The 116002-nt window shown below is 38.6% G+C and overlaps 18 protein-coding genes, 1 long non-coding RNA gene and 8 pseudogenes across 22 annotated transcripts; 19 read left to right on the forward strand and 8 right to left on the reverse strand.

Moving 5' to 3' along the window:
• Positions 1-16151: 16151 nt before the first annotated feature.
• LOC107880787 (cysteine-rich receptor-like protein kinase 26) lies at positions 16152-18973 on the forward strand. The gene is given in 8 exon segments (XM_089048623.1): positions 16152-17054; positions 17056-17083; positions 17191-17319; positions 17394-17533; positions 17623-17833; positions 17945-18182; positions 18274-18424; positions 18536-18973. Coding segments are annotated over 8 exon segments (2013 nt in total). The 5' UTR covers positions 16152-16256; the 3' UTR covers positions 18854-18973.
• A 1825-nt stretch (positions 18974-20798) lies between these two features.
• Positions 20799-24322, forward strand: LOC103324685 (cysteine-rich receptor-like protein kinase 7; annotated as a pseudogene). The gene is made up of 7 exons (XR_016125291.1): positions 20799-21901; positions 22000-22128; positions 22741-22868; positions 22951-23162; positions 23255-23492; positions 23621-23771; positions 23859-24322. The product of XR_016125291.1 is annotated as a cysteine-rich receptor-like protein kinase 7 (transcript).
• Position 24323: 1 nt separating this feature from the next.
• LOC148918372 (cysteine-rich receptor-like protein kinase 10) lies at positions 24324-28495 on the forward strand (annotated as a pseudogene). Its single transcript, XR_016125091.1, has 6 exons — positions 24324-24329; positions 25773-25884; positions 25979-26100; positions 26194-26403; positions 26520-27031; positions 27130-28495. The product of XR_016125091.1 is annotated as a cysteine-rich receptor-like protein kinase 10 (transcript).
• LOC107880643 (cysteine-rich receptor-like protein kinase 10 pseudogene) lies at positions 26870-27450 on the forward strand (annotated as a pseudogene).
• Positions 28496-28691: 196 nt separating the features above from the next.
• LOC103324581 (antimicrobial ginkbilobin-2-like protein) lies at positions 28692-30222 on the forward strand. Its single transcript, XM_008226648.3, has 2 exons — positions 28692-29578; positions 29694-30222. Exons 1-2 carry the CDS (start codon positions 28813-28815, stop codon positions 29777-29779), a joined length of 852 nt encoding a protein of 283 aa, XP_008224870.1. The 5' UTR covers positions 28692-28812; the 3' UTR covers positions 29780-30222.
• A 3558-nt stretch (positions 30223-33780) lies between these two features.
• Positions 33781-35146, forward strand: LOC103324580 (cysteine-rich repeat secretory protein 38-like). Its single transcript, XM_008226647.3, has 2 exons — positions 33781-34756; positions 34855-35146. Exons 1-2 carry the CDS (start codon positions 33934-33936, stop codon positions 34965-34967), a joined length of 936 nt encoding a protein of 311 aa, XP_008224869.2. The 5' UTR covers positions 33781-33933; the 3' UTR covers positions 34968-35146.
• A 1995-nt stretch (positions 35147-37141) lies between these two features.
• On the forward strand, positions 37142-38284 carry LOC148918373 (uncharacterized; annotated as a pseudogene).
• Positions 38285-51165: 12881 nt separating this feature from the next.
• Positions 51166-51870, forward strand: LOC148918374 (uncharacterized). The gene is made up of 3 exons (XR_016125294.1): positions 51166-51298; positions 51621-51680; positions 51785-51870. It is a non-coding gene; the product is annotated as an uncharacterized LOC148918374 (long non-coding RNA).
• Positions 51871-52647: 777 nt separating this feature from the next.
• On the forward strand, positions 52648-53404 carry LOC148918375 (elongation factor 2 pseudogene; annotated as a pseudogene).
• Positions 53405-54314: 910 nt separating this feature from the next.
• On the reverse strand, positions 54315-54913 carry LOC148918376 (uncharacterized; annotated as a pseudogene).
• A 2473-nt stretch (positions 54914-57386) lies between these two features.
• On the forward strand, positions 57387-58266 carry LOC148918377 (DNA repair protein XRCC3 homolog pseudogene; annotated as a pseudogene).
• Positions 58267-58548: 282 nt separating this feature from the next.
• Positions 58549-61012, reverse strand: LOC148918378 (uncharacterized; annotated as a pseudogene).
• A 2134-nt stretch (positions 61013-63146) lies between these two features.
• On the forward strand, positions 63147-66453 carry LOC107880086 (cysteine-rich receptor-like protein kinase 25). The gene is made up of 7 exons (XM_016793051.2): positions 63147-64052; positions 64377-64502; positions 64639-64766; positions 64926-65136; positions 65218-65455; positions 65566-65716; positions 65830-66453. The coding sequence occupies exons 1-7, from the start codon at positions 63191-63193 to the stop codon at positions 66166-66168; spliced, it is 2055 nt and encodes a 684-aa protein (XP_016648537.2). The 5' UTR covers positions 63147-63190; the 3' UTR covers positions 66169-66453.
• LOC103334540 (uncharacterized) lies at positions 66397-68207 on the reverse strand. The gene is given in 2 exon segments (XM_008237520.2): positions 66397-67513; positions 67515-68207. Coding segments are annotated over 2 exon segments (1779 nt in total). The 3' UTR covers positions 66397-66427.
• A 2065-nt stretch (positions 68208-70272) lies between these two features.
• LOC103324687 (cysteine-rich receptor-like protein kinase 25) lies at positions 70273-73265 on the forward strand. Its single transcript, XM_016793049.2, is given in 8 exon segments — positions 70273-71132; positions 71135-71219; positions 71308-71439; positions 71523-71653; positions 71755-71965; positions 72078-72315; positions 72435-72585; positions 72703-73265. Coding segments are annotated over 8 exon segments (2079 nt in total). The 5' UTR covers positions 70273-70361; the 3' UTR covers positions 73063-73265.
• A 4080-nt stretch (positions 73266-77345) lies between these two features.
• Positions 77346-79389, forward strand: LOC103324582 (sulfite exporter TauE/SafE family protein 5-like). The gene is made up of 4 exons (XM_089048627.1): positions 77346-78179; positions 78481-78615; positions 78689-78835; positions 78904-79389. The coding sequence occupies exons 1-4, from the start codon at positions 77382-77384 to the stop codon at positions 79210-79212; spliced, it is 1389 nt and encodes a 462-aa protein (XP_088904753.1). The 5' UTR covers positions 77346-77381; the 3' UTR covers positions 79213-79389.
• A 154-nt stretch (positions 79390-79543) lies between these two features.
• Positions 79544-82221, reverse strand: LOC103324583 (transcription factor ILR3-like). Its single transcript, XM_008226652.3, has 5 exons — positions 81790-82221; positions 80749-80811; positions 80450-80527; positions 80199-80361; positions 79544-80029 (listed from the first exon to the last, which is right to left on the reverse strand). The coding sequence occupies exons 1-5, from the start codon at positions 81933-81935 to the stop codon at positions 79763-79765; spliced, it is 717 nt and encodes a 238-aa protein (XP_008224874.2). The 5' UTR covers positions 81936-82221; the 3' UTR covers positions 79544-79762.
• Positions 82222-82792: 571 nt separating this feature from the next.
• CXXS1 (thioredoxin family protein CXXS1) lies at positions 82793-83892 on the reverse strand. Its single transcript, XM_008226653.2, has 3 exons — positions 83655-83892; positions 83388-83510; positions 82793-83108 (listed from the first exon to the last, which is right to left on the reverse strand). The coding sequence occupies exons 1-3, from the start codon at positions 83763-83765 to the stop codon at positions 82956-82958; spliced, it is 387 nt and encodes a 128-aa protein (XP_008224875.1). The 5' UTR covers positions 83766-83892; the 3' UTR covers positions 82793-82955.
• A 288-nt stretch (positions 83893-84180) lies between these two features.
• On the reverse strand, positions 84181-89381 carry ATK1 (kinesin 1). The gene is given in 18 exon segments (XM_008226654.2): positions 84181-84668; positions 84769-84873; positions 84976-85080; positions 85186-85267; positions 85423-85643; positions 85711-85872; positions 86109-86218; positions 86332-86421; positions 86424-86469; positions 86555-86701; positions 86789-86863; positions 86936-87145; positions 87425-87628; positions 87720-87839; positions 87965-88074; positions 88232-88376; positions 88492-88731; positions 89113-89381. Coding segments are annotated over 18 exon segments (2403 nt in total). The 5' UTR covers positions 89158-89381; the 3' UTR covers positions 84181-84482.
• Positions 89382-90512: 1131 nt separating this feature from the next.
• On the forward strand, positions 90513-91807 carry LOC103324586 (oxygen-evolving enhancer protein 3, chloroplastic). Its single transcript, XM_008226655.3, has 3 exons — positions 90513-90954; positions 91169-91464; positions 91596-91807. The coding sequence occupies exons 1-3, from the start codon at positions 90651-90653 to the stop codon at positions 91692-91694; spliced, it is 699 nt and encodes a 232-aa protein (XP_008224877.2). The 5' UTR covers positions 90513-90650; the 3' UTR covers positions 91695-91807.
• A 2089-nt stretch (positions 91808-93896) lies between these two features.
• On the forward strand, positions 93897-95099 carry LOC103324688 (putative transcription factor At1g61730). Its single transcript, XM_016792658.2, is given in 4 exon segments — positions 93897-94130; positions 94133-94187; positions 94190-94696; positions 94699-95099. Coding segments are annotated over 4 exon segments (1197 nt in total).
• Positions 95100-95468: 369 nt separating this feature from the next.
• LOC103324589 (histone H2A.6-like) lies at positions 95469-96196 on the forward strand. Its single transcript, XM_008226657.2, has 2 exons — positions 95469-95743; positions 95844-96196. Exons 1-2 carry the CDS (start codon positions 95555-95557, stop codon positions 96051-96053), a joined length of 399 nt encoding a protein of 132 aa, XP_008224879.1. The 5' UTR covers positions 95469-95554; the 3' UTR covers positions 96054-96196.
• Positions 96170-97173, reverse strand: LOC103324587 (protein DESIGUAL 2-like). The gene is made up of 3 exons (XM_008226656.3): positions 96962-97173; positions 96663-96868; positions 96170-96582 (listed from the first exon to the last, which is right to left on the reverse strand). The coding sequence occupies exons 1-3, from the start codon at positions 97058-97060 to the stop codon at positions 96360-96362; spliced, it is 528 nt and encodes a 175-aa protein (XP_008224878.2). The 5' UTR covers positions 97061-97173; the 3' UTR covers positions 96170-96359.
• A 550-nt stretch (positions 97174-97723) lies between these two features.
• On the forward strand, positions 97724-100482 carry HSA32 (Aldolase-type TIM barrel family protein). The gene is made up of 5 exons (XM_089048626.1): positions 97724-98366; positions 98638-98829; positions 98929-99136; positions 99883-100106; positions 100201-100482. Exons 1-5 carry the CDS (start codon positions 98244-98246, stop codon positions 100309-100311), a joined length of 858 nt encoding a protein of 285 aa, XP_088904752.1. The 5' UTR covers positions 97724-98243; the 3' UTR covers positions 100312-100482.
• A 601-nt stretch (positions 100483-101083) lies between these two features.
• BAN (NAD(P)-binding Rossmann-fold superfamily protein) lies at positions 101084-103514 on the forward strand. The gene is made up of 6 exons (XM_008226659.2): positions 101084-101452; positions 101922-102088; positions 102183-102383; positions 102500-102659; positions 102812-103028; positions 103229-103514. Exons 1-6 carry the CDS (start codon positions 101326-101328, stop codon positions 103371-103373), a joined length of 1017 nt encoding a protein of 338 aa, XP_008224881.1. The 5' UTR covers positions 101084-101325; the 3' UTR covers positions 103374-103514.
• Positions 103515-103606: 92 nt separating this feature from the next.
• Positions 103607-106597, reverse strand: LOC103324690 (calcium/calmodulin-regulated receptor-like kinase 1). 2 transcript variants are annotated; one of them, XM_089048316.1, is made up of 7 exons: positions 106218-106597; positions 105997-106150; positions 105756-105882; positions 105339-105424; positions 105186-105257; positions 104812-105015; positions 103607-104672 (listed from the first exon to the last, which is right to left on the reverse strand). In XM_089048316.1, exons 1-7 carry the CDS (start codon positions 106571-106573, stop codon positions 104382-104384), a joined length of 1290 nt encoding a protein of 429 aa, XP_088904442.1. In that variant the 5' UTR covers positions 106574-106597; the 3' UTR covers positions 103607-104381. The 2 variants fall into 2 exon arrangements, with proteins under 2 accessions (XP_088904442.1, XP_088904443.1); XM_089048317.1 differs by having other exon boundaries at positions 105186-105258; positions 105322-105424.
• A 1414-nt stretch (positions 106598-108011) lies between these two features.
• LOC103324592 ((E,E)-alpha-farnesene synthase-like) lies at positions 108012-110463 on the forward strand. The gene is made up of 7 exons (XM_008226661.3): positions 108012-108215; positions 108320-108593; positions 108677-109052; positions 109184-109402; positions 109493-109634; positions 109730-109981; positions 110075-110463. The coding sequence occupies exons 1-7, from the start codon at positions 108027-108029 to the stop codon at positions 110378-110380; spliced, it is 1758 nt and encodes a 585-aa protein (XP_008224883.2). The 5' UTR covers positions 108012-108026; the 3' UTR covers positions 110381-110463.
• Positions 110464-116002: the final 5539 nt, after the last annotated feature.

Consider the following 116002-nt stretch of genomic DNA (forward strand, 5'->3'; position numbering starts at 1 on the left):
TTTCAAGAGTGGCCTCAGAGTCTAACTTCCGCACCGGTCTACAACCCTTGGAACACATATGTCGGTGAAGCGGTAGCGATTCTCATGCCAAGGCTAAGTACTTCAACCCAAGCGCAGCCAAGATAATCCTTTTGTCGATCCTCCACCGCTTCAAGACTCATCCCGCCCACCTCAACATTCTGCCCTACACCAAACACCTGTGGTGCCCAAGTACCCCAAGAGGAATGATAGTCGCCAACATACGCTCAAGAATAACAAGCGAGGCATATGGAACCACCACCTCTAGTGGAAGCAACCCCCAGACAAATGACCGGGCCCCACTCCCATTCTCACCCAAACCCAGGTTCGAGGTCTTCACCACCCTCAACACTACCTATGAGAATGTCCTAGTGCACGAGGCACCTATTATACCTCAGCCTCCACCCCGAAACCAGGCAAAGCCTATGCCTAACACAGTGTCTTCTGTCGCTTTCATCGGTTCGGTGACCATGATATCAATCTTGTGTTGCCTTGCGCAACATCATTGAGGGACTTATTCGCGAGGGGAAGCTGGATAAATACGTGCACAACCTCCCACCCCCACCTAACCCTCACCAACGGCAGATTAACATGATCTCAACCATCAGCAGGCCCAACCATGGCTGGAACCTCCAACAACTCCATCAAACATTATGTCCGCTTCCACCTATGCGCACTGTGTCTTCAAAGATCAATGTGACGCTTGCCAAGACATAAAAATAGGTGGGCCTCCATTACCTTATGCGAGGAAAATGAGCGTGGCGTTATCCTCCCTCATGATGACCCAATCATTATTCGCGCCGACATATCTAACTTTGACGCTACGATCTTGGTAGACACCGCAGCTCGGTGATGTTTGTTGATGCCTTCAATGAGCTCCGTGTCCCGCCTCATTTGCTCGACTCACACCGTGAGCTTTTACGTGATGTGGTCCACCTATCGGGAGCATTCATCTCCTATCTCTATTGGAGCAAGATCCCAAATAACGACGGTCACCACTCCTTTCCTCATTATTGATTGCCCCACACCGCAACGTTATCCTCGACGCTCCGCCATGGCCTGATGAAGGTTTTCATTTCCACACGATGTTATCAAAAATTTCCTACGCCCATGGCATGGGTACGGCTGCAATCAACTTAGCGCCCGCTATGCTTCGGCGAAGTCTACCAATCGCCAACATAGGGTGAGGCCCTAGCGAGCAACCAGTGCCCTAGCCCCACCTCAAGTTGGCACCGAGCGCCGTAAGACCCTAGGAGGAATCGCCACCCAACAAGCCGAACATGTGGAGGACCTCAAGTGGTCACTCTCCATGAGGATATCCTGATCGACAGTCGATCGCACCTCTTACAAGAGCTTCGCTCGATCTTATTGCCTTCCTCCGCCTCAACTCGAAGTCTTTGCTTGGTCTTACAACGATATGCCGGGCATATCACCCGACGTCATCTCCCATAGGCTAAGCATTAATCCGCCGTCCGACCCGCTCGCGTAAGCGCCGTGCTTATGACCCAGAGCGGTATGAGGCCATGAAGGCGGAGGTGGATAAGCGAGCACTATTGGATTCATCAAAGAGGTGGATTATCCCACCTGGCTAGCCAATGTGGTAATGGTACGTAAACTAAGGAAGGGTTGGCGTATGTACGTAGACTACACAAATCTCAATCGGGTCCGCCAAAGGATAGTTTCCCCCTACCACGCATTGACCAGCTAGTTGACGCCACACCGACACGCCTCCTCAGCTTCATAGATGCTTACTCAGGGTACAACCAGATCTTCATGCACCCTGAGGACCAAGCTCATACATCCTTCATCACCGACCGTGGCCTTTATCGCTACAAAGTCATGCCCTTCGCCTCAAGAACGCCGGGCCACGACGCGATCCGTGAGCGACATCTTCGCTCCACTAATTGGCAACACTATGGAGGTTTATGTTGATGACATATCGGTCAAGAGTCGCCTGCGACCAAAGCACATCCCCAACCTCTGCCATGTTCACCATTTTGAAGCAGGTATAAGATGCGGCTCAACCCCACCAAGTGTGCATTTCCGGTGGCCTCTGGCAAATTTCTTGGCTTCATGATCAGCCAAAGAGGTATTGAGGCCAACCCAGAGAAGATCCAGGCTATCTTGGACATGACGATACCCAAGACGGTCAAGGACATTCAGAGCCTTACCGGGCGTGTCGCAGCGACCGATTCATCTCTAAGGCCAGCGATCGTTGTGCCCCATTCTTCAAGGCACTTAAGGGTAGCAAACGCGACATCACCGGATCGCCGAATGCGACCAGGCATTCGGCGAGCTCGAGGCATACATGAGCCGAGCCCCTTTATTGTCAACCCTCGAGTCCGGGACGCCCTCACCATCTACCTCTGTCTCGGCTACAACGGTTAGCTCCATGCTCATTCGACCACACGAAGGTGCTGAGCATCCGGTGCACTATGTGAGCAAAGGCTTGCAAGATGCGGAGGTTCGATACCCAGACATTGAGAAACTTGCTTTCGCCCTGTGGTTTCGGTTAGACGCCTCCGACCATACTTTCAAGCTTCACACCATCCATGTCTTAACCAACCAACCACTCAGGCAGGTGCTGCGCTGAGACTTCGGGAGGTTAGTTAAGTTGGCAATTGAACTTGGTGAGTTTGATATCCACTACAAACCCCGCCAAGCCACAAAGGGTTAGGCCATGGCTGATTTCATATCCGAATTCACCAAACCCCATACTCGGCCAGTCCTTAGATTGCAATCACGCCTACTCCTACCTCGAACCAGTCCACGCCCAAAGAACGACTCCCTAGATTTAACTCAGCACTTATGGACCTTGTATGTGGATGGCTCTTCCAATGCCTAGGGATGTGGAGTTGGCCTCGTTCTCATCTCCCCAGATAAGGTTGCCCTTGAGTACGCCATCCGCTTCAAATTCCACGCCTAACAATGAGGCCAATACGGCACTCTTAACCGGCCTTTGACTAGCCAAGGAGATGGGCGCCAAGCAAATCCAAATATTCAGCGACTCGCAGCTTGTTGTCCACCAAGTCAACCAAGACTTCACAGCCAAGTACGCCTCCATGACAAAGATACCTCCAACATACCCGCCACCGCTTACAACTTTCAATGCTTATCTCATAGGCCAGGTGCCACGCTCTGAGAACAGCCATGTTGATGCATTAGCAAGGCTAGCCTCGGCGATGGAGCAGGCATAGGTCGCAACATCCACATCGAAGTTCTTGGACCAGCCCAGACACGGGCACCACTCATTTGTGTCATCGATCAAAGCCTTACATGGATGGACCATATCACTTAGTTCTTGCAGAACCAGACACTACCTGCTAATCCTCACGCCGGCGTGTTAGCTATCGTTCCGCTGTTACTTGATCATCAATGGCGCCCTATACAAGCGCGGACCTCCCTACCTTCTGGACCCAGAGGAAGGTACCTATGTCCCGAGGGAGATTCATGAGGGTATCTGTGGCAACCACTCAGCGCCGCTCCCTAGCACACAAGATCATTCGGCAGGATACTTTGGCCATCACTTCACATTGATGCCCGCACCTTCACCCGTATGCGATAAGTGTCGCGATTTGCCAACATCCCACAACTTTCAGCCGAGCCATTAACAGCCATGGTCCGTCCTTGGCCATTCGCCCAATGGGGACTTGACCTCATTGGACCTATGCCTGAGGGCAAGGGCCAAGTCAAGTATGCAGTTGTAGCTGCGGACTACTTCACCAAGTGGGCTGAAGTCGAGGCCTTAGCCACTATCACTGCAGCCCGCATCGAAACTTTTGTTTGGCAAAACATAGTATGTCGCTTTGGCATCCCCAACACCATCGTCACGGACAATGGCCGGCAATTTGACGACGCAAAGTTCAAGCAATTTTGTTCCAACCTCAAGATAAAGCTTTGCTTCGCCTCCTAGCCCATCCTTAATCTAATGGCCAGGTAGAAGCTGTGAACAAGATTATCAAGAAAATTCTAAAAACTAAGCTTGACAAAGCTAAGGGTTGCTGGCCAGAGCTACTCCAGAGGTTTTCTGGTCTTACCGCACCACCTTCCGGACCTCAATAGGAGAAACACCTTTCTCTCTCTCATTTGGTACCGAAGCAGTGGCACCAGTGAAGATTGGCCAGCCCACATACCGCACCTCCACTTATGAGGCCGGTTAATGACGAGCTAGCCCCGAACCTCGACTTCATTGACGAGCAGCGTGGACCGATCCAACATGCGCAATGTCACATAGAAACAGATCGCTAAGACACGACTCCCAAGTCAAAGCCCGTGCTTTCAAACTTGGGGATCGGGTTATGCGCAAGATTTCCTTGGCCACTAGAAATCCTCAAGGTACCTTGGGCCCAACATGGGAAGGTCCTTATGAGGTTACAAAGTCTGCCGCCCCGGCATTTATCAGCTTCGTGATACCAAGGGCAAGACCTTGCCTCATCCTTGGAATGTTGATCACCTCAAGTACTACTATAAGTAAACATACCTAGACCCTAGGCCATTACGTTTTCTTAGACTTTGGTCTTGAGCCTTGACTCAACCAACTCTTGTACTTTTTGCCTTCCGGCACATATTTAATGAACGCCCGACCCTGACTCATTTTCATCAATCACATGGTTCTCATTTTGCTAAGCACAATTGATATCAAATGACAACAAGTCTAATATCATAGCAAATCAAAGTAACCGTGCCCCAGGCAAGGCAAAATGTTCATACATAAGCAAAATAAACATCAAGTGTTTAAACTAAAAAGCTAGAATATATAGAGAAGGCAACGCCTTCAAGACTAGGTAGATGGAGCATCCGTGGTGGCTGGCGGCTCGCTCGCTCGAGCGCATCAGTGGTATGACTAGATGAGGGAGGCTCGCCACTCGTGTCAAAGTTAATCTCCACCGAAGGGTTGAACATCGCCACCTCTCCTCCCAACCCAACGCATCGCCACCATCCGATCCATGATGTAGCTCCTCGCCCTCCGAACCCCGAATGACTCGATCGCTCGACTCGGCAGCAGCTACCTCCTCGACCTCAACCGCTTCAGCTCTTCCATCTTCTTGGCCATCGCCGTTTCGCAGCATGGTGTTCTTCTTGGATGGCCTCATGCACCTCCGCTATCTTATCCTTGGCCATCTCATTGCGCATCTTCAACCTCTGGATCTCCTTATCCGCCTTGGCCATATTCACGTACATCTCGCCATATGCCTGCAACACAAAGCATGATCGCTAAAGGCAAATTCAATTATATGAACAAATTCTTAAAATAGGACAGCTTATATAGGCCCGTGAGGAGCGCTTTGGGCCCGATCTGCATAGGAGGTAGCCGGTCCTCGCCAACCTCTGGGTCACTTTTCACGCCTTCCAAGAAGACGCTCACCAAGGAAACCTCATGTCGATGCATGGCCGTTCACCTCCTTCTTCGCCGACGCAGCCTAGATAAGTCCACTTCTCCACACCCTCGGCGTAAACATCATCCATACCAAAGGGGAGCCGGGGCGCTGGGTCAGCGAGGAAGCCTCACCGCCCCCATCACGCCCGGTAAGCTTCCTCCGCGCTTTCTTTCCAAAGACATCGAGACTGTGCCTTCATCATCTCTGGGCGCCCAACAGCTGAGCACCTCCTTCTCCTCGTTCTGGCCCGACTCCTCAGCCTTTTCGCGTGATCTCGATCATCAGATTCATGGCCACCTTCGGCTTCCCTTATGATCCCTGCCACTGCACATCAAAAGCCAAGTTAGCCTCAACTACAAAAAGAATCATAAGACAAACAACAACAAAGGACTGTACTTACTCCTTGCAAGAGTCCTGGACTGCAGGTGTCTTGTGGTGACTAAGTCTGCCACACTGGTCTCACAACAGGACTCTACTCTCTCGACCCGTCTCTCACTCCTGAGATCGTCCCCACTTCACAGAACCTGCACTACAGCTTAGATATCAACTCAGCCATTTATACTTGCACAAGCAAAAAAAAAATAAAGACCCAAGCATCAGAGCACAAGTAAAAACACTACAAAACAACTAGGCTTAAGAGATGGGGCTAAGGACCTATAGACTGGAAGTGGGTTGGAATGTGTCTGGCGACGATCTTCCCTGGAGGACACTCCCAATCACCATAGGCTAAGCACCATCTGTTCCACCAAGACTTCTGCATACTCGGCTTATGCCCAATAAAATAACCTCTCCTTTGCCTTCCGGCAATTGGCTTGTACTCACCAAAGGTTCCATGTTGCTTGGAGATCGAATACAAGTACATAAACTGCTCAAATGTCGGCTCCCCCAACCCAACCAACCACCAAGCAATGTAAACTCCATGTAGAAGTAGCCAAAAGTTGGGATTGTATTGCCCCAGCGCATACCCCAACTTGGCCAGCATCATCTGTACCCAAGGATGAAACGGTAGTCCGAGACCATGCTGGTACATATCGGTGAATATCATCACTGAACCCTCCGGAGGATATCTCACTACATCCGCAACACTGGTAACCTCAGCCCACATAGGTGGTACACTATAATCTGTCCAAGCTCAACCAACTTTGTTCTATAAGTGTATTCCGCTTCTCAATGGGACACCAACCCGATGTCCACCCTCTCAAGCCAAGCCACGGCTATACCCACAGACATCGATGGTGATGTCTGATTGCCGAGCTCACCTTCTGTATGTGCAAAGCTAGAACCCGATCAACACCGCTTTAACACTTTATACTTCTTATGCATCTCCCATATGCCTCTGACCCATACTCTCACTGATGGCCCAGACCATCTCACCCTTATGAACTACCATCCTAGCTTCTATAAGCCCTTCTACAAAACCCTCATGTCTGGGAACTCTCATCTTCAGAACAAACATACTCACTGGCCTCTTCACTCTCAGACATCTACAATATGCAGCAACAAGAAAAAGGAACTAATGCACATGCAAGGAGGATCCAAACACAAAAACACAAAATTGGACGGCCTCTACATGCTTTTTGATCTAGATGTATACATTCAACATGTTCATACTCATGCTCAAGGTGTTCATCATACTCTTCAACACGTTCATACCAAAAGTTAAATTTCATTTCAAAAATTCAAGGGAAATGAGGTCTAACCTTGTTTGCACCACCACGGACATTCACCGGAAATCTCCTTGGCCTTAGCACCACCACCAAAATCTCACCGGAAATCTTTTTCTCCTTCTCACTTTCTGGAACTCTTTCTCAAAAAATCTCCAAGTGTGATGCCTACGTCACTCCAAGTTCCTATTTATAAGGTCCCAAGGGCACAAAAGAAACCCTAGCACCTTTTCACCTTCCCTCCCAAATCCTTGTACCTACACAACATTTGCAATTTCAAATTAGTCAAAAACAAAAAACAAAAAACAAACGGAGAAGGAATTTAGAGGGGAGCGCCACAATTCCAAGTACCTACTTGCCGAATGGCCCAGCTACTTCAAGGCCCAACTCGCTCCAAGGCCTACTAGGGCAGGACCTAGCTCACACTGACTCACCACATAGGGGCCCAGCTCTCACCTTGCCTAAGCCTTGACGAATCTTCACAAAAGCCCACTTCACCTCCTGCCGAAAGTCCTCACACAACAAACAACAACCATCAATACATATTCCAAGGTCCTTGCCGTTCAAAACCAAATGGGGAGGCTCATCAACAAATCCAAACTTGCTAAGCCCAGCCCCAATACACAGCTAGGCCCCAAAATTGTCTTGGCTACCTTGCCGAATGAAAGAAAATGAAGGCCCACCACAACAAACAAAGGTAAGAGGCCTTGCCACAAAATTACTTACTTCTGCCCAGCTACAAAGCAAAGTCCAGCTCCAAGTCGCTTCAGGGCTCAATACAAAACCCAACTATTTTGGCCATAACCAACCTAAGGTCCCAAACCCTGCTGAACGGCAGGGTCATGAAGTTTTTCCGAAGGCTCCTACAAGTCTCCGCTATACAGAGTATCTAACCTTCAAAACAAAAGAGGCCACCTCACCTCCCTACGCTAGGTACTGCTGAAACTTCAAGGCTCCGCCTCTAGTCCAAACGAACACCTCACTGAGCTTAGCTCCAAAGCTCGACCGCCACAAAGCACAGCCCGGAAGACACTCTAGCTCACAAAAGGCAGACCAACACAGTGTCGCAGCACTTTCAACTTGTGAATCAAGGCCCAGCTGCAAGGACCCAGAGATCAGTTTCACCCCAAACCTCTCAAGAACCCAGCTCCAAATTTGATCAAGGCACCTGCTTTTTTCTACCAAAGACCCGGCTTACATTTCGGCGTCCAAAAGTCACGACAAATCTGCCAAAGAAAACACCAACAAATTTAGCCTATTTCTACAAGGATTCAAAAACAAAACAAAACAAAAATGCTTACTTCAGCCCGGCTACAAGGCAAGAACCCCGCCAAAAAATCCAACACTGACTCTGCACCAGCCTCCGAAGCCCACCTCACGGAACTAGCCCTCACACCAACTTCCAAAGCTTGAACACACCCTTATGGAACTGATCTATGGAGCCAAGGTCACCAAAGTCCAAGGCCCGGCTCAAATCTCTCTCCCAGTCACGGCCCACGCACAAAGAAGGTCTCAGCCTCACCGAGCCCTTGTACTCATAGAAGCTTGACAATCCGTAAAGTGATGACAACTCAACTAGTTGCCAACGAGCAGCGGCTCCGTTCAAATCCCAAGAGGACCAGGAATCTGTCTTGCCAAGGACCAGTGTAGATCTCTCCCTTGCCGAAGTTAGCTCACGAATCTCTTTCAAACCTCTTGCCGAAGGCCTAGTCTCAAGGGAACCTCCTCAAAATCCCAATGAACACTTTCTGCCAAACGGCAAGGGTCGAAGCTTCAAGCTAAATAGAGGCAAAACCAAAAAAAAATCTTGCCAAATGTTCCTAGCTTCTCAAAACCCAGGGCCTCCTTACCAAAGGTACAAAATCCCAGCTACAAATATCACAAGGGCCTAGCCACACAAGACCCAGCTCCTACCAAGTACTGGCCCCCTTTTGATTTCACCTTGCCGAACTGCAAGCATTGTGGGATTATTTTTATACTCCCCTCAATACCCTAGCAACTACCTAAGTCATACTTAGGCTAAAACTAACGGCCCAGCCCCAACAATTAGCTAGGTCAATGACAAAGGGACCCCAGGCCATATTTTCCCTTTTTTCTTCCTTTAAACAACCTTCCCAAAACTTATCAGTCCCAACTCCACCATTCAATTTCGCCAGGCCCTTTGCCTAGGCCAAACCAAAGGCCTTTCTCTTCGGCTCTTGTTCTTTAAAAGCCCATACCACAAGGCCATTCAAAAAAAAAAAAAAAGCCCAGCTCCTATTTTGGGCACTAGCGAAATGGGCTCCCAAGGGATTCTCTTTACCAAAATCTCATGCCCAGCTCCACAAGTATGTGTTACCCAAGCCCATACCACTTGGCCATTCAAAAAAAAAAAAAAAAAAAGGTCCCCGAATGGCAAGGGGGCTAGGAAAATGGACACATGGAAGCCCATATTCTTTTCTCCTTCAAGCTTCAGCTCAAACTTTTGGGATCCAGGCCTTTGTTACTCAAAACCATCACTTGGTTACCAAACGCGGACCTGGGTCATAAACACTAAGGCCCACAGATTTTCTTGCTGAAGCTTCAAAAACCCAAGTCTACTTTTCTTTTAAAGGTACCCAGCTACCAACAAACACTGAGGGCTAACACAGCTTTTATCATACATTCCAAGTGTTAACGCAACTTCTAGCTTGACAACTTGGGGGACTATGGACTGCCCTCGGCTCCCACTGAACCTGGAATGCTCGGTCATGATCATAAAAGCTTACAAGTTCCCAACCTGTAAGTCACTTCTTGACCGCGAACTTGGGGACTACTGCTACACCATAATCAACCGAGCATATCCAGGTCTCAAAACAACTAGCACCAAGGCAGACGCCTTCTCTCTTGCCGAAGGAAGACACTCTTCCGAGGTGCCAAGCACCTGCCGAAACTCCCGACTACCAAAACTCACAAACTGCTAAACCTAATTCTCATGACACGTGTCACCACCGCGGCGACTTGCACAAAGTCCCACATCGGAAATCTACACCAACCTCCCACTTTCATTTCCTATAAAAAGGGAACAGTACTTCCTAATAAGAGGGGTAACTACTTTTCCGCCTTTTACTATTACTCGCAAAAGTTACCATTCTTAGCTCGACTTAAGCATCGGAGAGTCTTGGCCGGCCCACACGGTGCCGAGCTTAACGATTTGCTTCCCTATTTTTGTCTTCTGCAGGTTAGCCTTTATTGAAGGCCCAGCACCCTGACTTTCCCCTGCTGAGAAGGCAAACCCCTTTTTCTCTAAGTTGACCCTCTCCGAAAAAGAGCATCAACAACCTCCATATTTGTATAACCAATCTATGGTTTCTCTCAAATTTCCACTCTGTCTTTACTGTCTTTCCTGTAGAATCCATTGAAGAGTTCCAATAACACTAAGCTAGCGTTCACACCAAAGAAGCCACTGAGCAAGAGATTAGAATCTAGGAAGTTGAATTGGAAGCTTCTATTCAGGCCTAGAGGTTTGTTATTTTTGCTTTGATTTCATTTGTTACTTTTGTTCTTTCTTCGTTGATTTAATGTAGTTTTTTTCTTCTTCCTGAATTAATTGTATTTGCCTGTTGTTTTTATATGGTGAAATAGTGTAATTACTGATAATGTGGATGCAATTACATTTTTTATATATAAATCTAATGCACATTTAAGCATGATATTCCATATAAAAATGTGGATGATATGCGTAGTGCTTACTTTTATTGGTAATTTTAGAGATGGGTAAAGATGAATCAAGGAATCATGTGCTTTGCCTATCAATTCACGCAAGGCAGGAAAAATGAAATTATAAAGGAAGCTGATCAAATCATCTTTAATAGGCTTTCCTATGGTTAATGAATTTACTTCAAGGAATGTTCTTCACATTGCTCTTCAGGAAAGCACGGGTCAAAAATATTCAATACAAAAGCTCAATAGTTATATTTGGAGATGATAATTGGTACCGTTAAATACGCACCGGCTGCACCACTATATAAACAGTTTAGGCTCCATACCTGTTTTGTTTTAATTCAAGTGACACAGGAAACTATCTTGATTTCTGTAGGTTAGCATTCTGTCCCCACAATGCGCATTCATCGTTGACTTAATTCTGATGATACCATACTATCCTATACACTTGATTATGAAGTTAGGATGGCTGAAGCGGTGGTGATAAGCTATAGTCTATGTTGTAAGATATTACCGATCAAGTTAGTTATTTTGTTTCAGCTTTGAAGCTATAAAGAGGACATAGGTCAGTTAGTAGTCTAAGCATCATGAAATTTGTTTATCAAAATATGACAGTATGGACAGGAGGGGAGGGAAGAAAATTTTGATCCATGCTATTGATGGAGTGGAAAAGGTACTTTTGGACTTCTGAAAGCCCTAGAAGCATTAACTAGGAAAGACTGCACACAATCAATGAGTATTTTGTCAATAGCTTTATAATGAGTGTAAATTATATGATATGGTTGGTTGATCTGGGATGGAAGCTTGGGAGAAGAAGTTTCTGGGGTAGAGCTATTATTATATACACTATTAATAGCTTAGACAATTCACTAAATTGGATCATGGATCTTGGTGCAATTCTCTCTGTTTTTTGGGGTTATTTTTTATGCTGTTTTGATTCATGGGTTGGTTTTTATGTATTTTGTTTTTAGAAGTTGGACTTTTTGGAATTTGATACTGATATGGGAATTGAAAGCTTTCAGTTCAGGATAATGCTTTTCAGTGTGTGTTAATGAAATTGTTCTCTGGCTTTTCCTTATCTGAAAAATGCCAATTTTCCATGGAAACAAAGGAGATTAGGATATTATATAGAAACAAAAGAAATTGTTGTGTTATGTATTGCAATACAGTTAGTGAAAGAACTTTTTTTTAATAATTGTTTTTTAATTTTCAATTCATAGTGGAAATAACTTTAAAGTGGGAAAAGATCATCAATTTTTAACAATGAGGATGATATATATATATATATATATATTTAAGGTTGGCTACATATCAAAACACTGTTAAAGATGTAGCACATGTGCCACTAATTACACAAATTGTGTAATGATCTATTGTTGTTAATATTTGCTTTCTTATTTCATTTTTTGTTTTTCTGTTCATGTTTTTTTTATACTAATTTTATGTAATATTTACTGATTTGGTGATGTCATGTTAGAGATGTTCAAAGCTTCTCTGTCTGAGGTTTGGAGGTGTGAGAGGAGTTGGGGTTGCACTAATTTTTGTTTGTGGTATCATGGAGTCACACAGTCGTTTAATGTTATTGATTACATCTGTTTTGCTTGGTTAGGCTATAGAAGCTCTGTTTAATTAGTTTTTGGACACTCTGTTGTTTGAAAATTCTTATTTCTATAGTTGGGCTATTGTTGGTGTGTGTCCATTTTGCTTCATTAGGCTATAGATGTAATTAAGAAATAATAGTTTAATTCATGAATGTTTTTTCCCTTCCCAACTATTGATATGTTGGTTGAAGTTTGACTCTGATTTTTGCTTTGGATTTTGATGATCGTGATATTCTGTTTTCTTCTATCTCTGTTTGTTTTTGTTTTCCAGGATTTTTCTTTTGTTTTAGAAGTGAACTAACAAAGTTCAGGCATCTCATATAAAAACACTGCAAAGAAAAACATATTTGGACAGTTTTGGGACTAGAAACACATATTTTGAATTTTTTTGTTTTTTTGAGGGAGCTTTTTTAACATGTAAAATGAGATGTAACTGCCTTTGGTTTCATTTGATTAATGTTTTGGGTTGATTTTTAGGCATATATGTTTAGTACAAATTGGAGCTTGATCTTTAGATTATTAGAAAAGACTTTGAGATGACTCAATTGTTGAATTAGAGTATGAGATTTTGATATCTGTTTAAAGGGGAAAAAGGGAAAACAGAAAAATGGAATTGAAAAATATATATAAAAAATCTTGATTATTTAGGGTGACTTTTGCATAGGTAACTTTTGATTGTTTAGACCAGTAACTTTTGATCTTATATTCTTTGTTTCATATGCATTTAGGATCATTTAAACAGCCATTTTCCCCTTTTGCCCAAAACACATTAATTTGGGTAATCTTGAGTGATTTCTTGCCTTGCAGATTTTGCTCAGGCTAAAGTTTTGGTTTAGTGAAAAGATTGTGCCCGTATAAAAATACGCAAGCTAATTTCTTCTCCATTTTTTCTGTTTGTTCTTCCTTTTTCGTCTCCTTTTTTATTTATTTTTTTTAACCCATGTTTTCTTTTGATATTTTGCAGGTGGTCTTTTGTTGCTTTGGATAGAGCAGTTTGGTTGGTGTTTTCGGTTATGTTAAGCAAGAGGTGAGTTTTTAGGCTGACACTGATAAGCAAGAGGTGAGTTTCTAGGCTGACACTGATATGGGAATTGAAAGCTTTCGGTTATGTTAAGCAAGAGGTGGGAATTTGATATTGATATGGGAATTGAAAGCTTTCGGTTATGTCGACACTGACACCTATTGTTCACCAAGTTTATACCAACAGAGTCAACACCCCTTGATTTGATTCAATTAAAATTGTCACCATTATTTTCAGTTTATTTTCAATTGATTCAATATGCAGCTCAAGGCTTGCTCATATTTTGATGTTTTAATAGCTGCTTGATATATTAAAATATGCATAATATTTTTACAACTTAAGTTTGCCAAATTAAGCATGATGGCACTGTTTAGATCTCAATTTATATATAAATAGGGCCAGTATTTTAACATAATAAGCAGCACATATATCATCTTATTAATTGATCTATCTTTATTTATTTATTTTTAATTTAAACGTACTAAACTAAGCATGATGCCACTATTTAGATCTCAAGATACATATAAACAAAGCCATGTTTCCTACATATTTTTACGACTTTATACACATTTAATGCAATTTCAAAACCCGCAGCATCGTGCGGGTGCATTTGCTAGTATGTACTAAAACCCAATGCAACCAAACACTGTAGCTAAGCACAGTGAAATGAAGAAACTGCGCTCTCTTTTTACTGTTTTGCAAACTCATTTTTCTTATCTGCATAGTGAAATCACGGTTTTGCCTCCCCTCTCCTTCGATTGTAACAACTTGGAGCCTTCGTTCTATCATATGTTGAGTTCGCTTCTAACCAAGTTGGTTGGCCAGGTTTGTAACGTCCCGGCCCTAAATAAATCTTTAATTATTAATTAAACATAGTAAATGACTTTTTTTTTTCTTTTGTGTTGCCTCAAAATTCCTTTACAAAATTCGACTTGGCTCTACTACTACGTGTTTTCTGCTCTCTTTCCTTTTGTTTTTTTCCCCCTGATTTAATCTCAAGCTTCCATGAAATTTTGATTGTTTCAGGAGAGCTTGGGTACGAAATCCAAATACGAGAAGCGGTTGTTTGCCCAAATTGTTTAACCATTCTTCGCTTTAAAGGTATAATTCATGATTGCCTCTCTATTCCTTATACTCTTTCTATTTTTTTGGTACTGATTTCTTTATTTTTGTAATGTTTGTTTGCTCATCATTTCTGCATTTTCATGTTTGTATATTTCTTTTCTTCCACAACTTTATACACATTTTACATAATTTCGAGCAGCACCGCGCGGGTCCTTTTGCTAGTTATATATAATAATGTAATTTAGCATTCATTTTTGACGCAGCAGTACATCAATTTTCTTCAATTTTCTTCTAAATAATTTTTGTAATTTACCAAGTCTAATATTCCTCCTATATATTCAGCTTTCCCAATTATCCATTGCCATCCACCAAAAAGTGAAAAGGGCATCGCAAACCAAAGGAGGAAAGACTTGTGAGAATGAATATTGGCTTGTTGACTTGAGTAAGAGTATATAACTCATAAGAAGCGTCAATCAAGCTAGAGATGCAAAACTTTTTTAAGCGTGGAATAAAGTATCGTGGATGACTTTAATTTGCTTTCAGATAATCAAAAGTCCTCCTCAAAAATCAAACCAGCTACCAGTCCCTTCTTTATCAGCATCTTAGTTTCAACCGTGTTCGAAACTTAACCAAATCCAAGAATGGTTTACCTTAACTTTTAGTTTTGTTTTAGTTTAGAAACAGAGCAGCTTTCTGATTTATATTAATATATATATATATATTTTTTAAATTATATAAAATGGATGTGTTGAATTGAATGAACCAGTTATTCTTCTTGTTTTTTTTTTCCTTAAATTTGTAGCACCAAGTAATTACTGATGTAATTGTTTGATTACTTGATTGGTAAGTACTAATTAACTCGTTAAAACAAATTAACAGTTGTTCCTGAATCATGGTCATGTCATGTCCGCGTGTTTAAGGGGACAACCCGATAACAGTGAGTGTCCCGACACCACAGGCCTACACAAAAGGAGGTCAAAGTCCACAGGTCAGGTCTTCTATTTGAGATGTCTGAGGGGAAACAAACAAAAAAACCAAAAGCAAACGTACGCAAAACGCATTCTTGTCTTAACCAAATCCAAGAATGGTTTACCTTAACTTGTAGAGCTCGTTCCTACGATTCTTGTTTGAGGGAGGAAGAAGGCTGGGCTCTCTCTCTCTCTCTCTCTCTCCTCTCTCTCTCTCTTGTCCAGCCAAGAAAACCATCCTTTCCCACCTTTTTCTCTCTTTGGAAACACCAACCCACACATGGGGAAAGAAGAGACCAACACGCGTCCTTTCAATCCTATTCCAGCGACACCTATGCTAAGTTGGCACAAGTGGTCGACAATCAGAATGACACGTGTTCCTTAGCTGGCCCAAGGATAGTCGCAGGATCAGATTACCAGTCGACGCCCAAAATTTAGCCACGTCATTTCTTGATTTCCAATATTCCTATATCTCTAAAAATTCACAGGGCTTTGACAAATACTACCAACCCATAAACACATGTAGTTTCCGCTAATCACAACTGCAGCTCAAGTTAAATATTGTGTGTACATAAAGTAAAACCAATTGTCGTTTATTTGAGAGGCCAAATTAAACTAATTTGTTTTGGTATCAATTTATCAAATGCCAAACTAATTTGTTTTGGTATCATTTTTGCATCACATTTTCATCGATGGACTGACGTGTCTGTTTTCTGACGAATATACCTCGCAATTGCCTTGTGCTTTCTGGTTGGCCCGCAGCACAGTCTTCCAATCCTTGTATATTTTTAAGTAAGAAACCATCTTGTCTTTCCTTTAAGACGAAGTAGTTGTTGCTTGTTGTGAGTTGAGCAAGAAAAATGGGTTCCTCAAGATCAATGCTTGTCTTCATTAATCTTGCTTTTATTATCTTAAACCTTGTTGCTCCCACCATATCCCAAGATGATGGACCATGCACACCTACGGCAGACTACTGCTGGAAATGCTCTGACACTGGCACCTACACAGCAGGTGACAAGTACGAAGAGAACCTCAACAGCCTCCTCTATTCCTTCTCCTCCAACACCCAAAACTATTCCGGGTTTTACAGTTCATCCAGGGGACAAGACTCCAACAAGATCAATGCAATTGCATTATGCAGAGGAGATCTCTCACTGGACTCTTGTCGGGCTTGTCTCAACAAGTCTACTGATATTCTCTTGCAAAATTGTTCAACTCATAAGGAAGCAATCATATGGGCAGAGCCTTGTATGGTGAGATACTCAAACAAGTTGATATTTGGTATTGAACAAACGAACCCTTTTAAGCATTTGCCTAGCCCAAACTATCCTAGAAATCCTAAACAGTTTGAGCCGGTGCTTACCCACTTGTTGGGTAATTTAAGTGACACAGCTGCGTCAAGGAATTCTCTTCAAAAATTTGCAGCAGGGCATGCAACTGTCCCTGGAGGTGAACCAATATACGCACTTGCTCAGTGCACTCCAGACATAGACAAGCAAAATTGCAGCAGTTGCCTTAAACAGTCCGTCACAGAAATTCGAACCTGTTGCGGTGGAAGGAATGGAGGAAGAGTCCTTAAACCCAGCTGTAATTTAAGGTATGAGAATAATAGTTTCTTTGCGTCTTCGGCCGATTCCTTCGTAGATAATCCACCTGGCAGTTCCCGCAGCACCAGCACTTGAAGAAGGTATGTATGCTTATTATGGTTACCCTGCAAATCTTCAATTTGATCCATGTCTTACAATTGTGTGGTGTGGTTTTGGCTTTTGATAAGATATCCCATCTGATTTTCAGCAAAAAAGAAGAGTAACACAAAACAAACTGTCATCATCATCGTTGTGGTTTTGGTTGTTTTTGTCACTATTTTCAGCAGCATATGCTTTTTCTTCAGAGTAAAGAAACGAAGGGTAAAACTTGAACAAGGTAAGTTCACTTCTGTTTATTTATCTTAGAGAGGTTTTGGAACTCTGTTTGCTAATTCATTTTCCCCTTTTCAGATGAGAATTCGGAAGACGATTCGGAAGATGTTAGTCTGGTGGAATCATTGCAATACGATTTTGAAACTATAAGATCTGCAACAGATGACTTCTCTGATGCAAATAAGCTTGGACATGGTGGATTTGGAGCCGTTTACAAGGTAACAAAACACTATCACAAGGAAAAAGATTCATCATGAATGAATTGTTTTGCGTAATTAACTTTTCTAATTTTCTTATAAACCTTCAGGGTAGGCTAGCGAATGGAACATATATAGCTGTGAAAAGGCTCTCTAAGAATTCTGAACAAGGTGAACGTGAATTCAAAACTGAAGTCACGTTAGTTGCTCAACTTCAGCATCGGAACTTAGTGAGGCTGCTAGGTTTTTGCTTGAAAGCAGGGGAAAGAATCCTCATTTATGAATATGTGCCCAACACCAGCCTTAATCACTTCATTTTTGGTATGTTTGTTCTACTTTTTGTCATAATTCATAATCATTTCTGCCTCGATTTTGTATCATAGGAAAGCATATTAACAAAATCATGTTTCATTTTGATGGAATTGGATTTAGATCCAATCAATCAAGCACATTTGGATTGGGAAACACGTTACAAAATCATAGGAGGCATTGCTCGAGGGCTTCTTTACCTTCACGAAGATTCTCGACTTCGAATTATTCACCGTAATCTTAAACCTAGCAACATTTTGTTAGATGAAGATATGAATCCTAAAATTGCGGATTTTGGCATGGCAAGATTGTTTATGATGGATCAAACTCAAGGAGATACCGAGACAATTTTGGGAACCTAGTAAGTATCTGCAAATTTCAAAGCTAAATTACATTGTTGCGCTTGTTCACACCATAACTAAAATTTTAATTTGATGAATATAATAATGCAGTGGATATATGGCTCCAGAGTATGTAGTTCATGGACGTTTTTCAGTCAAGTCGGACGTCTTCAGTTTTGGCGTGTTAGTTCTTGAAATCTTAAGTGGTAAAAGGATTAGCAGTTTTCGAAATGGAGAGAATGAGGAGGATCTTTTAAGCTATGTGAGTATGAATATAAGGTTTTACATTACCAAACTCTTTTTCTACCAAAAAACATAACAAGAGAAAGCAGCATCATTTCTTCTTTAATTAATATGTATATAAACTTGATAGGCCTGGAGGAATTGGAAGGATAATACAGTGGCAAATATCATGGACCCAAAGCTGACGACAGGTTTAGGAATTGAAATGATGAGATGCATCCACATTGCATTGCTATGCGTCCAAGAAAATGTGGCAAGCAGACCATCCATGGCTTCAGTTGTCTCTATGCTTAACAGCCATTCTGTCACACTCTCACTACCCTCACGACCGGCATATTATTTGCAATATAACAGTGGATCAGACATAACAGGGTCCGATGAATCCCAAAACCCTATGCATGTGTCAGCAAATAAGAATTCAGATTTTACTGAACCATATGCTCGCTAGTGGGGTGGGGCTGAGTATGTATCAGGAACAATTTATTTTCTTTTCTTTGATATGCGCGTTTGATTGATATATTTGAAAAACTGCAGCTCAAGTTAAATATTTTCTGTACTTAAAGTAAAACCAATTGTCGTTTATTTGAGAGGTTTATCAAATGCCAAACTAATCCGGACTGGAAACAAGTTTTCAACAAAACCCAAATCCAATCAAGCCAACACAAACCAATAAATTTCGGATTAACTTGGGTTGGGCTAATGGGTTTAGGCCCATTTTAAAATATTAAAATAAAAATACATTTTTGCATCAGATTTTGATTGATGGACGGACGTGTCTAACGAGTATACCCCGCAATTGCCTTGAGCATCAGAGTCTGGAGAAATTGGATTCCTTCTTTTGCCTTGGAGAAATTGGAGGGAGGATACAGTTGAAAACATCATAGATCCGGTGTTGACGAGAAGTTCATGAAATCGAAGCGATGAGATGCATCCACATTGGTTTACTATGTGTGCAAGAAAATGTGGTGGACTGACACGGACCAACCGGGGCTTCAGTTGTATCCATGCTTAACAGCCAGTCTCTCACACTTGCAGTACCCCCACAACCTGCATTCTATATATGAATCCACAACACTGGATCAGACAAATCGACGATGACTGAGTCTGACCAATCCAAAAGCCTCTCTGTCTATGCATCAAAATATGAGACTTGAAATTACTGAACAATTTTCCATCTCTCTCTACTGCTGAATTGAAACCCTCCTTTTTGAAATGGTGCGGCAGCTTTCCTTTGAGAGCCGGGGAACAAAACCTCATCAATTTCCCAATAGTCGGAAGGACAAGAGACGGGTGGGCCTGTGATACAAAGTGACATAAAGTGTTAATGTCCTAAAGCTTTCACGCCAATATCACTCATCAAATTAACTTAAGTTGGCGCCACATACTTCGCAATAACACACTCCTGCATTTATATGTAACGAGAAATTAAAACGGCAACTAACAAAATTGAAACCCAATAAAACCACTTGAGTTGGTAGAAATCAAGAAAATAAAATGCCTTTTTAGTCCCCCCAACAATATACGCTATTATAACATATTTAGGCTTTAAATTTTGGTTTATTTAGTTTTCACCAAAGTTTAGTTGGTGTCTTCTTGCGTCAAGTTGGTATGCTTATCTCCATGGAGTTCTCTGTTCTCACACCCATCAGTAGTGAGATGGACGTGGGAGGAGAGGGAGAGGGAAAAAACCCTGAAATCTCACTTTTTTTGTTTTCAATAATGGGGGTGTTTTTGAGTGTTTTATGGGTTTGAGTTTTTAAAAAGGGGCATACCAAACGCGTTTTTTGGACTTTGGACTTAAAATTTATTTTTGAGTTTATAAAATTAGATCAAAGTAGGATACCAAACTTAAGTTTACATTGATCTCAAAAAATGTGATCCACTTTCTTAATTATTTATTGATTTTCCTATCACCTTTTGCACAAAAGAACTTGGATGAATTGTCTATCCTCTGTTTGTGTGGTGATTACATTACTGTATGTTTTGATAGAGTAGATTAGAACAGAATCTGTCGTAATGGAAGATTCGAAGGTTTGTTTTTATTTTCTTTGTTTGTTTCTAAAAAATTTTAAAAGAAAAAAAAAACAAAAACAGAGAGGACAGAGAGACAATACGTATACCAAAGGGACGGGACATTTGAATTTCCTCTCTCTTGTCCTTCCCAAGAAGTGTCACTTCTCACTTGGCTTCAACCTAAGATACAAAGTTACAAGACCTCTTCAAAGTCACGAAAAATATCGGTACAAAAGTCAAGAAAAAACCTAGCTAGTCTATTGAAGCTGTAAGTGAAGTTAAAAGTTTTCTCTACATAAAACCAGTTGTCATGTCATTTCTTTGAGAGACCAAATTAAAATTAGAAAAGAACTTGTAGAATTATAGTTTGGGGACATGGGGGAGTCAATTCCTTTTGGTATCAAATGCCAAACTAAACTGATCAATCGGAACTGGAAACAAATTTTCAACAAAACCAAATCAACCCAAATCCAACCAACCAATTACCAAATAACCAAGCCAACGCAAGCCAATAAATTTTGGATTAATTAGGTACAGACCCACCGTAGGGGATAAGGAATGTCTAGACTCACATGGCCTCTTAAAAGTCATGAAAAGTGCAAAAAATTCTAGCTATTCTATTGAAGCTATAAGTGGAGACGAGTTGTTACTTGTGAATTGAGCAAGAAAAATGGGTTGCTCAAGATCATTGATTTTGTTCATTAATCTTGCTATTACCTCAAACCTTGTTGCTCTCATCATAGCCCAAGATGATGATGCCTCATGCACAGAAAGAGCTGACTACTGCTGGAAATGCACTGATGGTGCCACCTACACACCAGGTGACATGTACCAAGTGAACCTCAAGAGCCTCCTCTCCTTCTCCTCCAACACCCAAAACAATTATGGCTTTTACAATTCATCAATGGGAAAACACCCCAACAATGTCAATGGAATTGCATTATGCAGAGGAGACCTCTCACAGGACCTTTGTCAGGCTTGTCTCAACACGTCTATTGGTAGGGTCCTGCAAACTTGTTCAACTCAGAAGGAAGCAATCTTTTGGGCAGAGCGTTGTATGGTGAGATACTCATACAACTTGATATATGGTATTGAGAAACAGTACCCTGTTAAGTATGTGCCTGGAGCAGAGTTTCTGATAATCCTCAACCGTTTCAGCCGGTGCTTGACTACTTGTTGCATAATTTAAGTGACAGAGCTGCATCATCTCTTAAAAAATTTGCAGCAGGGCATGCAACTGTCCCAGGAGCTGAAACTATATATGCACTTGTTCAGTGCACTCCAGACATAGACAAGAAAAATTGCAGCAATTGCCTTAAAGAGTCCATCTTAGAGATTGAGAGATGTTGCGGTGGAAAAAAAGGAGGAAGAGTTCTCAAACCCAGCTGTAGTTTCAGGTATGAGATTAATTCTTTCTTTTTGCCTACAGCCAATTCATTAGTAGATATTCCAGCTTCAGATCCAGCGCCAGCACCCAAAGAAGGTACGTATGGTTACCCTGCATATCTTAAATTCGATCGATGTCTTACAATTGGGTGGTATGGTTTTGGTTGTTAATAAAGGAATCCATGTGATTTTCAGAAAAGAAGAAGAGTAACATAAAACAAATTGCCATCACCATCGTTGTGGTTTTGGTTGCTTTTGTCACTATTCTCAGCAGCATATGCATTTTCTTAAGACTAACGAAACGAAGGGTAAAACTTGATGAAGGTAAGTTCAACTCTGTTCAATTGTCACACAGTCTTTATTCTTGTTAAATTTAATGCTCACTTGTCTTGAAGAATTTAGAAAAAGTCAGCAAGATCAAGCTTTAAGATATAATTGTTGTAGGCATGCTAGAAAAATCATAATAAAAATCATAATAAAAATCTTGTAATATTGTACCCTAGTGGCTTGGACAATGGCGGCAGCCTATACCTATAAATAGGTGTCGAGGCCCCTTGTATAAGTGAACTAACAGAGAAGGCCAATAAGCCTAGTAAACATTTTCTAGCTGTAGAAGGCCAATAAGCTTAGTCCTCTACAAAGCCTTGTACTCATCTATTGTTGAATAAATAAAATCACTATATTGTTCTTCTAAAAAACACAACAATTCTTTAAAATGCATTTATCTTATCTGATAGTTGTCGGACTCTATTGCTAATTAAGTTGCGTCCTGGATCATGAGCTTCTATATTTACAGGTTGTGCATTTACGCGCATCACAATATTTGGACCATTCTAATTATCTAACCGTTTAAGACATGACTCAAATGTTGCAAAATTGGGAAAATGCACTACTTCTAAATGTAGAGGCTAACAATCTAAGTTTGTTCCTTTTCAGATGAGAATTCGAAAGAAATAAATTTGGTGGAATCGTTGCAATATGATTTTGAAACTATAAGATCTGCAACAGATGACTTCTCTGATGCAAATAAGCTTGGACGAGGTGGATTTGGAGCTGTTTACAAGGTAACAAAACAATCACTTTCACAAGAAAGAAAAAAATTTAATCTAAGCTTGGTTTCCTTATTTTTCTGTTTTAAACATTCAGGGTAGACTATTAAATGGGCAACCTATAGCCGTGAAAAGGCTCTCCGAAAATTCTGGAACAAGGTGATCGTGAATTTAAGAATGAGGTCATGTTGCTTGCTCAGCTTCAACACCGGAATTTAGTAAGGCTCCTAGGATTTTGCTTGAAAACAGACGAAAGGCTTCTCATTTACGAATACGTGCCTAACACAAGTCTTGATCACTTCATTTTTGGTATATTTTCTCTGCCTCAAATTTCATATATTTTATAGTAATTTCTTAAAAATTAAAAATGTTCATATTTCATTTAATGAAATTGTATTTAGACACAAACAATCACGAGCATTTGGATTGGGAAACACGTTACAAGATCATAGGAAGCATTGCACGAGGGATTCTTTACCTTCATGAAGATTCTCGGGTTCGAATTATTCATCGCGATCTCAAAACCAGCAATATTTTGTTAGATGAAGATATGAACCCCAAAATTGCTGATTTCGGAATGGCAAGACTGTTTGCTATTGATCAAACTCAAGGAGATACAAGGACAGTTAGGGGAACCTAGTAAGTTCTGTGATAATATAGCCAGCTAACTTACACTTTCATTTTGTGCTCTCCTTGCATCAAAATTCAAAAAGCTTCATCAAAAAAAGAAGAAAAACTTACATGTCTAATGGAATATAATCATGCAGTGGATATATGGCTCCCGAGTATGTAATTCATGGTCGCTTTTCTGTCAAAACGGATGTCTTCAGTTTTGGGGTGTTAGTTCTTGAAATTGTAAGCGGTAAAAAGATTGGTAGCTTCCGATATGGCGAAAATGAAGTGGACCTGTTAACCTATGTGAGTATGAATACATTAAAGTCATTATATATTCTCTCTTTTGCGTTGGTAAAATTTCTTTTTGACAATATTGATCTACTTTTATAGGCCTGGAGAAATTGGAGGGAGGATACAATTGAAAACATCATAGATCCCGTGTTGGCAGCAAGTTCACGAATCGAAACGATGAGATGCATCCACATTGGTTTACTGTGTGTGCAAGAAAATGTGGTGGACAGGCCAACCGTGGCTTCAGTTGTATCCATGCTTAACAGCCAGTCTCTAGCACTTTCAGTACCGTCGCAACCTGCATTCTATATTTATCACAAGACTGGATCAGACATATTGACATTGACCGAGTCAGACCAATCCCAAAGCCTCTCGGTCTGTACCTCAAATATTACTGAACCATATCCTCGCTAGCCGTTGAGTGCCAATCATACTGTAACATACTTTAGCCTTCAAATTTTGGTTTGTTTTATTAGATAGCACCAAAGTTTAGTTGGTGTGTGTCTTCTTACTTCAAGCTGGTATTTTTATCGTTAATAAAATGGCTTCCCCTAGTTTATCTCCATGCAGGTCTCTGTCTCTTGTTCTCTGTTTTCGACAGACGACGGAAGGACTCAAAATTTTACTGAACCATATGCTCGCTCTTGTGGGGCGGAGTATATATCAGCCATATCACAACATATTTAGGTCTTTTTGGTTTACTTTTGACACTTATATTTTTGGCTAGCTATTTTTAGCACAAGTTATGGCTTGATGTGTTTTTCTCTTGGTCTTGTGGAAGTGAATGAGATCCTTGATATCTTTTAGTAACTGCAGTTGAAGTCAAAAAGTTTTCTCTACATAAAACCAGTTGTTGTTTCTTTCAGAGGCCAAATTAAACTTAGAAAAGAACTTGTAGAATTATAGTTAGAGAAGATAACAAACCAAACTGACCAACCCAAATCCAACGGTCCAATAAGCAAGGCAACACATCAAACCAATAAATTTCGGATTAATTTGGATTAGGTTAAATGGGTTGTGCCCATATTCAAAAGGGGAACAGAAAGAACACAAGAGTAAACCAAAGCACTTTTCTTCTGAATTTAGCCAACATGACTTTGTTCTTTCTTTGTCCAAAAACAAAAAGAAAGACTGTGTTCTTTCTCGGTGGCCCACAAAAGTCTTCCGCATTCTAAGGTTGTTTATGTTTTCTTTTTTCTAAGAAAGTCACTTGGCTTGGACCCTAATTTCCATTAAAAAGAAAAACACTATCGACCAAAACAAATACGCAAGAAAGTTTTAAGGCGACATTGGAAATAAAATGAGGCACACACCCAACCAATGAACCAATGAACCAATGAACCAATGACCAAGCAATAGAGACAACTCAAGGGAAGGGACCTTTGAATTTCCTCTGTCTAATCGGCAGTCTAAAACGAACAGCCACTTCTTTGACAAGAAGTGTCTCTTGTCTTTATATTGGAAATAATGAAATATTGTCCAACCCAAAGCATAAGAATCTTGTATTTATAAGGAAATGATGAAATATTGACAATTAATTGTACTTTCTTTCTCAAAGTGTGTCTGATGTCAGCCCGCATTACACAAGAGTCACAAGACCTCTTACAAGTCACGAAACTTATGATATGGGTAGAAAAGTCAACGAAAGGCCATTGATGATATTTGAAGCTATTCCTTGTGAATTGAGGAAGTAAAAAGGGTTGCTTAAGATCATTGATGATTTTGTTCATTAATCTTGCTATTTCTATTATTATCATCTTTTGCACCTTTTGCACAGAGAAATTATTTTTTGACTTTCCTATCACCTTTTGTACAAAGAAATTGGATGAATTGTCTATCCTCTGTTTGTGTGGTGATCACATAACTCTGTTTGTGTGTTTACAGAGTAGATTAAAGTTTTCAGATTCCTACTGCTTTCAATTCGAGATACGTTGTTAGGTACTGAAACTTAAAAACATTAGAACCTCGCTCAAAAAGATAACAACTCATTTTGGTTTCTGCAGGAAATGAGAGGAACTCAACCAGAGCGCCGTGATCATTGTTATGCCAACTGTTGGTCTTGTGATAATTGTTATCATAATTGGTGTCATTTTGAGAATGAGGAAGCCAAAGAAACATGTTGAAAGTAAGTACTTATTACTGTTTTTTTTATAGAAGAATTTGCATTGTATTACTAATGTGACAAGCTCAACTTGCTAAATTTTTCAAATTTTGCAAAGCATTGGATGAAATAAGAAGCGCAGAATCCTTACAATTCGACTTTGGCACAATTTGAGCTGCGACAGATAACTTTTCTGACTCAAATAAGCTCAGGCAAGGTGGATTTGGTACAGTGTACCAGGTAGCTAGTTATTTAAGTGTTACAATATTGCATTTTGAGTTCTAATTTACAATTACCTTGACCAAATTTAAATATAACCATACATATTTTCAGGGCAGGCCTGCCAATGGGCAAGAAATAGCGGTGAAAAGGTTATCTAGAGATTCTAGACAAGGAGATCAAGAATTTAAGAATGAGGTGTTATTAGTGGCTAAGCTTCAACACCGAAATTTAGTTAGGCTTCTAGGTTTCTGTTTAGAGGAAATGAAAGGCTTCTTGTTAATGAGTTTGTTCCTAATGCAAGTCTTGATCAGTTCATTTTTGGTATGGTTTTCGTTCTCTCCTGCTGTCTGCATAATGTACTATAACAATCAATTTTTTTTAGTTAAATGTTGTGAAAGATTGCACATGTCAACTAATTATTAGTTTTCAATATATAGATCCGATTAAGTGCTAACTTCTAGATTGGGAAAGACGGTACAAAATCATAAGAGGCATTGTTAGGGGACTTCTTTATCTTCACGAAGATTCTGGGCTTCGAATTATTCACCGTGATATGAAAGCTAGCAACATTTTATTGATAAGATGTATCCAAAAATTCAGATTTTGGAATGGCAAGGTTGTTTGTAGTTGACCAAAATCAAGGTGATACAAGTAGAATCGTTGGGACTTAGTAAGTAACACAACATTCTAGACGGCCCTATTTTAGTTTTGTCATATTTAGTTCATTTTGTTTTTGACTCGTTCTCTTGTTTCATGTACTTGTGTGGAGATTGAATTACTCACAGATATGTCAATTCTTCAGTGGATGGCTCCTGAGTATGTATATCATGGAAAGTTCTCTGTTAAATCAGATGTGTTTAGCTTTGGAGTGCTGGTTCTGGAGATGCGCAGTGGTCATAAAAATACTAGCTTTCACATTAACGGAAATGCAGAGGATCTTCTTAGCTATGTATGTACAAGTTATGTATTATGAATATTATTTGCTTCTGAATCGTAGGACTCGACGACTGGCTAGTATTGTTGATCTAAATTAAAACATTGTTGCAGGCATGGATAAACTGGAGGGAAGAGACGGCTTTAAACCTCATAGATTCAACTTTGATGGCTACGGTTTCAAAAGCTGAAATATTGAGATGTATTCATATTGGGTTACTATGTGTTCAGGGGAATCTAGATGAGAGACCAACCATGGCTTCAACTGTTCTCATGTTAAATAGCCAGACTCTCAATCTCCCAATACCCACCAGCATTCTTCGCCCACAGCAGCATGGACTTAAGTACAATTCAGGGTTGAAACAATCGAGTGGATCTAGATCTGCTGAAATATCAGAAAATGAGGCTTCAATTATTGAGCTTTACGCTCGCTAACTAATATGTTATGATCACTTACAACTAAGTTATTAATTGTCGATAATGTGTCATAATATATGTTATCGATACATCATGAATAATATCCATACAAAATTCACCGATACATTGTGAATAATATCCTTACAAAATCTGTCCACCGATACATTGTGGATAATATTTATAAATAAAAAATTCGTAAATCATAAAATTTATGTATGAACTTGGATCCTATCCCTGCCTTATGGGTCAAGGTTTTATGTATCTCCTTCTTTAGTTATTTGTCGCTATATCAAAACTCATGATTTCGTTGATCCCCCTCCATGTTGAAGACTCGTCTTTCAGTGATTTAGACATTTCTCGGTGAACAATTTTGTTCTCTCCAACAAATTTTCACCGGGATAAACCTTGCGGGAGAATTTTGTTCTTTTCCGAATAAAAAAATTGCCAAGATAGACCTTTCCTAGTGAATTTTGTCATTTTTTGACAATTAGGCGTTGAGATTGACATCTCCTGGTGAATGTCGTCTCCCAACAAATTCCGTGGGGAAAGGGTTGTTCTTTCCCTACAAAATTATGACAAGGTGAATTTTGTTCCCTCCCGACAAATTTTGTCAGTATAAACCTTTTCCCGGCGAATTCATTTCTTTGCTGACAATTTAGTCGAGATGGATCTTTCCTAGCGAAAATTGTTCCTTCCAGACAAACTTTCGCCTAGATAGACCTTTCTCGATGAAGATGTTCTCCCAACAAATTTTAGCCGTGTAAACCTTTCACGGCGAATTGTGTTTCTTGCTGACAAATTTTGGTCGGCATAGATATTTCCTAGCGAATTTTGTTCTTTCCCAACAAATGTGCGCCGGGATAGACCTTTCTTGACAAATGTCTCAATAGTTAAAGCTAGCTCTTCAAGCACTTGAAACCCACAAACCATGTAAGTCATCCAGAGTTAGCGGCATATAATTTTATTCTTCATGAACATATTTCTGACCAAGGGAGTAGCCATGACTTTCCGAAAATCCCTTGACGTTTTTCAAACACCCCCCTAATACATAAAAATCATAGAGAGGAAAATGTTTACAATCCTCCCAATAATTAGTTGCAGCCTAATTATTATGTTTTATGAATTAGTCATAGAAACCATGTTGAATATGTCAACGCAAATTATTGAGAGCCTTTCAGGGATTGCCTCCTATTATAATTTAACGTCAAACTTGCAAACCTGCACGTCTTTTGCACCACTAATTCAACGACCTTCAACGATCGAGCATAGAAAGATGTCTCACTACTTTTCCATCACTCAAAACCAACCTTAATTACTAATTATAATCCTTTTGCACCGCAAGTTTAAGAACTTTTAACGATTTGAATCGAACAAATTAAGATGTCAGATCACGCCCTAACAATCGTCTCCCTTTCATTTATCGGCCTACTCAAACTGGTTTTTTGTTCCAATTCCATTCACTACATCCACCACTACTGCTCTTTAGAAGTTAACAAAACCCAAAACGCCGCTTTCCAAGACAACGTCGACCGCCTCCTCTCCGACCTCTCCTCCAAATCATATGGCAACAGATTCTACAACTCCACATCCGGAGACAACGACAAAAAAGTTTACGGCTTATTCCTTTGTCGAGGTGACGTCTCCCCCGGAGTCTGCCGTGACTGCATCGACGACTCCACCAAAAACCTCAAACAAAACTGCACCCACAACAAAGATTCGATCGTTTGGTACGAGGAATGCATGCTGAGATATTCAAACCATTCCATCTTTGCCACAGAGGAGGAGATGCCGTGGCGATATTGGTGCAGCGTGAACAAAGTTTCCAACACGGACCAGTTTAATCAGAGTTTGTCCACCTTGATGAATGGGCTTGTGGACAAGGCGGCGTTTGGCAATACCACTCCACCGTTTTTTGCGACGGGGGACGACAAGAAAGGCGGTGGCGGCATTTCAATATATTGTTTGATGCAATGCACGCCGGACATAAATGGGAGTGAGTGTCAAAGGTGTTTGAAGGCGGCTGTCGGCGGTTATCAGGAGACTTGTGAGGGGAGGACATGGTCTATGATATTTTCGCCTAGCTGTCAGGTGAGGTATGGGTCTGATCCTTTCTATGGGGAAGGAAAGCCAATCAAAAGTGGCGGTGGTAAGTATTATGAATATGATGATCAAGTTAATGAAGGGATTATAAGTTTTGGCTTAATTAATATTATTTTTTAGAACAGAATTAATTAATTGTATGTGTGTGTGTGTGTGTGCAGGAAGAGGGAAGAACAATTCATATGTGGCTGTTGCAGCGGTATTGTGCATGGTTCTGTCTGGCTTATTGGTTAATCTACGTGCATGATAGAAATGCTAAAGAAATGATAATGTAGCCATTTTTCTAAAACAACAGAAGATCTCATCATCTGAACATATGAATTAAGAACAGATTGGATTATTATGGGTACGTACAAGAAGAAGCATTCAGTTATAGACCCAGATGTAATGCAACCAAACTGAAATTGTCCTCATGCATGCTCATGAAGTTGTTGAGTTGCTCTCCCTTTTCCCATCCAGTCTCCACACCTGCACTTCCAACAAAATATCTGTGAGCACGTACAAGTTGTGTACGTAACCTTCCAGGCAATAGACAATTGAATCTGAGAATCGTGCAAGTGGATTGGACGAATCCACACCATTAAGTCAAATACTTTAGTTCGGTTTTAGTTTAGAAACAGAGCAGCTTTCTGATTTATATTAATATATATGTCGTAAATTATATAAAACGGATGTGTTGAATTGAATGAACCAGTTATTCTTTCTTCTTCTTTTTTCCCCCCTTAAATTTGTAGCACCAAGTAATTACTGATGTAATTGTTTGATTACTTGATTGGTAAGTACTAATTAACTGGTTAAAACAAATTAACAGTTGTTCTTGAATCTTGGTCATGTCCGCGTCTTTACAGTGAGTGTCCAGACACCACACCACCACAGGCCTACACAAAAGAATCTAGAGGCCAGTTTGGGATTGCTATCACTTTTTTAAAAATTTGCTTATGTTGTGCTTTGAAAATAATTAGTTGTAAAGTAAAACAGTTTTATGTTTGGTAAATAATATTTTTAAAGTATTGTTAATACAAAAGGCAGTGTCAAAACTATTTGGTAAATTTTAATATAAAACTGTTGTAACTATAAATAATGACTAAAATAGACATGATATTGAAGCATTATGCGCAAAGCATATAGTGGTAGTGGTGGTGGTGGAGGAGGTGGTGAAAAGATAGAGGTTAAGGTGGTGGTGAGGATGGTGGTTGTGGAAGTGGAGATGAAGGTTGTGGTGGTGGTGGTGGTGGTGGAGGAGGAGGAGGAGGAGGATGTGGTGATAGTGGCGGTGGTGGTGGTGGTAGAGTTGGATGTGAAGGTGGAGGTGGTTTCATTTTAAAAAATTAATTATGATATTTTGGGAATTAAAAAAATTCATTAAAGGCTCATTTATGCTTCTTTTAAAAACAACTTTTAAAAGCAATCTATAGCCTGCTTTCAAAAGCTGCTGTCAAAAAGCCACTGCTTTTAAAATAATCGAGATATTTTATTTTTGCTAAACACCTTAAACTACTTAACTTTAAAGTGAAGCAGATTTTTGGCCCAAAAAAGTGAGAAATGATAGAATTATACAATATCACTACGTCATTTGATGATACTTCCATTCAAAATACGCCACATGTACTATTTTTAAAGAAAAATTAACTATTTATACAACTGGATTTAAAAATCTAATTTTATAATTTAAAACCATAAAAATAAAACTAAAATAATTTAAAAAAACTCATTAATAATAAAAATCCCCAACAACCACTTCCCCGAGCTCGCCGACCAAGCCTCCGCCCCACTTTCTGCCCTGGCTCCCATCGTTCTCTCATTTTTCCAGTCTCTCTCTTTCTCCCTCTCCATCCCTCCTCTTTATTATGGATTTAGAGTTCATGGAATTTTCTCTCTATGATGGCTTTAAGGTTCAAGGAATTTAGATTGAAGATTTGTTGGGGGTGAGTTTATGGTATTTGAGAAATTATTTAATTTCATACGCGAAAGTCAAGAAGTCTAAAATTTTTTGAGGAATTTGATAAGCTTCCAAAGTCCTACAAGGTATATGGCCATTGAGATTATTGACAATAAAAGCAAATTTTATAGTAGGTGAATAGGAATCCAATCTTGGCTGCATAGCTTTCTATGTATCAATAGCCGAATCAATTTTTTTCTAATGATTGTGAAAGTGGAATCATCCATGTGTTGGGGTGTCATCAAATTCACACAGAGAATGAGGCAGTAGTCATGGAAGACAGTGGTGGGGGGTCACTTTCGATGAAGCGGTGGTTTTTGGGTTTTTTTATTTCTAAAGTTTTTTTTAAAATCATTTTATTTTTATTTTTAAAGTAAATATGAGTGTTGAATCCAATTGTCAAAAAATAATGCATGTGGCAAATTTTGAATGAAAATATCACCGGTTGACGTGGTGATACCGTACTATTCTATAATTTCTCCAAAAAAGCAATCTCAAAAGGGCCTAAATCTACGAGGTCTTCTCCTCGAAATATCTAAGGAGAAACAAAGTAAAAAACCAAAAGCGAACGTACGCAAAACACAAAACGAATTCTTGACTTTTGCTACTCCCTTTTGTCTATTGGCTTTACTTCCCTGCATCCATCCACAAACAAGACCAATAACAAAGCAGTCAAGCAACCCTCTAGACCGGGGCAACAAGTAGAGTCAAGGTCTTCTCTTAATGTCCTATATATGTCTAATTTGGTCAACCCTATTAGACTAAGGAGAAAAATAACAAAAATTCTAGGCTTACCACAATTGTACCACCTCTCTAATAGAGGTGGGCCCCATTGTATTGGGGCTCCACCTCTATTAGAGAGAGTGGTACAATTGTTATGAAAAATGTGTAAGCCTAGCATTACTCGAAAAATAACCCTATTAGTCAAGGTCTTATAATAAGGTAACACTATTATATTGTAAACTATTGGCTATGAGAAGAAAGCCAAGTCGGTGAACTTGGACAATGGCGGCAGCCTATACCTATATATACGTGTTGAGTCCTCTATACAAGAGAACTAAGAGAGAAGAGGCTAATAAGCCAGTAAAAGGAAGGAGGCCAAGTTTGTATTAATAATTGGCACAAATTAATGTGCTAATCATCCAATTAAAAATATCCGCAAGTGCATGAGTTTATTGGGGTTTAGATTTGTAAGTACGGGGTCGATCCCATAAAGAACTGTCAGCTTACTAAAAGTTCTAGTTTGAGTAAGTAAAGAACACTTTTTTGACATAACACAAAGGTAAGATACAAATTGGAAACTAGGAATGAGTAAAGAAAAGTAAAAGAAAAAAACAAAACAAGAAACCAAAGATAAACACAATCAAGAATTTCTATCACCCCTTTATCACTTGTTTATCACCTAGTGAACAGTGCGGTCACATAAACAGTGACGACCGATCGTTTTGAAGCAGATTGTGACTTGAAAAACAAAATGGAAGGCGACTGGTCGCATGAACAGTGACGACCGGTCGCATGAACAGTCAATAGACAATTGAATCTGAGAATCGTGCAAGTGGATCGGACGAATCCATACCATTTGGTTTTAGTTTAGAAATGGAGCTACTTTCTGATTTATATTAATATATATATATCGTAAATTATATAAAATGGATGAGTTGAATTGAATGAACCAGTTATTCTTTCTTCTTCTTTTCTTTTTTTCCTTAAATTTGTAGCACTAAGTAATTACTGATGTAATTGTTTGATTACTTGATTGGTAAGTGCTAATTAACTCGTTAAAACAAATTAACAGTTGTTGTTGAATCCTGGTCATGTCCGCGTGTATAAGGGGACAACTCGATAACGGTGAGTGTCCAGACACCACAGGCCTCCACAAAAAAAGAGTCTTAAGTCCACAGGTCAGGTCTTCTCTTTGAAATGTCAAAGGAGAAACAAAGAAAAAACCGAAAGCAAACGTACGCAAAACGCACTCGTCTTTTGGTACTCCCCTCTTGTCTATTGCCTTTACTTCCCTGCTGTATCCATCCACCGACAAGACCAATAACAAAGTTGTCAAGCAACCATCTAGACCGGGGCCGGTCTTCTCTTAATGTCCTATCCCATCCTATACGTCTAATTTGAGAAGCCCTATTGGACCAAGGAGGAGGAAAATAACACAAAACCGACTTACTTTGTGGTTCTAGACTAGTTGATAACAACCATCATTGATGTAGCAGTGTGAAGTATACCATGAATTAATAATGTTGAAGCTTAAAAGCAATAAATAAATACAATTCTCTATTAATTAAGGTACAAAATAATCAGCAAATATGGATTAAGCCGGTTGGTCGTTAGTCCTCCCCCCAAGAACACTCTCCCTTTATGGGGAAAAAAATTTCTACGAAAGGATCAATAATATTCAAACACAGTTTTTGCTATAAAAGCTGAAGTTATTTTCATTCAGAGGAACAAACAGAGAAATGGGTTCCTCAAGATTGCTAATTTTCTTCATTCTTCCTATACTCTTGGTCTTGGACCCTCTTGTTCCTGCCATAGCGGATGACCAAGACAGCCACACTGTTTGCACGGAGACAGCAGACTACTGCTGGAGCTGCTCCAATACTAACAACACCTTCAACAATGGCAACATCTACAAACAAAATCTCAACTTCCTCCTCACCTCTTTCCCTTCCAACGCCCAAATCAATTCCAGGTTTTACAGTTTTTCTCTGGGACAAGCCCCCAACACAGGGAACGCAATTGCCGTATGCAGAGGGGACGTTGCACTCAAAGATTGCCTTACCTGTTTCAACGACTCTGTTTCCATTCTCCTGCAGAACTGTACCAGTACTAATGAGCAGGAAGCAATCATATGGGCAGAGCGCTGTACGGTTCGATACTCGAACGTCTCGATTTTGGGTGTGGATGAAGATGAGCCTTTTCTGTATTTGACGAGCCCACATAAAGTATCAAACGCTGAACTGTACAATCAGGTGCTCAACCCCTTATTTAAAAATTTAAGTGAGAAAGCTGCAGCAGGGGACTCTCTTTCAAAATTTGCAGCAGGGCATGCGCTGGTGCCTGTAACAAATCAAACTATATATGCAACTGTCCAGTGCAGCCCTGATTTGGACAAACAAAACTGCAGCACTTGCCTTGAAGAGTCCATCTCAGATATTCCAAAGTGTTGTGGTGGTGTGGAAGGAGCAAGAGTTCTTAAACCCAGCTGTTATTTGAGGTTTGAGTCCAATCCTTTCTATGAGCCTGGAGCAGATACCCTAATAAACCTTCCAGGCGAACAAGGTATAATAATTTATTTTTGTTTGTTGCTTAATTTCTTGTTTGAGCCCCAATTAGTTAACACCACGTTGCTAACAAACAGAGCCTTCTGATTTTTGCAGGAAATAATACAAGTGGAAATAATACGAGGAACATTACAACAAAAGTGTCGCCACTGTCGTTCTTCCGATTGGTATTGTCATTGTGCTTTTTATCAGCATTTGCATTCTTGTGAGAGTTTGGAAGCGATGAAGAGCAATAAAGTTCATTCAATTTTGTTTTATTACAAAATGGAATTTAACAAGGGCACTCTTTGTTTGTAAGTGATTGAATTTGTCAAGGCCCATGTAATAAAGATTACTGCTCTTTTTCTTTTTCTTTTTTAATAATAAGAATAAGGATTATTCTATGGTATATTCTTTCTCCTTCTGTTTTACAATATGATATTCTAAACTATTTTAATATACGAGTGTTGATGCAAAGGGCAGACACTGTATGATATAATCTTAATTTTGCTTTTGTAATGTATAAGTGTATATTCATGCCAAATCTAAAGGCCTTAGCAAGATTTTGGTTGAAAGAGATTCTAAGCTCCTACTTGATTGTGTTAACAAAGTTTGTGAAGTCCCCTGGCGTCCCTATACCTTCGTTAAGAATATTCATTTCTTGGCTTGTTTTGAGGAAATCTCCTTTCAGCCTGTCCCACGTGAGTCAAATTTTTCAGCAGACGCTTTGGCTTCGGCTGATCATTTGTACATGTCTTCCCATGTTTGGATTCACTCTCTCCCTCCTGCTGCTAAATATGATTGTTTGTTCGATTTAGTTGGTCGGGCAGGGTTGTAGGCTGTGGCAGTGGTTTTGCTTTGTAGTGTTTCTTTTCTGCGGACTGGACGACTCCGAAAAGCCCAATTCAAAATGAACGCGCATGCCAATTTATAAACACCAATGAGATTAATTTATAATAATTTAAAATATCCCGAGCATAAACTAAAATAAAATAAAATAAAAGAGGGTGCAATACGCATGGAGATGGCCGACAACCACCCATCGAAACCCACAACCAACACCTCTCCGTCCCTCTTGTGTGCTCTCTGGTTTTTTCAATAAATAATTTTGGCTACTTTTTTAATTTGCATTTTGGGATGAATTCTTATTGGAAAATGACCTCCAATGCCACCCATTTGTTAATATTGACTAAAAATACCACCCCTTTCCAATTTTTTTACAACTAACACCTTTAAATATAAAATTATTGTCCACTTATTGTACCCATATCAGTTTTTCAGAAATTGGCTTCTCTCTCTCTCTCACTGTCTTTGCTCTATCTCTTCGGCTCGTCTCTCTCCCTGGTGTACCTCTCTCTCTTCGACGCAATGCTCTTTGTCCGTCAACAGTGGCTGTTCATCCAAGCGTAACTCCATCGTTGCCATCGACGAGGTACTGTTCATAACCCTTTTCTTTGAAATGTGGGGTTTTTGTGAAGGTTTATGGTGTCTGGATTTCTAAGAAATTGGTTTGGTTGCTCAGAAATTGGGTTTGGGTTTATGGGTTTCTATGAACTGGGTAATAACTCACACCCACTATCACTAGCTCACAGGCACTGTTCACAGAAATCAAACTCTTTCTTTTGTCACCTGAACGTTTGGGCTTCGTTCACTGGGTAAGTCCCAACTATGTATATTGTTTGATGAGATTTTAACAATTGAAATGATTGTATTAAACATTCTTATGCTGGACAGAACACAAACATTCTTATGACATTTGAACAATTGTATGTCATTTTCCATATTATGAGCTTTTAGTTCTGAATTCATAAATTCAAATTAAAAAACTTACAGTTTGATGAGGCTGAAGCAAAAACTTCTGACATTATCAATATGGAACTAATAGGATGAATGTCACAGCTGGTTAGGTATCAGCTATCCATATGTGATGTGCCATGCCTTAAATGTATGCAATTTAGTATTTTAAAATCCTGTATTCCAATTTAATGTAAATGGAGTGTTGTAGCATACGAAATGTATTATCGGCATCATCTCTAAATTTGGTTACAACTTATGAAACAGGTTGGTGATACGAAAAGAAGTGTTGAGGAACTTTATGTTACCGTGACTGAGTTGCAAAGTGCAGTTACGGTTTGGTGAGTTCTGCTTCAACATGTATTGGTGTAGGCCAAATTTGGTATTTTTGGGAATTCCTAGAGTTTCACATTACATGCACTCTCTCAGTTTTTTAGTTTCCCCTTATGTACTAATTTTCCTATACATCACTCTGTCTGAGACAACTTTTTCTTTGAATTTCTAGCAACTTATATTACTTTTCCTTTTGGCAGGATTACAAGCTAGGTTCCATTTCAGAAAAGCAGGTAAAACATCTTTTTTTGTTCGATTAGAGAAGCCATAATTAATGAATGAGAAAGTGTAGTATTTATTAGAAGCTATAATTAATGTGCATATAACTCTGTTGTTTCACCAGTGTGTAACACTTTTGTTAGTAAGATATGTGTTTGCTTTGGACTACTTGCAGTGGCTGTTGCATTTATTTCGATACACACATCATTTTATTTATCCGCTTAAGGTTGTACTGATGGAAATGCCTCGTGCAGGAATTAATAGCTGGGGTTTGAGCCATTGAATTAATAGGTCAGTTGTAAATAGCTGGGGTTTTGTTTATGTGCTGTAATTTGTGTTTATTTTTCACTTAATATCCTATAATAGGCCGTTGAATTGTGTATTGCTTGTTATTGTCCAGATTGCAACGGACTGAATTTTTTTTAATAATAATGGCGTGCATGGAAAGATGGTTTCTCCAATGAAGTTGATGATTGGAGAGGAACATAAGTTCCAAGGAAGAGCATTGGCCCTATCGCATACAAAGAGTGCAATCAGTACGATAAAGGAGAAATTCAGTGAGCAACAGCTACGAACCTTCGAAGAGAGTTGTTTTGGTCACCTCCTACTAATTGAGGACTTGAAGTGGACGTCGCCAATTGTACACGGATTGTTGCTGAGGAAGGCTGATCCAAAGACTGTTTCCCAAGTGAATGAGATCAAATTCATCGTTGGCAATAAGGTGATCCAATTCACACCGCAGCAATTTTGCATCATCATAGGGCTAAGGTTTGGAAACCTTCCCTCTATTCCGATTTCCAGTAATGAGAACTGTTCATTGAAAAGGAAGTACTTTGGCAACAATAAAACAGTCACCTTTTGGAATTAGAAAAAGCCTTCCGCGCTACTGATGCGACGATGTATTGAAGCTCGGATTTGTATACTTTCTGTGTTTGTGCTGTTGGGCAGTGAAAAACATGTCCACATTGACATGCGATATTTGAAGTTGGCGGAAGACCTTAAAGAGTTTGGGAAATATCCATGGGGTGCTGTGTGTTATGCCAAGACAAATGCGTCACTTCTTAGTGCACTTTGTGCAGATTACAGCGAGTGAAAGTGCCCAAAAAAGCTGCGAAAACAAAAAAATCTGAAAAGAAAGTAAAGACAACGGCAACTGGTAAACCAAGAAAGTACCACCTCAAGGGTTTTGCCTTTGCACTTCAGGTGAGCAATTTTCCATTCTTGTTGAAGTTAAATATCATTGTTGAAGTTAAATATCATTTGTTTACAGTAATGGGTTCTAAAACAGTAATGGGGGGAGAGAGAGAGAGAGAGAGAGAGAGAGAGAGAGAGAGAGAGAGAGAGAGAGAGAGAGAGAGAGAAAGAGAAAGAGAAAGAGAGAGAGAGAGAGAGAGAGAGAGAGAGAGAAATTGAGAGCTGGAAAGAGGAGCTAAAACAGTAATGGGTTCATGTTTATTTTCTGTAATTATTACTTTTTGGGGGGATTGATTGGTTTAGCTGTTGAAGGATGAAGACGAAGAAAAGGAACTTTGTCCACTGTTATTGTTTTTTGACAGATTCTTTTGACTAATGATATTGTGTTTGTGTATGTGTGTTGATAGATATTTTTTATGAGAGAGAGAGAGAGAAAGAGAGAGCAAATTGGGTGGCTATTCTGGGCGGCTGTGGTATTTAAAAAAAGAAATCTAAAAAGAAATAAAATAATTGATTAGTTAAAAAATTGATGGGAAATGGGAGAAAATGATGGGAGGGGGTCAGGGGTAGAGGGGAATTTAAGAATAGAAAATGAACAGAAGGTTTTATTTTATTTAATTAGTAATATTATTCTTTTTTGGCTGAATATTATATCATTAATATTCATGATTAGCCCCGTGTTTTTCTATCAACAACCCTAAGTTAACAATAATTACCTCATTATAGAAATAAGTTGTCAGAAAAACGAGTTTAAATTTTCACCCCTTTATGTAAGGGGGGGATATTGGATATTAGGAAATCAATTTTTTCCTAATTTGTGTTGAATGCTCTTAGACTAATGACTAATGTGGCCCGAACCACTTTTAGCCTCTATGCATCTCTAGATGCCTGTATTTCTTTTAACTTTTGTCAATCATAGGGCAAGGTTTAGACTGCAATTAAAACATGCTAATTATTTCTCTTTATTGTATGTTTGGCTTTTCATGCCTTATTTAAGCTTATAGCATGTGATCTCTAAGGCTTTTCTTCCTCAAACCAGATTTGGGCTTATGAGGTATTTCCAGCGTTGGCTGCACTACATTTGTTGGTGCACGAACATAATGCCTACATCCCTCATATACTGCATTGGAGGAGCAACACTTTGACGCGTTTTTATGAGCTAATGAGCCAAGTATTCGAGAACCGTGAGTTTAGTTCAGTTTGTAATGATAATCTTAGGCATATGAAAATATAATATAATAAGTTTACTGATATGTCTATTGTCTGTGTAAATTGCAAGCTGATGTGCAACTTATCCGGCCATCTGTAATTGACAAGCAGCAGCCGTATTAGACTTGGGGTGACAGTGTTGACAACACTGAAGAACTTGTTGAGTTGTTTGGCGATGACGCTGAACAAAAAACCAGCACGTCTGCCTTTGTAGAAGAAAAAGATGAGGACATTGAAGAAACTGCTAGCCTTCCGTTGTCTTCTAAGGCAAGCATTACCTATTTTCCAATATATATGTCATAATACAATAGGAAATTAACTGCTGTTTTGTTCCGATATATTTTGGAAATATTATAACACTTGCATTGTAACTGAATGCAGGGTAAAATGGCGTCCACTGAGTTACGCACTTTGAAGCGTGACTTTCAAAGGATGAAGGATGAATTGGCCAAAGTTGCCAGTTCAAATCGAGCGCCAACAGAGTGCATGAGTTGGAAGAAATGGTACGGAAGGAGTCATCCAAAGTTGAAAGAAATAAAAAGTGTGTGGAGGATTTCCCCAACACACTGGCTTCAATGGGGCATTATTTTAAGCTGGAGATAGAGCAGATTGCGAAAACAAGATGGTAGGTGAAAGAAGCTAGGGAAGGACATGAGGACCTCGGTTGTCACACCCCAACCGTCGGATTTACAAAACCTTGGGTTACGATGTGATTCACATCTTAATTATAGAATTGAATACAAACTATAACTAAAATGTGAAGAAGACATTTAAATAAATAAAACAGATATTTCACATAAAATATTCAGCAGAAACGCGGAAACGATAACGTTTGAAACCATAAAAATTTTACATTATTTTACAAGTTAGAACTACTCGAGAGTTCACTTAAAGAGTAGCTCATTACTCAACCACAAGCTATGTTACATTCTATAGACATGCCAAAAATCATCACAAGCTCTAGATTTCAGGTTCGGTACCTGCAAAATCTATTAGGGGGTGAGCGAAACCACAGCTCAGTAGGGACATAAACCTTTTTACTATAAATTGACATAATTAAATTAAGTGACAAATAATCAAGCAGCCAAATTTCACATTATTAGTAACAATGCATGAATGCTCTTCATCTAATCCCATTAATTCATATAACTGGATAAGCAGACCTGCACGTCCCATACCATGCTTTTACCACTTGGTCCCGAATGCCCATTTATATGAACTAACACCCATTTCAACTGTCCCATAATTCCCCTTTTGTTAGTCATCTTGTCTAACTCCCTTTCGCCAGTCCCGAATCACCCAATAAAAACCATGTGCACTGTGGGATCCCTGAGACACAGTACCTGCCAAGAGTTAGACTCAACTACACAAAAGACCATTCCCATTACCCTCTTTTTCCACCATTATTTTCTCAACCCAAGAACTCCAAATAATTTCCATGACATTATATAGTTCACATATCTCATAAAAACAATGTAATCATTTAAATATCACCAATGTACATATAATCATGCCCACATTGTTCAAACAGTTAAGAGTACGTAAATCAAACAATACCATGAATAATATTATGCTCACGAAATTTAATTAAATCAATTTCTGAAAAAGGCCCCCCAAGAAACCCCTACCTTATTTCCAAAGCTATCTCCAAGTTAAGAAAAACACAAGCTCCGACCTCTAACTCCTCCAAGAATATTATTACAACTCTCTCTCTCTCTTTCTTTCTTTTTCTCTCTACCAATATGGTCTTCTCGTTTCTTAAGCAAGCTATGCATGCCCTTTTCAAGATGTGTAAACAATTGTACATGCAACTCTCTATTTATACTAGGAATAAGGCGGCAACTATTAGTATATCATTGGTTGATATGTTTGGAGGTGGGAGATAAGTGCTAACATTTGGTTTTGAGATCATATTTTGATGAAGTAAAGCCAGCTAGCACTTGGATAGCAATGCAACAATCTTATATGTTTACACGTCCCTTAAGCAACTAAGAAATGGTGCCACCTCAAGCTTAAGTTATCCACCTCATGCTTCCTATATAATTAATATAATAAAATACATACCATAACAAGCTATGCATGCAGCAAGCTAGGACGTTTGTGTCTTCTCTACATTTTTAATATAATATATATATATATAATTATTAAAATGGTCAAACAACTATATATATAATCAAAATTATTAAATTTAAGTGAAGCAAATAAAACATAGATAAAATAATTTATAATTTTAATACTTACCAAAACAAATATTAACACTTTTAAGAATAAGGATTCTCACAATCTACTCCCCTTAAAGAAATTTCGTCCTCGAAATTTGAAACTTACTGGAATCAGAGAATAATTCTGGGTACTTCTTACGTATTTCAGTTTCTAATTCCCACGTAGCTTCTTCCATATTTCCATGTAGCCAAAGAACTTTGACCAATGGTATTGTTTTTGTACGTAAAACTTGTTCCTTGTGATCCAAAATTTGTATTGGTCTTTCCTCAAATGACAGTTCTTCTTTTAAGTTGAGTTCTCCCCAATCTAGAACATGGGTTGGATCAGGCTCATACTTCCGAAGCACAGAAACATGGAAAACATTATGTATATTCGAAAGTTGAGGTGGTAATGCTAACTTATAAGCTACTTCACCAATCCTTTCCAAGATTTCAAATGGTCCAATAAACCTTGGTGCTAATTTTCCAGTCTTTCCAAACCTTTTTACTCCTCTTCGTGGTGAGACTTTAAGAAATACATAATCCCCCACATAAAAGCTTAATGGTTTCCTTCTTTGGTCAGCGTAATTCTTTTGTCGACTTTGAGCAGTTAAGAGACGTTGCTTGATAACTTTAATCTTTGCAGTTGTCTCTTGTACCAAATCAGGTCCTAACAACACAGTTTCTCCTATTTCAGTCCAACATACAGGTGACCGACAAGGTCTTCCATATAAAGCTTCATAAGGTGCCATTTGAATACTAGATTGATAACTGTTGTTGTAGGCGAATTCTGCCAACACCAAATGATCTTCCCAACTTCCTCCAAAATCTAGAATACATGCTCTCAACATGTCCTCTAAAATTTGAATGGTTCTCTCTGATTGTCCATCAGTTTGGGGATGAAAAGCAGTACTAAAATTTAGTTGCGTACCCAATGCTTTCTGTAAGCTTCCCCAAAATTTAGAAGTAAACTTGGAATCTCTATCTGAAACAATCAAACAGAATCCCATGTAATCTTACTATCTCTCGAACGTAAAGCTTTCCAAGGTTTTCAGTGGACTCTGTTGTTTTGACTGGTAAAAAATGTGCAGATTTGGTCAAACGATCCACTATAACCCATATTGCATCTCGTCCCTTTGGAGACCTAGGTAAACCTGTAACAAAATCCATGGTTATATGATCCCATTTCCACTCTGCTACTGGTAATGGCTGTAATGAACCTGACGGTTTCTGATGTTCAGCTTTCACCTGCTGACATGTGAGACACTTTGCTACAAATTTTTCTATATCTCTTTTCATACCATTCCACCAAAAGTTACGTTTCAGGTCAAGATACATCTTTGTTCCTCCAGGATGAATTGTATAGAATGAATGATGTCCTTCTTTCAAAACTTCTTTTCTCAGATCAGAAATTTCAGGTACATACAATCTATCCAAATATCTTAGTCCACCGTCTGTGTGGACATTCCATCCATCAGGTGTCTTTCCAGTTGTAATCTTAGTTCGAATGTCTTTAGACACAGAATCATATTCTTGTGCCTCAATTATTTTTCCAATCAAAGTGGGGTGAGTTACTAAATTACATAGATATGCATGATCCTGGTGCATACCTACATACAAGTCAAAATCATAGAGAGATTCTACCATCTTCCACCTTTGATCATATAAACTGGCTATGACTTTTTGAGGATTTCGACTTAAAGCATCTGCTACCACATTAGCTTTTCCAGGATGATAATGTAAATCAAAGTCATAGTCTTCTAGATATTCCATCCAACGCCTTTGTCTTAAATTCAACTCCTTCTGAGTGAATAAGTACTTCAAACTTTTATGATCTGAGTAGAGTTCAAAATGTTCTCCATATAGATAATGTCTCCACACTTTCAATGCATGAACAATAGCTGCCAGTTCTAGATCGTGTGTCGGGTAATTTTTCTCATGTGATTTCAATTGACGAGAAGCATAAGCAACAACCCTGTCAGATTGCATCAAAACACATCCTAAACCATGCAATGATGCATCAGTATACACTATATAACTTACACCTTTTTCTGGTATAATTAACACAGGAGCTGATGTTAATCGAGTTTTTAACTCTTGAAATGCTTCCTCACATTTATCATCCCAAATAAACTTAACTCCCTTTTGTGTCAACTTGGTCATTGGATTAGCTATCTGAGAAAAATCCTTGATAAATTTCCTATAATAGCCAGCCAAACCAAGAAAACTTCGAATCTCGTGAACATTTTTGGCTGTCTCCAATTCAACACTGCTTCTACTTTTGTAGGATCCACGGCAATGCCTTCTTTTGAAATAACATGTCCTAAAAATTTCACTTCTGTTAACCAAAATTCACACTTACTTAGCTTGGCAAATAACTTGTGTTCTCTCAATGTCTGTAGAACAATTGACAAGTGTTGTTCATGCTCTTCTTGAGATGATGAATAAATGAGAATATCATCAATGAACACAATCACAAATTGATCCAGATAAGGTCGAAAAACTCGATTCATTAAATCCATGAAAACTGCTGGAGCATTTGTCAACCCAAAAGGCATTACTAAGAATTCATAATGTCCATATCGCGTTCGAAATGCAATTTTCGATACGTCTTCTGCTTTTACTCGTAATTGGTGATAACCAGAGCGAAGATCAATCTTTGAGAAGTATCGGGAACCTTGCAGTTGATCAAACAGGTCATCAATCCTAGGTAAAGGGTACTTATTCTTAATGGTGATTCTATTCAGTTGACGATAGTCAATACACATCCTCAGACTTTGATCACTTTTCTTCACAAAAAGTGCAGGAAAACCCCATGGTGACGTACTAGGACGAATGAAACCTTTTCTTTCAAGTTCTTGAAGTTGTATTTTGAGTTCTTTCAACTCTGCTGGTGCCATTCGATGTGGAGGTATAGAGATAGGTGATGTGCCAGGATAGATATCTATAGAAAACTCCACTTCACGTTCTGGGGGTAATTCAGATAAATCTTCTGGGAAAATATCACTGAAATTCTTTACTATAGGAATAAGCTCAAGTTTCGGATCACCCAGATCCTTATTGGCCATATGAGCAATCAATCTCAAATAATTGCAATTTTTATTATCCAAGATTGATTCAGGCTTGCAACTATTCCTATTTCCATAAAAACTAAATGTTTCCCCTTCACTGACAGTCATAGTCACCATCTTTCTACCGCAATCAAGAATAACTTTAAATTGGGTAAGTAAGTCCATTCCCAATATTACATCATACACCATGAATTCCAATATCATCAGGTCAACAACAAGTTTATGATATGATATCTCTATTGGGCAAGATTTACACAACTTATTAACTTCAACACATTTACCCAATGGAGATCCAATCATCAACGAGGATTTCATAAATTCATATTCTATTCCAAGAATAGATGCAAACGATACGGATATGAATGAATTTGTAGCACCGGGGTCAAATAATATTCTAGCCCACGAGTTAAAAACTAGAAATGTACCTTCCACCACAGTAGGTTCATTCGGCTCTGTCACTTGTCCAACAGCATATACTCGTCCTTGAGTGAGTTGTTCTGACCTCCTTGCTGTTCCTGGTGTCCTAGGCCTTTGTTGTGTAGGTTGTCCCCTTGGACGTTGTGTCTGTTGATTAACAGGACCTCTAAACCGATTCAGTGAATCTTGATATGGGGCTTGGTACGGAGCACGATACTGTGTTTGTGGAGCTTGAAATTGTTGTGGTGGTGCACGAAACTGTGATTGTGGTTATGGAGCAACAGGTATCTGATATGATTGTAGCTGGGGACAATCCCTCCGGTAATGTCCTATCTGTCGACAATGATAACAAAATCCTGAGTTTTGAGTTGCCTCAAATGATCTTGGATTTTGATATCGAGAACGAGAGGGAAAAAATCTTTGGCGTTTGTTACTTTGTCCCCCGTTAGGATTCTTAGGTTCAAAAACTCTTTTCGAACTAGGTATCCTTTGTTCGGCCATTAAGGCACGATCAACAACTTCAGCATATTTTTTCAATTTAAAAAGTTCTACTTTCTCCTTGACTTCTAGTCTCAACCCTTCTTCAAATTTCTTTGCTTTTGCAGACTCATCAGGAATCATGTAAGGAGCAAAACGCATGAGTTCTTCAAACTTAGCTTGATATTGTCCCACAGTCATATCATCTTGATACAGATTAGTGAACTCACGTACCTTCATGGTTTTCATAGTTTCAGGAAAATATTTCTCCAGAAACATTGTCTCAAAGGCAACCCAAGTTGCAACCTCAACATCAGGCATAGCCAAGACAGATTCCCACCAATGATAAGCTTGTCCTTCCAAATAGGTAGAAGCAATGGTCACTTTCAAGTTTCCAGGAACTCTTTGTTCATTCATCTTTCTCTTTATTTGTCTTAACCATTCTTCTGCTGCCATAGGGTTTGGATCACCCTTGAACACGGGTGGTTGTGTCTTACGAAATTCTCCTTGAATCCTCATTATTTGATCATCTTGAGTTTCCTGATGGGGTTCGTGGTTCTGTTGATTTGTCTCACGAATAGCAGATGCCATATCTTGAATGGCTAACATTATTCTCATACTATCACTCACATCATTCTCATTTTGTCCTTCTACTCCAGCCATCTTAATAATTAAACCTTGATACCAAATAATTCCACAAGATTAAAAATATATATATATATAATATATTAAAATAAGCATATTTGTTATATGCACAACGTAAGACACACAATGACAGATACCAATAAAAAGTGTTGATGCTAACGAAATCTAGTATGGATTTTTATAATCTAGTGAATCGAATAGTCAAATAAACTAAATAAAATGACTGAATGCTATACTTAAGAAAACTCCAAACTATACTGAAATGTACACAAGATTTTAATAGAATCTTAAAAAAAACTGCCACTTGTCTTTGTAAGTTAAATGCAAACCTATATGATACAGTAAAAAGAATTGCTAGTGTGTAAGCTGATGAGTTGCACATAACTGAGTTTAGGTTAAATCACTCAATATATCAAGATCAAAAATACTGGCATGACACAAAAATAATTGTATGAAGTAATACATATTATGAAAATTGACAATTAATTAATTCATAGCAACTTTTTATGCAATTTATCATGTCAATAGAAATCAGAAAGGAAAACATACCTATATATATAACATTGATAAATTATATGAAAAAAAAAAAAAGAAATATTACAGAAAAACATGCTTATTAAATATTTATAAGTTGTTACAAACCTATTTTAACAAAATGGTCACAAACCTATATTACAAGGAACTTTCTATTTAAAAACCTTCATAAGGCTGCTTACCAAAAACTATACATACCAAAATCAGCTTGTTAGACTTATACTATCTTATTAGTCAAACTTCTGAGAGAATCTATTCATCATCAGAACTAATATCTATAACTTCAACAGGAGGGATAATGGGCTCGGGATATTCATTTAGAACTTATGTTGATGATAGTTGGACTAGGATTTTGTGGTTCAATGATAACTACTGAAGCAGTGACGAAACAGATTCAGCAGATAAAGCATCAAGGTCCAGAAGTTCCAAATAGGCTTCATCTCCGGGTGCACAGAGGTAAGTTTAAGTCCTGTGGTTCTGGAATATAAGGTAAGTCTATTCCTGGTGGTGGCCACATATCAGCAGCAATAATTGCAGCATCTTCTAATACCTGGTTGTAAGAGTGTGCTTCAATATTCAACTGATATTGACTCCGTATGTTATTGGCCTGCAATCGATGTCTAACAACAAGTCTTTGCATTTCTGGTGTATAAAACATCCTTCTATACCCTGTCTCTACAACTTCATTAACGACATCCACATAGGCTTGGTTACGTAGACGGCTATGGTATACTTCTTCATCTATTGGGATAAGGCCTTCGGGTCCCATTTGGAACCCTCCCCACGTATCATTACTCTGATCGGGTTGCATCCTAAACAATATTTTAACAGATTAGTGAGTAACAAAACAATTTAATGAAATCGTAAAACAAAGCTCTGATACCAACTTGTCACACCCCAACCCTCGGATTTACAAAACCTTGGGTTACGATGTGATTCACATCTTAATTATAGAATTGAATACAAACTATAACTAAAATGTGAAGAAGACATTTAAATAAATAAAATAGATATTTCACATAAAATATTCAGCAGAAACGCGGAAACGATAACGTTTGAAACCATAAAAATTTTACATTATTTTACAAGTTAGAACTACTCGAGAGTTCACTTAAAGAGTAGCTCATTACTCAACCACAAGCTATGTTACATTCTATAGACATGCCAAAAATCATCACAAGCTCTAGATTTCAGGTTCGGTACCTGCAAAATCTATTAGGGGGTGAGCGAAACCACAGCTCAGTAGGGACATAAACCTTTTTACTATAAATTGACATAATTAAATTAAGTGACAAATAATCAAGCAGCCAAATTTCACATTATTAGTAACAATGCATGAATGCTCTTCATCTAATCCCATTAATTCATATAACTGGACAAGCAGACCTGCACGTCCCATACCATGCTTTACCACTTGGTCCCGAATGCCCATTTATATGAACTAACACCCATTTCAACTGTCCCATAATTCCCCTTTTGTTAGTCATCTTGTCTAACTCCCTTTCGCCAGTCCCGAATCACCCAATAAAAACCATGTGCACTGTGGGATCCCTGAGACCTGGTACCTGCCAAGAGTTAGACTCAACTACACAAAAGACCATTCCCATTACCCTCTTTTTCCACCATTATTTTCTCAACCCAAGAACTCCAAATAATTTCCATGACATTATATAGTTCACATATCTCATAAAAACAATGTAATCATTTAAATATCACCAATGTACATATAATCATGCCCACATTGTTCAAACAGTTAAGAGTACGTAAATCAAACAATACCATGAATAATATTATGCTCACGAAATTTAATTAAATCAATTTCTGAAAAAGGCCCCCCAAGAAACCCTTACCTTATTTCCAAAGCTATCTCCAAGTTAAGAAAAACACAAGCTCGACCTCTAACTCCTCCAAGAATATTATTACAACTCTCTCTCTCTCTTTCTTTCTTTTTCTCTCTACCAATATGGTCTTCTCGTTTCTTAAGCAAGCTATGCATGCCCTTTTCAAGATGTGTAAACAATTGTACATGCAACTCTCTATTTATACTAGGAATAAGGCGGCAACTATTAGTATATCATTGGTTGATATGTTTGGAGGTGGGAGATAAGTGCTAACATTTGGTTTTGAGATCATATTTTGATGAAGTAAAGCCAGCTAGCACTTGGATAGCAATGCAACAATCTTATATGTTTACACGTCCCTTAAGCAACTAAGAAATGGTGCCACCTCAAGCTTAAGTTATCCACCTCATGCTTCCTATATAATTAATATAATAAAATACATACCATAACAAGCTATGCATGCAGCAAGCTAGGACGTTTGTGTCTTCTCTACATTTTTAATATAATATATATATATAATTATTAAAATGGTCAAACAACTATATATATAATCAAAATTATTAAATTTAAGTGAAGCAAATAAAACATAGATAAAATAATTTATAATTTTAATACTTACCAAAACAAATATTAACACTTTTAAGAATAAGGATTCTCACATCGGTAGTCCTCATATGAATGAAGGAGGCGACAATGACTTGTCGCCATTACATGACAATGTCACTCCGCCTAAAAAACCGGCAGCAATGGAAACACAAGTCCCCAGTGATGGAGCGAACCTTCCGCAGCCATGGTCACTCCAGCCTGACTTACAAGTGCATGAAGTAGCTGCATGCACAATCCGAGAAGCTGCCTACCCCGGAAGATGTGGCGGGTGTGACAAAATTGCCAAAGATTTATATTTTTGTTAGAAGATTGGAAAATAGCTGACAGTGTGCCATCGGGAGGCCCGATAAATCCTCCAAGTATACCTACAATTAGTATGGCTGCTGATGAAGAAGGTAGTTCGAGTATTGAAAAAAAAGAAGTGGAAGGTAAAGGGTGTAGACAGAAGCACCCGGTCAAGACATTGTTAAGTCCATTTACTGATCCTTTGAGGAAGAAGAGGACAATGAGTGTGTCGGATGCGACTGCAACCCCGCCATGTTTTGATCCATCAAAACCGCTGCCCATTGAAGATATGAAGGCAGTAATAGATTTTTGCACTACGGAAAAACGATATCAGGTTCGGATTCTTGACCTTCGAAATCCAATCGTCATCCTATTAATATGCATGTGTATATTTGTCATCAAAAAGTCAGAATTATGATATGAGTACAAACGTAACCGTTGCAAGTTTGCCTTTTCTAGTGTGCAGGTGTAGCTTGAAGCATTTTCAGTGGGCGCTGATTTTTTCTACAAACTCATCGATGAAACGGCATGGATTAGCTCAAGGGTAAGAATACACAAATCTCTACTTTATTATGATAATTCAATTGTTTTCTCACCTTTTTTAAGTGTACAATTGTCTGAAAATGTGCTGATATTATATGTCAACTTTCAGCACTTGGAAATGGCAACCTTTCTTATCCGGAAAAGGCAACTCTCTCATCCGTTGCTATTTGGAACCGACTGGACAACGGCAGATTATGCCTCGCAGGTAAACATGTTACCATGTTACATTCACTGCTTTATTTGCTTCTGTTGTCATTATGTAATATGGCTTCATTTCAATGTCTGCAACAATTTCTAGAGCCGTTAAGCGGTGGCAAGACACGTGGATCAAAGAATGCAGCTGCTTCAAACACGATGACCTTCCACCACAAGTGAAGAATGTACATCACTTTGTGCACGCGACGGGCAACACAGGTATGCCTAAGCTTGGAAAAAGTTCGGAAAGTCTATTTTCCATATAATCTTGAGTCCCATTGGGTTGCAATCGAAATTGATTTCGTCCGACATACTGCAACTGTGTATGACTCATATGTTGAATATACCAAATCTTCGAAGTGGTTACACTACTGCAGCCTGTTAGCGATACGCTTGCACAGTGCTGTACAATATGAAGTTTTATGAAGATTCTGAGGTTGAAGAGGTTAAGCAAAAGGGGCTGCAGATGTCGAGGTTTAAGCCATTCTCGTTTGCATCATTGCAGGTGTGCCACAACAACGAGATGGGTAAGAATTGTGAATTTAGTGCATTTTATCCAAATTTTACATAAATGCAGTTGTAATTTCCCAACTTATTGGCCTCACAGTACGTCTTGCGGAATCATGACCATTCAATTCATCGAGAATCTGGTCGGGCTTTTGCATAAAGTTGACCCTTCGAAGATCAAATATTATCGATCTGCTTGCAATAGAGGTTTAAGGGGGGAGGCATATTTATGAGGTAAATGTCTTAATGTGTGTGAATTGACCTCAGTGAGGACTTATGACTTGGGAATTCACTTTGCTCATTATTTATGTCAGGAACTCCTTTATATGAAGATGTAGACGTGGAAGCTTTGCTGGGCTACTTTGGCTCGTAATCCTACCTTTTTGCTAGAGCTAGTTGGTTTTGTTAGTATTGTGAGGTGTAATATTGTACAATCTAGAAGCAGTGGCTAATTGCCTTACATGGCACACACACTGTTTCGATTTTGAAGGTTAACTATTTTGGACACCTCCATGTGTAAATATAGTTGCTGTTTATGGATGCTTTTCTAGTTGCTGTTTATGGATGCTTAAGAATGGTTAATTCTCTGACTTGATCGTAATACTTCAGGTACTGTTTTCATAATTTTTACTCTGCGTTGCTAGTGGAACTCGCACAACATTTTTATTTGGTGTTATTTTTGTATGAGTTTTTAATTTTTGTTATGCATTTGGTCAACTAGGGTTTTTATCAGTTAGTTTATTTATTTAGGAGCTTGTGTCTTGTTGCTGAAAAAATTGATGGATTTGTGTTTATTTCTGTTTTGTTTGCAGTCTTTGTTTAATGGAACCGGAGAACAATCAGAAGGTGACTTTGATGCGATCGCATCACAGGTATTGGAAAAACTGCTATAAATTTAGTGTTGAAGGATGCTTGATCGAGTTAAATTATTGTTTTTTCTAATCGATATCAATTTTCCTGTGTTACTTTCTTTTAGGTGCGCCGACTGGCAGCTGAGGTCCGGCAACTTGGCTCGTCACATCATATAATAAGATCTTATAGGAAAATGACAGCCAAATTGGTATCTTACTTTCTCTGCTGTGTTCAAATGAATTCTTAGCATGCTTTTTGCTTTGTCCTCTTCCTTATAACCACTAAATTAATGCATGGTCATGCCCTTACTTTGTGGTTAATTTCTAAAACTTATATTCCTTACATGTTATAATTGGTTAATTTTGTTGTCATTGATTTTTTCCATAGGTTTGCCATCACTAATAATGCCAGCAGCTACTTTGGGGGCATTGGGTTATGGTTACATGTGGTGATATATTTATGTTCATATTATTTCATCCATTGGTTCTGTGAGTTGTTGTCTTCTTTAAGAAAATCTAATATTTGCTCTTCACAAATTGTTAGGGGCAAAAATTCTCAGATCTTATGTATGTGACAAAGCGTAGTATGACTGCTGCTTTTCAAACTTGCATAAACATCTGGACAGCGTCACAGAGGCTATTGATGTACGCTTTTCTTTAGGCCGCATGCCATTCATCAACTTTCTCCTCCTCATCAGTCACCCACCTCTGGTTCTTTTGCCTTTTCCTTTGTTTATTTTTAATGAAAACGTTTTCTTTAGCCTCATTACATCACTTGAGCACTGTCAATTGGTCTTTTCCATGCTCTGTAATCAAGCACACTCATTTAGATTCAAGATTGAAAGCTTACTTCACTTGAATTTGTAAACCCAAAACAAGAATTTTGTCTCAAAGATTGCAGTGCTTACGATTCGACATATGGGATTATGTTGCCTCCTCTAAAATTTGGAATCTGTTGACACTGGAAATTTGTTTGTCAAGTTTACGAATGAACATCACGCTTTCAAGTTTAGTTTTTGCATCAGCCAATCGTTGGTAGCATTAATTATAGACAAAAGGAGTAAGTTTTATTGTTCATTAGAGCCACTCTATTAGGTTGACAAATAGCAATCCGTAGGTTTTAGACTTACAGTTCTAGGTTGTGTGGACAGCGAGACTAAAGTAAGCTCAAACAAGAACATATGTTAGGAGTTTTGTTAGACTGCTTGCTCATTCATTATGAGCTACAGAACCAACCTGTATTGAGCTTGCATTAGCAGAAGAAAACATGAGGGGTATTTGCTTTGAAGTCTGTGATGTGGTTCTTCATGCTGATGCCATCCACAGAGGAGGTGGTCAGGTCATTCCCACTGCTAGGAGGCTCATCTATGCTTCACCACCGCCAAGCCAAGGCTCCTTGAACTCAGATATCTTGTTGAAATCCAAGCTCCAGAGCAAGCTCTTAGTGGAATCTACAGTGTTCTTAATCGAAACATGGGCACGTGTTTCAGAAATGCAGAGGCCTGGTACTCCACTCTACAATATGAAGTATACCTCCCGTCATTGAATGTTTTGGGTTCTCTGTCAATGAGGGCTTCACTTCAGGGCAGGCCTTCCCACAATGTGTCTTTGATCATTGGGAGATGATGATGTCTGATCCATTGGAAGCTAGATCCCAGGCTTCACAGCTTGTGACAGATATCCGTAAGAGGAAGGGTTTGAAGGAGTAAATGACCCCACTATCCGAGTTTGAGGAGAAACTGTGAGCAATTTCTTTGATTATATCCAACAATTGGAGGATTGAGTTAGTTTGAGACAGTAGGTCCATTGCACTGCCTATTTTTGGTTTTCAGTTTTTTGTTTTTGTTTAATGTTTGTACCAACCTCGTTGTTGTAGTCACCATCCTGTGGCAAAGGGTAACGTTTTGTGCGTGCTCGTAAGATTATGTAATGTTATGCTCTTACTGTATTGCTTATGGAACCATTTCTGCCATTGCTGGTACATGCTATAACATGGTCCATAAATCAAGATTGCCTGCTTGACAAACCTTAAAGGCCACCAAATTGAAAATATTATTTTACTTGTCAATATCAATAGTGATAAGATGGTCCATAAATCAAGTTTGGCTACGTGTTTTAATTCATCAGAATCTAGTAAACCCTTGACAAGAAGGTTAAAGCGCATGTCGCTTGTTTATGAACTAATTGTTATCTACGATTATTCTACTCTATGATCAAAATTTTATCTTTCTCACAGTTACTAAGCATCATTCACTTTCTCTCCGTCAACACTTGTAGGACTTCATGGAAGATTAGGAGGTAATTGTGGCTTTTCAATCTCTTCAAGCTCTAGGATGCCATGTTGAACCAGTTTGCCCCAAGAAGAAAGCTGGTGAAATCTGAGCAACTGCTGTCCATGATTTTGACTTCATATAGGGTGGCAATATACATACACTATGTATACAATACTGGCAATATTAAGCAATATACATGCAATATAACAGCAATATTAAGTGAATCTACATACAATACACACACATCCATTACAGACTACATTTGACACATGCAAACCAAATCGCCTCCGAACCTTAACAATCCTATTCCGCGAAGGAAAAACGAAGGCACCAAAAGATCCATGTACTCGGTTGAGATGAACTGCAGCAGCACTCACCCTTACTACAGGTCCATGAAAAGATCCATGTCTATGTGCTTTCTCCTCGCTGCATGCACGAGGCTATGATGAGCCATTCCCTCAAAGCACCCATATTCAGACCTGCCAGACACCAGCTACATCAATTTCACTCCAATTGTAGTATGGTGAGATGACCAAAGCATAATCTCGGAACATTTCGAAGCCGTTGTTGAAACATTCAACCATTTCATGGTTATATTCTTCAGATTTTATGAATTTTTCGACGGCATTTTTCTTTCTCTCTTCCAATTTCAACTTCAACGACTCTAACTCTTTGCTCCGACTGTTTGCTTCTAGAGTTTGCTTCACTTCTCCAGCATATGCTTTGTTCAACTTGTTGGCCAAGTTTTCCATAACTTGGCCATGAATATCACATTTAGTCTCCACCAATCTGTTGCCTTAGACAAATATTGGAGGTCGTGCTTGACGGCAGAGATTTTGTCAAGCGGATCATTGCTCTCAACCTCACTTCCAGATGAAGTGGGATCATGATCTGGAGTCGGAGGTGGAGATGGGAATGGCACATGCCATGGCTGGTCCCCCGGTAACTGCCATGCTCGTTTGGAGGGCGTACATCCGACATCTTGAACTATTGATGGGGACAATTCACAACTGGAGACTAAAAGTTTGCATTTGAGTACGACTCATTACCTTTCTGAGGTTGAAGAAGTTGGCTAAGTTGCAATTATTTATAGGAAGGTTGAGTTATATGGAGGAATTGATATGAAGTATGTTGGGTATTTAGGTGGTGCAATCAATTGATAGGATTGCAAACTAGACCATTAACTCGTTGGCTGTAATTTACAGCAGTAGAGCATTACATTAACAACAATAAAATGGGCTGACAAACGGAAAAAAGCAAACCTTAATGGGAAATTGGAAATTGTGGATTTGAACCCAAAGTAGGACTATGTAACTAAGCATTTATTGCGAATTTCAGAAAAGAAAATTGGAACATAGCAAAATAGCAAATTAGCAAAAGTGGAAACTTGGAAAATGGGAAAATGGGAAATAAGGAAACTTGGAAAATTGGAAAATTGGAAATAGAACAAAAGGAAAATTGGAAATTTGGAAATTGAAATACAAAAATACGAAAATACGAAAAAATGGAAGCTTGGAAATTTGGAAAAGTGGAAATAGGAAAAAAGGAAAATTGGAAATAGGAAACTAGGAAATAGGATAAAAGGACACTTGGAAATTTGGAAAAAGCCAAAAAGGACACTTCGAAAATTGGGTAATTGGAAAATAAAGACCCTTGGAAAATTGGAAAATTGGAAATTGAACAAAAGGAAACTTGGAAAATAGGAAAAAGGAAAAAAAGGAAACTCTGAAAACATGAAAATTGGAAAATTCAAAATAGGAATTAGGAAAATAGGCAAATTGGAAACGAATTGAAATTGTAGAAATGGGAAATAAAACAATTACCATATTGGACAATTTTAATTACTTTCTCAATTAGGCAAAGTAGGCAACTTTTTTTAATTACATAATGGGAAAATAGGAACATTGAAAAATTGGAAAACTGGAAATAGTATAAAAGGAAACTTGGGAAATTGCAAAATACTAAAATAGGAAATAGGAAAAATAGGCAAAAATAATGAAAAATTGGATGACACATGGAAAATAGGAAAATATGAAAAATGGAAAAATGGAAAAATGGAAACGAATTGAGATTGCTGAAATAAGAAATAAGACAATAACCATATTGGTCAATTTGAATGAGTTGGTCAATTAGGCAAATAGGCAAATCCCTTATTTGAATTACATAATGGGAAAACTACCAAGTTCGGAACATCCAAAATAGAAATATATTACAAAAGGCATACGATCCAACTGGGTAATAACTCCCACCCAATACTATCCCGCCTCAGACTCCGCCAATTACTCCCTAATCCCTCCCGCCAATAACTCTCTCGGTTACTACAGGTCATTAAAGTCTGCCTATATTAATCAACCCAGCTGTTTGAAATTAAAACTTCCATCACATTAATTGTAGTCATTACCTTCCCCACTGATTTCACTCTCATCGCATTTAGACCCCTTTATTTCCAATGAAGTCGTACACCAACCTACAATAAATATCGAAGACCATGGACCATAACTTCACACCAAACCCAACGCTTTCAATTACTGAAGGAGGGAAGATTGAAACAGAAGGCAAGTCACCCAATTCACTCACTGCAGACTTGGTTCATGGCATGCAGCAATGTCGAGGCAATACCATGTTTTGGAAAAAGCTCCATGCAGACATAGTTTAAAAAATTGTGGAGGGCCAAGCTAGATGGGGTGTCATAAAAAACCGCACAATTCGCTCTCGTTATCATGCCCGCATGCATCTCTACATATAAAGGCAATGAAAGGAAAAATTGAAATTGCCCCTGCCACTGCAATTATGGTATTCAAGGAATCAGAAGAAATGGCCAAGTTGAAGCAACAAGAAGTGGAAAGCGGATTCGAACTATTTCGTAAGTTTGCAAAAATAGTGGATCCGGCAGGAAACTGCCAACATCATGTGGCCGGGGTCATGAATTTCATGGGTCGTGGTCGCCGCACTTGAAGAATATGCAACTTCGAATTTGTCAATAGCAGGGAAATGGAACTATGAGGTCGCCTCCTTTTGTATTATGTAACGATGCCGTGGCCTGTTGTTGTATTATGTAAGTTTGGAAATAGGATTTTATGAAATGATGATGCCTCTTTTTGTATTTGTGCGTATACAGTTTATTGGTGTCCAGTTGAGTGGCGATATAGCAGCAATAACTATGTAATAAACATGCGTATAATGGCAATATTATGTCAATAAGAGTACAATAGAGTAGTGATAGGGTTACAATATGATCATATTACAGTACGTACTGCATCAGAATGTTTTAAAAATTATTTGGTCCAAAAAAAGAAAAAAATACAACAACAAAAAGTAATTACAACCTGGAAAAAGGATGAATTATACATCCCTTAAAAGACATATGGCCTACATTACAGATCTTCAAAATGAACCCTATATATACAATGCATGCCTTGTAGCACCATCACATCCCCCCCTAAATTACAGAAACATGACACCCCAAAACCTCATGCTCCTTCCTCTTTCAACCCATAAATTATCCATTAGATGCCCAATACTAGATGACTGCTTGGGGGGTGGGATACCCTGCAACTCCATAACAGAATTGGTAGGGAGAGTGGTTCCAGAAGACGCAGCTTTGTCTCCAACTTACGCTACGAGCTCAGCTCCCACCCTCACATGGAGGACTAGGGGGCTCCTCCGTCTACATATTCACAGAATTCAGCTTCTCATTTCGTCGATTGCAACAACTAGGCAACCTTTATCATGCATGATACCCCAACTTAATAAGGTTGGAGCCATTGGAGGACATATATGTTCGTGGTGTTCATGATGCTCAACAACTCATCCATGTCCTTGGAGACCTAGAAGCATTTATTGCCATTGATCACACCCGCCTACTAGTGAAACTCATTGTCATTGACTCCATTGCTGCATTGTTCCGATCACAGTATCAGACAACCCCGGCAGATTTCAAACGGCAGTCTGAAATGTTCTTCAACATATCTGGGACATTGAAGGGTTTAGCAAATAAGTTTGGGTTGGCGGTGGTTGTCACTAACCAAGTGGTGGATTTTATTGGGCCACGTGATGGAGTGAATGGGGTGAGGTTGGGAAACTTGGAGTGCCTGGACACAAGAGGTAGACGGGTGAATCCAGCTTTAGGACTGGCTTGGGCACATTGCATAAATTCAAGAGTGTTCTTGGCAAGACATGAGCAATCTATTGGGGTTAACATTCATAATGCTCCTTCAACAACGATATGTAGTCAAACACATAGGACATTTCACCTTGTATTTGCCCCACATCTGGCCTATGCATCGGCCGAATTTGTAATCACAAAAGAAGGTATAGTCGGAGTATCACGGTAACTGTGTAATAAAGGAATTCTAAGAACTTTAATGTTTTGGATCTATTTGGAATTACATTCCAGGCCCTTTAATTTCGCACTCAAATTATAATAGCAATCTGGAAGTAATACCAAAGCAATAAAAGTACAATATAATGGCAATCTGGATTTAATACAATGATGCTGTAGCAATGCAACCCAAATTATGCAAATGTAAAAGAATTCTCATTCAACATAACACGAAACCCACCACAAATAAAAGTAAAGTTTACATGACCTACCAAAGCAACAGAAATCATATTGTCTAAGATACATTGCGCAATGGAATAGTATTTTTACAGGTGCTTTTATTGTGGCCTGAGGAACCACACCTTGAACACTTTCTTCTAATGGTGCCCTCTCCTTGCGAGGGAATTCTTATCTTCTTTCGTCTGCCTGGCATGACCCTTGCAATGGGAGGCAACACAACTCGACTTCGAACATCTTCAGGAATATCCCACATTCCGTGAGGCTGTATCGGGTAGATGCTATCCGAATAAGCATCCATCCAGGTTTTCCGAGTGTAATACCGAGAAGCCTTTGAGTATACATTTACTTTCAAGAAGCGGCAAACTGCAACTACATGCTTGCAAGGTAGCTGCTCAAGCTGAAACTTTCTACAACTGCAAGTGTTGTTCGTCAAATCTACGAGGCCATCCATGTCACCGTCCAAAACATTAAACTGTGCATTATTTACTTTAACCACATTCATCCTTGCAGCATCCTCCAACCTGTTCCTCAACTTCTTCTCTCCAAAATTGGGGCACAATGTTGTTGTACACTTCAAAGCCAACTCAGACGTTCGATGAACCATTTGACAAGGAGATTCATAATTTCCCCTATCAAATGAACCACTGGCAGCGTCCTTGCAAACCTAAGGACTGAGTTGATTGACTCCGTAATATTTGTTGTCATTACATTGTAGCGGCGTCCATCCATGTGAGCTCTAGACCACTTATGTAACCCTGCCTCTTCAAGATATTGAGCAACATGTTCCTTTCGCTTGATCTTGCGAAAATGACAATCAAATTCAGCAATGGAATAAGATTTCGCAGCCTGCTCAAAGTGCATAAGTATTGGATCACGCTTTTTCAACTTGCAAGTGCGTTTCATGTTCCCCTTCATATGATAAAAGCATATGCCATGTTGCGCAGTTGGAAAAACTTTGTTCCACACATTCTGTATGCTAACATTTCGATCAGAAATAATAACAAGATTGGGACACTCACCAATGGCTTCATGAAATTTAGTGAAAAATCAATGTCATGATGCATCCATCTCCAAATCCCCGATCCCAAAAGCAAGAGGATATATATTTCGATTACCATCAAATGCATTTGCTACAAACATAACACCCTTGTACTTGGATTTTAAATAAGTGGCATCCACAGCTATCACTGGGCTCATGGAAGAACAAAACCCTCTAATACATGCGCCAACCGCCATAAATAAATACACAAAGTGATTGTTCTCATCAGTTTGGATGTGTGTTTTTGTGCCGGGATTCATACGCTCCAATTCATAGCAATAAGCTGGAAGAATATAATATGCCTCCTCCGCTGATCTTCTAATGGACAATAGAGCTAACTCCCTTGCTTTCCAAGCTTTCAAATAATGGATTCTTAAACCAAAATTGTGTTTCACATCTCTCATAATGTCACTTGGTGTGTATATTGTCCGAGAATCCTTCAACTTCCTTTTACATGAAGTGGCTACAAGTGCTGCGGTTGCTTGACGATGGTTGTCACTTATGAACCTCAAATCACATTTATGGACAGTTGTACACCTCACAATCATGAAGCTGTATTCTCCAAATCTCGATGCTCGGACCCGCCATGGGCATGGACGTTGACAACAAACCACAAGCAACCTCTTTCTGCAGGAGAATTGCACCTTAAATTCAAAGTGGTCTCTTATTGCCATCAACTGTAACTCCGTCAACAATGCTTTCTTACTAGAGAAAATTTGCCCAACTGTAATTTTCGGATTCCAATCACTTCGCGAACACCCGCTATCCAAATATGCTTCTCCATCATTTACACCGGCTTCATTGTACCGGTTCTGTTCACCTATTTGATTCCAATAATGTTCACGAATGGGTTCAGATTCTCCTCCTAAACACATTATTGGCAGTTGGGCAGATGTGTTCAAGCAGCCCAAAATAGGAGGGGCAGAGTACATTGACACTTCATTTCTTTCAGTACCATTATCACCACCATGCATGTCCTCCACCTCGCTAAAATCAATTATATCCATAAAATCTGTTCCTACTTCACCTCCCACATCAGTTGCCATTTGTATTATTCCAACTTACTTCATTGCTTTCAACAATGGCAACTGAAGAACGACCCATCCGACTACTATTTGTCGTGATATGCATACTATCAACTACATCATTTGTGAGTCCTTTATCTTCTATACTCACGAGTAAGGGAGCTAGTTTTGAAGGTGTTACCTCAGAATTATACTTCATAAAAAAATTGACATCATCATCATCCTCAATCTTTATGTGCTTCCACTCATTCGAGGCCACCAAAACTGAGAATTTTAAGCAAACCTTGTCTTCCCTGCTATTTGTATTACCAATCTGATGCACACGGTCCAACAGTTCAGCAAATTTGATGGTCCGTGGAACTATTAACCTTTGAGTCACCCCCTTCGTATTTGCACATCTTCTTCGAGGTGACCCATTTTCCATTGTAGCACACGAGAATAACAATTGTCTCCATTTCCGACCATGACAAAACAATAGTTCATTAACACAATATAACCACAATAACCATACAATACATTAGCAATATAACAGCAATATAATGGCAATATAATAGCAACATAACAACAATACGACAGTAAAATAAGAGGAACACTGGTGTAACACATCAGAATCACACTATACAGATCTACTACATCAAATGGAAAATCTCAAGTTTCAAGATTCACATATCCAAACCAATCTAAGTGTAATTGGTACAAACCCAGATGAATGAGCATGGATATTCAACAAAACCTAACCCAAAGCAATTAAAGCCAAAACAAATTTAACACAAACCCAAACAATTAAAATGTAACCCATTTCACATAATCCCACTGATATTAAAAGAAAATAACCATCAACACTACCTTTTCGAGGTCGGCAATCCACTAGATCTTCACGGTTGCAAGCAGCTATTCAGAAGACATACCTAAAGGGAGGGGTTCGCGATTCCAAACAGAGAGCAAGACCAAATATAGGGAGAAAGAGACATAACGAAGCTAGAGAGAGAAAGAGCTGCGGTATGAGAAAGAGAGCAAAGACAAAGACAGAGAGTTGTGCTACAGAGAGAGAGAGCCAAGAGAGACACAGAGAGCTGCGATAGACATATACCAAAGAGAAAGAGAGTTGTGCCAGAGAGAGAGAGAGAGAGCTGAGTGAGCTAAGAGAGACTAAAATTTATGAACTTGTGATAAATCAGCAATAAGTGGACAATAATTTTATATTTATAGGTTATAGTTTTACAAAAATTGGGAAGGTGTGGTATTTTTAGTTAATATTAGCAAATGGGTGGCAGTGGAGGTCATTTCTCATTCTTATTTGGCTTTCTTTTTTGCAGGTTCCACTTTCTTAGCGTGGGTAGAGCGGTGGATCCAAGAATTTTGCTTGCAAGAGTAAACGTCTTACAGGTGCAGCTCATTGTCCCCATGTCTGTGTTGGCGGAGCTATGTTTAGATAGAGAGAAAATGGGAATGAAGATGCCATTTTATTTCTGAGTTTGAAGAGATAGGTTTAGATCGAGAGAAATGGAAAGGAAGAAAATTGGTGGAGCTAGGGTTTTTCTCCCATTGTTTTCTTTTATAGATGTTCATTATGACCCTCGAGCTTCACATTGTGGCATTGTGGCTTTCCGTCTCCGTGATTTCCACTTCGTGTTTTCTGACTTTCCACCTTAAGCTACACACTCATGGCTTTCTCTCTCTTTTAAAATTTCTAGAGACTTAGACCTGAATTTGTGTGCTTGCTTGTTCAATGAAAATGAACATATATTTTTAATTACCTGAAAAATAAATGAATATATTTTTTGGTTAGAGACTTAGACCAGCCCGTTTGACCCCAAAACAAAAAACAAAAACCTTGGACCAACCCGTGGATTTGGCCTACGTTTCTTTATTATTTTTTTAGTTTTTTGTTGCTACAATTACATGCCCATCACTTTGGGCTTAGCGTTGCATCAGTATCTGGCCTACCATTTTTATTTTTTAAGTTTTTGTTTAGTCTAGTACATACCCATCACTTTGTGCTTAGTCTAGGACTTTGTTCGAGAGCTCCTTCGCAGTGACAGCAACCACATCATCAAGCTCACGACCTCCAGCCACAAGCAGCAGCTGCTTCTTTCCACCACCACCACCACCACCAAATGAGACACTCCTCTTCTTCTTCCTTCTCATCCCTCCTCTCCATCTCCCAGCCTCGAAAGCCCAGCACTTATAGTCCCACCCAGCTGCATACAGTGACACAGGTTGCCCCTTTGGGGCATTTCGTCGAACACTTTGCGAGGGTCAAGTTTGGCTTCTCTAATGGAGGATTTCAGAGGTTGCAAAGATCAATTGACCACCCTTTCTCTCTCCTTTAATACTGCTATGCCAGGTGTCAAGTATCATTAGTTCGTAGTACCACCTATCATTGCCGCGTGGTAATACTGTAGTACCGTACAATATCTCATTGTGGTGGAGCACCAAATACCAATAATTTCAATTCAGTAGAAAAATCGATCAAATAACGTGTTTGATCCGCCAACTACTAGGCACTAGCCCTACCATACCATCTGTATCGACTTTTCATTTATTTCATCACCGACTTCGTCTACCATATATAGCCACATATCATAAAATTTAAATACAATATCCTCATACAGATCCCAAAGGGAAATGCAATGGTGTCCTCAAGATTTCCCTCTCTCCTTTTTCCCATTCTTTTACTCATCGCTACTCATCAAGCCTTTGCTGAATATAATTGGCGAACTTATTCAACCCACTTGTGTTCAAACAACAAAGGCAACTACACCACCAATAGTACCTACCACAGAAACCTCAACACCCTTCTCTCCTCCCTTCCCTCCAACAACACCGGTAACGGCTATGGCTTTTACAATTCATCCTACGGCCAGAGCTCCGACAACAACCAAGTTTATGCAATTGCACTTTGCTATATGATCAATATTGACGACTCTGGCTGCCGCAATTGCCTTAATGTCTCCAGGTACGCTCTCATTGAGCTCTGTCCTAATCAGAAGGAAGCTATTTTTGTCAACGACGGTTGTATGTTACGCTACTCAAATCGTTTGATATACGGCACCATGGAAACTACTCCTTCTCTCTGTATGTCCAACCCACAAGACGTACGGTCTTCCACCGTCAATGAATTCTTTGAAAAGCTTAGGGAGTTGTTAGAGAGCTTAAGAAGTGAAACTGCAGCTGCTGGTTCTCTTCGTAAGTTTGCATATGGAAACAAAAGGGGTGAAAATATCCAAACAATATACGGTCTTACGCAGTGCACGCCAGACTTGTCCGAGCAAGAGTGCAATGATTGCTTAATTGGTGCTATTGGAGGTTTGTACTTGTGTAGTAATGGGAAAATAGGTGGGAGAGTTATTAGACCCAGCTGTTACTTTATGTATGAGGTTTACCCCTACATTAACATTTCAGCTGTCAAGCCACTGCCATCTCTACCAAGCCCACCATTATCATCACCACCAATATCTCCTCCTCCGCCTTCAACAACTGGGAATTCAGAAGGTTTCTGAGTCTCTGAATTTTTGCAGTATATATATGTTGACGAGTCCTTACTTAGTTATGATTATAGTTACTTACCATTTATTTAGTCATATTATAATTGAGATTTATTTCCTATTATAATTTATATTTATTTTCTATTGTAATTTGGATTTATTTCCTATTTTATTTAGAGTTAACACATATTTGTACTTGTATAAATACTTCCATATTGGAGAAGAATAAAATATGAGTGAATCTGAGCATATCTGAATATTTGCCCTACTTTTTTTGACTATATATATATGCAAAATGTTTTGATTATAGAAGATTTGGTGATTTTTGCAGGATCCAACAGATCTCGGAATGTCGTGATTATTGTTGTGTCAATCGTTGTTTCTCTGCTACTAATTATATCCATCTGCATTTGTTTGAGAGTGAGGAAGACAAAGAAAAAGCTTGAAATACTTCCAGGTACTGGAACAAAGTGAACTCTAGTGAACATCAAAATTCCATTTGATTTGCTGAAGCTTATTGTTGTTATAATATAATCATTTTGGATGCTCCTTAAACAAAGAACCTATTTAATTTTTCTGAAATTGTTCCTCAGCCGAAGATGTAGATGAGATTGGAAATGCAGAATCCTTGCAAATGGACTTTGACACCATTAGATTAGCCACAGATGACTTTTCTGAAGTTAATAAACTCGGACAAGGCGGATTTGGCTCTGTTTACAAGGTAATTAATTAATTTCCTGCTAGCTAGAATTAATGGTACATCACAGTCATATGGATATCACCTACAATATCAATTATTTTTTCAACGTTTATATCCTTACATGAACACATATTATTTTCTTTGTTATATATTTGTCTATTTTGTCCTGATATTTTTCAGGGTAAACTTTTCAATGGAGAAAATATAGCAGTAAAAAGACTTTCTATGAATTCTGGACAAGGAGATATAGAATTTCAAAATGAGGTCTTGTTAGTGGCCAGGCTTCAACATCGAAATTTAGTTAGGCTCTTAGGTTTCTGCTTGGAAGGACAAGAGAGGCTTCTTGTCTACGAATTTGTCTCTAATGCAAGTCTCGATCGTATCATATTTGGTATGGATATAATTCTATTTGTATGACATTCAACAAACAGTACTATACTTAACATAATCTTCTATTTGGATGAATACGTAGACCCAATCAAGCGTGCAGAGTTGGATTGGGACAGACGATACAAAATTATAGTAGGCATTACTCGGGGGCTCCTTTATCTTCATGAAGATTCTCGTCTTAGAATTATTCATCGTGATCTCAAAGTTAGTAACATCTTGATAGATGGTGAGATGAACCCCAAAATTGCAGACTTTGGCATGGCAAGATTGTTCGTGCCTGATCAAACCCAGGCCAATACCAAACGAATTGTGGGGACCTAGTAAGTACTAGACCAGCTGGCTATAGAACTTATACATAACTAAGTGATGCTATATATCAATAATGTCCATCCATATAGTTAAATTTGATGACCATTTTGCTGATTTACAGCGGATACATGTCTCCAGAGTATGCAATGCATGGGCACTTTTCAGTTAAGTCTGATGTCTATAGTTTTGGTGTGTTAACTTTGGAGATAATAAGTGGACAGAAAATTAGTGATTTTCAGCGTGGAGAGAATGTGGAGGATCTTCTAAGCTATGTAAGTAAATAATAAAAAATGTTGTTTTGGCGCATTACACTAAATGAATGCAATGAGAAAGAGAACATTTGTATTTCTGATTATGTTTCTCTCACATTAACAAATCCTTGTAGGCATGGAAGAATTGGGTTAAAGGGACAGCTTCAAATCTAATAGATCCCACACTGAGGATTGGTTCAAGAAGTGAAATGATGAGATGCATCCACATTGGATTATTATGTGTGCAAGAAAATGCAGCTGATAGGCCAACCATGGCTTCAATTATTGTCATGCTGAATAGCTACTCTCTCGTTCTTCCAGTGCCCTCACCACCATCGTTTGTTATGCACAGCAACACTGAATTCAAAACTCCTTTGTGGGCATTGGACTCTAATTCAGATGATCAATCACAAAGCAACTCTACGAAAGTGTCGGTGAATGAGACTACTATTAGTGACCTATACCCTCGCTAGCAAGTGTTGAAGGTGTGAAAGCAGGAAATATTGACTTGACTTATGGAGAATTGTGGAGACTTGTGGAGACTGCAGCTGCAAGTTCCAGGCTTTGGAAACCAAATATGATTAATGGCACCAGCCAGTGGCGGAGCCAGGAATTTATGTGTTGGGGGGCCAATATATAAACCAAACAAGACATCAAAAAATTTCAAATTTTCAACCTTAACAATGTTTGGAAAAATTAAAGGCAAAAAATAATTGTTTATTCAATTAGGTATCAAAATAACACTCGTCGTTCTTTCATATCTCGAAAACCATCTATGATTGAGTCAACGCTAAACTTTTCTGCAATTTCCCTTTCGATGTACATAATCAAAGAGTCTGTGAGAAATTCGTCTTCCATCTTGTTACGGAGCCTAGTTTTTACTATACGCATAGCAGAAAATGATCGCTCTGCAGTTGCTGTAGAAACAGGAAGAGTAAGCACAAGAACAACCACTCTATAAACAAGTGGATATGTCGTTGATCTTCTAGTCGTTACCATCCATTGAGATAGATCAGAAATTGTTGACAAGTTTTTGAACTCTGGAAGTCTAACGACGTCACTCTCAAAATGTTGAAGTTGTCTTCTCAAACCTATCTTCTCATGATCTTCAAAGTCTTGTGGATAGAACTTATCTACCAATTGACAAATATCATCAATCCTAAAAGATTTATTCACTTCACGAGGATCCAAAGCCGACCCCATAATAAGCAGCTCTGTTGTTTGATCACTAAATCTGCTATTTAATTCTTGAAGTTGAGAATCTATTGTAGCATAAAAAATATCTATCATATAATAATGCTTAATCGTAAAATCATCTTGTTGATGGCGAGCTCTACCTCGTCTTGCAACATAACGAGCATTCATATCTAGTAAAGCTATGTTCCGTGCTTCACAAAAAGAATTCACCTTGGTAAGCAAAGAATCCCATCCATCATCTCTTAATTCTTGGATGAGTGCTTTAGTGGAAGAAACAAGATTCATGGCATTTATGATGTCTTGGGATTGACATTGCAAAGCTTGACAAAGATCATTAGTGATCTCCATAAGTTCTTTCATAAGATGTAAGATAAAGATAAATTCATATGAAGTCATTGCCTCATAAGCTGCATCAGCATCTCCTCGTTGAGAATAAGTAGTTCCGTTATCAATTATATTAATTAGAACTATGCATGTTGCACTAAACATATTTACCAAGCTAGTAATTGATTTCAAATGAGAACCCCAACGAGTATCACCAGCACGTTGTAAGGTGCCAATTTGGTTCATTCCTTTCCCAGTCTCGAGCTCATCAATTGCAATCATGTGCTCAATTTCAGCAGCTTGAGGCATTTTTCAGTTCATCATTACGCTTGCATGAAGCACCAACAATATTGACAATAGAAGTCAATTTAGTGAAAAAGTGGTGAACATGAATAACTTCTCTTGATGATGCAATTAATGCCAATTGTAATCGATGTGCTAAACAATGAACATAGTAAGCATATGGGCAATCATTCAAAATCAAAGCTTGTAACCCATTCCATTCACCTCGCATGTTACTTGCACCATCATAATGTCCAGATGGTTTGTTAAAAAGATAGCACCAGCATTTTTTCCGAATGTCCAGATGGTTTGTTAAAAGATAGCACGGTAGACAAAAAGCTGCATCTTTCACAGGTGAATATTCTAACCACGAAGGAAATAATTTGAACCATGAACTTTGAAAGCTACGCTGATGAGTTACTGATCCAGATTTTGGATACTTGGAAAGTATAGGTTGGTATGGACCGACGTTAATGTAAGCTCGTCGAATTTCGTCACGTTGATTAACAGGATAATTCCATATTTGCGGACGTAGCCCTGGGTCGCGCTCTAAAGTACTAATATCAACTTCATTATCAATAGTCTCAATTCTTGGAGATCCAGAACGATTTTCATATGCTATTGTCTCAATATTATAATCAGGTACAGATGAGGTAACTTCAATATGTTTTCTTTTGAAAAATCCATCAATTTTAGGTTGTCTCTTCATCTACAAACCAATTACAAATTTTATTAAGGACATGATAAATTATACCACAAACCAAAATAAAAAAATAAAATCATGTTCTATGCATAGAACATATACAAATATATTATCATAAAAAGTAAATAAACAAAGGAAAAAAAAAATTAACTGTAAAGTTATCTAACCTGGAATTAGAAATTCTGAAGTAGGAGGTTGGAGAGCAAACTACCAAATTCAATTATTTTCTTTTGTTGTGTGCGGTTGCTTCGAACTAAGTTCATGTTGCTTTATATAGGAACATAAATTAAAATCCCAATCCTTTTTTATTTGGGTAAAAGTCTATTTCCTATTTGATAAAGGAAATTTTTTGAAACTTTATTTGATTGACTGTTTTAACTTTTTTTATTAATATATTGATGGACATGAGATTCTACTTTTTAAAAAACCAAAACTGGCGTGAGGATAGAAACATTCACAACCTTCAATCAAGTGGCAAGTGGTTATTATTATATATATATTTAATTGGAAAGAGAAACACATCTTGAGGGGGCCACAAGCAAAATTATCATATTTACTTTCTAAAATCTATAGGAACAGAAGACCACAAATCAAATATTATGAAACTTTTGGGGGGGCCCAGGCCCCTTCAGGCCCTCATATAGCTCCGCCACTGGCACCAGCGGCCTTCCTACTTTTCTGAAGCAAATAAACTAGGACGGGGGATTTGGTTTTGTTTAGAAGCATCTCCAACCGATATGTCAAAAGTGCCACATTGACATTTAACGGTTAGAAATAACATCTTACAAGGCAATAACAAAATAACAATGAGTTAACCTTCATATATTTCCATGTCCCAAATAACAAAATAAATAAATGAACTTTCATATTCCTTACTTAACGTCACTCTTTGGTTCTATATTCTTTCAAGGTAGGTTATTTAATGGAGAATGTATAGCAGTGAAAAGGCTCTCTGTCAATTCCTGTACAAGGAGATTTAGAATTTAAAAATGAAGTCTTGGGTTTTTGCTTGGAAGGAATTGAAAGGCTTCTAATTTATGAGTTTGTCCCTGATGCAAGCCTTGATAAAATCATATTTGGTATTTATGCTTCAATGGTTTTCATATTTACTTTTAACCTAAGCTATTTATCATAAAATTTCATACATGTCACATATATGCAACAAACATCTTAACCTTGTGTTTTCATTAATACATATATAGACCAGGTCAAGCGTGCACAATTAGATTGGGATAAGTGCTACAAAATCATAGAAGGCATTTCTCGAGCGCTCATTTATCTTCATGAAGACTCTCAACTTAGAATTATTCATCGTGACTTCAAAGCTAGTAACATCTTGATAGATGCATAAATGAACCCCAAGATATCAGATTTTGGCATGGCGAGGTTGTTCGTGCTTGATCAAACACAAGGAAGTACCAATCAAATTGTGGGGACCTAGTAATCTGATATCTTGGCCAACCATGGCTTCTATTGTCCTCCTAATGCTTAATAATTATTCTCTCACCCTTCCAGTACCCCTCACAACCAGCTTTCTTTATGCATAATAGTGATGGATCTAACTTGTGCGACACAACCGGGTGGGATCGATCCAAGACCAACTCTCTTTTTACAGCACCAGAAGATGAGGTTTCATTGTTCCTCGATAGTGCCTGAAGAAGCATGGACACATTTATGAAATTAATTATAATATAATTTTGTATTCCTTTGATTCAACTTTCTTTTAAATAATGTTGTAATTTCCCAAGTCTAATATCACTTGTAAATTCTAATTGTACTCATTAGTCTTCGAAGGCGGCGGTAATTAACTAAGAAGCTTCAATCAAGCTAGAGATGCAACCTTTTTAAGCGTGGAATTAATTAAAAATGTTAAAGAAATTATAGTGGATGAGTTTAATATACTTTGAGATAATCAACTAGTCTCCTCAAAAATCAAACCACGGACCAGTCCCGTCTTTATCAGCTCATATCTTAATAATTAATTACAACCGTGTTTGAAACCTCACTGGTGGTCAAATTAGAACCAAGTCTCGATAGGGCTTGATCCATCCGTGAAAAATATTCTCAAACAAGAAGCTTCCTTAATGAACTAGCTATAGTCTAGAGAGATGTAAAAACTACAAATATATATACCAGGATTCTGCAGAGACCAATTACGCCATGCCAGCAATGGTTTCCTCAAGATTTCTATTCTTCCTGATTTATGCCATTCTGTTACTAATCATGATCACTCAAGCCTTTGCTCAGCCTGCTTTTCTGTACCACTTCTGTATAAACAACATAGGAAACTACACCAACAATAGTACCTATCACAAAAACCTCAACACCCTTCTCTCCTCCCTGCCCTCTGATGAAAACGGTAACGGCTATGGCTTTTACAATTCCTCGTATGGCCAGAACTCAGACGACCAAGTTTACGCAATCGGACTCTGCAGAGGAGATGTCAAGGCGGAGGATTGCCGCAGTTGTCTCAACAACTCCAGATATGCTCTCACGCAGCTTTGTCCAAATCAGAAGGAAGCCATTGGTTGGTACGACAATTGCATGTTGCGCTACTCAAACAGCTCCATGTACGGAGTCGTGGCAACTATGCCTTCTTTCTACATGCGCAACCCACAAAATGTATCTTCGTCGGGCGTGGACGGGTTCAACCAAGAGCTGAGGAAGCTACTGGAGAGCGTAAGAAGCGAAGCTGCAGCAGGCGGTTCTCTTCGTAAGTTTGCGTACGGGAACGCAACCGCTCCAACTTTCCAAACAATATTTGCTATTGCGCAGTGCACGCCAGAAATATCAGAGCAAGCCTGCAGTGACTGCTTGGTTGGTGCTTTTGGAAAAATCCCCCAATGTTGCCTTGAAAAAGTAGGAGGAAGAGTTGTTGGACCCAGCTGTAACTTCAGATTTGAGGTTTACCGCTTCATTGAGCCTACATCGATTCTGCAACTGCCATCGCGCCGGCCGCACCGCCAATATTATCTCCTCCTCCACCATCAACCAATATTATTACCACAGTTTCAGGAGGTACCTATATGTTGGTTCCATTACTTTGATAAATAGATCGCTTAATATATTATCCACAAGTATTATATTTTTTGTTTTAATTTTGTAGGACCAAAGAGTAACACATCTCGGACTGTCATCATTATTCTCGTGCCAATCGTTGTTTGTTTGGTACTAATTATATCCATCGGCATTTGGCTAAGAGTGCGGAAGACAAAGAAGAAGCTTACAATACTTCCAGGTAGCAGATCGATTATTTAATTATGTTACAACTACTCCTTCACTATAAACCTTGAACTTGATCAATTTTTGTTGAATTTTCAGCAGGCGAAGATGCAGATGAAATTAGAAGTGCAGAGTCATTGCAATTCGATTTTGACACCATTAGAATTGCCACAGATGACTTTTCTGAAGCCAATAAACTAGGTCAAGGCGGATTTGGTTCTGTTTACAAGGTAATAATACATCATTTTATATATATCAATTACATGCCAAAGTAACAATAAGTTTAGCTTCCTTGAATACAACTCATTTGTTCTCAATTATATTCTTTCAGGGTAGGCTATTTAATGGAGAAGATATTGCTGTGAAAAGACTTTCTACAAATTCTGGACAAGGAGATTTGGAGTTTAAAAATGAGGTCTTGTTGGTGGCCAGGCTCCAACACCGAAATTTAGTTAGGCTCTTGGGGTTCTGCTTGGAAGGAATTGAAAGGCTTCTTATTTATGAGTTTGTTCCTAATTCCAGTCTCGATCACATCATATTTGGTACATATATATGCTTCAATGATCTTTCATTCTTTCTTTTCACTTCAAAGATTTTCTTTTCACTGGTGTGACTTCCAACAAACATTAAAGAATCGTTTTCATGAATATGCAGACCCAATCAAGCGCACACAACTGGATTGGGATAGCCGCTACAAAATCATAGTAGGCATTACCCGAGGGATCATTTATCTTCATGAAGATTCTCGACTTAGAATCATTCATCGTGATCTCAAAGCTAGTAATATCTTGGTAGATGCAGAAATGAACCCCAAAATATCAGATTTTGGCATGGCAAAGTTATTTGTGCTTGATCAAACACAAGGCAATACCAGTCGAATTGTGGGGACATAGTAAGTACTTGACTAGGCTACATAGCTTATTATATTATAATTGTGATGGTTTGCTATATCACTAATCCAAAATTTTCATCCATGTTAATGATAATATGGACATTTTTATTGATATGCAGTGGATATATGGCTCCAGAATATGCAATGCATGGACACTTTTCTGTTAAATCAGATGTCTATAGTTTTGGTGTGTTAGTTTTGGAGATAGCAAGTGGGCAGAAAAATAATTCCTTTCGCCGTGGAGAGAACGTGGAGGATTTGCTAAGCTATGTAAGTAAATGTGTACATATATATAGCAGTTTATGTGCGTTTGCAATTGAATTGAACGGAACCAAGAAAAGAAGTTATATGTCTAACTCTATTATTTCTACAAATTAATGGTTGCAGGCATGGCAAAGTTGGAGGGAAGGGACAGCTTCAAATATAATAGATCCGACATTGAGGACTGGTTCAAGAGCTGAAATAATGAGATGCATCCACATTGGGTTATTATGCGTGCAAGAAAATATAGCTGATAGGCCAACCATGGCTTCTATTGTTCTAATGCTGAATAGTTACTCTGTCACTCTTCCAGTACCCTCACAACCAGCATTTTTCAGGCATAGTAGCGTTGGCTCTGACATGTCTTCTTCGGGATGGACGAACAATTCAGGGTTGACAGCCGGGTCAGATCGATCCAAGAGCAACTCTGTTGTTAAAGCACCAGAAGATGAGGTTTCAATGATCACAGAAATATATCCTCGATAGCCTGAAGATGCATACATGGAAACTTACATTTGTTAATTTTTTTTATTGTAATTTAGCATTTCCTTTGGTTAGGTGCGGAATAAGACTTGTCAATGCATGCGTCCGTTGAATTGTTAGTCTCACCTTGTGCAGAAGTTTCGATTAGGTGGTTTAGCAATCACAATAGAAGAAAAGGCAATCAATCAAACGACGACTCTGACTAATTTGGCTTGTTTTGTTGCCCACTCCCATCTCTGTCAAGTTTTTTATTTTTCTCTCGGACCAGTCTTCGTCACATGCTTTGCTTAGAATGAGATGTTCATTGACTTCATTAAAAGTATAATCTACCCTTAATTACACGACATTTATCAAAACTTCTTGTGGTTAGTTTACCCAACTCACATCAGCTGCTGCTTGTAAACTGACAAGGTTTTTTTTAGTTGTCTTGCGAAATTGGCAAGTAAGTTGCCTAGAAAAGAAAATGACATGTCGTGGGGGTTGGAATGGGTTTGGAGCTTATGGGCCTTCTTTCCTCGTTCGATCGACTAGCTTACCAGGGTCAACTGAAAAAGGTTCTATGAAAGAAACAAGAAATATATAATTGGGCTCTCTTCGTCTTGATCATGATCATGCATGCAACACAGTGAGGCTTCAAAAAAAAACAAAAACAAAAAACAAAGTTGCAAGCACTATAATTAAAATATGTTGGAGTCTTCGTCTCGGTCTTCCACTAAAGTAAACCATGTTCTACTTTGGCGGCGATGAATATCTAGACTAGCATCAACTATTTCCTTTAGCTCTTTTCACCTGTATTATAATTTATGTCCTTTTAACAAATATATAGGGTACGACGGACAAGAGAGAATGATTGTTAACTAGCAAAATTTAATTAATTAATAGAGGGAATGCTTTTAGTTAAACCAAACCTTATCCGATTCCATTGTTCTACAGGCTTCTAATAAGCGCTTTTAGCAATTTGACAACAAAAATAAGCGCTTTTAGCAAGCATTGATCCGTTTAACAAACGTGCAATATTAACTGGAACTGGAAGCATCGATTTAACTCAGAGCTCTACTTTCTGAGAATAAAAAGCTCTGGCCGAAGCTTTTATATATTCTTATTTCTTATTTGAGAAGCACCACTCAGAACAAACACATCAATTGAGATCCTTAACCTTATATCATATATACCTCTGCAGGTTTCACCTTGTACAACGAGCCAAAAGAAGATGTCTCAACTTCTATATTCATTTTCAAGACTAATGAAAATTAGAAAGAAAGAACCCTAATTGCCAATTGGACATGGTGTTCAACTGGGCAGGCAAGGAACCCTAATTGCCGAGCCGACCAGTAAAAATTCACCACTTAGTCTCCGCGTGCACAATGACATATACATATTTTACTGTAGGGGTGCTCAGATTTGATCCATCTTAGTATCTTTCATTACAAGTTCTATTCGTTTGGAATTCATTTTTAAATATGGACCGGTGATACAAAGCATTCAAGATCAGAATGATGGATTTTCTTGCTAATTTTTTTCTGCTTTTCAAGACAAACATACGAGGCACAATATTACTACAGGATGGCCGCCGACCCACAGTATCAGCATGAGCATGACATAAAGAATTAATATTGTATCAACTTAATCTATCTGGATCTTCCACTTTTTGCCGATCCAACACTGCCACAATTAATTCTTATTATTATCCTGGATTTGAGAAAAGCATCTACATGGAAAGCAACTTAACAAAAAGCACTGCCTGTCACACACGCACTCAAATAATAATAAGCTATCAACTTACTTAAAGACACAAAGTGTTAATGCCTCATACCATCACTGTGAGCCAAGTCTATTAAAGAACGTCACATGGCCTTAGTTGGGCTGGGTTACCTTTACTACCAACCCAACCATACTTCGTAACCTCAAAGGTCGATAAAAGACCTCCCACCCAAGATCTGGTGGGACAAAGGTCGAATTAACGCTCGGGAAGTTGAATACCGACCCGACCACTCTGGTGCTATTATTAACCAGAGGCGCATTAATGATCCACAAGCGTGACCAGACCCTTGTCAAATCAAATACTCTGCCCTTTTGGTAAGACAGCCTAGGAAGTAAGATAGATCAATTAATGTACATGCCGTCCAAGACCAAATGTCGCCTTCCCCTTTGATCCCCAAGTGAATAGACTGGTGATGGAGAGGGATCATTTAATATACCTCCCATCCAATGCCACATGTCACTCTGTCACACAATCCCTGCCAGATAGTACGGTGATCAGAAACAGGTCATTTAATGTGGTCTGGTCCACCAGGGGGGAGGAAGATAAATATATCCCCCTATAAATACCTCCTATCTTTGGACAAAGGTAATAACTATTCTCATCTTAAAAACCCTATATCCGTTCTCTCCACCTTATAACCACTTCTGACTTAAACATCGGAGGGAGTTCAACTGGGACCAACCCCAGTTCGCTCTTATTTTGATAGCTGTTCAAAGTGTGTAGGTCTTCTATGAAGAGCATGTCAACCCGGAAGATCTGGTATAAACTCTTATCTCAATCCAAGTCTAGGCTATACCTTATACGAGAAGGATAGGGTTTAGGGTTTAGGCTATACCCTAAACCCTAGAAGGATATGCGGTTAACACAAAGCTTCTCCAGAAAAAAAAAACACTTGGACCAACCAATATCAACATGCACTGTGCACAGTACTGGGAGTGAGTGGTAGAAATTGTAGCATTCTAATGCCCATTTTGGAAAGTAATAATATATTTTAAATTCATGAATATTAATTATGTCTTTTATTCACATTATAATGTGTATTATTACCCACTCTTGGTAGCCGAATGGTTAGGGCGAACTTGTGCTTGCTCCACAGGTCATGAATTCGATTCTCCGCATAATCCAACCAAAATTAAGTGGAAGAGTTCTAATCACTTTGAAATTTTGGGAGCACAACCAAACTTGTATATACACATAAGTGACAACACAGACATCCTCAGATATTATATATACGATGCAATGTTCAATGTATGGACATGTGATGTGATAAATCAAACAACAAACACCCAAAAGGGGCATATATATTTGTATAAAAAAAGAAAAGAACAAGAAGCTCTGTTGGAAAGCAAACTTTCCACGGTTCCTATATACTGCCCACTTCATCTATGGTGCAGCTAGGCAGTTTTCTGCCAGTTAGGGAACACGTGACTGCTGCAAGCTACTTGTTATGACTTACTTTCTCAGAATGGAAAGACTCTACATGTTTTGATTGAGAGATTAATTGATTGTCCAATAAATGTTCAATTTAAGCCATGGTTACCAACTTACCATGCTGCTGCGAAAAAACTTACCTATCACACATTGCATCTCTTTATCAGCATCACACTCGTGTTGTATATTTGTTCTTTTCTTTATTTCTCTCGTCACATAATTACTTAATTAATTAACTTTGATCATATGATGATGAGAAAGATAAACTGAATATAACATATTACATCGGAGTTTATCGAAATGGTGATGATGGTTTGTAGGAATATAGGGAAAGATGGGACTGGTCCATTGCCCACTATAGTTTTCACCCCTTAGAGCAAGTCCACCCTTGCTTCAAAATCGGGCAAAAGGCAGCCTAGGGGAAGGAAGCAGCTCCAGCGCAAGGGCCAGCCTGCAAGAGCTGGGAGCAGCAAGTCCACCAAATTCAGAGCTGCTTGCAAATCTTATGACGCCAAGAACTAAAAAAAAGGAAAAAATACCATAAATTAGAATTTTTAAATAAATACCTAGGCATATTCTTTACTTTCCACACCAAAACTATATACAAATTCATCTCATCATATCTCATATGAATAGTATTTGTCTTAGACGACTTAGTGGAATCACAAATTGACACTATTCAAGTGAATAGTGGCAGCTCGGTTGCAAGCCGTGAGGTAAAGTTGCCCCCTTTTTCTCGGTTTTTTTTTCATTTCAAGATAAGTTCGAAGTTCCTTTTCAAAACAAGGGAGGAGCTCCTTGTAAATTTAGAACATTAAAAAAACAAAAAATTCGCAACAACGATAGATTAACAGACTTCGGCTGCCTCCTCTTGTATCAAAACAAACTTAGGAGTACCATTATATCATAAAGCCATGACAGTCTTACCAACCAAATAAACATCAATTCAATTAGAAAAAACACAAATATATCTTTTGTTATTACTGTTTTCGGATGTTGTCGCTTCTGTCCACTTCCTCCCAAAAGCCACCGAAAACTTGCTCCTTTTCCTTATAAAAAGACCACTACATAAGATGACTCATCTCATAACAGAACTAGAACCAGAACCATCAAGGATCATTCAAAGCAAATGAAGAACCATAACCTTACATGGCTATGTCTTTCCCTTTCAATTCTCATCACCTTCTTCAGTCACTCTCATGCAAAACAAATTCAACCCATCTCAGATTTCCACACAATTGAGCACTTCCTCAACAAAACCTATGAATGGTTGAGCCACCAAAGAGCACAGCACAACCATGAAACCCCACTAAAATTTTCAGCCCCCATTGTGTTTGCAGGAATCTTCTGCTTCCTAGCTGCCTCTATATCCAGTGCTGGTGGAATTGGTGGTGGTGGGCTGTTCATACCAATATTGACCTTGGTGGCAGGTCTGGACCTCAGAACAGCCTCCAGTCTGTCAGCTTTCATGGTCACAGGAGGCTCAGTTGCAAATGTCATCTACAACTTGTGCAAAGGAAGTGCCAAGTTTGGTGGCAAAAATGTGATTGATTATGACATAGCACTTCTGTCAGAGCCATGTATGTTGCTGGGAGTAAGTGTTGGAGTGATTTGCAACCTTGTTTTTCCAGAGTGGCTGATCACCATACTCTTTGCTCTGTTTCTTGCTTGGTCTACCTCAATGAGCTGCAAAAATGGTTTGGTGTACTGGAAAATGGAGTCAGAGGAGCTGATGAGAAATGATTGTGAGAATTTGGGAAATGGGTTGAATGCTGAAACAGAAGGGGTCAAGGGTATTGCAGAACCGCTCTTAGGAACAAAAGGAAAGTGCATAATAAGACTTCCATGGACAAAAATGGGAGTCTTAGTTCTGGTATGGTGCTCTTTCTGCATCATCTACCTTTTTCGTGGCAACCGGTATGGACAGGTTAGGCTGCTCCTTATTCAGTTTTCCTCTAGTATGATATAGAAACATCAAATGATGTTTAAGACTCACTTTTCATCAATGAAAAATCTATGAATGCTATGCATTCTGTTTTGTCAAATGATAGTCCTGGAAACATCCGCCTAGAGACCATATTTAAGTCTGGAAATCTAGCTATAATTGAAAAAGAAATCAAATTTTAAGCATCAGGACAAGTGGAAAGAGTCGACTTCAGTAGGGCACAGCTTCAAAGCACATATATTCGAAAGTGTATTTTGTGAATGTGATTCTTCGATCCTTGCAGGGTATCACCCCAATAGAGCCTTGTGGAATAGGTTATTGGGTTCTCTCATCAGTCCAAATCCCTCTTGCCATAATCTATACAGCCTGGATCCTATGCAGAAAAGAGAACCTTCAACATCATACTTTAAACCAAAAGGTATTTAAAATTTGTTATTCTTTTCGACAAGGATTTCGATAAAACTAAACTGTTTCTATTACTCTTGGTGCAGAATATTGAGGACCTGCCAAAGGTTAGACCATCAAAACTAATTTTCCCACTAATGGCACTATTAGCAGGGATTTTGGGGGGTGTCTTTGGGATCGGGGGTGGAATGCTTATAAGCCCTCTTCTTGTACAAGTTGGGATAGCACCTGAGGTAAAATTATGGTCTCATCCATCACAATTCTATCTTCAAAACTGTTTACCAATTCACATTTTGTGCAGGTAACAGCAGCAACTTGTTCTTTCATGGTGTTCTTCTCGTCTTCCATGTCGGCGTTTCAGTACTTGTTGTTGGGCATGGAGCATGCAGATACTGCACTCGTCTTTGCCATCATGTGTTTTGTTGCATCACTTCTTGGACTTGTAGTTCTGCAGAGAGCAATTAAAGTGTATGGAAGGGCTTCTCTCATTGTATTTTCAGTTAGTACAGTGATGGCTTTGAGTACTGTTCTGATGACAAGCTTTGGGGCTCTTGATGTGTGGAGAGACTATGTATCTGGAAAATACATGGGATTCAAACTACCATGTTAATAATAACAATAATCCCAAACAAACAAAAAAATTATGTCAAAACAAATTTTGTAGTTGCTACTTTACCTAGTTAGTTTTCTTATCAAAGCTAAAAAGATTGGGCTTGAAAATCTTGCACTGTAAGGCAAACTGCTCAGTTAAGTCATCCTAATGTCCTATTGCTTCTCCACTTCAGAACTTTCTTAACGACGTGTCGTACAAATTTACTAGCATCTTCATCATCAAGAATCATAGTCAAACAGTTAAGCTCAGTTTTCATGGGCAACGAGTAGCGTAATATATGCTTCCCAGTTTTGTATTTTAGAACACAGACACCTTTGGACCAGAACAGTTAAGAGGTCAAAATTGGAAAATTTTATGAAGGAAACTTGTTCATGAGAACTACAAGTTACAACTTACCAAAGCAGTCAGTGAAAATATCCAGTCTTTCATCCAGTAAATTCAATCTTATGTGAAAAAATTTAAAACTAGAACACAAAAATCAAAAACGAGAAACAACAGCTAAAAAGGCTATCATTAAGCACGAGGCAGACAAATAAAAGCCTGGCACTCATGCAACAGGGGGGCGGAGAACATGGTCTTGTGAGGTATCAACTGCAGCCGGTGGCATGAACTGCCACATGGAAACTCCAGGATATCCGACGAAGGGCATCAGTTTGCCACCAACAACTTGGCCTGGGGCAGAAAATGGACCTGGAATTGCAGCAGGGTGAGGCAAGAAGCCTGGCTGAGTATTCAAGGCTTTAATTTGCCGCTCAATGTTTTCTTTCTCTGTTTTGAGCCTCTGCTTCTCATCACGAAGTTCATTCTTCTCAGCCTGTACAAAATGTATACAAGTAAATGAATAAAAGCATCCTATCGAAGAACCAAGAAGAATTTGGACGTCTACTCAAGCAATTTCAGCAAGCAAATCTCCTTACATGAACTGCATCCTAATATGGCTTATAACACATAAAAGAAAAACAAAAGAACAAACGCAGGCACACCTTTAATTCATTTATCTTCTCCTGCAGATCTCCATTTGAATCCTTCAGTTGCTGGGCTTCTCCGCGTAACTGATTCACCACTCGGACAGCATCACCCAATATAGCAGCCTTGTCAGTTTTGGGTGGCCTTCCAGGTTCAAGCATAGAACTCAATTCCAGGAACCTAAAAGTTATGCAACAAGTCAAGATGAGAGAGAGAGAGTGGGAAAGGGGGAGCGAATATCATTGAGTATTAGGGAACTAGAGCATGCCTGTCGTTCAGTCTATCCCTCCGCATTTTCTCTCTGCATGCTTTAGAACCAGTCACATTGCATGATCCAGACCTCACCCTATAATGGACACAATAAACACAAATAAATCATGCTGAAACAGAAGGAGATAATTTAGCATGAGTATTGAGGATCTGACCAAATTCAGAATAAATAAAAAATCCATCCATGCTAAAGCATTAATTCAATAAACAAATTCAAAAACCTGGAAACAGCAAATGGGTAGTAATACACCATTTCCTGTTTAACAAGTCAAGAAGAATAAGACTCAGTAGATATACCGTTTTCGACACCCACTTTCCTTGATACTGTCTGAATTTCCAAACGAGTCATCAAAGTCCACGCTGAGAAAATAGCAGCAAACAAATGAGTGTGTCGTTAGAACAAAGAAAAGTTTATCTTCGTCAACATAGTATAGCCAGGTTGTTAATTAAGCAGAATGGGAAAAAAATGAAAAAATGATAATTTAGTACTCAGAGAAAGAGAAAATTGCAGATAAGTTTTAGTTAGTCCCCTTATACCAGCAGCATCTTACTTGCACTCCAAAATACTCTTTTTACCAAATATCCTCATAACCCATTAAAGATTAACATAACAGACTGCTTAAAACACACACATGTAAACAAAAATGCCATACTTGAATTTGAGCAAACAAAAAAATGAACTCAATGAACTGCAGGAGGACATCATAAACCCTGCAAAAATGGCATCCTCATAGCCACAGACTCAATGAAGGTGATGATAAAACCGATTACGAATAATTAGCCAACCTTGAACATCCTCAAGGATTTAAACTTAATATAAACACTTTTTAAAGTAAATTCAGCTTAAATGGACATAGCATATGCTCAAGTCTATAACCAAAGCGGCTAGCATTTTAATGAAGTACGCGACATCATGTTAAATCAGAGAACAGCCACAGATCCACTTTTCATCATTTTAATACAACTAAGCTGCTAATAACATTATTATATTCACAAGACTCTCTGAGCATGTACCCTGCACATGCAATGCTTGCTTAGCCGACTTGCAGTTCATGATTATCGTAAAGCATCCTACTTTTTACTGTATTTCATATAGGCTAGAAAATAATTATACTTCAGGCCAGCAATATTATTATATTACCTCATTCGTCAAAGAAAAACCTCCTGAATTAATAAATAACGAAAACAAATTTGAAATTGAGACTTCGAATAAAGTACTAATAAAAACAACAGTTACCCTCCTAAAAAACAGACACCCAATTCACATTCAACAGCAAGGAAAACCCAATTGCAGCAAAATGATGAACTTGGTTGAAGAAAGTAAATGGGTTGCGGTACCTGGGAGCGGCCGGAGCGACAAATGAATGAGAGGGCCAAGTGAAACCGGGCAGGTCAAGGGGCGGTAGGTCACCGCCAGGTACAGGAATATCTTCTAAAACTCCATAATCGAAGACCCAGTTGTGATTTTGCGGCGTCGAACCCATGTTTTATCGGTTGCCGGAAATTCTGAATTTCCGGCGGTGACCCTTTGCAGGGACAGAGCCCGCCGTTGTGGGTTGGAGCTTGGGAATCGTGATGGAAATTTTAAACAATTATTATTGTTATGAAAAACAATTTTGAGCCAATTTTGGTTGAAGGGTTTCGGTGGTTCGGATTATTATTGCGTATATGGAAGTGAAAGAAAAGGTAAGATATTGTGATTTATGGAAAGCGTACAAAAGAAAGGCGCTGGCGGGTCTCCAAATTCTCGCCACACTGCACACGCAGCCACCACAAAACGTGCCATTATAAAAGTCTCCTTTTCAATTTTCGCCACTTTTATTTTCCTTCTTTATTTCTCAGGTCACTTGTTCTTTTGACATGGCCTTAGAATTCAAGAGCCTTGGGCTTTAGCTTTTGTCAACGGTGTAATCTAATGAGAAATGGTCCTTACTTGCATATCAGAGGTTTAATATTTGAACAAGAATTTTATAGTGAGAGTCTTATAAATAGCTCTTAGGTAAATATCTCTTAACCGTTTGATCAAATTAATTAGCCATTGGATCAAATTGAGTAACCTGTCGAACAAGAATTCTATAATAAGGACTTTATATATGTGTGAAAAATCTTTCTCCCCTCTATTTAAGACTATAACTTGTATTTTAAAAAACTTGGGCTTTTACATAAACAGAGAACCTATCTTTATTTTCATTACAAGGCCCGATGAACCCAACAAAGGAAAAGAGAATCAAAATTACCAACAATTTGGGCCAACGCATGAAAGCCACTGGTGAGAAGATATCTTTTGGGGCAGAATTTTTATTAAAAATCACAAGCAAAGGTGCACCATGTAAGATGACAATGAGAACAGAAAGAATTACAAGCAGAAAATGTTACATTTACAAAGTTCAACATCCATACAGCAAACCAAAGAAAAACTTATCATCCATATCTGTGCTAGAACCCATCACAACCACTTATTTCACATGTTCAAACTTGAAACTGTGTGATATCGCACACTGTTGCTACGCAACAGAAACACGTATGGACTGAACATAACCCTCGATCCATTTCCTTATCTCTTCAGGATTGGCACCCACAAGCTTGTCAACCAGTGCACCTTCCCTCATCAGCAAAAAAGTTGGCATAGCCTTTATCTCCAGTCGAGTCGCTACCTCCTAAGAAAACAAAAAGAAGGAGAGATATTTATATCCATATCACCATCATAAACAGCATCAAACCTTCCAAGAGTTTTTAGTCCCTATCTTTAATTGTCAAATGATTATGAATACCAGACAGCAAAGCCTTATGAAAAGCAATATCCAAAAAAGCATAAGCAAAGAAGATAAGCAATATCAGATGGAAGATGGTCAATTTCAAACACAAAGAAGATTCTAGGATATGTATACAAAAATTAGACATACTTTTGTGTCAAGGAATTAGGCTAAGTTAATTACCTTAACATCATCCACATCAACCGCGAGAAACAGAACATCCGAATAGCTTGATGCCAATTCCTCAAAGAATGGGTTCATAGCCACCGAAGGCATGCACCATGAAGCAGTAAAGTGTGCAACAATCTACGACATATCCAATTCCAACCCAAGTAGACCCAAAAAAAACCCGGCAAACAAACGCACAAATTAAACCAAAAACTAAAAATTCAACAACAAAGTCATAAGAACACGGAACTGTGTTCAATTGAGATGTCTGAGGAGACTTACAGGGCAGCCTTGGTTGGTGGCTTGGGTTACATACAAGTCCCAAGTCTCCACAGAATCAACCTTTATGACTCTGGACTTTATGGCTTGCGTTTCCTGTACTTGACTATCCATCTCTCTTTTCCTTCCTCTGTTTCTTCACTTGCTGACTTCCTGGCTGGCGTTTCAGTATTTGAGTGTATTGACAACCTGTAGCCCTGTCTACGACTCTAAATCTAGATGCTGCTAGATGAGATGAGATTAGGACGATATTTGACCAAAAACAACAAGAAAAAACAAGAATATATATATTTAGGATAGGTACGAATGTTAGAGTTGGGCCCACTTCCGTTTTATAATCCGGACTATGTTTTTCCTTTACCATTTTTTAGCGTCCTGTTTTTGCAAGTGAGACAGCCTGTTTTTGCAATTGCGACAAAAACATCCACTGATTTTTCTAATGTCTTGTTTCGTTACTTGGGTATATATCCTTCCACTGAAATAAAATAGCACCAGATTATTTGGCTTCTCATGACGAGAAAGTCAAAAGTTTAACAATCCCTGCATTCCTCAAGGGATGAACATTTTCCATATAGCACAAAATATTTATTGTCATAACTCATAAGCATACAAACAAACACAAAGAAGAAAAAAAAAAAAAAAAAGATAAGGGATCTCAGAGAGAAGTACAAATTAGTAAGTAGGCCTCAAGCAGAAGATCTGCAAACAAATTGATAGAGAGCCAATCTGACTCCATTATGCACAACACAACCTTTGTTTTCCCGTTACAAACAACAACGTGCTTCTGCTACGAACAAATGCAGTCACACAGTAAATCAAAGACAAACAATCTCAGCCATAACTTAAGCGAGAATCTGAAGGCGGCCGCGTGGTTGTTGTCTGCCTCCGAGGGATCCCAATTTCGCAGGCATTCACTCTAGCAGCAAATCGAAGAGAGCAGAGAGATTCACCGACTGAAGAAGCATCTGGGGAGATGTTGACGACCATCAACGTCTTCGAATCCCCTCCCAAACAAGGCTGTTTATACCATGAATAACGAAAGCAAAGAGGGTATTTTAGGTCCTGCTTAGAAATATCACAACTGCCATGCAGCAAACACACACATAAATTACTATACCTGAAGAAGATAGGTGAGCTTTGAGTTCCTAAAAGGAACGTGGTCTTCCTTTTTCGCCAAAGAAAATATGACATCACTCAAAGATGACAAGCTTTTGTTAATGGCCTGATTGTTATTATCAAACGTGTTAGCTAACCCATTCAAATATCTCTTCACATATAGTTACATCTATCAGGGAGAAGATTGGGAATTTCCAAGAAGAAAGACCTGAGTTTCCTTCAAACGTTCCCCAGTTGCGCCACTCCTTGAAAGTCTCTCACTTCCAGCAAGATCAATAAGGTTTAAGACCCCCTGAACTTGTTGTTCGGTATTCTAATAAGGCAAGAAAGCATATCAGCAGATACACATAGAACGAGCAAACCAGAATGAAAGATTTCTTAGAGTGCAATCGTCACAGCAGCCACAAGGAATACAAACCTCATTCATGCCGGATATACGCAAAGTAAACACGAAATGGCTTCTTGAAGATTGCTCATTCATCTGAGTCTTGCCCACAGACCTAACACATCATATATAATAGCAGCAAAAACTCAATGAACTTCTTAGCAGGCAATATTAAAAGTTTGATAGCAATATGCTATCTTCAGTGAAAAGAACACGCAACACATAGTTATGAAACATCACAAGACCAATTCAGAAAATTTTGAAGTATACCTGCTATTTCCAGCTTGTTGTAGAAGAGATGAAATTTCCTTTATACTGCAAACATCAACAATCGTGAGGTCAGAAACATGCGTGTTTCCATTTGCATCGTGCTTTATCGTATACTGCTTTCCACAGACACCATTTTCTGTCCTCGACAAGTCTGCACCACTTGATCGACTTGTGCATAATAAATCGCGAATGTTCTCGTTGTATATCTCAAGCATCGAGGCCTGCATATGTTTAGAAGGGAACGTTATAATTTGCAAATATAGACTAATGAAAAACAAGTTATAGTACCTGCATTCTGTATTTCCATCCCTGGGCTTGAAGAGATTGACTCGCTTGAAATATCTGCTCTAATGAACGAGGTATTAATCCTTTTTGCTCTGGAGCATCTGGCCTACCCATCATGGTATAGGTCTTGCCAGAACCTGTTTGACCATACGCAAATATGCAGACCTACAAAAAGACAGCCAATACTTGTTTTAGTGCATGCCTCTGCATGTATAAAATGTGAAAAGAAATCACCAAAGAGGGTATAAACAGTACTATAATGGTCTTAAAATTCCAAAGACATAATCCAATAATGCATTTAAATTGTTTAGTTCTTTAAAAAAAATTTGTACATAACATCTCCTAATGCACCAGTAATTTATTTAAAAGGACATAAAACAATATGTAGACACAACGCGTACCTTATAGCCGTCAAGTGCACTCTGCACAAGCTGCGATATTTCAACAAAAACATCTTGTTGTGAAGTCTCATGATGAAACACCTTATCAAACGTAAAAGGATATTTTTGCCCTGCAAATAGTTAAAGTATAATTAGATAAAAAACAACTAAGTAACAAAAGTGAAATTTCTAGAAGAATTTTAAGAGCATTTGATTGAAGACATAAAAGCACACATATCCATACCACTTTGTACCAAGTCAATGCCTCTGCCAAGAGTTTCAGTTGATGTAGGATAAGAAATGACTGGGGCTTCTGTTGTATTGCCATCATCGGTAGCAACGGACGCACTCGGCAGAACACCCTAATATTACCTTTTAATTCCTATTATAGAAGAAAATTAGTACCCTTGAAACAGAGTAAGCATAAAAAGAATATATATATATATATATAAGAACAAAAAAACTACCAGAATAGTATTGTGCAGCTTCTTCCTTAAATTCTCTCCTTCCAGAATTTGAAGCTCTGCTTCGGCCAGGCGATCTTGTAGCTCTCGCACAATTCTCTTATTCTCTTCAAATTCTGTCCTTGTTTCTGAAGCAGATAGATCGGCCATCTAGAATAAAGTAAATAATAGATGTTTTGAACTTATGAGTAGACAGATATAGCAACATTTTTAAAACCCCTACAGCATTAATATTACCTTAAGTTTCTCATTTGCAGCTTCTAACTCGTGTTTCAATGTATCAATCTGCATCCTTTGAGATGAACATCTCTCCTGCAAAAACATGCCTGCAATATTGGAAAGCTGACACAGCATGAAATCAAGAGAATAGCATCTGATACAAACCTCCACGGCTTTTGATTTTCTTGTCAAGGTATCTAATTCTGCACATGACTTCCCAGTGTATTCCTTATACTTCACCACCTCATCCTTCAAATCTTTAATCTCTCGTACATGGCGAACACGGTCATCTCTAACTTGTTGCAGTTCCCCTCGAAGGCATTTGAGCTCATTTACTAATGATTCCTTTTGCTTCAGTGCATCATCAAGTGAAGCCTACATGCAAATTATGTTTGATACTCAGTAAAGGCATGTGCTATAGTATGGAATTGCAATTGAATAAAATGGGTCATATCCCAAGCAAACTGTCTCTATGTTGACCAACAATTTCAATATACAATGATCATTACCACAATGAGTTTGAATTAGGCAGATACTAGCGTTCAATAAACAAAAAAAGTCAACAACTTTCAAGAATTGCGAAACCAGTCAAATTCTTCTGATGAAACAAAGGAGTAAATATGCTCCTCAGATGAATGCTGCACAGATACTTACTTTAAGTGAAGTCAACTGATCTTGCAATGCCTTATTGTGTCCCCTAGAATTGCTTAGGGTCTCCACTACGGTTCTTTTCTCATCTTCAACTCGTTTGAGAGACTCGGTGGTTGTTTCAAGATCAGATTGGAGTTTGCTATTGTACTGCTGTAGACTCTTGTTGTACTCTTGTGCTCGATTATACAAATCCTCAGATGAAGCAACCTGCAGAGCTTAACAACTTTAGGCATATGCATAATGCAGATTTTGAAAAACCGGAGGGGATTTAGTTATCAAAATCATATGCTTATATTACTCTTTGCTCAGCAACTAATTTCTCCTCCCGGACTTTTTCAAGCTCCACTGAAAGAGAATCTTGCAACTTCTCGGCAACATCCCTTGCTTCCTTTTCTCTTCTGTGACTAGTAATTGCATCCTGCATGCCAAACAACAGAATTAAAAATACAAAATACGAATAGAAGGATAAAAAGTTGAAGAAATAAGCAGGACATATAATTATATCACAAAATTAGTGCACAATGCCATGATTGGAAAACTTACCAGCTTCTCTGATTCTTCCTTTGCAACTGTCTTTTCTAAAGTAGCTATGTCTTCCCTCAGCTTTGAACTTACGGCATTGAGCTCATCTACCTTGTTCTTCATCTCCACCTCTTAAAATAAAAATCAACACATATTTTACAAATCTGTTCCTTTTTACAATTAGCCTTAATTTTTTATCAATCACATTAGAAGCCACATAGTTTCTCGTGTGAACATAATATTATCTACAAAGCCAGATAGTTTCATGAATAAAAAATACAAAATTACCAGTATCCGTGCACTTTTGTTCAGCAGAACTCAATGCATTCCGAAGCTTTTCTTCCTCAAGAAGATGGCCTTCCTCAACCTGCTGGAACCATTTGATGCAAAGCTTAAGCCTCTTAGTATAATCAGCTAACTGGTCCGCTTTCCCCTGGCACATAACCAAATAGAAAACGTTATAGAAAAAACAATTCAACAATTCATAGTTCAAAACAAGTAGGAACCTATTTAAAATATACCAGCCAACAGTTGGGTAAGAAATAGACCTTATGATCAAACTTCTTCACTTTTAGCTTCTCATTCAACAATGCCTCAACTTCTTCCTTCGTGAACTCAACACTGGCACATTCAGAACCCTCTGTGCTGCCTATGTCACTAGTAGGTGCTGCCTCTTGTCTAACAGAAAGTGGCGGTCGTGGGCGGCCCATGCTACCTTGTGCGTCTGTTTTTCTTGTTTCAATCCTCCTGCGCTTGTCTACGGGAACTTCATCAGCACTACTCTTTTTCTACACAAACAAAAAACCAAAATTAACCTCTTTTTTCAAGGCTATTGTACATAAAGATGCCAGTCATTGTGTCACCGAAATGAACTAAATAACCATAAAAAGGTGTTTGATCCATAAAATTCACCATTTGGAACATTGCAGCATACAATTCTACTCGAAGGGGATCAATAAGATCATAAAAAGAACTAAGTAAACAAAACCCCAATTTCATTTCTTTCTTTTTCCATTGCTTCAGCACCCAAACAACAAAATCGTCAGCCACCCAAGTAAGCAAACAAAATCTAAGATATAGAACTTTGTTTCTTTCATTTTCTTAAAAACCAAACATACCCAGAAGGAAAAGATCATTGCTATGAAATAAACAGGTAAATTAGAGCTTACAGTAAAAGGACTCCGAGGAGCCCTATTCTGGTTGCGAGAAGCCATTAATCAGGTCTCGTTCTCAGCCGTCGATCTGATAGAGCCGACGGTCGGAGATAGAGGTGTGACGTTCAGACCTTGGATTGTTCAGACTGGATTTTGAGTGAAATCGATTTGGGACTTGGGGGGAAGTTAGGGCTCGAGAGTTCAAAAAAGTGTGTCTGAGAGAAAGGGGAGAGAGAGAGAGAGCGACTGAAAATTTTGAAATTGGATCTGGCGGTACAAACTAACACGCTCTTCAACAAAGACGTTAGTCTTTATTTGGGCCGAACCGGGTTTTTGTGGACTACCACCAGCCAAGTCCAAGGGCCCAAGTTAATTAATTTATTATGGTTTTTGTTCTTTTGAATCTCACCACTTACCCACACTTTTCTTACACTTTATTATATGATTTTTTTTCCATAACAGACCTAATTAGTAATTACTCAATTTCTCTTACACACACACAAAAAAAAAAAAATTTCTCTTACACAACCCTGTGTTGTAATTCAAGACTGTTGAGGATGACTCTTGCATAAAAGAGAAATAGTTGAAGGCTAATCACCAGAAGAACTAGATTTCAAGGTTGCAAATAAATAGCGTTATTTGAAAACCAAAGTGAGGTTGAGCGTTTTCATTAATTGTTTTTTCTTTTTATATTTTTATGACAGAACAAGGGATTCATAATTCAAACTTAACCTAGATTTGTGTCACTATAAATTCATTGAATGAGTTTTGAAATTTCATTTTGGTTTCACTACACTTTAAATCTGATCATAAGTCACTAGACCAAAACGGGAATATCGCATATTTGCTATACATGATTTGAAATTTCGATAGATAAATTTGAACTTCAAATGCTTTGTAGAAATTGCTTGTGAGTTTGTGGTTTCTGTGAAAATGGATTTTGATTCTTCCAAATATGCGAACAGTTTGAAATGACTCATAATTATGCTAGTATTTGGCTGGAGGATATGTCTCTCTCATTCATTGAACCAAGGTCTCTCTATTCTTCTTAATAAAATTTCCTATGTGTAAATAAAATAAATATTAAAAAAAGGTGTTTTATCAAGAATTTGTCATCTATTCATAATTGATTTGGAAATAGACAATGTTCCTTTTAATTTTGTGGGGAAAAAAAAACTTCAGATGGATGGTATTAAGATTAACATCATTGTCATAATCTCATGGAGTCCACGTGTCAAAATGACAGAGTCCGTGTTGGATCATTATCCAGCTTGTCAAATAGAAAATGCAACGAGGGACACTTGTCAACCTCCAATTGGACAAATCCATATCCAACTTATCCAAACCGGAAAATGTCAGATAAGGTCCTTGCCCAAAATCACTCTACATCACATAAGCATAGAACAAAACTAAACATCATCCACCACCAATCACATGCGCCCAGAAATATAATTTCCACATTTCTGCCTCTGTTTTATCTCATTTGGAAACTGATCATTGTTAAGAAGAAATAAAACCCAGAAAGAAAGGTAAGGCAAGGAGGTTAAGGAGAAATGGCACAAGCTATGGCTTCAATGTCTGGCCTACATGGTTCATCCCAGGCTGTGTTGGAAGGCAGCCTTCATCTAAGCGGCTCATCACGCTTGAACATAGCCAGCAGCACCAACAGGCTGGCTGTGACCAAGTCCGGGTTCGCCATAAGAGCCCAGCAAGCGCCTGCAGAGCCTGAAACTAGCCGTAGAGCCATGCTTGGTCTTGTGGCCGCTGGTTTGGCCTCTGGTTCTTTTGTCCAAGCTGTGCTTGCAGAGGCTAAGCCCATCAAAGTTGGTCCACCTCCACCCCCTTCCGGCGGATTACGTAAGCCCTTCAATCTTGTCCTTGTCACTTGTTTTTAGTCTTAGCAAGGTACAAATTTCAGTTTATAATTTGAACTATTAATTGGATTGCGATGCAAGTACATTATTACACATTAATTTAATTTGACCAACAAAAAATAAAGAATGTGGAATGCATGGAATTGTTTATTGGGTTTGTTCAAGAACTTACGGAGGTGAATTTGGTGTTATGGCAGCTGGAACTCTAAACTCGGATGAGCCAAGAGACCTTGACCTGCCATTGAAGGATAGGTTCTTCATCCAACCCTTGACCCCAGCTCAGGCTGCACAGAGGGCAAAGGAGTCAGCCAAGGAAATTCTTGCTGTGAAGGAGTACATAGACAAGAAGGCATGGCCTTATGTCCAGAACGATCTTCGTCTCAAGGCCTCGTATCTCCGATATGACCTCAAGACTGTCATTTCTGCCAAATCCAAAACAGAGAAGGAGCCACTCAAGGAACTCACTGGAAAGCTCTTCAAGGACATTGACAATGTAAGTCCATATATACTTGAACTTTTTGTCGCCAAGTAATTAACATGTTGATGACATGCCGTAGACAATAATGTACCTTCAATTCATATAATTTTTTTGTTTTTGGTGTTTGTGTTTGTGTTTGGGGACAGTTGGACCATGCAGCAAAGATCAAGAGCACCCCAGAAGCAGAGAAGTACTATGCGGCGACTGTTTCTTCCCTGAATGATGTTATTGCAAAGCTTGGCTAAAAAGGGATTAATGTATTTTTATGTAAGGCTGTAAGCTTTATTTGACAGTTTATGAGACGAAATTATGTGGATGCTATTTGGAGGAAATCATTATCTTCACTCACATTCATGAATATTGCCACTAGCCTTGTTATATACTAGTATATTTTCACCAATGTTTTGAAAGGCGAGGCGTAGAGGCAATGCATTTTTGGTTCAGCAAGGCGAGGCGTAAGCCTTTTGAGACATAATTATTTTTATAATTATAAGACAAATTTATAAATGATACAATATAATTAAACTAAACCACTAATTGTCATTGAAGCTTAATAATCAATCAAATATAACTAAATATAAGTACTAATTATAATAGTCAATCTTAAAACTCAATTGGTCATACGGTTGAGAGGGAGGCTGGTTCATAAATTGAGTGGAGGGTTAGAGCTTAATAGATATGCGGCTGAGAATAATGAATTTGGGGTTTAAGTCTGTTTGATTTGATTGTATTGGGTATAGGAGAGAGATTGATTTGTTAAACCAAACATTAACTTTCGCACAAAATAAAAAAGTTTAAAACAACACCCAAAACGCACAGGTTCATTAAAACCGCAAAGTGATCAAGTCCAAGGGGGTATGATCCCAATAAAGATAGGATGGATTTTCAGTAATTGTGGACGAAGCAGCGGGCATACCTGAAATGGATTGTCAGGAATGGTAGATGGAACAAGGATGCATAGCAGGCTTAAAACACGACACAAGTAGGACGCGCTGAGGCCGAGCTTTCCTCTACTACTCATTGGAGCTAGCATACGCAATTTTCCGTTGAAGGGTTCCACTATCAGGGCGGCCCCCATCCCCAAAAACACAACTAAAAGTTAAAACGGCATAATCTCACGAAAAAAAAAACAGAGGGTTCAACAAGTCATCTTTTTCCTTGTGCAGTTCCGCCTCATACTGCAAAGCACACGAATTCTGACGCCTTGCCGTTGATGCTCACGCTAAGCATGCAAACAGCTAAACAAGGCAACACTCGAGGCAATTTGCTCTCGCCTCGCTCCAAATTTTTAAAATTCCAAATTTGTCATATACTTTAACCCAACAACAATAACATTTTAGCAATTAGAACCACTCTTGTCCAAATTCCATATAGTTTAGTAAACAACTTTAATAAGAATTCTAAACCCTAACTCTCCTCAATCCATATGGTTTATTAAACAACTTCAATAGGAATCTTGAATCTAATTCTCCTTAATCCAACTCTTCCTAATCTATGTCATTATTGTCTTGACCAACTGGCATAATCCACATCTACAATAAATCATTGATAATTAAGTTGTGTGTATTGAAAATAGAGGGCTTTGACATTAAATACTACATAATGCATAACTTTTATATTTAAATACTAGCTTTGTAAGTTTAGGTACCAACATAATGGTACTGAAGTTCTATCGTATTAGTTACAAGATTTTGCCACTCATGCATTGACCAAATTTTTTGATGAACCTCACTTATTTTTTAATTTCTTGATGTGAAGTAAACACATGAATTCTCCATAATTGGAATTTAATTACTGATTTGAATTCCAATTTCTGATTAGTAAACACACCATTAAAGCATCTCGTTACACCCAAATTTGAATTCTCCTCCGTCTAAACATGAGTTGGATCATGTATTAATTTATTGCTTAATAATATATGCCACATAAGAGGTGATTTGGTCCCTCTCCGCATATTACGTCAAAATATTTGGTATTTATTGCTTAATAATATATGCCACATAAGAGGTGGGTTCATCCCTCTCGGCACATTATATCAAAATCTTTGATAATTGGCGCCATTTATGCGTACACGCCAATAAACTAATATATATATATATATATATATATATAAGAGTAAAAATTTGAATGAGATAAGAAGTTTACACTGATCAGAAGAATTATGGATTTAGCTTCCGAGTTATTTATATATATCTTTTTTTAAGAGAGATTTTTTTAGCTTCATTCTTGACATAAATATAAGGGAGTAACAAATTTAAAATCCAACGGTCCTAATATGTCTTGCTACTTTCCAAAGTCCTTAACCTTTCCCCTATAATATGATGGCATCTAAGAATCTAAGCCCAACTTTCGAAGTAGGACCCTCTTTACTCTTTCCTTCATACACACAAACCCAATTCCTAGTTAGAAACCCTAATTTCGCAAAACCCTGTTGTATTGTCTCTTTAATGGCACCCAAGTGCCCATCTCCTCTAGATGAGCCTCCGACTGCTTCTTCTTTGGAAGAAAAGGTAGCCTCGTCCGAAGAAGAAGTAGACAAAGAAGAAGAGGAAGAATCCAGATCCATATTTGAATCCGAGTCCAAGGAACCCGAGCCTCCAAAGGCAACACCCACTCCTGTTGCTGAGAAGAAACCACCACCAAAGAAACTGAACTCGACTACAGTCAATTCAAAGCGTGATCTTCATCCTCTGCTCATAGTCTAAGTCCAATCCAATTCGAATAGGATAAAGATATGGTGGTCCGATATCTTCGAAGCCAATGGAAGATAAGCTTAAGACCAAGAAGCCCATATCAAAGGCCTCGGCTACTACTACGCCGGCAAGAGCCAGGTGGAAGCGGCAAAGCGAGAGCGACCCCAAGGATTCCAAGAGGCCCAAAAAGAAGATCCCATACCCGGATCAGGAGCCAGACTATGCCGGAAAGGAAACAAAGAAGGCGGGTGGGGACAACTCGAAAAAGCTTTTCTAGAGGATTTGGAGCAATGATGATGAGATAACAATCTTGGAAGGCATGATTGATTACTCTACTAAGAAAGGGGCGAACCCATATTATGATATGGGTGCATTTCGTGATTTTATCAAGAAATCGTTGAAGGCCGATGTGAACAAGACCCAATTGCAAGATAAGATTCGTAGGTTGAAGAAGAAGTATGAGATGAATGTGGCCAAAGGAAAGGAGTATAATCCTATTAAGCCTCATGAGCAAAAGGTCTTTGACTTGTCGAAGAAGGTATGAAGCAGCGATGAAAGGCCCATGGGGTCAGTGGGTTGTTTGAATAGTCCAAGTCTAATGGGAAGGCTAGGACAAATCAGAAGGGTAACAACAAGACTTTGGCTTCACTTAAAGCTGAGCTTTTGAGTTCATCGAGCCCTCAAAAGGAGTGTGAGAAGGTGGAATTTGGTTATGAAAGTTTGAGTGAGGTGATTGGGTATGATAAGGGTTTCAGCGAGATAGGGTTGCCGGAAGGTGTTATGAAGCAGGGCTTGGAGTTGATTGGAGGAGCCAGGCGAGCTGAGTTGAAGGAGAAGTGAAAGAAGCTGCATGTTGCCGAATTGGACCTTTTTGTGAAGAGGAGTGAGTTGATAAGAGATCAGGCTAAGGTGATTTTGGAGACGTTATACTATATGAGCATTAAAACATTGGATTAACTATTTAAAAGTTTTAATAATTTGGTGTTCGTTTTTTAATTTTATTTTGTGCAATCTCGCTAATTCGTAAGAGCTTACATCAAAATTCAAATACATTTTTTTCTGATATTTTCTTTCTAAACGTGGTAAATCCAAATTTGATTCCTCGTAGCCAAAAGAAATACTTCGGGGAGCGCTTCGTCAAAATTTGTATTTCCCGCTTCACACGAACGCAGAAGCACACGAAAAGCCCCAAGTTCTAAACATCATCATCTAACCGTCCAATTTTTTTAAAACGACCGGCTACAGATGTCGATCCGCGTGACTCTCTCTGATTGGCTCTCTTTCTACCCAAGCGGCTGTGCTCCCCTATATAAACTAAGAAACCCCTAATCCACTTCACCCTCCTTTGTTATAACTTAAAAGACACAGCTAGACGTAGATTTCTCCTCACACGTATCCTACTTTCAGATTCCATGGCAGGAAGAGGAAAGTCAATTGGCTCTGGTGCCGCCAAGAAGGCCACATCTCGTAGCAGCAAGGCCGGTCTGCAATTCCCGGTCGGCCGTATCGCCCGGTTCTTGAAAGCCGGCAAGTACGCCGAGCGAGTCGGTGCTGGCGCACCGGTCTACCTCGCCGCCGTCCTCGAATATCTCGCTGCTGAGGTCAATATCTCAACCCTAATTTCATTTAATTTTTGATATTTTATCTTTAATTTTGTTGTTGTGAATATAAATTAATTTTGTGAAATTTTAATAATTGTAGGTGTTGGAATTGGCTGGGAACGCTGCTCGGGATAACAAAAAGACGAGGATTGTGCCGAGGCACATCCAGTTGGCCGTCAGGAACGACGAGGAGCTGAGCAAGCTGCTCGGTTCCGTCACCATCGCTAACGGCGGCGTTATGCCCAACATCCACAACATGCTCTTGCCCAAGAAAACTGGCACCGGCAAATCTGGCCCCTCTGACGACTAGAAGAGTAACCGAGCTTCTCTCAATTCCCTTTTGTAAAAAAAGTAAGATGGAAAATAGAGTGATTTAGGGAGGTTAGCTGATCTGTTGGATTGTTGTTATGAATTTTATATTCGATCTACTTAAAGAAACAAATTGTGTTCCAATCGTTTATTTATTTTCTTATCCAACTCCATGATATCAAATTTCCACTCGGAATTGTCAAATTACAGTTGCGAACCGATAAAATAATGGCGCAAACAAAATTGCTGTGAGTTGCAATTAAACACTCTTGAATTCCCAATTGGGAAATTTGGAAATTTTAGTGAATTAAACTACACCAGAAGGGTTTTGTTTTTGTTGGGATCTGTTTTGTTCTCTGATGGTGGCCTTGGCTGAGACGTAATATGCTATCATGAACAATCCATGGAAGAAGCATAAGATGCCTCCGATGGACAGAATGCGATGGTGTGATAATCCGCATGATTTTCTTGATTTTGAGTTAGAAAAAGCCCCTGCCATCAGCAGTGAGAATCCCACAGCCAATGCGATCCTGCAAAACAAACATGCGTTGATTAGATTCGGGCTTGGGCTAATCATGTTTATGGTGTTTGAATTAGGGTTGATACGTACCATGACAAAATGAGGGAAGCAGCAGATAATTGCCTATTTGCTGTGGCTTTGGTATAATCTTCCCTGGACCAGATGCAAATGCACCCACCAAGCAAGTTGCCAATGATATGGGCAACTGCTAGAAGCACAGCAGCAGCCAACCCCAGTTTGAAGGCTTGGTAGCTTGGGTCTCTACACTCAAAGATCCACACCTTCAAGTGCTTCACCTGTTTTCATCCCAAGTAATTTCAATATAGTCAATCAATTAACTTAAATTTCCTTTCTTCAATTACAACTATTGTATGTATATGGTAAAGTACCTTGTTTTGAGCAATTTCAGCTTGGATGCCAAGTATCCCGGCCACTACGTCCATAAGCAAGACTGAGAGGCAGACCAGAGGGGTGAGGTTTTTCACCATGTTTGTAGGATTGGTTGAAGGCGGAGGGGATGGGTGTGAGATTTATATGCAGATGCTGCCTCTGCTGGGTTTATTTAGTAGAGGAAGGGGGAATAGGTTATAAAGGAGGGGGAGGCATGCATATTTTATCTGTCTATCTGACATATTAGGAGGGAAATTAGCTGTGATGCTTGGGTAAAAGCTTCTTTTGTCTTCACATTTTTCTTTATTCTTCTTTTAACTTGTTATTCGTTTCTTTTGGAACATGGATTCTTTTCATGGGAAGCAAGGAAAGCAGGGTATCAATCACCTGCAGGTGTGAATGGGAATGAGATTGGGAATGGTTAACTTTGATCCTTGCGTGTATGACAACTCACGAGAATCACCAATACTTCAAATTATTCCTTCAATTCAACCAGTCCCTTTGCCTAAAGAGCTCTCGTTTTATTTTTGGACAAGTCTTAAAGAGCTCAATTATCTCAATATTGAGTTCTAACTAAGAATGTGATGGTCATGGTTATTTTTGTATGTGAGGTTCTGTGTTCGAGTCTCGCCTTTCAATATCGCTTGTATGTGAAATTCTGTGTTCTGGGTCCACCCTCTCAATATCGCTTGTATAATTGAAAAAAGGGAGTTTCATTAAAACACCCAAAACGGGGGTTGAAATTATAAAAAAACCCAAGCACTATTTAAACATATAAACACACCCAAAATTCATCATTACACACACTCAAAACCCATTTATAAACACATCCAAAAAGTTGACTTTGAGGTTGATTTTGGGTGTATTTCTATATTTAAATAATGTTTGAATTTTTTTATAAATACATGTCTAGAATTGGTTTTATTTATAAATTTGTATTGAAAAAGATGTGTCGTCCAAGAGCTATAAGACTGCAGTCTTGGAAAACCAATACTTAAGTGAAACCGTTGGAAGACTTGGCGGCATTAGGAAAAGGAAAAACTAAAATAAAAAAGACAAGGACCTAAGAGAAAATGCAGTAGCTTGACACGTGGCAGTTTATTTCAGTTGCCTCCTGTATGATTACAGACTATTCTGGAAAGAACTGGTTTCCTCGATCAACTGTTCCCAGAATGAAAGTTCTAAAGAAAGCTAAGGGAACACCCAGAAAGGACTTGTCTTTCCCTTCCTTATTCCAATTTTCTCTCTGTGATTCTGTTAATTCGCGTTCTAGAGGAGACGATGGCGGCGTACAGATGGAAGTGCTTCGACGAGAACGAAGACCGTCCCGAAAAGCCTCGAAGCTATGGCGTCACGGAAATGAGAAGCCCCCATTACACCCTCTTAAGCCAAAACGTCCTTCAGGTATTCCCAAATCGCTTTGTTCTTTTCTTATTAGTTACTTAAATCAAAGTGCTGCACATTTTACTTCTAAATGTTTGACAAATCTTTATGTAAATTACAATTTTTTTCTTACTCCGATCGCGTTGCATGCTGTGAAATGTCAAAGATTCCTCTTTCTTTCAAGATTTGACAATGATATGGGGTTTTGGGTGCAAGATCAATGTGTAATTGTGGAATTTGATGTGGGTTATCAACATCTCTGTCGTAATTTGGAAATGTTTTTTCTTGGCAGGATATTTTTGAGTCCGTGGGGCAGTTCGTTGATGGGTTGAAGTTTGCTGGAGGTTCCCATAGCTTGATGCCCAAATCGTTTATTAAGGAAGTGACTGATGTTGCTCACAAACATGACATATATGTCAGCACTGGTGACTGGGCTGAAAATTTGCTTCGCAAAGGTCCCTCAGCTTTCAAAGAGTATGTGGAGGTGAGAAGCTTTTAAGAATTCCACTCTTTCAGTGTTGTAAATTTGTGGGTGGTGTTATTGGGGGCTTTAAATAAGCATGTCCTGTTATGATTTCTTTAGGAATGCAAGAGCTTGGGGTTTGACACAATCGAGTTGAATGTGGGATCTCTTGGAATTCCTGAAGAAACTCTTCTGAGATTTGTGCGCTTAATTAAGAGCGGTGGCCTGAAAGTGAAACCTCAGTTTGCAGTCCAGATTAACAAGTCTGACATTCCCATAGGGGATAGAGCATTTGGAGCCTACGTTGTCCCAAGGCCACGATCATCTGGTATGGGTGCACTCTTTCCTGGAACAAATTTTGATTGATATGTTTACCTTCATAACTAGATATTGCCTGAAGAGTTGTGAATGGAATTTTTAGATTTTGTTGTTGGGAAGAAACTGAATGAGAAAATTGCCACTCCTCTTTCTTTTGTCCCGCTGTTATGGAAAGGGTCACTCATTTTCTGCAAAGAACTAGTATGGTACAACTGTCGAAGGTAAAAGGAGAAAGACTTTAGCTCATGTGAAGAAATGTAGAATCTATGAGGAAATGGATGAAACCCCAGATAATCAAATTTGTAAACCCCAAATAATCAAATTTGTCTGGTGTATGTAATGTTAGTATCTGTTTTCACTTTGATGTCCAGGCAGCATAATACCAAGAAAACGAGTTGACCATTACTAATATTACTGAATAGGGCACTATAGTCTATATAAAAACTATTTGGATTCAAACACTACTACATAAACTTTTCAAATTGTAAAAGGAAGAACCGTTTTGGTCCTATATCCACAATTACCCTCTGCCCACAAGTTTGTGTTTGATGATATTATTTGGCTTGTCTGAAGTTTGCTGCAGTCATGTTTTCAGAGTGATGATTGTTCATTCTTCCATTCATCTTCCTGATATTGTTTTTTGACTGTGATGTTAACATTTTCTCTGAACATATGATCAGAAAGGAGAGGTAGTAGAATCATCTCTATGGTTGTTGGTTATGACTTATAGCATGACCATTGTCTCTGTTTGCACAGAATTTGTTGAAGATGTTGATCTGCTGATTAGAAGGGCTGAGAGATGCTTAGAAGCAGGGGCTGACATGATAATGATTGATGCTGATGATGTCTGTAAACAAGCTGATTCAATGCGAGCAGACATAATTGCGAAGATCATTGGGCGTCTTGGTGTTGAGAAGACCATGTTTGAAGCATCAAATCCAAGAGCATCAGAGTGGTTCGTCAAACAGTATGGTCCAAGGGTATAATGCTCTTTCATAAACTTTTACATAATTTCTTTTATTGGGAAAATGCGTTGCATGTCATTATATCCTTCTTGTTTGCCTGAATTTTCAGGTGAATCTGTTTGTGGATCACTCCCAAGTGATGGATCTGGAGTGCCTCCGGGGACGAAGCTTGGGTAAAAACCATACATCTGTGCTGGGCTCCTCGTATTTTCTGTTCTGAACTTTTTGTAATAAGAAGGGGGAGAAAGTTATGGTAATATGTGTGTGTCTCTTGTTGGATCTGGTCTTGTTGTCTTGTGAATTTGTGCTGTTGATGTAACCTTGTTCAATATAACCTTTGTTCCATTGTGTAAAACATTACTTTCTAAGATTTTGAGAATCATTGTTGCAACTGATCTCCACTCATGAAACTCATGACTTTTGTCTCCTCACACCAAGCTGAAATTCAATGATGTATTTGTATTACAATACAGTATTTATGATATTTCCACCAGCAATTGTATTCTTTTATGCATTTTATTTTTGTAAACGAGGGAAGTTCAGGTTCTACTCTAAAATCAATTGGCAATGGAGGAGTAGCTCAACTCATTATAAACCCAGGCTTGATCTCATAACTTTTAAACGTGGAACAAACACTCCTAACAGTAAATGTATGGTGCATATTGACAACAAATATAAAGCATTATATTATAGTATCAATCTTGACAAAAATAAAAAATATAATAATGACGAATGAACAAGTGAGGTCGGTGTCAGACCCCAAAAAAACATATAAAATGAAGAAGTGATATCTGTAATTCTTCTCGTAGCTACGTCGTCACGCGTGCGGGTGGCCGCTGCCCAGCTAACACCTGAATATCTAACTCAATCTAAACTATTGGCTCAACAGCTTATAGTCTGGGAATGAAAATAGTCTTATGTTGTTTCTTTTCTTTTAACGTAGTTAATTGATTTTTTTTTAAAGGTAGAAAAGGGTTTTAATATAATAATTAATTAGTACCAATAAGATATTTCTTACTATTAAACTTCAAAAAGAAATAAAAGAAATTGTGTTTTGAGTTGGTGGTGCATAGATCATCACGTGCTCACCTTCTTCCTCCAGATTCAATTAGATGGAGATGAGCAGCTTCTAGTCTATTTAAGAATTAAACATCCGTTCACAGAAGTACCAGTCTCATAATTCCTCCTAGTCCTAACCACCAGTGAACTTTGAAACTTAGCAACTGAAAGAGCCATGGCCACCCAACCCATCTCAAAGAAGACAGCCTGTGTGATCGGAGGTACAGGGTTCGTGGCATCTTTGCTGGTGAAGCTGTTGCTAGAGAAGGGCTATGCCGTCAAAACCACTGTCAGAGACCCTGGTTAGGCTTCCTCTTCTTCCCCTTTTCTTTTCAATGTCAACTTTTACTACAGTTTATCTGTTGCTTGCAAGTTCTGTTATTTTATTTTATTTTTTTGGGATCAAGTTCAAGTTATGCCCTGAAACCATATGTAAAAACATCAAATGGGAAACATATATAATGCTGTGGGCCCAGTTTCATTTCTTCTGCTTATGATGTTCTATATAACCGTTTGTGATGACATTAGCTGAAACATGAAAATGGGGTTATCTTTGATGAGACTAAAATGATTGATGCCAAGGTGTTATATAGTTCACACCATTATGTAGAGGTGTTAGTGATCAACCAAAGAAGCTGAAAGTGTACAAAATGATTTAGTCAGTCATATGAACATACTGTTGGAATACATTAAGGAGACTGATTCAGTTGCCAGATTAAGGGTTTTAATATGCTGGCATGAATTTCATTCATTTTGTGCATTTGGGTGCAGACAATCAGAAGAAGATCTCTCACCTCACAGCACTACAAGATTTGGGTGAACTAGAAATTTTAGCAGCAGATCTAACTGATGAAGGGAGCTTTGATGCCCCCATATCAGATTGTGACCTTGTTTTCCATGTTGCCACACCTGTCAACTTTGCCTCCGAGGACCCTGAGGTACAGATTTGTTGGAATTGCTTAATTAAATTTGAAATTCAATATAGCTGTTGCATCTTAAGGTCAATGCTACCTTTTCATTTCCAAAAAACAGAACGACATGATCAAACCAGCAGTTCAAGGGGTGCTAAACGTTCTGAAAGCATGCGTGAAAGCCAAAACAGTTAAACGCGTTGTTTTGACATCATCAGCAGCTGCAGTGTCGATCAACACACTTAACGGAACAGGTTTGGTCACAGACGAGAACGATTGGAGTGATGTTGAGTTCTTGAGTACTGCAAAGCCACCTACTTGGGTAAATTGCCCAATCATTTTAGTCTCTAAGCTTTAATAAGACAGTAGGCCTATACTGCCTATACTGAACTCATTAGACTTAGGTGATTGAACAAAAGCTTTGTCTCAAATTTTCAGGGCTATCCTGTCTCCAAGACACTGGCTGAGAAGACAGCTTGGAAATTCGCCGAAGAAAACAACATTGATCTCATCACCGTCATCCCTTCTCTTATGGCTGGTTCTTCTCTCACTCCAGACGTCCCCAGCAGTATCGGCCTAGCCATGTCTTTAATTACAGGTGTAAAACCAGAGGCCAGAATATGCTACACGTCCATATTCCTTTGACTTGAGGCCTTGTATCTAGAATGGGGAAAAAACAAAAAAAAACTACTTGCACAGTACCTCAGATAGATGGGTGGTGTTCTGATGGTTCCTTTTAATGTTTTACAGGAAATGACTTCCTCATAAATCATGCCTTGAAAGGGATGCAACTACTATCAGGTTCAATCTCCATTACACATGTGGAGGATGTCTGCCGGGCTCATATATTTTTGGCTGAGAAAGAATCTGCTTCTGGTCGGTATATATGCTGCGCTGTCAATTCCAGTGTTCCTGAGCTTGCAAAGTTCCTCAACGAAAGATACCCTGAGTACAAAGTCCCCACTGAGTAAGCCCCTACTCCAAGTATTCCAACATCTAGATATCTATATTACTGCTTTAAAACAATATTGAATAGTTAGGAGGTAACATTCAAAGGACATGCCCTTTAAAACAATTCATGTCTCATCTTTGGGGAACCTTGAAGTGAACTTCAATAGTTATTGCACCATTTCAGATGGTTATTTTGACTCTCATTTGCAATTGCAGGTTTGGAGATTTTCCCTCGAAGGCCAAGTTGATCCTCTCTTCAGAGAAGCTTATCAAGGAGGGGTTCGACTTTAAGTACGACATTGAACAAATATATGACCAAGCTGTGGACTACTTCAAGGCTAAGGGGCTGCTGCAGAACTAGAACTAAGTCTCGGTAGTTTAATTATGATCCTGTTACATGAATCACATATGTGTGATTGGCGTTTATCTAGCTATGTTCTGTCTTGGCCGTATGTACTCTTGTAAAATTCAATCATAATTTGTTGAGTTTGGCAATGGTGTATCTTGTGTGCAGTTTCTGAAGCATGATAAGTTGTCATTTCCTGGTAATAAAATACAACAGAACAAAGTCACAGCGACATGTTGCTACCTTCTGATAAAATGCTTTCTTGCTTTTTGTTCAACCACAAGAAAAGCACAACTTCTTTATCTCATCTGTAAGGCCAAGTTCATATTCCAACGGGTAATATGTCGTTTCTACATGATGGTAATCGTCCAAGTACGGTGATTAACTCAAACCGCATATTTACTGCAAAATTTCATGTTCCCATTAAAATTAAAACCATTTCTTGTTTGCTTTCCATTTTTGTTTAACATTATTGATAAGCATATGTTTTCTGTGTCTTCCTGCATTATGGAAGAAAAGTTGTTGATCAGGTGGGGTTCCTGGTGCTCTTAAGACAAAATTTTAATAATCATTGTACCCTTGAAGAAAATTACTTAACAACTTTTTTTTTCTCCTACCAACCATGGCAGTGAAAATAACAGCGATGGTCCAATTGTGATGGTGCCATGTAGAAAATACAAAATACATGTTCACCATGATTTAGAAAACACTAAAGTGGGCTGGTAAATGGTGGTTGGCAAGGAAAAATAAAAGCACCCTACACAGGAAAAATATGGAAGTGCTGATACAGAAAACCAGTTTGTCCTGTCCAAGTGGATTAAAAGTGAGATCCCCAAAGTCTTTATTGTAGATGAACTTTAATGAAAGCAAAATATTCTACACGACACGAGGCCCTACATTTAAATCCTTCAATCTAGAGGTTTGGCTCGTTTCTGTAAAAGCAATTGAAATCATAAAATGAACAAAGTTGAATATACAATTGCAAGGCTTCAGCTTATAAGTTTGATGTCTGCTTGTCTCTCTTCAGCGTTCAATGAAAGGATCCTGATTGTCCAGCAGATCTATTTCAATGTAGGTTTCTTCAGCTGCATCGTTTGAGGTCTGCTTGTAGTTCTCCGTGTCATGTTTCATCATCAAAATCCATGATAGGCTCTGTACAATGTCCCTCATGGAAGGCCGGTTTTTCGACAGACTACTCACACATTTGTAAGCAAGATCAGCAACATTAACGAGTTGTTCTACATTGAATCTTCCATCAAGACGAGAATCCACAATCTCTTGCCACCCCAGTTTATCTTCCGTGTCGATCGTCGCCTACCCATCAGCATGAAAACTCATCGAATGTGAATGTTACAGAATTATTATTATTATTATTATTAATTGAAATGAAGGACAATGCAACTTTGGTGAAGGTGAAGGCCAAGTAGCCAAATGAACAAGAGACGGTTCTTACAAGTTCCACATATTCCATAAGACCCTGCTGCGGGTTCCTGCCTGTAATAATTTCAAACAGCAGCACTCCAAAACTATAAACATCGCATTTCTTAGTATATGTCTTTGTCAATACATACTCGGGATCAACATATCCATATGTTCCCCTGATATTAGATGAACGAAGTTTGCTCCTGTCTTGTCTTGAAAGCCCGAAATCAGCAACCTGCTTGATAAAAACAATAGTTATACATTTTTTGGTAAGAGTAATTAACCTCCAGTTTAGCAACAAGTTCTTTGAAGGCTAATTAGTATTGAACTTTTGCAACTAGGTCTTTCATGTGTTTTGATACCACATTTGTTAACAGTAAACAAAGAAAAAAAAGGGTCACATACCCTGGCCCTCATTGACCGGTCCAACAGTATGTTGGAAGACTTGATGTCGCGGTGCACAACAGAAGGAACAGCCTGCCATAAGGAGAATGGAGCTAAATAAGCAGGCAGTTCCAAATCAGTTCTATTGAGCAGGAAACTAAAATGAAAGCATACCCCATAGTGTAGGTATTCCAATCCCCTTGCAATATCAAGAGCTATGTCAACTCTCAAATCCCAGCTCAATGGCTTGCGATTATCCCCTGCATGTCCCAACAATCAAGATATGTGCACAACAGAAGTACAAATTGTCCTTTTATCATCCATCAAAATGAACTTGACATAAACTTCGGTAACAAGTGATTATCACAGCAATCTCGGGCTTATCGATCGCTAGACTGAATTCAAGTTATAGGAAATTTCATGGGAATGACCATGAAGACCAGAAACAGTCATACATTGACTCAATGAACCTTGAATAGTATAATTGAATTGCTTTAAACGATACAATGTGTGGCTATCCATGTTAGAAAATAATGTGAATTGTCGCGTTGTGGAAGAAAAAAACAAACTGTGATTCTCGAGAGTTGTTACCATGTAAATGAGAAAACAGACTGCCATTACTCATGTACTTGTAGAGCAGCATATGCTGCCCTACTTCTGCCATATATCCCACCAAGTTGACAAGGCTCTTGTGGTGCAATCTTCCAAGTAAGAGAACCTGAACACAGATTTATGCACGTGCGTAAATACATAGACAATTCAATCAAGGCATGTACATGTACTAAAATTATATCAATCAATGAATGGTATGCAAATGCAATGAACCAATTACCTCAGCCAAAAACTCGTTTTGGCCTTGCGTGGAATTAGCAGCCAGAACTTTGACAGCAAAAGTCTCACCAGTGCTCATTTGGGCCTTGTAAACAGGCCCAAACGCTCCTTGCCCAATAGCTGTCGTAAAATTATAAGTCGCCTTCTGTACATCTCTGCCAACAGAACCCAGTAAATCACTGTCATACATAGACATATGCATAGAGAAATATTTATACAGACCTGAAAGAATACTTGGGTATGCCGCAAGCTGAGACGACGCTCTTTCTCCTGAGGCCCTCCAGCCAGAGGGGCATGTTGGTCCACTCCGAAGTTCTGGGCGAGTCTTGGCCAAAGTTGGAGAACTCAGAGACAGTGGTGTTGGTGTTGCTGGAGTCAACGCCATTGTTACTCACTGCCTTGACTGGTAATTTGGGTGCTTTTTCTCTCTGCGCTGAAATGGACCTCTGTGATTGTATCCTTCTGCACCTTCTTCCTCGGATTCTGAGGCAGCAGACCACTCCAATTCCTAGAACCAATCCCAATGCGAACCCTGCGACAATGCCTACCACCAAATGCAATATGATTGAGTTCATCATCTTTTTTTTTGGTTGGGTTTATAAATCAAAACCAACCCACCAAATGACGGCGTGATGGCTGTGTTACTGTTTTTTGACGTTCTTTTAAAGAGAAGAGGCAGCCACGAAGGTGTCGTTTATGTTGTCCCCCAGAAGGGTAGAAAATCAAAATGAGTAAGTTTGGTGTAAATTTGTAATTGGCTTTGCCAATAACGTAATTGACATATGATCAAACGTGACACAAGAGAACTTAATTGACAGAAAATCAATGGAGATAAATTATTGGACGTAGTAAGATATGTGCATAGTATATATGTCGTAGCTAAAACGAGAAAAATTGTTCGACACCTAATTTATTGGCCAGTGTTTTTATTTTGTTCTGCTTTTGGATGACTACCATATGAGCGGAGATCTTGTAATTAATTTCATCAAATCCGGTTGATTGAAGATGTTCTCTTCATTTTTAAATTCCATGCTTGAAATTGAACAACATTTCTGAAAGTTTGCACATATGGAAATTGCCAGGTCAGAAAACCCATTTCATATCCCAATCCAATAATATTGTGCCACCTGCCCAATCTTCCCAAAGCCATCTCTCTCCTGCTGGTTCAAACCAAAGCTCAGTTTTTTCATTTTCTCTCCTCATACACACGCAGAATCCGGCCTTCCACTCGAATTCAACAAATTCAAACAAACAAAAACCCAGAGAAACCGGTGGTTCCTCACCGTTGCTTCCACGGATGCCATCAAGAGGTCATGCAAACCGGCAGGTCGACAATGATTAAACTGAAAGTTCTACCATGGGTTTCTTTGTTGACGTGAAATTAGACGGAAATTTGAATTAAGTTTTGTTTGGGGTTTGGAATAATTAAAAGGTTTTGAATTTTTATGTTCATTCAAATGAATTTTTGTACACTTGAAAATTTCAGTATCATGGAAGATGGAGATGAATTCTTGGATTTTTCTTAAGTGGTTTCAATCTTGCAGTGACAGCCGTGAGGTTTGCTCTTGGAGAAAAAGAATATATTAAAAAAAGAAAAAAAGCAAAAAAAAGGGAACTTTGCTTTGCACAGGCAAAAGAGATGTACTGATCATATTGGACAGATGGCACAATCTTATTAGACTGGGCCCCGTGCCACGAAAGTTTTTCTCGTTTGGGTGACGTGGGAATCTTGTTTACGATCCCCCTCGTTTGGTACGAGTCGTTGTTTCGTACTCTGTTTCAATGACATCTAAGCCAGCGGTGGATATGCTCTCAATTTGATCAACCCATCACACCATGAGACACACGAAGGTTCATCTGTTTATTGGACCACGTAAACATTTCATATCATGAACCGAAAAAATCAGATTTGTTGGTATTAAATGTCGTCCTGTTTCACGTGGGATGCTAGGCCATATGGTCATGAAACATGACGTCATATAATATCATGAACTGTGCGTGCCTTTGCCTATATAAACCCCTCCAAGAAAGATGTCCATACACCAAGTTTCCATCATGGATTTTAGAACACACTTGCAAGCTGATGAGCAGCAAATTTTTGAATGCCAGATGCAATCCCAAGCCTCTTACGACTTGACACAACATGAAAGACGATCTGCCAATTACAAGCCAAATATTTGGAAACATTATTTCCTTGAATCTCTTGACAGCAAATACCATGTGAGTTTTCTTTCTCCTCCAAATTAACTTCCTGCTATAGCTATTAATTTCTCGATATTTATTAATGAATGATAATTAATATTGTGTATCTTAACTGAGTGCAGGGAGATGATTATAAAAAGCAGTCTGAGAAGCTCATAGAAGATGTTAAGAATATGATGTTTGTTGAAACTGAAGATTCAATAGCTCAGTTAGAGCTAGTTGACATCATCACAAAACTAAGCCTCACGAACCACTTTGAAAAGGAAATCAAGGAAACCCTAGACACAATAGCATCTGTTGAAAATAACAACCCCTGCATAAGCATAACAGATGACCTCTATACCACTGCCCTGTACTTTAAGATCCTTAGGCAGCAGGGCTACAAAGTATCACAAGGTAAATATATATTAGTTGCAGAATTAAATGTCATATATTTGCATGAACTTGTAAAAAACTCCCATAACTTAATCTTATTTCAGATTTATTTGGTGGCTTCATGGATGAGGAGGGTACATTAAAGAAAAGCCATCTTTCGGATGTCAAAGGAATGCTTGAACTTTTGGAGGCCTCGAACCTGGCTTTAGAAGGTGAAGATATCTTAGATGAGATAAAAGCTTCATCTATGGTAGCTCTCAGAGATTCCAGTATCTGTAATCTGGACAATAACCTTGCCAAGCATGTGGTCCATGCTTTGGAGCTCTCATCACACAGAAGAGTGCGGTGGTTCAATGTTAAAGGGCACATAGACGCCTATGAGAAAGACAATCAAGTCAACACCATTTTAATTGAATTGGCTAAACTTAACTTTAACATGGTTCAAGCAAAACTGCAAAAAGATCTAAGGGAAGCATCCAAGTAAGTAAAAGCAAACCAACCAATCAATATCTTCTTTGGAAACGAAAGAATATATCATTTAAGGAACGTCTTAAAAAAACAAAAATAATGCTAATGTTGTTGCCTTTATTGTTTTCTGATGTGTGACTTAGGTGGTGGAACAATCTGGGCCTCACACAGCACTTGAACTTTGCAAGAGATAGACTGGTCGAGTGTTTCATGTGTGCTGTGGGGTTAAATTTCCAGCCTGACTACACATCTTTTAGAATATGGCTTACCAAAGTCGTCAACTTGGTTCTGATAATAGATGACGTTTACGACATTTATGGCTCACTGGAAGAGCTAAAGTGCTTCACCACCGCCGTTGACCGGTTAGTTAGTTTTGGTATAAAACACATTAGTATTGGAAAAGGGTTAGTTTCATAATGTCTAGATAATTGTCATCAATGTCTTCAACTCAGGTGGGATGTTGGGGAAACTGAGGGGCTTCCAGAGTGTATGAAGATCTGCTTCCAAGTGCTCTACAACACTACTTGTGAAATTGCTCATGAAATTGAGGAGGAAAATGGTTGGAATCAAGTATTACCTCGGTTGAGGAAAGTGGTACTAGCCTAGCTTAGGCCTGTTCCTTTTTCTTTTTTTTTCTTTTTATATCTTCATATATGGTTGAGCTTGAAATTATTATTTTGACTCTTTAGTGGGCAGATTTTTGTAAAGCGTTATTAGTGGAGGCAGAGTGGTACAGTAGGGCCTATACACCATCCCTGGAAGAGTACCTCAGTATTGGATGCATTTCATCATCAGTTTCAGTGATTTTGGTTCATACATTTTTCTCCACAACTCATCATCAGGGAATCCAAGAGATTGCTGATTTTCTGCACAAGAATGAAGATCTTGTGTATAATTTATCTCTGATAGTTCGGCTCAGCAATGATTTGGGAACTTCTGCAGTAATCTTCTTTCTTTGTTAGGTTTTCTTAATCAAACAAGTCAAATATAATATAGTCTAATCTAATCAAATTAATTAATTGATTGATTAACAGGCAGAACAAGAGCGAGGGGATGCTCCCTCAGCAATCCTATGTTACATGAGAGAGGTGAATGTTTGTGAAGATATAGCTAAGAAGAACATCAAGGACATGATAGAGAATGCATGGAAGAAAATAAATGGAAAATGCTTGAGAACCCCACAAGTGCCTTCTCTGTCACCATTCATCAACATTACCACAAATATTGCTCGAGTGGCGCACAGCCTTTACCAGCAAGATGGAGATGGGTTTGGTGATCAAGAACAAGGGACTCGCATCCTGATGATTCAGTCTCTACTAGTTCAGCCTTTGTTACTTTGAGATCAATTGAACTAATAACTAAGCTCTCTATGTATTTAATTAGAATAAGGTACACGTGACATGATGTACAAGCATTTTTATTCTACTTTGGACGATGTACTTATCTTTGGATCAACATTATTGGCCAAAGTAATATATATATATATATATATGTGAGTTTTTCTACGTTACAAATGTCCTTATTTTAAAAAAAATGCACACATCCTTTCTTTCTTTTTTTTGGTAACAAACAACAACTAAACATAAATCAATCTAGACCTTAAAAGGCCATCCTTGTCTTCTTGGAGGACACTAATAATACCACCTGGAGGCAAAACAAAGCAATGAATACCCATTTCCATCTCATGCCCCATCTTGGCCAGAGAGTCAGCAGCAAAGTTAACCTCCCTGAAAACATGAAAGATGTTGCAGTCCCAGGAACTCTTCCAACAGACTCTGCATATGTTTAGCAAAGTAAGGAGGGGGTGATTCGGCTCCAACTTTGCATTCAAAAGGTGCAAGAGAAGAGTAGAATCAGTTTCAACAATAAGCTTTGTCATTTGCAACCTTTGAACTAGCTTTAGACCATGATACAACACCCACAGTTCAGCCACCAAAATCTCCCCATGACCCAAATTAGCAGAAAAACCTGCAAACCTGCACACATCCTTTCAAGGCTACCCTTGGATGAAGTTCAACAATCAAAAGTGTGTATGTTCTAGGTCCAACTTCAAGGGTCATCGTTGCAAAAAACCATCCATAAGGAGAACTGTTTGGTCATTTAAAATAATGTGTAAAATAACCAAAGTCGGTTAGATAAAATTAAAACGAAAATGTAAACAATTTTTTATTTAGCCTAATATTTTTGCATGAATAATCCTTAAAATATTTTAATAGAAAATCTCTTCTCAGACTTTTTAAAATATTTTATTGTTGCTTCGCCTTGGCTTTTGCCCTTTTTTCAGTAGTGAATGAAACCTAAAAATTCAACAGTTCCCATCACTATATCAAAATAAGTACAATCAAGAAAGTCTTTACATTTAACGCTACCGTTGTCATTTTGAATCTAGTTTTGTTTGTCTTCTTTTAATGGATGATTGTTTACTTTTCAAAAAGAAGCACCGATACGGATTACTGGTGTTGGATTCCTCATTGATTTTTGATGTAACATTATCAAGGTTTTTTTTTTGTTTTTAGCATGAATCTCTATAGTTTTATTGCAAGAGTTTGGCATTATGTAGCTTTACGTATCAGTGATGGGTATAAAAGAAAGAGAATGATTTTCATTCCTAACTTCCCGCGTGTTTACTTCCAATTAGGAATGAAGAAATACGTGGATATCACCTCAAAATTCGTAATCACATTATCTCAAAATTAGGAATCAAATCAATTAAAGAGGGGTAGTTGATCCGATTCCCATTCCTTTTTTCCCTTGCTACCCTCCAAAATACCCTTACCACTTTAAGATAATTACAAAACACCCCAACCCTGGAAAAATAAAAACTCACACCACTTTAATATTATCAATTTAATTTCGTTCAAATATTATTTGAAACTGGTTAGTTTAGCACCACAATCTAGAGGACACGTGAACATAAAACAAAAACTATTGACACTTGTTACGTTCTTCCATCCCATAAAATGAAGAAACCAAACTTTTGAAGCCTTTTTTGTTTAAAAAAAAAATCAATGGATGTTTATTAATCACCGTTGGAAAAAAGCAACTTGTTTATTATTTCAATGGCTATTTTTTTCTATTATATTCCTTATATTATTATATACTAGTTTTTAATCACTCGTTATATAGTATCTTATATTATTCAATTTGGTTTTTTACAAGTTATTTAGGTGAAAAATATATATTTATATGTGCATGACATTTTAGTAATCAAATTAATTAAGGTTCTCATTTATGAGAATTAGTAAACAATAACAATGGAAATCAACTCCATTCATGTGATGATTCCATATGGTTAATAAATAGCTTAATGAGAATGTTTTTTCTCATATCGATTCATTACTTTCCCGATTCCTAAATTCCCCAATTCTTTATTTACTCCATTCTTTGAAAGTAAACGGCGTAGTCTCGACTGTATAATTCTAGCACCCTTTCTTCTTTTGGGTCAGAAAGGGAATTCAATTAGGGCCTCAAAAGTAAAAGTATGCAGAGGAAACAAACATCAATACAACAAGATAGATAGAGACATCAGCTGAGAACATTTAGACCCAGCAATTGACAACTACCTATACACATACAGGGAACCCGAAAACATCACAATTACAGAATGAAACTTGGGGGACCCAACAATCCAACTCTTCCTCCCCTTCCACGTGAAATGTGAGGTTTCTGGTCCACAAGTTATCAACTCCAACTTTCTACCTTTTCGTTATAAACCATATATATGTATCTCAGAGAGGTCGTATTCTTTTCTTCTTGCTCGGTGAGGTCGTATTCTTTGGGTTGGTATAGTAATGAAATATTTGGTAATTTGCTATTTTCTTATCAAAACATATTATGATTTGTGCATCTCTTTTTTACACCGGAGACAGAGAGTGAGAACTTGAAGTTTGCAAGAGATAAAATTGGTCCAATTATAATGGATTGAGGAGGAGATGTTGGGAGTAGTTTTTCCTCATTTCAGCAAAGTGGTACTTGGCAGCATTGCTCATTTCAACATGCTATATATAAGCTATATAGCTCGTAAAGATTGTTGAAACTATTTTCTTTTTTCCTCGGAGCTGATTTTCTGCAAGTTAATGAAGACCTTGTGTATAATACCTCTCTCATAGTTCAACTCACCGATGATTTGGGAACTTCCGTTATAATGAAATCCAATCTTTCATTGTTATGTTATGATATGATATTATAGAATGACTATGTATGTTATAAATGGAGCATTTTGGTTCATCATTTTAACATAAGGTGTATCATTATTATTCTTCTCAATAATTGTCACGTGTCTATAGGTAGGGTCGGCCTTAGGGGTGGGCGGGAAGGGCCCTGGCCATGGGCCTCCAACTAAGGGGGCCTCAAAAATCTTTAATATTATATACATACCAGCTTCCAACTTTAATAAATAAAAAAATAAAAAACGATGAAATTGAATGAGGAAAACACGATTCCTCTTCCTGGAAGAAACACCAACACACTTCCTCTTTTCCTACGATGAAATTAAATGGAAAGACTTTGGTTCACCTGCTCCTACTACTCCATGGAAGAACATGCCCTCTATTTAATCCACCGAGCTCTCCACCACCATAGTTGGTGTAGCAATGGAATATTTGGTAATTTGTTCTTTTCTTATCAAAACATGTCTTATGATTTGTGCATATCTTTTTCACACCGGAGAGTGAGGACTTGAACTTTGCGAGAGAAAAGACTTGTCCAATTATAATGGATTGAGAGTGTTTTTTTTTCCCTCATTTGAGCAAAGTGGTACTTGGAAGCCTTGTCCTTTTTACCCTCGGAGCTGATTTTCTGCAAGTTAATGAAGGGATCCGGATCCTCTGCTTGGATTCTCTCTGTTATGATCTGCTTGACTTCTTTCCTCCATGTGACACCTTATTAAAATTTAATCCAAGGGGTTCAAGTTATACACATCATCTTTAAAATAAAACCTCAATTTTCTGATATTAAAAAAGGAAAAAACTAACTCTAAACAAACGTGAAACTTAACATCCTTAGTCTCTCTTCTCCCTTCTTCTTTTCCAAATTCTTCTGCAAGCATTCATTTTATGGATCGCGCCCTTATCCCTCCAAGCTGGGCTGGAGCATTTGTTTTTAACAGGAACCATGGTGAGCTTGAAATTGGTAATTGATTAAAAGGATTCAATTTAATAATGGAAAAACGAACAAAAGGAGATCAATATGCTACCATCTCGGTATATTGGTAGTTCAGCCTTTAATACTTAAAAAAAAAAAAATGTAAATACCACGAGATGTACCCACAGCCTTTACTACTTTGAGATCAATTGAACTAATAAAGCTCTCTATGTATTTAATTAGAATAAAGTTATAATATGATGTACTTATCATTGGATCAACATTATTGGCCAAAATATGGTTTTATTGCAAGAGTTTGGCATGATGGAGTCATTTTAGTCCCCACCATATAATTCTTGCAGCCTTTCCTTTGTTGGGTCAGAAAGGGAATTCATTCCAAGGGCCCCAAAACGAAAGGTACGCAGAGGAAACAAACAGCAATACAACAAGATAGAGACATGAGCTGAGAACATTTAGACCCAGAAATTTACAGGAAACCCCGAAAACATCACAACTACAGAATTGAGCACGGCAAGCCCGACAATTTAATGTGAGGTTTTTGGTCCACGAATTTCCAACTACAACTTCGCATCTTTTCAGCATAAACCAACATATCTTCGAGAGGTCGTATTCTTTGAGTTGGCATAGCAATGGAATACACAGTAATTTGCTCTTTTTTTTTTTAATATCAAAACATGTCTTATGATTTGTGCATATCCTTTTCACACCGGAGAGTGAGAACTTGAACTTTGCAAGAGAAAAGATTTGTCCAATTATAATGGATTGAGAGCATTTTTTTTACCTCATTTGAGCAAAGTGGTACTTGGAAGCCTTGTTCTTTTTACCCTCGGAGCTGATTTTCTGCAAGTTAATGAACACCTTGTGTATAATATGTACCTCTCTCATAGTTCAACTCACCAATGATTTGGGAACGTTCGTTATAATTGAAATCCAATATCTCATTGTTAACTTATGATACGATATAATAGAATGACTATGTATGTTGTAAATGGAGTATTTTTGTCACCATTTTAACTCAAAGTCTACCATTATCACTATTCTCTACACTTGCCACGTGTCTGTGTATAATCATGGTTCCACAAATACGTTAAGCCTTATTAAGATGGTGAGCAAAAATATTTCAGTGTTATAAAAAGGAACATTGTCTTCTAGTTTAGTGAATTTCATAGAATCTATAACCTTATAAGTTATACAAAAGGATGACTAAACAAGGAAATAAAAGTCAAAGAACTAAACAAGGCACGATGAATGGTGATGAAGATAATTAAGGACATTTAATATAATATGTATATTAATTAATCAATTGATTAACAGGCTGAACAAAAGAAAGAGAGAGGCGACGCTCCTTCCTTCATCAATCCTATCCTGTGTTACATGCGATGCGACAAGTGAACCTCTGCTTCTACTCATTTCATTCCACTTTGGGCCATCCTCTGGTCCTCTTAGTCCTAGTCGCAGTTTGTCTCTATATTAGGGCTCGGGCCTTTCTGGTTTTATTTTTGTTGAACTTTTAATCTTTACCCCAACAAGAGAAAATAAAGCCCAATTGAAATTGAATTTAACTTTAAATCGACGACTTCTCACCTGTCCTGGTTTAGAAAAACGACAATCTAGCTCATGTAAACCTAAATGGTCATGAGAATTGGCTATTTCCAATTCATTTGCCTAATTTCTTAGCTATTTTTAAATGTGATAGATGTAAGATATTGTTTTTTTCCCCCCTTGTTTATCTTATTTTTTGACAATGTTAAAGACTAAAGTACTATATATGTGTTAATTTCTTTTTGCGACTATGTAAATGTTATTTCTTTTAAATATAAGCGATATTGTAAGAGCGGGATTCAAACATACGACTTCCA

This window comes from Prunus mume, linkage group LG3 (assembly GCF_029339155.1).
Source record: "Prunus mume cultivar Tortuosa linkage group LG3, ASM2933915v1, whole genome shotgun sequence".
Classification (NCBI taxonomy): Eukaryota; Viridiplantae; Streptophyta; class Magnoliopsida; order Rosales; family Rosaceae; genus Prunus; species Prunus mume.

What these genes read in the sequence shown, in the direction of transcription:
- LOC103324582 (XM_089048627.1), top strand. Translation starts at nt 77,382, where the DNA reads ATGAAGAACCATAACCTTACATGGCTATGTCTTTCCCTTTCAATTCTC. An exon ending in ATCATACTTTAAACCAAAAG is followed by an intron (nt 78,616 to 78,688) that starts GTATTTAAAATT and finishes CTCTTGGTGCAG; the next exon opens with AATATTGAGGACCTGCCAAA. An exon ending in AAGTTGGGATAGCACCTGAG is followed by an intron (nt 78,836 to 78,903) that starts GTAAAATTATGG and finishes CATTTTGTGCAG; the next exon opens with GTAACAGCAGCAACTTGTTC.
- LOC103324690 (XM_089048317.1), bottom strand. Translation starts at nt 106,573, where the DNA reads ATGATGAACTCAATCATATTGCATTTGGTGGTAGGCATTGTCGCAGGG. An exon ending in AAAACGAGTTTTTGGCTGAG is followed by an intron (nt 105,883 to 105,996) that starts GTAATTGGTTCA and finishes ATCTGTGTTCAG; the next exon opens with GTTCTCTTACTTGGAAGATT. An exon ending in TTATGGAATATGTGGAACTT is followed by an intron (nt 104,673 to 104,811) that starts GTAAGAACCGTC and finishes GCTGATGGGTAG; the next exon opens with GCGACGATCGACACGGAAGA.
- LOC103324587 (XM_008226656.3), bottom strand. Translation starts at nt 97,060, where the DNA reads ATGGTGAAAAACCTCACCCCTCTGGTCTGCCTCTCAGTCTTGCTTATG. An exon ending in CTGAAATTGCTCAAAACAAG is followed by an intron (nt 96,869 to 96,961) that starts GTACTTTACCAT and finishes GGATGAAAACAG; the next exon opens with GTGAAGCACTTGAAGGTGTG. An exon ending in GCTTCCCTCATTTTGTCATG is followed by an intron (nt 96,583 to 96,662) that starts GTACGTATCAAC and finishes TTTGTTTTGCAG; the next exon opens with GATCGCATTGGCTGTGGGAT.
- LOC103324583 (XM_008226652.3), bottom strand. Translation starts at nt 81,935, where the DNA reads ATGGGTTCGACGCCGCAAAATCACAACTGGGTCTTCGATTATGGAGTT. An exon ending in GTCGCTCCGGCCGCTCCCAG is followed by an intron (nt 80,812 to 81,789) that starts GTACCGCAACCC and finishes CTATTTTCTCAG; the next exon opens with CGTGGACTTTGATGACTCGT. An exon ending in AGAAGATAAATGAATTAAAG is followed by an intron (nt 80,030 to 80,198) that starts GTGTGCCTGCGT and finishes CATTTTGTACAG; the next exon opens with GCTGAGAAGAATGAACTTCG.
- LOC103324581 (XM_008226648.3), top strand. Translation starts at nt 28,813, where the DNA reads ATGTCAGATCACGCCCTAACAATCGTCTCCCTTTCATTTATCGGCCTA. An exon ending in GCCAATCAAAAGTGGCGGTG is followed by an intron (nt 29,579 to 29,693) that starts GTAAGTATTATG and finishes GTGTGTGTGCAG; the next exon opens with GAAGAGGGAAGAACAATTCA.
- LOC103324589 (XM_008226657.2), top strand. Translation starts at nt 95,555, where the DNA reads ATGGCAGGAAGAGGAAAGTCAATTGGCTCTGGTGCCGCCAAGAAGGCC. An exon ending in TCGAATATCTCGCTGCTGAG is followed by an intron (nt 95,744 to 95,843) that starts GTCAATATCTCA and finishes TAATAATTGTAG; the next exon opens with GTGTTGGAATTGGCTGGGAA.
- LOC103324586 (XM_008226655.3), top strand. Translation starts at nt 90,651, where the DNA reads ATGGCACAAGCTATGGCTTCAATGTCTGGCCTACATGGTTCATCCCAG. An exon ending in ACCCCCTTCCGGCGGATTAC is followed by an intron (nt 90,955 to 91,168) that starts GTAAGCCCTTCA and finishes GTGTTATGGCAG; the next exon opens with CTGGAACTCTAAACTCGGAT. An exon ending in TCTTCAAGGACATTGACAAT is followed by an intron (nt 91,465 to 91,595) that starts GTAAGTCCATAT and finishes GTTTGGGGACAG; the next exon opens with TTGGACCATGCAGCAAAGAT.
- HSA32 (XM_089048626.1), top strand. Translation starts at nt 98,244, where the DNA reads ATGGCGGCGTACAGATGGAAGTGCTTCGACGAGAACGAAGACCGTCCC. An exon ending in TAAGCCAAAACGTCCTTCAG is followed by an intron (nt 98,367 to 98,637) that starts GTATTCCCAAAT and finishes TTTTCTTGGCAG; the next exon opens with GATATTTTTGAGTCCGTGGG. An exon ending in TCAAACAGTATGGTCCAAGG is followed by an intron (nt 100,107 to 100,200) that starts GTATAATGCTCT and finishes CTGAATTTTCAG; the next exon opens with GTGAATCTGTTTGTGGATCA.
- LOC103324580 (XM_008226647.3), top strand. Translation starts at nt 33,934, where the DNA reads ATGGGTTCCTCAAGATTGCTAATTTTCTTCATTCTTCCTATACTCTTG. An exon ending in AAACCTTCCAGGCGAACAAG is followed by an intron (nt 34,757 to 34,854) that starts GTATAATAATTT and finishes TGATTTTTGCAG; the next exon opens with GAAATAATACAAGTGGAAAT.
- BAN (XM_008226659.2), top strand. Translation starts at nt 101,326, where the DNA reads ATGGCCACCCAACCCATCTCAAAGAAGACAGCCTGTGTGATCGGAGGT. An exon ending in AACCACTGTCAGAGACCCTG is followed by an intron (nt 101,453 to 101,921) that starts GTTAGGCTTCCT and finishes ATTTGGGTGCAG; the next exon opens with ACAATCAGAAGAAGATCTCT. An exon ending in TTGCCTCCGAGGACCCTGAG is followed by an intron (nt 102,089 to 102,182) that starts GTACAGATTTGT and finishes TCCAAAAAACAG; the next exon opens with AACGACATGATCAAACCAGC.
- LOC107880086 (XM_016793051.2), top strand. Translation starts at nt 63,191, where the DNA reads ATGGTGTCCTCAAGATTTCCCTCTCTCCTTTTTCCCATTCTTTTACTC. An exon ending in AACAACTGGGAATTCAGAAG is followed by an intron (nt 64,053 to 64,376) that starts GTTTCTGAGTCT and finishes TGATTTTTGCAG; the next exon opens with GATCCAACAGATCTCGGAAT. An exon ending in GATTTGGCTCTGTTTACAAG is followed by an intron (nt 64,767 to 64,925) that starts GTAATTAATTAA and finishes GATATTTTTCAG; the next exon opens with GGTAAACTTTTCAATGGAGA.
- CXXS1 (XM_008226653.2), bottom strand. Translation starts at nt 83,765, where the DNA reads ATGGATAGTCAAGTACAGGAAACGCAAGCCATAAAGTCCAGAGTCATA. An exon ending in CCACCAACCAAGGCTGCCCT is followed by an intron (nt 83,511 to 83,654) that starts GTAAGTCTCCTC and finishes GATATGTCGTAG; the next exon opens with ATTGTTGCACACTTTACTGC. An exon ending in TTGATGTGGATGATGTTAAG is followed by an intron (nt 83,109 to 83,387) that starts GTAATTAACTTA and finishes TTGTTTTCTTAG; the next exon opens with GAGGTAGCGACTCGACTGGA.
- LOC103324592 (XM_008226661.3), top strand. Translation starts at nt 108,027, where the DNA reads ATGTCCATACACCAAGTTTCCATCATGGATTTTAGAACACACTTGCAA. An exon ending in CTCTTGACAGCAAATACCAT is followed by an intron (nt 108,216 to 108,319) that starts GTGAGTTTTCTT and finishes AACTGAGTGCAG; the next exon opens with GGAGATGATTATAAAAAGCA. An exon ending in TTCACCACCGCCGTTGACCG is followed by an intron (nt 109,403 to 109,492) that starts GTTAGTTAGTTT and finishes TCTTCAACTCAG; the next exon opens with GTGGGATGTTGGGGAAACTG.